The sequence below is a fragment of the Tiliqua scincoides genome, chromosome 1, assembly GCF_035046505.1.
Source record: "Tiliqua scincoides isolate rTilSci1 chromosome 1, rTilSci1.hap2, whole genome shotgun sequence".
Taxonomy (NCBI): domain Eukaryota; kingdom Metazoa; phylum Chordata; class Lepidosauria; order Squamata; family Scincidae; genus Tiliqua; species Tiliqua scincoides.
The window spans coordinates 24,667,244-24,811,422 of record NC_089821.1 but is presented as its reverse complement, the minus strand read 5'-3'; the positions used below and the strand labels follow the sequence as shown (position 1 = coordinate 24,811,422).

The 144,179-nt window shown below is 44.6% G+C and overlaps 1 protein-coding gene across 1 annotated transcript; it reads left to right on the top strand.

Moving 5' to 3' along the window:
• The first annotated feature begins 37,839 nt into the window (after positions 1–37,839).
• CREB3L1 (cAMP responsive element binding protein 3 like 1) lies at positions 37,840–143,612 on the top strand. The gene is made up of 12 exons (XM_066637144.1): positions 37,840–37,947; positions 94,104–94,332; positions 108,178–108,338; positions 117,262–117,340; positions 119,670–119,827; positions 123,401–123,550; positions 126,519–126,577; positions 129,273–129,341; positions 132,937–133,036; positions 135,750–135,870; positions 141,324–141,594; positions 143,576–143,612. Exons 1-12 carry the CDS (start codon positions 37,840–37,842, stop codon positions 143,610–143,612), a joined length of 1,542 nt encoding a protein of 513 aa, XP_066493241.1.
• The last annotated feature ends 567 nt before the right edge of the window (positions 143,613–144,179 follow it).

Sequence of the window (144,179 nt, the reverse complement as noted above, 5' to 3'; positions counted from 1 at the left end):
TCAAGCAAAGTGAGATTATCTATAGGCAGCTAGGTCACCATCACTGCTACTGCTGTTCCCAAGCACATCTACCTATCATCGCCAAGCATATCCACCTCCTGAGTTGGAAGCAGCCAAGGTTTTGTCCAACAGGATCAAGTAAATGAGAGCACGTGGGGACAAGTCAAACTGGCTCCAGGCCTCTCCATGCAGTCTGTTATGAGTTAGTGGGGAACTTGCTGCCATAGTTGTCCTCCAAATTTTTTGTTATTGTAGAGGAGTTCAGATGTTAACATTCTTCCACTAGCCCTCTGTTGAAATTCTCCTGTGTTGGGACAACGTAGGAACAGGGCTGGCCCATCCATGAGGCCAACTGAAGTGGTTGCCTCAGGCAGCAGACTGGTTGGGCATGCTATCCTCTGTCTACCCACTCACTTCCATTGTTCCTCTTATTGACTGGCTTGTAAAAGAAAGAGGGGGACACAGAAAGTGTGGAAGAAAAGGAAGTGTGGAGAAGAGAGTGGTGGGTTAGAAATCTAGAGCAGGAGTTCTGAACCTGGGGCATTAGGATGTCCATGAACTGGGTGCAAACAAAATTTTGTGCATTTGTGTGTATTTTTCTTGGAAGCGGTCCATAGCATTCATCAAAGTCTCAAAGGGGTGAATGAGCCAAAAAGGTTAAGAACTGCCTATCTAGAGCAACACTCTAGGCTGCAACCCTGCTTTCCTGCACTCTATCTCTTCCACTCCATCCCCCTCTTCTGTTTGCAACCCAGGGAAAGGGGGGATATGAGGTTGGCATATCACCATATGGAGGGCATTTGGCATGTTGTCTCAGGTACCAGAAGGTTTTGGGCCAGCCCCTTATAGGAAGTTCAGAATTCCTCCTGTGCATGAATATGTGCATGTTTTGTACTAAGGACTTAGCAGTTGGTAGTGGTAAACAACTGAAAACTTTCCTATGCACGTCATAAGATAAAAAATAGAAAGTCTCCATCTCTGAATATGGGTCTAAAACTGATCGCTAGCAGATAAACATTAAGGTTATTTCACATGACAGAGATATGAGAAATCTTCATCGTGTGACTTTCTCCAAGTATGAAAAAAAATTGTGCACTTCCCTGCACACATTACCTTTCATATACTCGTGCAAAACAAACCCCCTGCTGCACTTCAAAATCCACAGTTTACAGAGTTTTTCATAGGAAAACTGCATTTGAAAAAGCGTTCAGTGCCCATCAACCTCCAGAGACAACATGGTATGTGCCTTGTCCAGCCAGCAGAGGGCAGTTTTTCTATAGGCTAGAAAGCCCTTCTGAGGTTGTGGAATATCCAAAAGTTTAATGTGTCCCTAACCCTCCCCCGGATTAAGCAATAGGCACTGGACTAAGGAAGGTCAGTCATTTATTTTCTTTGTCACATTTTGTATGGTAGCTGTGACACCAGAAGCAGTACAACTGAAAGGCAGTGACCACCTTTCAGCTGAGAACTAAGCACACATCCATCAATTTTAGAGTTGGATTTTGGCTATTATAAGGAATTGGAGCTATTTGTAGAAATTCTACATTGAGTTGTTAGGAAATAAAGAATCCAGTTCTGAAGAGGTCAACCAAATTGTTAAAAAAAATAGTTTGCATCGTGCTATACAGATAAGAAATCAGAAAGATTACTGACTCATCACATACCACTTTAGATGCTGATCATTCCTAGAATAAACGTCTGTCCCCAGGTTCTGTGCCTGCTTTGAATATGCCGCAGTTACTACATGACTAAATCAGAGCAATCTAGGTGAGAGAGACTGTGGGCCAAATCCTATCCAATTTTACAGTGCCGGTGCAGTTGAATCAATGGGGTGTGCACTGCATCCTGTGGTGGAGAGGCAGTCACAGAGGCATCCTCAAGGTATGGGAATATTTGTTCCCTTACCCTGGGGCTGCATTGTGGCTGCACCGGAGCTAGAACGTTGGATAGGATTGAGCCCTGTATTGCCAAGAGTGTGCAGTGCATGTTATAGCTTCTTGCAGAGGGTTCAGCTCCAGCCAGGGATCCCCAAAGTACAATATAGCCGCAATACATTGTTCCAGTGCTAGGATTCAGCTTTAGAGCATGTTAAACTGGATGTTAGGCTGCAATCCTATACACCAGTGTTTCTCAAACTGTGGGTTGGGGCCCACTAGGTGGGTCGTGAGCCATTTTCAGGTGGGTCTCCATTCATTTCAATATTTTATTTTTAATATATTAAGACTTGATGCTACCATGATATGTGACTGCATGTGGAGAAACGTTGCAGACCTGTACTTTTAACAAGCTACTATATATTCTTTTAACAATGATAGTCAATGGGGCTTAATCCTGGGTAGGATTGCAGCCCAGGATTGTTAAAAATTTTCCTGCTTGATGACATCACTTCCAGACATGACATCACTTCTGGTGGGTCTTGACAGATTCTCATTCTAAAAAGTGGGTCCTGGTGCTAAATGTGTGAGAACCACTGCTATACACACTTTCTTAGGAATAAGCTCCACTAAGCACAATAGTAGTCTACTACTAACACAAAAGAGTAGCACAAAAGTACTCTACTTTTGAGTAGACATGGTTAAGATTGTGCTGTTAGTGTGTTTGTCTTAATATCTTCTTCTCACAGAAGATAATCTTCTAGTGCTTTATTCAAGCCTTGCTACATCAGGGACCCAGAAGGGAACTTCCCTACTCTTCTACAGGCCAGTTCTTGTCCAGGGAATCTCACATTTTGACACTTGTTAAATGTGCCAGAAAAGGGGAAACAGATTTCCTACTGCAGAGATGTACGTACCTACCATCAGCTGTGCTGTGGTTTACACCTGGGATCAGCCCTTCCCTGGAAGGAAGCCCACCATTGGTTGCTGCTAAGAGGCAGTGCATGAGTAGGGCACTGGAGAAGCTGGCATTGTAACTCAGCAGTAGAAACTATGCTTTGCACATAAATGGTTCTTCTTTCAGTCCCTGAAACCTCAAGCTAAAAACATTTCAGGTTGCAAAGCTGGGGTAGACCTCTGTTTTTTGCCAGCTGGAGTAGACAGCTAGATGGGCATCTGCTAACTTTATATAATAAGGCAGTATCACATTGTATTCACCATAGAAGTTGGGCTGTAAATCACTGCCTTGTCTTCTTTGTTAGAAGGATGGAGATAATCTTAGGAATAGAAATTCAAGATTCTCCCAGCATCACAAACTCAGCATTTCCCTTGCAAGAGTGGTTTTTGTGTAAAGGAAATCTAATTATGGCTGATCAGGATTACTAAATGTTCCTGACTGTTTTATTCCTGGGGTGTCAACTGTGAAAATCTAAGAAGCGCCGGAGGGGAACGGCAGGGGCACGTCTCCGCTACTTAAAGACAACCCAAGAAATTAAGTGAACCTCACATACTCTAAGCCTCACTCCGCCTCCTAATTTTGGAGATGACGATGCCTCAGGGCATGTTATTTTAAGCACTTCTGTGGTTTATGCATTTTCACAGCTTTGATAGATGAAATCAGATGTTGCAATGTGGCTAAAAATAAAGCAGCTCCCAAAGAAGTCCCAGGGCCCTGTGATATACAGATCTAGTTTCAATATTCAATGTTTCCAGTTTCCTTGGTACCACTTATCCACACGTGATCAAAAATAAAATAGCCCTCTTCAGGGCTAGATTAACCATTAGGCTAAGGCTGCAATTCTATCCACACTTTCCTGAGAGTAAGCCCCATCAAACACAATAGGACTTACTTCTGAGCAGACATGTATACAATTGTACCCTAAATAAGCTGTACAGCAGAATTCTGTACTAACCGGTGTTCTTGCTGTAGTGCAGTTATCTAAGAGCCTTGCTGTATACATGGGATAAGCTGGTACAGTTCATAATGCCAGAGTCTTTCAAATGTCCTGCATTTGGGATATGGTGGCTCTTCTCTTAACAAATAAGAAGGACGCATAGCATTGCTCCTGTTTCATGCTTGTATAAGCATTTAAATGCTGACAATCCTACCCAGTATAAAAACCCGATTGACCAATTTACACAGGATGCCTGGCTTGCACTAGGCCAGCCCTGCCTTTTTGAGGACATCAAGCGGGCGCTGCTCCAGGCTTCAGTCACAAAGATGGGCTCTAGTCTGTCTACCACATTAAAGCAGTGATGTGCAGTCAGGGTAGGCAAAACCTCACCTAAATGAGCAAGAAAGAAAAAAAATAATAAAGGACCCAACAAGTTGTTTTTTTTTTATGTACCTTTTGCCTTTTCCAAGTTGCTCCTTTCTGCTCCAGCTCAGTCCATTAAAGCAACACACACACACATACAGGGAACAAGGAGAGCTGCCAATCTGCTCTATTGCTATTTGGTTTGCAAGAGACAAAACAGGCAGGGACACCTGTGCAATCCTCTACTAGAGGATCCTCAATCTGCTCAAAATTTTCCACCATCTCAGGCCTTCTGCCCCCTCCATCCACAGTGATGCTCTGTGAGCTGTGTATTGAAGACAGCACATCTGGAACAAGAATAGCTGATACACTCTCAAAGTGTGGGTCCATGGCCAGCAGCATCCCTGGCCAATTTAACTGTGGATCTATAGCCCCACTTTAAATGGGGAGGACAAGGTGGCCTTTCCCAACATTTCCTCCTTGTTTGCATTTTCTGTACCTGATTTTGAGATTGTAAGCATGTTTTCCAAATTGGAATTAAGTTGCTTTTTTAAGGGTGAGCACCATCCTATCGAAATATCCAAGTCTATCATATCACTTGTCATTTCAGGCTCCAATAAAGCATTTTCCAAACTACAGCAATTCTGTCTGTTCCCCTCAAAAAGTTTCCCCAATTTGGCTTTCAGATCCATCAGCTCCACTTTCCCAGGAATTGGTTCATCTTCCTTCTCAGTATTCTGGGTTCCTATTTTCTCATGGCTTACTGAATTGCATGTGTTTGTCAAATCTGGGTTCCAAAAATGACTACTATATGGTCGTTTAGCATTCATTAATTTTTGAGGACCCAACTCTTTAAATACATGCCGTGGAAAGATATTCATTCTTCTGAAACGCCATATAAATCAAAAAATCTGAGATGGCACAGTTCTGGACCTAATGTCTAGAAACAGCCTTTTATCATCCTCCTGAGCAGGTAAGAAGTAGAAGTAATCAAGTTCTGTTGAAGCTATTCTGCAATTTAAAAGCTCTGCAAGAGAGAGAAGGATTTTGTCCTTACTTCTCCAAAGGTGGGCATCCCTTCTGGGAAGACAAATTAAAATCTGGCGACTTTGCGATATTCTGTGTACACTCCTCTGCTCTACACGCTTTCTACAATTAGCGCTTCTTGGTTTTACTGTTTCATCCAGGAAGGGAGATAATTTGTTGATGTCCTTGTTGTTGTTTGCCAAAGGTCGAAGCCTGTCCACACTCTGATCAGGTTGACTCAACCTCTGGGTCAGGATTTCCGTTTGCCCTTCCATTTTATTGAAGTGTCCCAATATCAATATTAATTGATATTTCTGCAGATATAAAACATGCTTCTCCCAGTTGCTGAAGTCAGTAGTTGTTTGGGATAAGGTTCTACTGCTAGTTGCACTAAGTGTTATGCTTGTTAGCCTTCCCCTTCCACTCAGCTGTGGATTTACTGCCTTCTGTCATTTGAGTTACTAAAACATCTTTAGATTGTGCAAGTCCTGACACCAGAGCCTTAGAATTGTTGCTGGTACTCACAGCATATGCAGATTCCAGAGAGGGGGAGGGAGAGAAGGAACTTCCAATTCCCAACTGCTTCTGTTTCTTCTCTTTTCTCAGGGATTTCTCATCAGAACTCTCTAGGCATTTTGTGTGGGGGCTCATCCCCAATCTTTTCTGTCCCCTGTTAGGTGTTAAGTCTTTGTTTATCATGTTTACCTTTCGTATTTTGAAGCTGGAGAACTCAAATTGGAGGTAGTCAGAGGGTGGGAGTTTAGTTAATGCTTCAACCAGTAGCTAACTGTGGGCTATTAGTAGTTATCAATGATTCATTAAATAAAAGTATTAGTAAAATTGGTAATAACGAATGTAAAATTATTAAAATTATTGATAAAATTAATGGATTAAGATGAGTTAAAAATAAACAAGGAGGTACAGATAAACAGTAGACCAAGTATAAGAATTAAAAGTATTAAATATAAAATAAAAGCATATGTTAAAATATGCTATATTAAGAAGTAGGGAGCCAGTATAGCACTACAGGAATAAAATTAGGAGTACAAAAACACATAAAAGGCAAACAATCAGGATCTGGACAAGTTAAAAATTAATTATAATGCTACCTAAAATTGATTTTAAAAGGAAAATAAAACACAGCTTAAATATTAGTCAATATCTCCCATTCGTTGTTGCTTTGTTCCCTATCATTGGGCGGAGTCCAAAACACAGTTTGCAGTTACCTCTTACTACACATAGTAGCAGGCTTATTCCTCCTTCCCCTTTGTTGCCATCACCAACACTTCTTGTTCAGGTCTATCAACATCATTTCTGAAATCCCTCCACACAGCACCTTCACTTTGTTTGCTCTGGTTAGGAGTTTCCTCTTTGCTCAGCTAAGGAGCACAGTAGCAGAGATTTTCCTCCTTCTATCTCTCTCTTTCTCTTTGTTATGGATGGATTGGTTAAGGTCCAACGGATCCAGGCAAAATCAATGCACTAAGAGCCATAGGCTCTAGGCAAGAGCCTGCTGTTAACAGCTACCTGTGGAGGTGAGGAGGAGGAGACAGCAAGCAATCCCTGGGCAGTCACCACCCCAGCCTGTAGCAAGCACAGCTGAGTCCTATGTCCACTTTTCCCAGCCTTCTCCCAGACGCAGGCTCCTGCTTCTAGGCAAGAGCCTGCTGTTAACACCAACCTGTTCAAATTGCAGAGGTCCTCCTTCCTCCCCTGTCCTGCCAGGAACTTCTCCAGCCACCACAGCAACAACTTGGTCCTCAGCAGGTCTTAGGAGTAACTGCCACACACCAATCTCCAGCAGACTCCAAAGTTCATTCACCCATCTGTCCTTTAGTCAGTTAGTCCATCAGCAGTTCCAGTAGTCCATCAATCATTAGTTCTTCAGTCCTTTAATTCCATCGGTCCAATCACCATGCCTCTTTCCTCAAGTTTTCCTCCTTCTATTACCCCCCCTCCATGACAAAATCACAGTAAATAAATAAACAAAAAGTGTACCCCTTATTGGTTAGGGACTATGTACTGGGGTGAAGCTGGACAGTTATTCTTCCCCTACTAAATGTAAGAGGAGCACCACTTGAATCAGGAGGTTGCACATATACAAGCCATGATGTGTATGTGCGACCTCCTGATTTTAGAAATGGGCTATGTCAGAATACCAGATGCAAGGGCGGGCACCAGAATGCAGGTCTCTTGTTATCTGGTGTGCTCCCTGGGGCATTTGGTGGGCCGCTGTGAGATACAGGAAGCTGGACTAGATAGGCCTATGGCCTGATCCAGTGGGGCTGTTCTTATGTTCTTATGAAAAAGTTCCCCTTTACCCAGTTAGCAGGGGTAACTGTATTGTGATACATGGAAATGAGAGCTGACTCATATTAGCACCTTACTGGTTCCATGCTGTATCATAATAACATTTCATTGGCTCTTGGAATAATCAGTCTCATAGATCAGTTTTGAGTTAAAGAAATCCACTTATTGTTCCGTACGGCAGTTGTGTTTTCATTTTCTGGTTAATTGGTCATAACTTTTGATACAATAAAGATATTCCAATGCTGTGTATTTTATTGCATTCTGCATTAAAATTACCTTTCCAATAATATATAACACGATGGCATTATTCATACATACCAAGGTTTTCACAATTTTGGTCACTAGTGTCAAGCTCAACTTGTTACCCCCCTAAAACTTGTTGCCTGGTGCAATTGCCACCCCCTGCACCCCCTTAGCTACCCCACTGCCTCAAGCTCTGCATGTGTATTGCTGTTTCTGTTATTTGACTTGTGTGGGTTTTATTTGTATTATATTTGTCATTATATTTGTATTATATTTGTCATTCTTTGTGAGCCACTTTGGGGCATTTTGCTTTTGCTGAAAAGCAGCATATGAGAGAAAGAGAGAGAGAATGAATGAATGAATGAATGAATGAATGAACAGCAACTTCAATATTTTTTACTGTGAGACAAACTGAAAAAGATATACAGTGTATTTGCATCTGTCACCAAAATATGAAACTATACATTGTTTAGGTGAAGAAAACTTGGCAGTGGGATCAAAGTAAAATTTAAATTAGCTGTTGCACTGCATCCAAAGCACTTTCGGTCTCATATTCATACCGATAGACATGCATCCCTCAATATAGACATGTACACATACACATGTATCTATGAGCATGTGAGAAACAGTCAGGCCTATTTCCTTTGTTTTTGATCAACACCAGCTTTCTTTATATGTGCAAGGGGAATTTGCAAGGAGAAACCATCTCAAAGCAATTAGGAGGAGACAACAGTTAGCGGGAACAGAAAGAATGGAAACTCTTCTGCTTCTTTCACATATGTTTCCTATTCCTTGTGAAACTTCCTTATGTGTGCCTCACATGGCTAGTGGAGATGAGGCTGGCCTTAGACCAAAAGCAGATGATGAAATCAAATAAATTTGGGCCTGCAGAGGTGCAACATTAAAAAACAAACCCAGATTCCAACACAGGGCCAGCTCAAGACCTCCTTACACCTGAAGTGGCATGGCTGCCACTCTTACTCAGGTCTCCAAACCCCAGCCCTTGGGATTTTGTCCAGATTTTATCCAGCCCCAAGGGTCCCCCAGCCTCTCAGGACTAAAAATATCTCAAAGATGCACTTTCAGGTATATACTGCAGCCACTAGAGGTGCTGAATGTAATGCAATATCCATTGCATTATATTCAACACCTCTAGTGGCTGAATAAGATATATACGGATGCTGAGAGGCCTGGAATATAAATATAATGTTAGTTAGACTTAAAACCGAGCAGAAACGGAGACAAAAAAAGTTTGAGATTTGCGTCATGGGTTGCTTAATCCTTTTTCAAAAGCCATTCCCTTTTCCTGTGCAAATCAGTTTTGCCCTCTGCTCCTTCTGGCCCCACGCACTTATTGTATTCAATCAAACTCTCAGCACCTCTGTCCTCCATGTATGTATGTATGTATGTATGTATGTATGTATGTATGTATGTATGTATTTTCTGGCCCTCAACACTGTGTCGGATACATGATGCAGCCCTTCTCTTACTTAATGATGTGTCTGCCTCTGCTGACTCTCCAATATCCTAACTTAGCACTGTCCTCCCCTCCACATTTTCTCTTCCTCTCTGCCCCATCTTCCTTTTTCAACCGAGGTAGTGGAAGAAGAAGGAGGGGCAGTAAAGGTAAGTAAGCGAATAGAGATGGGTACCCCCATCAACCTGCTGCCTGGAGCAACCACTTCAGGGCCAGCTCTGGCCCAAAAGAAAATTAAGTGCTCCCAAGTTCATTGAAATCAAAGGGCTTCGGTACGCGTAACGTAACTTTATGTGGGATGCAGGGATGTGCTGGAGCCATGTGGCGAGACTTGGACTTCAGTCTGAGGCTGCCGGTCGTGACGCCAGACGTGGGCTGCGGGCCAAGTTATAGTTCTCATGTGTATTATAAGTAAGCTCAGTAAAATTCATTCATTCTTATAAGTTATGTCACTAATGTATTCATTTATGTAAATTTATGTACATTTATTCAAATTTGAAATGTGAATTAATTCTTTTTTTGCCAGCCCCTCCGACACAGTGTCCGAGAGATTATGTGGCCCTCCTGCCAAAATGTTTGCCCACCCCTGTTCTGAGAGAAACTTGGATTCTCAAATGCGGTTGCCCATTGGCTTTTCTGCCCTGCCTGCTTCTCTTTGATATGAGTATACCTGTTGTCATACCTGTTCCCCAAACTTCTGTGTGCATCAGTACTTCCTAAGATGGCGAGTGAGCCTCTCACAACACAGGCACTGTGTTGTGCCTGTGTTCCTTCAGTGCCTGTGAATGGCCTACCCCATAAATGACACTCTAGTGAGTAAATTACCATAAAATAGCATTTTACAAGCACTGTAAAAGAAGCTGATTACTTGCTCAATCAAGGAATTCATTGTCAATAAACATTCTCTTCAGGGCTTTCTATTGTCTGCCCACCTAGCCTGTGAGCTGAAGCCAATCATATCCGTTCACGTTTTAGAACAATTTTTGTCAAATAAATGCCATATCATATCCAGAGGGATTTATGAGACTCCTACCAGAGGAGAAACATTCCTAAGAAACATTCCACTGATGTCTTCCATGCTTGTGAGGGAAGGGCGTACCTCCAATATATCTGACCTCCCCCTCCAATTAAGGTCTCTTCTGGTGATCGACACAACTGAATGGCTGGATTCAGGTTGGCCAGCCCCATTTGGAATGGTTGGCTCCTGGATCAGTGTTTAAAAATCTGAGAAAAGTCTCATCTCCCTTGTCTGCTGTACAGTAAATCAATAACGATGAGAAATAAGCCAAACTAACATAAGATCACCTTCCTTCCACAGCTCTGAGTCAATAATACTGTGAGGCCAGAGCAGTTGCGGAGGTATTCTTTCAGGGGTCCTCCAAGTTCCTCCTTCCACAACCACCACATGATGCAAGAATTTGCAATGCTTTTTGGGAGCACAGCCCTGCTGTGGGGGCTCAGTGCCCGAGGTTGATGCTTCTGCCGCTTGTTGAGTGCAAGCTTTTATCCAGATGTGCACAGAAGACCTATATACTGGTTGGGGAGAGAGATCAGTGAGGGGGATTCTTGGAAGCTCATTTGTGCTATCTGAGCTTAATTAAGTTTCTCTCCAGGCAGAAGATGGCTGACTGACCCCAGGACCAAAAAGGGAACATGACGAGCTGGATTAATTAAAAAACCTGAATTGGCATTTACTAGTACTTCTGGCTTCTGTCTTGTATATTGATACCCAGCAGATGCTCGTAGATGGAAAAGGGCTGTTCCACCAATTTTTGGGAAACCAGGGATTCTCTCATGCCAGGAGATCACGTTATGTCCCCCTGTCTTCTTTTATGATTATTGCAGAAATCTGGATCTGCTCAAGAAATAAGCTATAAAACCACTGCCCTGTCTTGCCTCTAATAAATCTAGTCTCTCTCTCTCTCCTCTCTCTCTCTCTCTCTCTCTCTCTCTCTCTCTCTCTCTCTGTATGTATGTATGTATGTGTGTAGAATACCTTTTGCTTCTCTAACATGCTATGGTACACTAAAAGCTATTGGGATCGATCCACCTCAAACTAAAATGCTGCTAATTCTGAGGAATTTGACATTAGTCAGTGTATTACTTTGTAATTCACAACTTTTGTAGTGTGCCTTTTTGTACTGAAGGGTGGGATGTAAGGCTTTATGCAGTGGCAGGCCTGGGAGGGCAGAGGGGCAACAGCCCCATGTGCTGCGCCTATGGGCCCTAAGGGGGTGGCACCCCCACCTCGGTGCCACACCTACCGTGGTGCCGCCTCCACCTATGCGCCACTGCTGCCACCTCTGCCCACCCTCCGGAGCCATTCCAGGGGCAGGCAAAGCCCAGTGCGACCTCCTGTTGGCACACTAAAAGTCATCTGAGGCTTCTGGGGCATCCAATGGAAAACAGGAAATACTTTTAATGGTGCTCCACAAGCCTTAGATGACTTGTGGAGCACCAGTGGGAAGGTCGCACAAGGTTCTGTGTGGCCAGATAAGTATGGGGGGATGGTGTGTTGCAGGGGGACCACATGTTGTGGACCTGGCCCCAGCAGTACAGTGGCCAGGTCCGTAACTGGCTTTATTTATTTGTAAAGAAATATGTGTAACCTCCTTATACTTCCTCTTCAATGTAACAATATCTTTTCCTCATATTGTCTATTTAATACACCACCATCAGCTATTTCAGAACTGCCGCTGCAAATGGTGGTGGTGGTGACAGTGGCCCACTGCCTCAGCCATCTACCGGCAGGAGCACAGGTAAATCAGTGCGCAAAAGGGCAGGTGGTAGGAGGAACGGCGTGGGGAGGAACAGGGGAGTTTCTGGACAGGGAGCAGAGGGTGGGAGACAGAACGGGGGAGGGGTGGGGTGGATCCTGGCAGCACTGGCATGTACCAGGACCCTAGCCCCATTTTCTCTCCCATACTCTCCTCAGTTCTGTGCCAGCAAAATGGCAAATGCAGAACTCTGCAACTGCTTCCTTAGCAGGATGCGCACATGTTCCATTGGCATGGCTGCCTCTGTATGGGGCGGTGTGTTAGTTAAGATTAGGCTGTAAACGGGTTACAGGTCACCTAGTGCAATGAAAAGTGTTGCAGAAATGCTGGAGAACAAGAAAGCCCTATTGCTTGTCCAGTCCAAATCTCTGGTCATCTTAAAAGAGACCATTCTCTGCTTCTCATCCTTTTTTTTCCTGCTACATCCTGGCATGCTCTGTCAATATCTGTCATTTTTCTTTCTCCGTTTTAGCTCTCCTCATCCACACCCACTATTTAACCATTTAGATATATAAAAATAAAAAAACAAGCCACTAGACAGAGGGTTTTATAAAGAAGTGTAATTTGGAAAAGCTAGCCTTTGAGGTCAGGGAGTAATTGCAACATAGGGCCTGTATGATCCAAGACAGAAATTATGCCCAGGAAACCATTAAAGAAAGCGAGTATAACAGCCTCCAGGGAAGGGCAAGGGAAGATAAGTGTAAGAGATTCTTCAGGTGGGGCTAAAGACAGCACATGTAAGATGCAATAACTTCTATGGTCCTTTCCTACGCACTGCTGTGCTCACGATCCTTTTGACCTTTAATACTGCTAAACCCAGAGCTGCAGCACTGCTAGAATGGGGGCAGAGAGGGAGCAAGGTCTTGTCCTGCCTCCTTACAGCATCCTAAGGATGTTTCCAGAATATATAGTAAAGGAAGAGACAGGGATTTCCTAGGAAGTGTGACAAAGTTGGCCATTTGAGCTTAGAAAGATTGTAAAGCAAGGAAACATTTGGTGGGCCGCTGTGACATACAGGAAGCTGGACTAGATGGGCCTATGGCCTGATCCAGTGGGGCTGTTCTTATGTTCTTATGTTCTTATGAAACAAGGTACAGTAGAAGGGAATGAAATGGAGAAATAGAGACTGAATGAAATCCAGTACCATGCAATATAAGGTTGTGCATCTAGGGACAACAAACCAACATTTTTTGTTATCAGCTGTAGTCTCATCATCAGGAAATAGCAAAGGAGGAAACAGAAGTGAAAATATCAGTTGATCGCAAGATGACAATCAGTCAAAAACATGGTCAAAAACAGTCAGAATATGATCTTATACATCCGACCAAACTTTAAGATTTAACTTATCTCGGGACATAAACCATTTTCTATAAACCCAACCGTATACAGGCCCAGCCTTGTTATACACAGATTTTTTATACACAGATTTGACTCAACACGAATGACCCCTGCAAATGAGAAGGAATGTGCTGATCCCTGGAGAAGGGGAAAAATGCACCCCTTTAAAATCACAGTTTAAAAAACTGCTTTTTACTGTTGCAGAGAGACAGTCATACTAGTGATTACAGGTATAACCTAAGTATCCACAGATTTTTCATCTCAAAGCTGATGAGAAGGGCCCTTTAAATTAAAGGAAAACAGTCGTTTAATAATGCCAGAGTGGGCAGCCATCTGACAATCCATCAATCATTCTCTCTGCAGGCTTCTCCCTTCCCCCTGAGCAGGTGAAAGAAGGCTAAATGGCAGTGATTATCACCTTCTCCATTCTTTCCCCCTTGCTGGTGCTCCTGGTGAAGGGAGGGATTGCTGCCTCCTAGTGAAGCCTAAGCGCTTGGAGAAAGACTGATTGCCTCTGTGTGCATTACAAAGGTCAGCAAGGCTGTTTTTAAATCACCAGAGCAAAGAAACTTTATTTTTTTAAATTGATTTGCTATAGTGCTTTTTTTGCCATCCATGTGAGTTCTTGGAACGGAACCCTCCGAATAATGAGACTCAACCTGTATGTTTAAGAACATAAGAAGAGCCCCACTGGATCAGGCCAAAGGCCCATCTAGTCCAGCTTCCTGTATCTCACAATGGCCCACCAAACGCTTCAGGGAGCACACAAGACAACAAGACACAACCTGCGTCCTGGTGTCCTCCCTTGCATCTGGCAATCTGAGGTAGCCTACCTCTAAAACCAGGAGTTTGCACATATCTACCATGACTTGTAACCCATGATGAACTTTTTCTCCAGAAATTTGTCCAATCCCCTCTTAAAGGCATCTAGGCAAGATGCCATCACTACCTCCTGTGGCAAGGAGTTCCTTGCCTAGAGGCCTCTAAGAGTTTATGTTCTGAGATAAGTCTTAAAGTTTGACTGGATGTATAAGATCAGAATTTGCTTGGTAACTTATGTAATTTTTTGTCTAATAAAAACAATTTTAAAAGCACAGTAGCAAGGAACAGTTCAGAAGTTGGCAGCCCGATATTGAACATAGGCACAGGAGATGTTGATTCAAAGTCTTGCTTTGCGGTGGAGCATACTGATAGACCTTGGCCTATCTCTTAGCCTCCCTCTCTTCAGAGGCTACTGTTGAGATAAAATTGGATCATTCCATGTGCTCTGAGGACAAAGCCGTGGGAGGGTACAAATGTGATAAATAAGCAACTCGAGTAGGAGGCACCGTATGTATAAAAAATTGCTCCTGCAATATAACTTGGCATGGGGAACTGACATCACTATGCCAACATCATCACATTCTCCTTGCAGGCCCGGTGTGCTGATATTATGAAAAAATAGAATGGAACATTATTGTTTCAACCATTCAACATAACACTACAAAAAAAAACACATGACTTTCATGTTCAATCTGACAGTACTAAAATACTATTTACAATGAAAATTGAAATACGTCTCCTATACAACTGACAGTATTATTTATGCACAAAATGTGTTAGATGTTTTGTTGCCACGGTTCTGAGTCGTTCTTCAGTTAAACAGAGAGGGGCACACCTCTGTCTCCTGCTTGTGTACTACCGGGAAGTAACTGGTGGTCAACTGTGGAAAACAAATACTGAATGAGATGGCCTTTGGCCAGATCCAGCAGGACAATTTTCTGCAAACTGTGCCCAGTAGCACAGGAATGTAAAGCCATTTTATATCGGGGTTCTTAGTAGGAATTAGCAAAATTTCTGTTTTCATGGGTTAGTGTCTCATCCATTTACCTACCAGCTACACGCAGGATTGTTGTGGAACGTACTGCAGATGAGGTAGGATGGAGGTACCTGAAAAGCTTTACTGACATGAAGCTATCCAGAAGTGTTGATACGATCAATTATTTTATTTAGACTGTTTCCAGATCCAGGCTAAAATGTAATCATCTTGTTTTCCATTGAAACTTTTTTAAAAAAAAAAATAACAGTAATGGTTGTACATGCAGGACGGGTTGGTTCGTCTTCCTTCTACCCATTCCGTCCCCAGGCTTTCAGCATCTGGGTAATTTCATTCATTTTGGTATTTCTCCTTATCTAAACACTATTTTGCACATGAAAGGAAATTATTTTCAGTCTCATGCCAGCATTTGTTACAAGGGCTTTTGCTTTGTGACCTTCAATTTTGATTCTAGGAGGAGACAGTGGGTTTTAATTTCCTTGGCTTGTGGCATCCCCTGGGTCAACCCTTCCCAACGCAAATGCCAATGGTTCACATGGGCTTTTTTTTGCCTCCCACTCCCCACCCTTTTGAAGCACTAGTTTAAAAGTCATGCCAGGATCATTCAGAGCCATAAACCACTTTCAAAGAGTGAGCAATTTAGGTTTACAGTCATTGTGGATTAACCCTCCTTGCCTTGTGCAACTGCTTTTCATCTCTAGACCTGGATTTATTTATTTTTTAAACTAGAATAATCAAAAATGAAAACCACAGTAAGAACGCTGGGAATTGTTTCAAAAATAAAGATGACAGCTTGATTGAAATTAGACTTTATTAAGTACATACATTTGTCAAGACTAGAAGTTGCATTTCTATACCCTTTCTGAACAAGGCATCATACATGGAGGAAGACTGCCAGCAATATAAGGATCAAAATGCACTTTAAGCATGTGCTTTGCATGCTTTTTAAACATGTTAAATAGCAGCTGAATATGCCTTTGGCAGAAAGGGGGGTTGGTGAATCCAGTCAGGTTTTTAACTCTACACACCTACTGCGGTTCTCATCCAGATTGAGTCCCCTGCCATGCTGCTATTTGCCAAGGCAAAAGCCTCCCATTAGTGCCAATTAGATTTTTTTTTTTACCATGACAAAGAACAGCTGTGGTGGGCACAATCCAAACTGGAACTGTGGCAAGAGCATGGTTCAAGCCCCCCCGCCAGCCACAGTGGTTCCAATTTGCAGGTGGCTCAACTCAGGGCCCAATCCTATCCAACTTTTCAGCTCTGGTATAGCCGCAATGCAGCCCCAAGGTAAGGAAACAAATGTTCGCTTACCTTGAGGAGGCCTCTGTGATTGCCTCCCCACCACAAGATGCAGCACACGCCCCATTGGCACAGCAGCACCGGCACTGGAAAACTGGATAGGATTTGGCCCTCAGTGGCTATTTAACATTTTAAAAAACACATGCTTGCTTTAGCTTACATCTAGTTTTATATTACTGTCCTCAAGGTAAGGATGGCTGGGCATACAGTTGACTCATTGTACCTCCAGACTAACTACAGCAGGAATTCAGGGTACTGTGGGAATGCCATCTCCATTCAGCTAGGATACAAACTTTGAGCCATAATTGGGGAATTAATTGCACAAGTGGGGTAGTACCACTGGTGCAAACTCCTGTTGTTAAAGAGTAGCCAATAGGATAACATCAATAATAATTCTGACATGTTTGTTGCATTGGTGGTATTTGGTTGATATGGTAAGGTTTATTATAAGAATATGGTGCAGAAGATAATTACCTCTATAACTGTTGTACTGTACAGAACTATGTACTGTAGAGATCTTCCCTAAATACAGTGGTGACCCTGAGTGATGTCACGCCTAGGGTCACAGAGTGTGCCCTCCCCAGGCTGTGCCTGCCCCCCAAGCTGGCACCCCCTTGCTTACCTGAGAGCTCTGGAGCCTTGTGCAGCATCCTGAAGTGCTTGGAAAGCCATCTGACCTCTGAAAGGCCCTTAAGCAGTACTTCTAGAAAACTAGAAGTACTGTTTAAAGGGCCCTCCAGAGATTCAGAAGGCTTTCCGAGTACTCTGGGAGGCTGTGCTTTGTCTCGTCCCCTAGTACCACATAGCCCCCAGGCTTTAATGCCAGGGATGCCGCTGCCTAAAGGCCAACCCCGCATGGCTTTCAGATCAGAAACTGGCTTTTTTTCAGGACTTCTTAGTCCATCATCATTCATAGGGGCTATTGCCAGTGATGGTGCCCATGCGTCAGTAAGTTATGCTAGGGGACAAAAACCAAGAGGAGTATTGCTGGTGACTGGATTTGGGACTGCAGCATTAACTGCTCAAGGGCCCAGAGGAGTATATTTCTGCACTGGGTAGAATTCAAAATGAAAGCTTAGGCTGCACCACCTCTTGTCTATAGAGTGTGTTAAATACAGGCGAGTCACAAGCTGGAAAGATGGCTGTTGTGCTTTCCAGGCAGCTCTCTCCTGCTGCCACGAATTCTCTGGAAAGGCATCCACAATGTCATCTCTGGCAAAGTCTCTGTCATCCAGAAAAGAGATACATCTTCATTTCCTACTATATCTCTACTTTGTGAAGATCTTTATTTCCAGAATGTTGTTGGTTGGCAACCTTCAGTCTCAAAAGGCTATGGTAGAAGCCTACAGCACCCGGTATTCCCAGGCGGTCTCCCATCCAAGTACTAACCAGGCCTGACCCTGCTTAGTTTCCGAGATCAGACAAGATTGGGCATGTGCTTCTCCAGTATTAGCAGGTTTAGTTAAAGTGTCCTCAATCCATTTTTTCTTTCTCAAAGTAACATCACATCCCTGGCATTACCTGTTGTCTGTAGGCATCTGAAGTTTGAGCTGACACACACACACACACACAGTGCCACCAAGAGGAATTTTATCAGGGTGCAAAAAGTTTCTTGGGCCCGTTCTCAATGGAGGAGGGGTGAAACTGAGAAGGGCAGTGGTTCTCCAACTTTTTAGCACCTGGACCCACATTTTAAAATGGCACTCTATCAGGACCCACCTAGCCTTATAAGACTTCAAAAGTTTCACTTTATCAGTCGCTCAAACCTCTGTTTTTATCCTTTTTACTGTGGAGGGATGAGGACAGCCTTCTGAAACGTTTGTTGACCTCCACGTTTGTCAGATCAGGACCATTCTAGTGACCTTGTATTCTCTTTCACCTGGTCTTCAATAAGAGCCGAGATGTAGTTGCCTACTTAGGAGTAAACATACACAAGAGGCTCAATTTTGTTTTCCATGGGACTCAATACATTTTCTTTGTCAGCTATCAGCCTGTCAGTTTCATGACTAACCAAAAATTAGGTTGGGACCCACTGGTGGGGCCTGACCCACAATTTGGAAACCACTGGAGTAGGAGGATAGTGTCCACAGGAGTGGGCAAAATGGGGGTGGGGTGGGAAGAAGGTGGGAAGAGGTGGTGACAACTGGAAAAAATCTTTGGAGCCCAAGTCTACCAGGCTTCCCAATGTAGAGCCCAGGTCTGTAGTATCAGCAGCTAGATACAGTAATACAGAAAACCAAACACACTCCTACCAAAAACCAAATCAAACATCTTTTAAATATAGAAGATCATTGCAGAAAATTAGCATCACCATATTTAGAATGGAAACCTCACACTAGAATGGAAAGTGTCCTGTGTGTACTAGAACTGACTTCTGCAGCAGCTGTAATCACCCAGCAGTGTCCCTGAGCTCCTATATACTCCTTCATGGTAAGAAGATTCACAAGCCAAAGAGCTACTGTAGCAGGCCAGTTTCCTCCCAGATTTGACACTGTGTTGTCATGTATGCAGTCTTTGACCTGGCACATATGGTTAAAAGAGCAGCTGGAGCAGCATGCTTGCATTAGTGCCCCTAACATCCCACATGGCTAGCAAGTCCAGATGACATTGGAAATATATAAGATCCCAGGAACTTTCTGGCCCACTTCCTTTGCCTTCTGGGCCCCCTTTTTGACTCTGGGCCTGAGTGCAAATTGCACCCTGTACCCCACCTCTCGTGGGCCCTGGACATACGCATAATCTTGTATCACACTTTTGAACTTGCCTGTACTGGAAAAGGTACAAGAGATTGTTCCTGTGGAGACACAGTGTCCAGTCCTTACCTGCTGTTCAAAAATTATGACCTCATAAGTTCTTGTTGCTTGGTAATGTTAAGGTTATCTCTATAATATCCTCACAAGAGTGTTTTCCTAGATAATTCATCCATATATTATTCAAATACAATTTTTTAAACAATAATAAAAAATCCTCCTAAACATACCTACTTTGAATGAAACAAACACAAATTAGCTAACTCCCACAGTCAGTGCAATTTCAAATCCTTACTAAAGCCAGAATTCCATCTCTGAATTATGTACAGCATGCAACAAACAAAAATTAATCTGCCTTACTGAAAAACCGCTCCAAAAAATGATCTTTTAACATGACTGACTCATCACCTCTGATGGCCATAGTGTTCTCAGTGCATTGAGCCAGTCGTGATCCTGATGCAGCCCCAAAATGTGTTCTATCTTCTCCAGACTAATTGGTGTTCAGCCAGTAAATAAACCAACCAAAGAGATCAGAGCCTTACAGTACAATCCTATCTTGCACTGGAACAGGCAGGCCAGGAGGCTCGGCTGGAGGCAAGGGGAAACTCTTAGGAGAAACCAGGTAAGCCATCACAGCCCCAGCGGGTCTCCTTGGACTTGTACCATCTCCAGAGGTGGCATAAGTCCAAAGAGAGTGAAGCAGCTTGCAGCCGTTCCATGCTGGCTGGGGAATGGGTTTGGGATCCGGTATAACAGCCGGGTCCCAGCCCCACCTTCCGCTCCCTACCCACCTCCGGTACCATATTTCGTCCACCCTCCTCCTGCCCTGGAACACCTCCCTCCCACCCCAGAACACAACCTCCCTGCCCTCCCCAGAGCCCTGTGTTGTCTGAGCTTGGCTGACACAACCTACCTGGGGCAAGCTGGTGCGGAGGCCGGATGCAGCCTCTGTGCTCCAGCACACCTCCGTGCTGGTGCAACTTGTTCCTGAGGATGTGCAAATGTGCTTTACGGCACATTTGCGACCCTCCTGGGCCAGCGCAAGGGACTTGTGGTGGCCCAAGGGTGCTTTAGGATTGTACCCTTAGTTGGTGTTCCTAGACTACAAAAAGGGCAGCTCTACTACATTGGAAGTGTGGTTTAATCAGAGAATTAATTGCAATTCAGTGGAAAAAACATGTATGGAAAGTCTCTGGTTCAATCCCTGGCATCACCGAGTAGGGCTGCTAAAGCTTTGGAGAGCTGCTACCAGTTCGGGTGCAAAGAACAAGCTAAACAGACCAATGATTTGACCCAGTCTGGAAGCTCACTGTATAGAATTTTGCCTGTTCATTCCAGATGGATATACAATTATTTATATAAAAGGGGAGGGAGGGGAGGCACCAATGCTTTGGCCTGATCCAGCAGGACTCTTCTTATGTTCTTATTAGCTACCTCTTCCAGGAGAGAAAGAGGCCATTCTTCACTGCATTCCTGAATCCATTTAAAGGTTGACATCACACAGTGCTTAATATTGAAGCTTAGCTAAAAACAGGGATGGGAAGAAAACAAGGTGAAAACCAATCACTTGAAGCTGGCTTAAAATTAGCCAAACAAAGATACTACTGCCGCAGAGCGAGTGAAGTCAGAGGGTACCTGCAAGGAAAGCAAATCAACTGGGTTCCTCAGAAGTTGCTACAGCTTTGTGTTCAGGCAGCTGCCCTCCTCACAGCTGGTTCAAAGCAACTATTTCTTGTGGCAAACAAATCAAATCGAACATGATGCTCTTTCAATTTGGTTTGATTTCGAGAACACAAGAAGACGAACTCCAGAGTGTCATAGTTTTGGCTGAACCCACAGAGCCCTGTCACTGGATTGGCTGGCTGGCTGGCTTTCTAGAGCAGGGGTGTCAAACTCATTTCATACAGAGGGCCGAAGAGCATTCATCATGTCTGCTGAGGGCCGAAAGTGATGTCATTAGACAGATAGTGATGTCAATAAACAGGTCATAACCAAAAATAAACACTTTTTCTCACTTTGCTGCAAATGACAGAAGAGAAAACATGCAAATCTTGGTCATATTTCAAGATAAGAGACAACCCAATTTTCATGTGGACTGCTCTTTCAGCAGTAACACCTCAGCACTGCTCAGAAGCTGAGAGCCTGAGGGGCAGATTAAAAAGCTTATGAGGGCCGCATCCGGCCCCTAGGCCTTATGTTTGACACCCCTGTTCTAGAGGGACCTTAGATGACTGTGGCTGACAGAAAGGGACAATGATCAGGGCTTGCTGAAGCAGCGACATTTCAAGTATGCCTGTAAAACCAGTTGCCATAGAGATGCCTATTAGAGCCTGAGCTGCTTCTCCTCTCAAGTTGTGAATCAGGTTTCACGTTATTTATTTCGAAAACAGCCCTAACAAGCGGTGTTAAAGAGGAAGGGCCATGCTGCAAATCCCACTGCACACCTCTCTGTGGAGTGAGTCAGGCATGCTTCAACTCTTAATCAGCCCACCTGACGTCAAAACTCTGCGTCACAGAGGAAGGACCAAATGGAAATGTCAACATATCTGAATGGAAAGGCCAGAAGGTAAAATCCTTTTGCTCTGCTCCCTCAGTGAAGTGAGAAAAGGAGATTAAGCTCCAGCCCGCACATCTCTCTCTCTCTCTCTCTTGCACACACAAGCACATGAACATCTGATGAAAACTTCCCTTCATTCTTACTGGAAGTCTTACCTGCTTAGGGGCACATCAGGTTTTTTTTGAAGAAGCTCTCCCAAATGTTTTGATAGAGATCAAAATCCTGAGGATAAAGAGCAGACAGAGCCTTTAAGGACCAAACTGAACATGACAGCCACAAACGCATGTGCTTAAACATGAATCTGCCCCACACAGATGAAAATGGGTGAACACTCCCCTCTCTGTATCTCCTTTCATCAAGTGTCCATTGAAAACTTCCACATAGAAAATTAGCATGTAGATTCGAGTCCCTGGAGTCTACTTTTCTGTATACAGGGACTGTTTTCTATGGAGAAGCATTCAGTTACCTGAGCCATGCGTACAGCTGGAAACAGTACAACAGATTTAGCACATCAGTGAATGGTTTGGATATGTCAGTCATTCCCTGGTTTAAATCTCACCTCTGCCATGAGCTCACTAGGTGGCCTCCTTAGGCAAGCCACTCTCTCAACTGCAATACGGGAATAATAATACTTACCTGTTGTTGTAAGGACAATCTCACAACACATATGAAGCACTTTGCCATTCAGAAAGTACTATAGAAATGCTAAGTATTATCAGGCCTGGGGGGGGGGCAGTGGGCAAAATCCCTGGGGCTGAGCTTCTAGGGGACAAGGACCATGACAAAACAAACTATGTAGTACAAAATAAATTTGGGCACCTCAATCTCAGACTATCCAAGGCTGCGTTTCCACTACAGCTTTAATCCACTTTCAATGTATGTCTATTACCCCAATACATTCTGGAGGCTAGTTTGTAAAAGATAGCGGTAACAACTCTCAGATTCCTTAGCAAACTACAGTCCCCCCAGAATGCTTTGAAACTGGATTAAAGTTATAGTAGAAATACAGCCCAGGCCTTCTTCATAAGCACCCAACATGTATTCGAACAGCTCATACTTGGGAAAGTGAATCTTACACCTTCAGATCAAAACTACTAGACCCCAGTAATAGATCACCCAGTTCAGTTCACAAAATTCCTAGACCCCTTCTTCTAATTTAGTGTGTGTCTAGAACACATGGCATTGTCTCAAGTTGACATGTGTTCTGGAATTGTTTGAAGGTGAAATTAGCAGTATGGAGTACAAATATAAGTCTGGAGCCCAGAAGAGAAAAGAAAAAAGAGGGGAAAGAAAAGGCCAAGCAAGTTTATTTCACCTGGGCTTTGTTTCAAAATCATCACATAATAATGAGGGAGATAGTGAAAGCCAGTCCTTGAATGCCTATACATTATTGGAAGACGAAAAAAGAAATGAGGACAACTGTGCTGAGGTAGAAGAAAAGAAACACAGTAGCACTACTCAAAGCAAGGAAACAATCCCATTCTGATTAATGTTTTCATTTAGTTTCAATCTTGCTCAGGTGAAGTTAAAATTGTCCTTGTTTGCCGTGGTCCACTTACTTGAACTATCTGGATTGACTTGTTTTACTAGAGGAGCCTCCAGTTCAGTGCTGAACTTTGCTTACTTCTGAAAATGGCAGACATGCTTTAAAGAACAATCTTTGGAAGTGTGAACTTTCTCAAAATAACTAGTTGACCTTCAGATCCTTATATTTATACATATGAAGGGTTAGGCTAAATGGAAAAAAAAATAGAGCTCCACGATCGGTCCTCTCTCTTCTCTTTGCAGAAACTAACTGTGTACCTGGGTATGGGGGGGATACATTTTTGGTGGACAGCAACACTGGGGAAGTTGTTTAACTCTCCTCCCCCCATACCATTTATGGATGAAAATCACCCAACCACCTCCACTTCTATTTTGCCCTGTTAAGAAAAAACCTACTGGCATAGGAAAAATAACTAAGGAATAAAAAGAGAGCATTATTTATTCTGGCCAAAAAAACAAAATAATAAAATAAAATAAAAAGGCACTGTAATTCCCCCAAAGCCCTTCCCTGTCCAGATGCAGCAGCTGAACAGCTCTTAAAGATGTGATGCTGTGAAAGCTCTAACACTTCCCCGCCTTATCATAGCAGAAACATAAGCTCTCTTCTGATGAATGAGTCTGGCATGCTGCCTCAGACATTACATTGGGGGGGGGGGTTTCTTTTGAAAGATGAGTTTATAACGAAGGTTTCTTCCGTTTTGTCTCTGTTTCCCCCAAGTGAAAGTCTGTAATTACCCTCCATGGGGTGAGGCTGCCAGGGACTAAAACAATGTTATTTGAACTGGGATGATGAAACATAACTGAATTGCTGCTCTATATTTTTCTCTGGGTAAAGTTCTGAGGAAGAATCCAATCTTTAAAAAAAAAAAAAAAATTAACCCTCCAAGGAACCAAATGATATGTTCTCATCCACAAAGGACAACTATGAAAGAATATGGCCTGTTTAGAATAATGTGCAAAATCTCTCTTCTACAAGATTGAGAGTATAAAGATAAGCATGTTTTAACTGCCAAGATCCCCCCCACGGAACCCTGGAAATATTGATTCTTTGAAGAGGTCTAGGGACTTCCAAACAGAGTCTGGACTTACTTTTGAAGTTATATCAGTTTAGAACTTGTTTTGAGACTCAACTAGAGAAAATTTTTGAGTCTTTTGAATCCCGAGTCAGAGTCATTTCGAGAAATGAGTTGAGTCCCAAGTCAAGGACTTTCCTGAGCAAAACTTCCCAGCCTCCTTTTGCCCTTCCCTGGCTTGTATATAAAATTACTCCATCCGTTTGTTCCTATTGCATGAGCCCCTTCCCCCATCCTTTGCACACCTCCTCTCCACTCCCTTACCCAGTAAAAATTAAGCCATTCATTCCTATAAATCTTGAAGAGCCCCTCCCCCATTTCCTGGCTCTCCCCACCTTCTGTTCCATCCCACAGCCACAGGAAAAAAAGAAAAAAAAACAAACTTAAGCCTCAGTCTGCTGCTGTCATCTTCTGAAGGCCAACTTTTGGATCGCCCATGAGGTCTTTTGGTGCGAAAAGGAAGTGGCAAAGAAAAAGAAAAGTAAGCAAGAACATACACATACTAAAGAGATAGGGACTCTTTTGATAGGATGAGTCCAGACTCTTCTTTGAGTCACTGGCTTTGAGTTCTGAGATCAGGGGTCAGTGCCATCCGTAACTTGAGTCAACTTGAGTCATCAAAAACAACCACTTAAAACAACTTGGGTCAAGTCAACCCAAGAAGTGTGCCCATCCTTAGAAGGTACTACTATGCAGCTAGAAAGCAAATGACCTTTTGTAATTTGGCCCAGATCTTGTGTATCTTGGCAGGGCATGGTTAGAAGATACTCCATGCTAAGATACAAGATAGACTGTGTAATGTAGACTGGCCAAGCAGGAAAAAAAACCCATACAACTTACTATAAAGTGGGTTCTTGCCACATGCTTACCCTTTAGTGTGCCAGTAGCTCCCCTAGAATTTAGCCTTCCATGATTGGAAATCCTGATATAGTTTTCTTCTTCAAAAAGCAACTGATAACCACTTAAAAATCACCCCCCCCCCCATCTTTGTTACTGAGTTTGGGATCCAGGGCCATCTTTAGGAGCTGCTGGGCCCAACCAGGAATTTTTTTTTTTTCTGGGCCCCTGGTTCACAGCCAAGTTCTGTAGAATTTTAGTTCTGTTCAGTTCTGTTCAAGTTCTATTTAATGTAGAGATATAAATAAAATTTATTATAGACTTTATATCTCTATGGTAGAATGTGCATGTGAGTTATTGGACCAAATGGATCTAAGCACATTTTAATATAAAACTGCATGCATGGAATCCTACAGGTATACAAATAAAATATGTAGATTATTTATTTGTTACAGTATTTTAATCCCACCTTTCTCCCCAAAGGGACCCAAAGATTATCTTCAAGAAGTAAATAGTTACTATGTGGTTTCTAATTCTAATTTCCTTTTTCTGGACCTTTATATTGTAATAAAAATATTACAATAGTTAAAAATGTATGAATATGAATAATAAAATTCAATTGTACCTTTTACCGTTTTATTCCAGGAGGGCACTTATTTCACTTACAAACACTTATTATTTCATATCATTAGAGAGCTTGAATGATCTGAAGCAATCGGTTAAAAAAGTTAATCACGCTGGAACTGTATATTATGTGAAGTGGGCTTCACTGTATGTTGTGGTGGTGGGAAGATTGGGAGGTTGGGGAGGGGAAAGGGAAAATATTGCTATTGGGACTCCTTGGACCTGCGCCGACCCTTTAGCTGGCACAAGTCAGAAGAGAGAAAAGGGGGGGGGTGTTGGCTGCTCCTGGAGAGGATATCATTCAGAGCAAGTTGCCCATGCTGCATGCCACCCCTCCCGCCCCATCACACTCCCAGCCTTTCCCCACTCTGCTCTAGCCCCACCCTATTATTCCCTCCGTGCTAACATACTGGTGTCCGTGGGCCTTGCCTCACTGAAACATGAAGGGCTGCTTCGGACTCTCCAGCATCTCCGGCTGTTTCCCAGAAGCGCGCACAGTTTCACGCACTGCCCCAACAATATTTGTGACGGCCATAAAGCAGCCACTGCTGTCAGAACCCTAGTTAGGATGGCAGCCAAAAATGCTACTCTAAAGCTCAGTATTACGGTATTGCGGAACAGCAGCTTTTATTCTAATCTAAAAAGACTGTGTTGAGAAGCACACCAACTGTCACTTCCTACACAAAAAGATACACAACTTCAAGCAATTTCTGGGGACTCCTATGGATTGCAATGTTCAGGTGGAGGTGGAAACATAGCTATCCCCTTTCGTGGTGTGGCCATCCAAAGACATGCTATTTTCAGAGGGCTCCTTCTCGTAGTCATCACACGGCAGTTATTTGTAATTATAATATTTCGGTAATTAAAAAACAAAAAACCACTATACTGTAAATACTGTAAAATACTATACTTATTTGGAAACCTCATGCCACTCACATCACTGGTAAGCTGAAAATATTCTTGTTGTCCTGTCCCCATTCGAGCTCAATTTCAATATGAAATTATGCTTCAGGGTTGGTTCCAATCTAAACTAGCTTTCCAGGTCTTTTCTTTTTTTGTCACAGTTCAACTCCTCAGCTCTGGCCAAAGCAAGCACAGAAAATCTTGGACTCAAAAGTATCTTTTTCCTAAGTATCATGGCAAAATCTAAAAGTTCCTTTTTCAAATGACAGGCATGGAATGCAAAAACGTTTCAGATACAGTAATTATCTTCTGGATGGGCCGGGGAGGGAAGAGAGTGATGCTTTTAATTAATAACACAGCAGTGAAAGTTTTTTAATCGTTTTGTATTGTGCATTACATAATTGAACCAGCTGTGTTTAGAAAGCACTGTGAGGATGGAGACACAGGCGCCACTGCTAACATCAGTGAGGGAGGAGGGCAACTCCGTCAAGCTCCCTCCTGTGAGAAGTGACTATCCAGAAGGACTTCACATAGTCTTGTAACCAGTGCTTTTTTTGTAATAAAAAAAAAAGTGCAGGAACTCACAACTTGTCAATCTTTTATTTATTTATTTATTTATTTATTTATTTATTTATAAACCATTTTTTATTGGAGAAATAAAATATTTTTATGTGCTTCCCCCCTAAAGATGAACTTACTTCTGAGTAGATATGCATAGGATTGGGCTGTCAATCTCCACATCCCCTTCTCCCTAGCTACTTTTTCTACACACGGGGAAAAATACTGTACAGGTGCACTTGTAGCGTGCAGTATGTAGTGTGGCACTACTTCGAGGAGAGGAAGCAGTGAATGGATTCTGAAAAATGGCTTACATGAGTTTCATGTAGTAAAATTACTCTAAGCAACTGTGGGAGTAAGAACAAAAAAGGAATTCCTACACAAGAGGGGTCCTTAGGTGCACATAGAAACAGCTACGTTTGCAAACAAGCGATTAAATATAGTTTAATTCAGATATCGGAATACTCTGGGTCTTTGGGAAGGTGCTTGGCATGCAATTGTATGTTCTCTGCTGCCCTGAGCAGCTGCTGTGCATTGCTGGAGAGGAGCTGCAAACGCTGGCTGGCGGAGGGCATGCTTGTGGGGGAAGGATGAGGAGGATCTCTGGCAAGGCTGGACAGCATGTTGTACACACGTAGAATCCCTTTTCACCTGCCCTTAACAGGTGAAAACGGGTGCAGATATAGAACTCTGCCAGGATTAAGAGCCCAATCCTTGGTATGTCTACTCTGAAGTAAGTCTTGTTCTAGTCAATGGAGCTTACTCCCAGGAAAGTGCCTAGGATTGCAGCCTAAGAGCCCAATCCTATGCATGTCTACTCAGAAGTCCACTTTAGTGAATGGGGCTTACTGTGGATAGGATGGCAGCCTTAGAGTCCAATCCTGTGCCTGTCTACTCAGAAGTAAGTTCCATTATAGTGAATGGGGCTTACTGTGGATAGGATGGCAGGCTCAGGGCCCAATCCTGTGCCTGTCTACTCAGAAGTCAGTCCCACTAGAGTCAATGGGGCTTCCTCCCAGGAAAGTGTGGAGAGGACTGCAGCCTCAGAGCCCTTCCTCTGCCTGTCTACTCAGGCTGCAAGGCTATGACACTTTCCCGGGAGTAAGCCCCATTGAACACAATGAGACTTACTTCTGAGTAGACACACCTAAGCTCGTGCTGCAGATTGGCATGGGAGCTGTACCAGCCAGCTTCCTTCCCCTCCTCCTCTGCCAAGCCAGTACCTGGGCGTTCCATGGGTGCCGCAGCCTGTCTCCCTAGCTGGCTGGCTGTCTGTCCTCCTCCTTGGTGTCGGCGCGTGTCCCCTGCGCCCTTCACCGGCTTGGAAGCTGTGTGGGGAAGTAGAGTGCTGGGGGAGGGGAGGGGAGGCGGGCTGGGCTCAGGCGAGAGCTTGGAGATGGGGGCAGGAGGGGGTCGTTGTGCAGTCGGGCAGGGGCCAGGCGCCCACCCACCCTGCACTCCCCAGCACCCACCCAGCTAATGCCTCTGTCTTGCTCCCCCCTTGGAATGCCTCCAAAGGGGAGGGGCCCCTGCAAAAAGGTGCCGGAACTCCGTCCCCCCACTTTCCATTAGAATAAAAGCCCTGCTTGTAACTAAGTTTAAGTACATGGACGGAGGATAAACACATATTCTTCTGCAGTTTTACCTTGCTTCTGGTGAGCTCATCAGTCATATAGCTAGAGGGGGAGGGGCAAAACAGCAAGTACTGCAGGTGCTGCAACATGCCGTGTAAGCAGCCCCTCCCCCTTGCTGTTGGAGCTATTCTGGGTAGCGACAACAAAGTTCCAGAGACACCATTTGGTTTAGCGAGCACCTACACTTTGCTTTGGCTGCCCAGAATGGCTCCACTGGTAAGTGGAAGTGGCTGCTTACACAGCACTTCGTGGTGCCTGCAATACTAACTGTTTTGGCCCCCCTATAGCTATGCCACTGCCCTTCATTCCTGTGCTTTCTCCCTTCTTAGAGCCCATTTGGGGCAAGGAACAACCTGATTCCATTCCTATGTACCCCTTTGAGAATTATTTTTGTTTAACAGGGATATAAATAAATCAAAAATCATAGTTCATAGTGCTTCTTAACACAGCTCTTTATTAGAATCTTACCTCCCTTTGAATATTTCAAGGTAACCCACAGCAAACCGAATAGAATGAAGGCTCTTGAAGCCCCATGCCCTTATCCCATGTAAAATGTGACTCTCTTAACATGCCTTGAAGCACTACAAACTCTGGAGTAAGGTAGGCTGGTATCATGATTGTGAGCAGGAGTGGTTGTATACCTATACATGCACATGCGTGTATTTTTTTAACCTTTGAATACTACTTTTCAGTCTACAAAGCCCCCAAAGTGCTCTGACAGTTAATATAAGGTATGTGTAAGCTCTTGGTTTTAGAGGCAAGCTGCCTCTGATTGCCAGATGCAGGGGAGGACACCAGGATGCAGGTTGTATCTGTTGTCTTGTGTGCTCCCTGGGGCATTTGGGGGGCCACTGTGAGATACAGGAAGCTGGACTACATGGGCCCTTGGTCTGATCGAGCAGGGCTCTTCTTATGTTCTTATAAAAACAGCAACAATTTTAAAACAGTAATATCAGAAAAATAAAAGCAAAATCTGAGCAACATAAAGCATCAATAATTCATTATCTCATCAGTCCAGCCAATTATTTGACATCAAAGGCTCATTTAAATAGCAGCCAGAGCGCACTTTATGGCAGAATGCACATTCTGCTGGCAGAGCAGCCCATTAGGATTGGGCTGTGAGTGCACTCACATGCATACAGAGATCAATCCTATTCTTTTTTCCCTTGCTTTTGTGGCAGCACCAAATTGGCTGCCATTAGGATTGAGCTACGAGTCTGTGAGCGCACTCTCACACATACAGGGCTCAAGCCTATGCTTTCTTCCCCTGTTTATGTGGCATCCCCAAATTGGTTGCCACTGCATATCTTGTGGAGGGTGGGGTAGTTGCTGAGGTTTCCTCTGAGTAACAATCATTCCTTTACCTGGGGTTAAGCCCCCATGGCTGGGGAGGGAGTTCTACTTGGACCTGCACTAGCTAAATAGCTGATGCAGGTGTACAGGGGCTCGCACCTTGAGATTGCATCTGAAAAGGGGGCTAGGATTCAATGGCTACCACAGCCACCAAATCTGCCCCTTCCCAGACCCGACCTGCCCAACCTCCTGCCCCCATCATCACCTTGTTTCGCCCTCCCCTATTCCACCAATTCTTGTTTTGCCCTCCCCTATTCCACCACCATTCCACCTTCGTGCCATCCCCTCCTGCCTCCCCCATCATCCCTGGATTGGCGGGTGGCTCCTGATCTACTGGCACTGGTGGGAGGGCTCTGGCCTTCCTAGCAACTTCTCTGGCAGTAGGCTGAGTAGCATGATGCCGGAGCGCCTTTTGCAATGGTTGCCAACTGCACCAGAGGCACTGCAATGGCTTCCACAGCAGGTAGGATTGGGCTGACATACATACCTGTCATATTTAGTAGTAAATCCTATATATTAACCTTAAAAATTGCAGAGTCAGGCATCTTTTAAAATCTTTACTTTTCCGATCTCCTTCATTCAGTGTCCAATCCTATCCAGTTTTCCTGTGCCGGTGCAGCTGTGCCAATGGGACATGCACTGCATCTTGTGGTGCAGCAGCAGTCACAAAGGCCTCCCTTAAAGAATGGGAACATTTGTTCCCTTACCTTGGGGCTGCATTACGGCTGCACTGGTGCTGGAAAATTATATAGGATTGGGCCCTCAGTCTCTGGTGCTTTGATCTGGATTGTTATCAGATAAGGCAGATATAAACTCTACATAGACCTTTGATTGTGATTTCTCTTTCAGTTCTGGCATAGCCTCAGGTTGCTCATTAAGGCATCATGTTAATGGAATGTATCCACAGGCAGGACTATAATTAATATTTTTTATCTCTCTTCCCTGTGTTCCCTCAAGCGATTCCTAGAGATCTGAGCAACAAATGAAAAAAGACAATTGTTTTAACACGTTCTCCCACTCTCACACATGCTTCTGATACAAACAAGCTATTCACACAGAAAGCTCTCTGGATTTGGAATACAGCATGTACATTGTATACGTACATGGATATGGTTTTGCATTTCTTGCAAAAAGAATACATAAGCTTTCTATCTCTAGAGTCCTTCTTCTAGTTAAAGCAGAACAGTGAGACACTTTATTAAGTCACAGCTCTTCTCTCTTCTCTGGTGCTTCCTGAGGTATTAGAACAGGTGTTGTGTATACCTGGCAAAGGGAGAGAATGAACACAGGAAATGGAGGACAGAGGCTCCAAGTGGGGAGGAAAAAAAGGATGTCTTAACCCACATATGGAAAAGCATGCAGGCTTCCTGTGTGGGGTATGGCTGAGGATCAGTGGAAAAAAAGGTGAGAGAAGTTCAGATTATTTTCAAATCCTTAAATCTTTCTTGAGAAGATGTGTTTGCTGCAAATATGCTCCATCTGTCCTTGTTAACACTTATTAAATAGCCAAAACAGTCTGATTGATGATGGCTGATTCTTTAATCTGGCAGTCAGATGTGGTGCAGATTATCCTTAGACTGTACTGGACCTCCCCACTGCAGAGCAGATTGAATTGTAGTTCATGGTATACAATCTGAATGACTCATTCTGATTGTCCAACTATGTCTCATTGAATGCAGGATGAATGCAGAAAAGACCATGCAGGATGAAATCTTGGTGGGCCATGGAGGCTGGATGCACATTCATCTTCCTTCAACACCAATATGCAGATGTGACCAGGTCTTGCAATGTTGTGCCCTTATCTGTGCTAGGAAGCCAACTTTTATAAGTGAGCCCAACAGATTCTTGGGATGGTGACTGTATTTTTCAGGAAAACCTTTACGTCTCTAAACTGATCAAATCCATCCCATAAATGTTTTTAGCTCTGCAAGATATAGTATAAATATATATTTTCTAAATAAGCTACTTGGGGGAATATCCTATCCCCTGCCATGCTAAAGATGTATGCTGCGGTGGTGGTGGGGGGCATCCAACTTGAAAGCAAACAGTGGAAGATAAGTAAATAACACATCTACTTACCTGTGCGTAAGCCCTCAGGTCACAGCTGCTATAGCCTGAGCCAAAAAGGTATATACTGTATGCTATGATAGGGGGTCAACCTGTAGACAAATGGAAGGTTAGTAAAAAAAAAAATGTTTATTTACCTGTGTGTGTGAGGTCGCCTATGGGTCTCCTTGGACGTACACCACCCATGTTGGTGGCCTACGTCTGAGGACAGAAAAGTGGCAAGGAAGTTTTCAAAAGTGGGATAAGATCAAGTTATGCTGGCCGCTGCCAAATCCACTCCCCTCCTTCCCCAACTTACTCTCTGGTTCCATTCCTCCCCCTTCCCACCCCTGCTGCTGACTTACCAGCACTGGGGGATCTGGAAAGGTCACTTTTATGTGGCCAGCACCATTTGCCATCTAGTAGCACACTATAGAAGTGGGGAGGGGGGTCAAACACATTTCATATAGGGGGTCATGATGCCTGCTGAGTGTCAGAAGTGGTGTCATTAAGCAGGTCATGACCAGAAATAAGCACCTTTTTCTCACTTAGGAATTCATTAGCTGCAAATGGTAGAAGAAAATACACTCAAACCTTGATTATATTTTCTAGATGTGGGAGACCCCCATTATCACATGGACCATCTTTTCAGCAGTGACACCTCAGCACAGCTCAGCAGCCGAGACCAGCTGATGGTAGTGCAGGAAGAGCGTGAGGGACAGACGAAGAACTTCTGCAGGCCACATCCAGCCCAAGGGCCTTATTATTTTGACCCCCTGCTATAGGGCACCACATACTGCAATGCCATATGTTGAGCTGCATTGCTGGGTGCAAGGTCTGGCAGAGCAGCCCAATCATAGAGAGCAGTACTTGGTACACGGAATTCTGCCAGACTGTTCCCTCAAAAAGAGTGGTTTTTAATTTCTGGTCCTTCTGTTAAAAATGAATTTTAAAAGTGCCTCAGAGCCGATTATGTTAAATGGTTCAAGCTAAGTTTAGAAAGTTAGAACAAAGCACTTAATTTGAATAGGCAGGTAATAAGAACCACATCGGTGTGGGTGGCTGTGATATTAAATGCATTTACTCATGAGTAGATGTTACTGCTTTCTTTGACTTCTGTTTCATTTGTATCATGTTGCCCTTTGCCAGACACTGCCCTTCTCCTCTCATTAATGTTCTTTAAGAATGCCAATGCGATACAAGGCTCTTGACATAAATGCAGCAACTCCCACACAGAGAATTCTAGGATATTGCTGTTAACTGAAGTCATTATGGATCTCGTGCTGACTTAATGAATGGATGCATTTTCAGTCTCAATGTTGCATGGCTCGTTTAACCGTCAAGATAAATGTTTTAGATGGGGCCCTTGCTGGCTACCATTCCCCCAGATGTGACACTGCGGCCTTAGGACAGAAATACCACAGACCAATTGCAAAATATGGCTGGGATCAGTTGTTCACACTCAGTAAGTTCTGGGACTCTGGAGCAACTGGAGAAAACAAGTATGAAAGTGACTTATCCAAAAGAGCAGAGGTCCATTTAGGTCAGTATTGCCCACGTTGACAATGGCTGTTAAACAAGGATCTTTCCCAGTTCTTCCTGCTGATGCCTTGGATTTGCCTGGGACCCACCTGGTTGCAAAGCATGTGTTCTACCACTGAGCTAGAGTCCTTTCCAAATCCTAAGCAGGAACAGAACTAGAAGAAACAGCCCTGTTTCACTCCTCCCATGAATATATACCCAGAACTCTTCTAACTTAGATTCTTCTAACTCCATGCTGGGACTGAGAGCCATTTCATTTGTGAACTTTTCTTTCTGTGTAGATAATCTCCATATACACTGTGTTTTTTTTAGTGTGGCACAAATGTTTTATTTTGGAATAAATAGAGATTTTGAGAAACCACTCCAGATTTGAGTACTTGCCACTCGCAAGGCATTTCGGTAGTATATATTGCACAGGGCCAGCCTCTATGCAAAGAAAATGTCACACAGGAAGCACCCGCACCCCTGAAGAATCCAGGAAAGATAAACAGTTGCTGACAGAAGCAGTGCAATGTGCCGGGCCTTCGAAGCAGATCTTGTGAACTGCAGGATACTCAGGGGAGGACAGAAGGCGCAGCAAGCCAGGGTCTGCAGATTTGAAGAAGGTAGTTGGTGGACATGGAGCAGTTGCTGGGGATACATTTTGAGGGGAGAAGATTCAGGGATGATGAGTGTGGTTGCTTGTGGCTGATGGTCAAACAAGTATTTTGATATACAACCATGAGGACTGGAAACATTAGCAATGGCTTTACTGTATTAGAGGAACAAACAGATTGTAATGGAATAGGATCCCTAGTCTGCTAATAGATTTTAAAATGTAGACATTAGTTTGAAATGAGGAATACTAAATTATTCCATAAAACTTCAGCATTCATTTGCTGGGGACAAGCGCACCACCTATATATTCCTCATCTCCCTTATCATTTGCCAAAGGGACAGTCCTTATAGCATACACTGCTCTGTAGGGCACACTGTGCTAGTCTCCCATGCTAGGACAACTGTACTTATTCCACAAGATTATTCTAAGAGGTTTCCCTGGATGCCTATCAGAAAGAGGATGAGAGAGGCAAGAATCTGTAATCCCATTTATCAGAAACCCTGTAATCTTCCTGAAACTCTAAAATGGTGCCCAAATCTTTAATTACAGAGTGATTAAATGGACTTCAGCAAATAGGCCCACCTACATCGACAGGGTAGCAAGCAGTTGAAACTTGGGCTAACCAGCATTTCCTTATTTACTTTCCATGCAGCATTGAAAAAGTGAGCTTCCTCGATTCCTCTGTTTCTCTGGCTCTTCTTCCTGAGAATACCCCAGCGTCTCCTCATATACACACACGAAATCTTTCTCTATGGACATCAGGGAGATGATTCTGTTGGTTAAAAAATCCGGCTGGCTTTTTACTTCATCAAAATGACGTGGCAACCTTCCGAAATCGTCCGTCTTTAATTAAGTTACCTGACCTCTGAGAATCATTTCAGGTAACAATTTCAGGTAACAACAGGTCAGGAAATGCTGTAAATTTAGTACCTAGTATATTTTCTTTGAGGTATGAGCACAGTAGCAGGGGACTTTATGATTCAGGAAATGGTGAGAGCCATTCTTGCCTCTTCTTTCTGCATCATCTAATGCCCTAAGATATGGTTGGCAACCTTCAGTCTCGAAAGACTATGGTATAAGCCTACAGCACTGGGTATTCCCAGGTGGTCTCCCATCCAAGTACTAACCAGGCCTGACCTTGCTTAGTTTCCGAGATCAGACAAGATCCGGCATGTGCAGGGTAACGGTTGCTACATTCCTTTAGAAAGCTGGGTGGAAGAGGAAAGAAAGGGGAGAGATGTATTAGAGCAGCCATTTTCAACCAGTGTGCCACGGCACATTGGTGTGCTGCAAATGGTCCACAGGTGAGACGTAGGAAATTGAGAGAGGATCATTTATTAGTAGGGCCATTGGGGAATGTGAGCCCCCCCCCCCCACTGGCAGCACAGTGTGCCTTGTCAATTGCTAAAAAACTGTTGGTGTGCCTTGAACATTTTTGAGCCTCTTTCATACTGCTAAACTATCACTTATTCAGGCCAGTTCAGACAGTAATTTAGCAGCCACATTGTACCCACACAATTAAGGTCAGGCACATGTGCTGTGCATGTGCCCTAGCTCTCCCTTTCTTGTTAGTTTTGCTAATTGTGTACCCCCTTCAAAATAATTGTGTAACTCCCCTTCACACTTGGAAGTGAGGGGAGGGCTCAGAAAGTGCATACACATCACCAGTTGCATGGGGTCAGCTTGGGTGCTAAAGTTTCATCCCAACCAGCCCTTTAGTAGTTATTGCTTGATACATATGGAACACCATCTGTCCCATTCTGTGCTAAGGGGACATCCTTGACACATGTCTGCAAGCTTCTTGATTTGCTAGGGAAGAATCTTTTCATGTGCTTTACTCTTTGGATGAGGGCTACAGGCAGGAAGTTACCGGCCTCGACCTTTGTCTCAGTGGTAATGCACAACTACTAATTTTCTTGAATTGAGGAAGTCTGCCAGAATGTCTCTTCTATCATAAGTGCCTGCTGTCAGCTATTCCAGTTGTCTTAGAAGGCTGCACTTCTACAAGAGGGGTGATGAGATCCAGACCCTATGGATAAGCAGAAAGGGAAGACATCATTAAACAGTTCTTGGAGTCTTTTAAGATCTTGGTTGTGGCTTTTAAATATGCTTATTTTTATAAATCTATATAAAATATTTAAAATATATGTTTATTTTTAAGAATGCAGGAGCGATTAAGCCGTAAGTGGGAAAGCGCAGCTCTTGCTCCACATGCAGAAGGGCCCAAGCTCCATCCCCAGCAGCAGCACTTCCAGCTGAAAGGACCTCAGGGGTGGCAGCCTTGGGAAAATACTGTGCCACAAAGACCCTGAACAAGATCCTATAGTCTGACTCCAGATTAGGCAGCGTGATGTGCTGCTTTTCCAAGGGAAGAACTGAAGTCCACTCCTCCTGCACTGGTGTGTTGCCGGAGGATGCAATTTAGGGAAGGATCACAGAGTGTCTTCCCTCTATCAGTGGCGTAGCTAGAGGGGGGACAAAGCACTGAGTTTTGCAGATGGCCTCACCGCACCATGCGAGGGGCCCCTCCAGAGCCCATTTGCCTCCGTTTTGGCCCTCCCCGAATGGTTCCAAAGGGAAGGGGAAGTGGCCCCTTGCATGCTGCGGTGAGGCTCCCTGCAAAACTCAGTGCTTTGCCCCCCTCTAACTACGCCACTGGCTTCTGTCGGAGCTCCCCGTAAGATCTCGCCCTCCCAGTGAGGAAGAGTCTTCTCGGCTGCCTGTTGCCGCGTCCAGGGGGAGGCGAAGGGGAAGCGGCAGCTCCGAGCGCCCCACACTCGAAGGGCTCCTCCACTAGGCTCCAGGTTCTCCCCCTGGGGAGTGGCAGGCGCGCCCTGGTGGCGCATCGCAGGCTGGGTCTCCTGGCGTCGTCGGTGGGGCGGCTCTGCAATATGCATGAGCGGGGTGGGGCGGGGAGGGGGGCGTGCCGGCGAGCTTGCCAGGGGATCGCGGGCGGAGGGTGGCCGTGACTGCCGGCCAGAGGGGGAGAGAGCCAGCAGGAGACGAAGGAGACCCTCCTCCCGTCCCCCGAGGAGGCGACCTCAGCCCTGGCACGCTGCACCCGGACGGCCTCCCCCGCAGCCCAACTCTGCACGCCCTCCTCCCCCTTGACAGCCCTCCCCCACCCCAGTTGCCCCCACCCACCCACTGCCACCCCCCTTCCTCCCCCCAGAGAAGGCGATCCCCCCTCCATGGATTACAGGCTTCCTTCGGGAGAAGGAGGCATCCCTCCTCTGGGTCCAGCAGCAGCAGCCCCCCGGGGTCTGCCGCTCCGGGCTGCTCGGCTGTGAACCTCCCCGAGGATCCCACCTCGCTGGAGGAGGGCAAGGCAGCGGTGCCCCCCCCCCTCCGGACCTCACCTCTTCGGCCGACCCGTTCTCCGGCTCGGCTCACCTACCATGGACGGTATCCTGGAGCCTTTTCCCTCGGAGCGCCTCTTCCCCGGGGGCGCCTCCAGCTTCTTGGACCTGGGGGAGCTGAACGAAACGGATTTTCTCAGCAATGTGGTAAGGCGACCCACGGCTCGGGGGCTGGGGGGAGCCCAGTCCTGGGCATGTCTACTCAGAAGTAAGCCCCATTAGTGGGGCTTACTCCCAGAAAAATGTGGATAGCACTGCAGCCTTAGAGCCCAAGCCTAGGCATATCTACTCAGAAGTAAGTCCCATTAGAATCTATGGGGCTTACTCCAAGCAAAGTGTGGATAGGATCTGGCTGTCAAGGGGGGGGGATGGGTTTGTAGGGTCATGGATGTTGCCCTAGTCTGGACCTCTTTCCAAGAGAAGGGGGGAAAGATTTGGAGCTGCCCAGCTCAGGGGAGCAGGTGGAGGTGGAAAGGTGCTTGTCCGCAGACCCGCCTTTTAGAGCAGCTGCCACTCATTGGCTTCTGTCTGTCTGTCCGTCCATCCATACATACACGTGTGTGTGTGTGTGTGTGTGTGTGTGTGTGTGTCTGTATGTATGTATGTAGGTATGTATGTAGCTGCCAATGAGTAAAATTGAGTAGGACTGAGATGAGAAAGTAAGATGATATCTATCTATCTATCTATCTATCTATCTATCTATCTATCTATCTATCTATCTATCCTCTCCTGTAAACTCAGCTCCCCTGCCCTCTTTATGTTTGGCAGGCACAACTCAGCCCTGGAGGTTGAATCACACACATGCATCACTTGAGGACTGACTGTTGATAGCCAGCCACTCAATGTCCAAGCTGAATCCATTGAAAAATAAGGGTGGTTGAGGTGATATGGAACATTCTTGCCTGGGATAGCTCTTCCAGGCACCACTTTTATGCGACAGGTCTTTGCGCAATGACCGTGCATGGGTTGAACCAGCCCAACTTGCTACCAACCTTTTTGGCAGCAGCATAGGTGATAATGTACTTGTACTTAACTGACAGCTTAATCCTTTTCACGTCTACTCAGAAGTAAGTTCCATTTTGTTCAGTGAGGTTTACTCTCAGGAAAAGTGTGCATAGGACTGTAGGTCTAAGTGGATTAAGGTCTAAGGGAATCTTCCCTCTGCTTTGAGTGCCTAACGTCACTCACTATGGAACAAATGAAGCCACTTTATACTAAGTGAGGCCATTGGTCCATTTGACTGAGCATCAGCTGCACACTGACTGGCAGCAGCTCTCTGGCGATTCAAAGAAGGTCCTTCTCTGCCCTACCTGGAGATGCCAGGGATTGAACCTGGGCCCTTCTGCATGCAAAGCACTGAGCTACAGCCCCATTCCCAGATGGTTGTGTGAATCCATTCTCAGATGGACTATCCATAGGACTGGATACCTTAGGCTAGTGTCACTTTTTTTCCATTGCAGAGTGACTATTTTCAGTCACTTATGAGCAAGCCTGTGCATATCTACTCAGAAGTAAGCCCTATTAAGTGTCAGTGGAAGTTACAGGTGGGCGTGTATAAGACTGCCTCCTTAATGGAGGAATTCCCTGAGCTCTCAAAGTTGTGAGCAGCACAAGAGTTCAACAAGACTTCTACATCAGGTAAAAAAATCAGACAAGATCATGCTAGACCAGGGGTGTCCAAACATTTTGGCAGGAGGGCCACATCATCTCTCTGACACTGTGTCAGGGGCGGAGAAAGAAAGAATTAATTTACAATTTAAAATTTGAATAAATTTACATAAATATATTAGAGATGGAACTTATGTGAATGAATGAAGGTCTTGGAATAGCTCAAGGCCTATAAAAGGTCTGGCACAAAGCAAGGCCAGCCTTTCCTTCACTGCCACAGCTATATCACAGACATGAAACAGGAAGTAGTGGAGGGAGTCCTCATCCAACAGCTCAGGTGAGAGGTCGAACAGTTGTCCTCATGCTGAGAGCAGTTGCGTTGGGCCAGCATGGGTTCCAGCAAGTCTCCAGTGGGCCAGAGGCTCACTGGAGACTGGGGGCTCTCCAAGGGCCTGATTGGGATCCTCCGAGGGCCACAAGTAGCCCCAGGGCCAGGGTTTGGGCACCCCTGTGCAAGACAATGACCTTCATGCAAGTTTTGCCATTTGAGGGCCAGAACAGATGTGATGTAGATCTGTGATCAGATCACCCATCTTTTTTTTCTTTCTTTCTTTCTGAAAGCAGATACAGAAAGTGTATATTCCAATTTTGGTCAGAGCAGTGGGTCTGGTGGACAGGTGTTGAACCCTTCTTCTCCCTGTGTCAGTTTTCCAGTCTAAGTCTCCCCTTTCCATGAAGTTCCTGTTAGCCCTTCTGGGGGAAAAAAATAAAGGCATACAAGGGGATTTAGATTGTGGAGCAGGCTTGAGAAGAATCTCCTACTTACCCTAGTATAGCTGCTATCATCAAAATTGGGGCCTTTCCCTGCACTTGCTTTAATATAACAACAACAAAAAAATCATGGAGCTCCTGCATCACATCTGTGTTGACCCTGAAAGACCAGGATGCGTTTGCTGACTGCAAGAAATGGTGACAAGGCAGCCTTTTTATGACTCCATCTTTGGTGGATTCTTTTTGTATTTAAGTATGAAATAAGACAGTGTTTTCTAACTGAAGTGGTTAAAGAGTGGTAAAAGGACAGATTCCCTCCTGTTCACCACTTCATTGCATGCTGATTTGTGTGTTGGCAATATCTTGTCTAGATGCCTTTAAGAGAGAATTGGACACATTTCTGGGTGAAAAGTTCATCACAGCTTACAAGTCATGGTAGGTATGTGCAAGCGCCTGGTTTTAGAGGTAGGCTGCCTCTAAGACCATACGAACAGCCCCACTGGATCAGGCCATAGGCCCATCTAGTTCAACTTCCTGTATCTCACAGCGGCCCACCAAATGCCCCAGGGAGCACACCAGATAACAGGAGACCTGCATCCTGGTGCCCTCCCTTGCATCTGGCATTCTGACATAGCCCATTTCTAAAATCAGGAGGTTGCACATACACATCATGGCTTGTAACCCATAATGAATTTTTCCAATCCCCTTTTAAAGGCATCTAGGCCACTTGGCATCACCACATCCTGTGTCAAGGAATTCGAGAGACTGATTGCCAGCTGCAGGGGAGGGCACCAGGACCCAGGTTGTATCTGTTGTTTTGTGTGCTCCCTGAACCATTTGGTGGGCCACTGTGAGATACAGGAAGCTGGACTAGATGGGCCTTCGACCTGATCCAGCGGGTCTCTTCTTATGTTCTTATGAATCCACACAATAACTGTGAGAAAAGCATTGTTATGATGGGTGGTCTTAAATTGCTCTGGAATAAAGGAGAGTCTTGTAGGGCCTTGCAGATAAACAGATTTATTCTGGCATAAGCTGAAGTCCACAAACACATGCAGGAATGAACATGTTAGAATCCTCCACTGTCCAGATCCAACATACAGCTGTTTTCTGAACATTGTCAAGGAATGTGATCTTATGACATTTTTTTAGGGTTTTTTTAATGCATTAACTACTATCTCTCAGCTAATTCCACCTCAGCTGCTTTCTGCTATCTGAAAAATTTCTCCAGAAGTACAGGGAGATTCCATACATTGTGAAAAAAAGAAGCATATCCCACAAACACAAGGACCCTTCTGGTGGGTCAGCAAAGCTACTAAGGGTTCATTTGCGTGGAAATTTCACCAACAATTTTGACATATTATTCCTTTACCAACTTTTTAACTTGGGGGAGGCAGAGGGGATTCTATTTACAATCTGGGGCCCTGGAGTAACTCCATACTTGAATGCCCAGAATGCCAGATGCAAAGAAGGCATCTGGTAGGCCACTGTGAGATGCAGGAAGCTGAACTAGATGGCCTTTGGCCTGATCTAGCAGGGCTCTTCTTATGCCCATTAGAGCAAAGGGGCAGAGGAAAAGAAAATTAGGAATTAAGAAATATCATCTATTACATTAATTCCAAAATATGTTTTAAGTTGATGTACCTTTTTTCAGAAAAGTTCCTGCCCAGATAAGTTCCTGATGTGCAGTTTGGCGATGTGTGTATGCATATGTGTATTTGTTTTTTTTTTTTCTAAAATGCCTTTCCACAAGATGGTGAATTCATTACGTCAATCATTGCTTTTCAGCTCTGGTAGTGTTTCATCTTAATATTTTTAGAATCTGGTTCCTTTCAAAGTTATTTAATCTTCTGAACCCTCACCCCAAACCCAGCATCAACTGTCTGTTCCGAAGGTGAGCACATGGATGCTGTTACTTACAAATAGCCCTGTGCAAAGATCTTGGACATGGGCTCTATTTAAGGAAGGGGAAGACACACACACCTCCATGCACCCCGTAGAGGTCATCTCACATGTGATCGTTCCTCAGAAGCGAATGATTTCTGGGTGTAAAGCCAGCATCACAAACGTTCTTTAAACGCACTGCTTTGATTCACGTCAAAACAGAATATATAAACTCTGCTAAAGTCTTGAATCTTGCTGTGAATATTGCTGCCTCCACTGAAAGTGGTCTGGGGCATCCTCTGGGTATCTCATGCCAGGACCATCTTGTTTCTTTCTTCAAAGCGGTGGTGACTTCCTTGCTCAACTTCAGGAATCTTTCCCTTCTCCTGAACTTTGTTGTGACTCTGTCTCAAGTGTCTTGTCCTACAGTCTGAGGGTCCAGAAACTAAGGGTAGAGTTCATGCAGTAACTGCCCAGACAACTTTCTAGTGCCAATGCAACTATGCCAACAGGGCATGTGCTGCATTCTGGGGGCTTCATAGCGTCATTTATCTTTTTTTTTTTTTTTTAAACCCATAGTCATGAATCTCTCCCCATCTCATCTTGCTGCACCCTCAGATTAGCACATGTGTTGTTCCCTATATGTGGAATGTGAACTTTTCTTCGTGTGAGCAAATTTGAATTTGCAGTACTCTTAGGAATATTTAACGGTCGTTGGGCTTGCCCTGTACGCAGTGTTTTTTTCTGGTTGATTTAAATTACAGTTCCTCTTTGAATAGTGATTGCAAAACTGGCCTGATGAAAAACTGCGTGATTGTTTTTCCCTCATCCGCAATTCAATATCTAATTATCTATACGTCTTGTTAACCTTGCCACCCGATATACAAAACCTGAATTCAGAGGCCAAATATGTTGATTATGCATAAATGTAATGCCGTTGATTTTGATAGATATGGGACCTTTAGGAATACGAAGTGTAAGTAAACAGCATTTGAATTACTTTCATAAGCAGAGAGAAAAGCTGTATGATATAAGAAAGCTCAATTTTTAAGTAGTTTTTTTTTTTTCTTTTTGGAAAGTAGCATTAAAAATTGCAATTTAAAATAATATGTTTACTAAGACTGAAAGCATTAACGAATTGGTTCGTTGCACTTAATGGTTCTATTTTGAATTTAAAAATGGAGCTCCAGTCAGCCTTACCAACAGTATCCCGCTACCACCACTATAGCACTATTCTAATACAGTACTTCTGTAGTTGTAGATGGTTATTGTACGACTAGTGTATAACATTCCTTTAGCGTGAATAGTGTGCTAGGTTCTGAGCAGAACACAGATGTGACACAATCCCCTCTTAGACGGATTACAGTCTACTTAAACAGACTTGACAGGGATATAGGTACTAGTTAGGGATTGACTTGGAGCAATATGGAGTCTCCTGTTACTGTATTTCAGTGTTTTTGGATCCTTTGATGCATGCCTTTTATCTAAGTTTAATGTTGTAACTGCCTCAAGCCACTGAGATGGTAATGGCTAGAAATCCAACAGACCAATCAGGAAAATAAATCAACTAGTGGGGATGGAGTAGGAGGGAGTCACATTGTGGTGAAGAAGAAGCTTACCATCAGCCTGATTGATTACAGGTGATCCCAGGACAGACTGCTCAAGAAGTGGAGGAGGCCGGCCCTAAGAAATGAGAGTGGATCACTGACAATAGCCCATTTTTTTTTTTCTCCTAATGAAGGACTAGCTGCTCTTGTGTAGGAGAGAAAAGTAGCCATTTCTCATTTTCATATTTAAAGTGATATGCTTTGGAATTGTGATGCACAGCCCAATCCTATGGGCATGTTATGCTGGTGGAACATGTGTTCTGCTACATAATGCACTTTGTGGCTGTTTGAAATGTGGCACGATCTGAGTCCATGCAAAGATGGACCATAGATGTCCACTGGTGCAGGTAAAGCCATACAGGAGTTGGGAGGGGGTGGAATGGGATAGGTGGAAAGGGGAGGAGATGGGGCAGGGTGAAGGGCACATTGGGATCAGGAAAGGGGTGGGTTCAGTGGCAGGAGTGTTTGCCGAATTCTAACCCCCTTCCCAGGTTTTATCCAGCTTCCCAGATCAACGTGAGCTTCTGCCAGCAATATCACTGGTCTGACTTGACCTATGGTGGCAGCTGGGGCTTATGCTGAGGAGGCCTCAACCTGCTGCAAGTCCCCTGCAGGATGCAGCGGACACCACATTGGCACTGCTGCATCACTTTGCAAGGTGTTATGGTGGTTTGGGCTGTCAGACAAATTCCAGTCGTGTCAGATGATTGCATCCTGCAGGGGACTTGCTGGTTAAGCCACTCTTAACACCTGACTTCAGTATTTTTCACCAGACTTTATATATTGCAAACTCTGTCATAGTCTGTGTGGATCATACAGGGCACCTGAACAGAACAGGTGGTGGTGTTCCGAGTGGTGAAGACCAGAAGTGATTGTGAGGAGCTCCAGAAGGATCTCTCCAGACTGGCAGAATGGGCAGCAAAATGGCAGATGCGCTTCAATGTCAGTAAGTGTAAAGTCATGCACATTGGGGCAAAAAATCAAAACTTTAGATATAAGCTGATGGGTTCTGAGCTGTCTGTGACAGATCAGGAGAGAGATCTTGGGGTGGTGGTGGACAGGTTGATGAAAGTATCAACCCAATGTGCGGCAGCAGTGAAGAAGGCCAATTCTATGCTTGGGATCATTAGGAAGGGTATTGAGAACAAAACGGCTAGTATTATAATGCCGTTGTACAAATCTATGGTAAGGCCACACCTGGAGTATTGTGTCCAGTTCTGGTCGCCGCATCTCAAAAAAGACATAGTGGAAATGGAAAAGGTGCAAAAGAGAGCGACTAAGATGATTACGGGGCTGGGGCACCTTCCTTATGAGGAAAGGCTACAGCGTTTGGGCCTCTTCAGCCTAGAAAAGAGACGCCTGAGGGGGGACATGATTGAGACATACAAAATTATGCAGGGGATGGACAGAGTGGATAGGGAGATGCTCTTTACACTCTCACATAATACCAGAACCAGGGGACATCCACTAAAGTTGAGTGTTGGGCGGGTTAGGACAGACAAAAGAAAATATTTCTTTACTCAGCATGTGGTCAGTCTGTGGAACTCCTTGCCACAGGATGTGGTGCTGGCGTCTAGCCCAGATGCCTTTAAAAGGGGATTGGACAAGTTTCTGGAGGAAAAATCCATTATGGGGTACAAGCCATGATGTGTATGCGCAACCTCCTGATTTTAGAAATGGGTTATGTCAGAATGCCAGATGCAAGGGAGGGCACCAGGATGAGGTCTCTTGTTATCTGGTGTGCTCCCTGGGGCATTTGGTGGGCCGATGTGAGATACAGGAAGCTGGACTAGATGGGCCTATGGCCTGATCCAGTGGGGCTGTTCTTATGTTTTTATGTTAACAGTAATGGAGGAGGTGTGGTGGGAACTGGTTTACCAATAGGATCTTCTAGCTCCAGTACTCTATCTACAGATGATGCTCTCCTTCCTGTGGGGGAGGGGTGGGTAAACCCCGGCCCGGGGGCCATTTGTGGCCTTCGGTGTCCCACAATCTGGCCTGCAGGGAGCCTTCAGTCTCCAATGAGTCTCTGGCCCTGTTGGAGACCATGCTGGCCCATGACTGCCGGTTGCAACAGCTAGATTTGAGCTGCAGGCTGAGTTAAAGTGCACATGTGTATTATAAATAAGCTCAAAATAATTCATTCATACAAGTTCTATTGCCAGTGTATTCATTTATGTAAGTTTATGTAAATTTATTCAAATTTGAAATGTAAGTAGTAGTAGTAGTAGTAGTAGTAGTAGTAACAACAACAACAACAACAACAACAACAACTTTATTTTTACCCCGCCTTTCTCCCCGAAGGGACTCAAGGCGGCTTACAACAGGTTAAAAACAGATTAAACAACCTAATTAAAAAACAGATTAACAACATAATTTAAAAACAGATAAAAGCATATTAACACATATCATAAAAACAGTAGTCAGATAACAAGTAGTCAAAAGGTAAAAAGAGCATAGAGCAGCAAGTCATAAAAGAATCAGGCCTGTAAAAAATTAAAAGATGTTGAAAAGATGTTAAAAAGGCCAAGAACTCAGAAGGCTTGTTTAAACAGAATTAGCCCCCCCCCCACCTCCTGACATAGAGATTTGAAGGGGCCCTCCTGTCAAAATGTATGCCCACCTCTGCTGTGGAGCGAGCAATACCTGGACTGTGACAGCTCTTCTAAACTTTGTCCCTGAGTGCTCTCCACCCAGACGGTAGGTTCACCTCTACCCACTGTGTCTGGGCTTTGGGTGGGCAATGACATCAACAGAATCCTTATCTTATACATAGCAGGGCAATCAGTGAGGTGTGTTACTTTGTAATTGAAACTCTTTTAAGGATTTAGCATGTACAGGTATAGCAACGTTTCCTGTTTAAAGAAAGTCTATTTTAGTGCTAGGATAGATTGTCAGGGGAAAAAATTGTACATAGACAGGCAAACTATATCTTCAATTAGCCTGTTGAAAACAAGTCTTTAAATACATTGCAGTAGATCCAGGTTCTCTTCTAGCCTGGCGCAGACCCTCTTCCTTTGAACTTGGGAGACCCATGCTTAAGTTTCATATATGAAAGAACTCTTCATAAGTAAGTTTAATCTTCCATTAAATATTTACTTATGGATTGCAGTGAACTTTCTCATCACATTGTTGTTTTGACCAAGTTAACCTTTCTATTGCAGGACCAGATTTTGGCAACGTTGTTTAATTTTGCCAGAATGCCCCTATTCATGCATTGTTTTTATTAGTGCTGCCATGAGATGGGGCTTTTCTCAGGTGTCAGTATGAAAGCTTCGGGCACAGTCACCTTTTCAGCTTTTATTTCTTAGTTGTCACTCACTGGTGCTCTTGATGGCTTTGTGCCACTGCAATCACTGTTTGATGATTTCTGAAGTTTTAAACACACAGTGAACTTGCTTTAACTTCTGGCACATTGTGAATGGCAATAGCTGCATTATTTGGATCCATTCCAGCCCGGATTCTGACTTTGGGATGGAAACTGCCATCCGAGTGGATGCCCTGCACTAGGAGATGGATGGAGGGAGTGTAACTCTTTTAGTGCTCCTTGATCTCTTGGTGGCTTTTGGTACCACTGGTGATGCTATCTTTCTACACTACCTTGCTAGTACGGAGCTAGGGGATACTGTTGTGAGGTGGCTTTGTGTGTCCCTGGAGATGGTGCTAGGGGACTATTGCTTTACTCTTTGACCTTAGTTTATGGAGTGCTGAATAAACTCTATCTTGTTCCTATGCTTTTTGACATCTGCATGAAACCACTGGGAGAGGTCATGTGAAGCTCTCCCTCTCATTGCCATCCTCTGAGCCAGCCATTTTCAACCACTGTGCTGTGGCACATTGGTGTGCCCAGAATGGCCCATAAGTGTGCCACAGGAGTTTGGGAAGGATCATTTGTTAGTAGGGCCATTGGGGGATGTAAAATCCCCACCAGCAGCATGGTGTACCTTGTCAAAAAACTGACAGTGTGCCTTGACAACCTTAGTGCCTTGTCAGTGTGCCATGAGACAACAACGTTTGAAAATCACTGCTCTGAGCCCAGAGAGGAACTCCTGAGTCAATATTTAGAGGTAGATGTGGTCTGGATGAGGATGAACACACAGAATCTAATCCAGAAAAGACAGAGGTCTTGTTCATTGAGCATCCCACATGTTCAGCTGGAGGTTTTTCAGTGTATCGTGATCATACTCCCTAAAATATCAACTGCACAGTTTGGGAGTGCTTCTGAATTTGCAACTGTCCCTGGGTATACTGGTGGTAACTTTGGTTAGAAGAACTTTTGCCAGGCTAGTGCACCAGCTGTGACCCTCTCTGGATTCAGTGACCCAAGTGCTTTTGTTACATTCAGGCTAGATTATTGCAATGCTGTCTTTATGAGGGACTGCCTTTGAAGAAAGTTTGGAAACTGCGATTAGTGCAGAATGCAGCTGTCAAAATGGGGCTGCAGAAATGGCTCATATTTACATCTTGTTACTTAGCTGTTGTGAGAGACCCAGACATCTTTCCGCAAAACAATGTTGCGATGGCAAAGAAATGGCATTATCCCACTATACAAATTGCAATATTTTACTGTGAGTAAAATGTGATTTCCTACTACTTCCCAACCAGTAATGCTGGTGGTGAGATCAGCTTGAAACACTGTTGTGCGAATGCCACAGGCCCCTACTGAACAGCGTCTGTGATGTCATGGATGATGAGTGACCAAAATTCGTCATTCCTATAATGTTTAATGACGAATCAAAGTACTTTGATTATTTTCTGTAATCTATATTATTTTCTATAATCTATAATTAAAAACAGAGTACTCCTTCAGTATAGCACCTTGCATTAAAAAAGTGTAAGTCAGTGGTGATCACTGTGCACTACTGCCTGTACCTTCTTACCCACAGATCAGGTGGTTGGCACGGGCAACTTTGATAGCACTATGGTCACTTTTGAGAGCATGCATTCCATTCCATCATGCTCTCTAGTAGTGCTTTTAAAGCTGAACATGATGATCATATGTTATGGGAATGTATGCACAGAACTGATCCAGACAGATCTCTGTGTATGCAGTCCTGTGATGTTTTTAATTTTTATCCCCTACCTACAGCACCTTTTAGGGCTTATGTGGCCCACTCAAGCAAGCAGATCCACTGGCAGAAACCTGTTATCATGCACAGCTCACCCTTGGTGGATCAAGCCATATATGAAAACTTTTGAAAGAAGGGTTCTAGAATTTGATATCATTACTTTTCTCAAGCCTTCGTTCTGCATCTTGTTAATTATGTAGTTGCACCAATGAATACCGAGCTGAGAGCGGAAAGCCATTCAGAGGTACAATCACATAAATGTAATAAATACTAGGGGCCCCACGTATCCTTGGATCCCATATCCGTGGTTTCAGTTATCCACAGATGAGTCCACGGCGCCCGTTCTTGCCTCTGGAGGGTGTTCTGAGCCGAGCAGAGGCCCAGTGCATCCTCTGCCAGGCTCAGAATGATGATTACAGTGGGGGGGAAAAGCAAGACATCCAGATTTTGCAAGAACCAGAAGTGACTTTTTAATGCCTTATAAAGCATTAAGAGGCCTGGGAAAGCTCCTGATTATCTCTTCCTTCCTAGATTATTTTTTAATGAATGTGATTTTAATTGATGATCCATTGGGGTCCGATTTGTTTTATTGTTTTGTTTTAGGTTTTAATGTTTTAATATTTTTTTAATCTTTTACTTGTTTGTTCTTTTATATTGTAAATTGCCATGGGTGCCCCATTGGGTTGTCGGGATAAAAATTCATTAAATGATGATGACAATTACCTAGAGATCTTGATTTATTTTTCTAGTAACATCACAACATACAGTTTAGACTACTGCAGTGGCCACTGTTAGTACTGATGGTAAGCGTTTTGTTGCCTTTGGTCGATGAAATTGTCTTGATTTAGGCTGCAATTCTATACAGGCATGCATAACTTAACAACCTTCCACTTAACGATGGACTGCATATATGATGGTGGTCAAAGCATAACAAAGAGGCTCTTAATGAGGTAGTCATGCCTTCCATAGCCTGCAACAGAGCATCTGTTTACACAACAGAGAGGCTCTTAATGCAAAGAAGAGGTAATCTATTTCCAGTAGCCTGTACAGCTAGCTAGTGCCTGGCAGTGAGTGTCTATTTACACAACAAAGTCACTAGATTGGGCTGAATGTTCGCTTAACAACCTAATCGCATAATGATGGGGATTGGAAAACATATTCCCATCGTCAAGTGATGCACACTTTTACATACTTTCCTAGGTGTAAGGTCCCATTAAGCACAATGCTCAGGGATGGGAAAATCCAGCAGGACTTTACTTGAGTCAGGTTGCCAAGTCACCGCCCCCTGCGACTTGACTCAAAAAAGAGTCATAATGGGGACACTTTCCGAGTCTCTGAGACATCCTTTAGTCACCCTTGACTCTAAAAGACACAAGTCAAGTTGCCTCCCCCTTTAAAAAGCCCAATGTGGACAAAACGGGGCTGCCGCCAGTGTGTGTATTTATGTCAGCGTTCTCTTTGAACACTCCCTGGATGTCCCCACCCATCTGTAAACAGGGTGGGAGGGGACAGGGAGCAAGAGAGCGGGGACAGGAACAGCAAGAGGGAGGAGGGTCATGAGCTGCAGCTGCAAGGCTTACCAGGACAACCTGATGTGTTGCAGCCCTACTCAGAATTAGTCCCTCTGCAGCTGGTCATTCAGTGAGGCTCTCTCTCCCACACTAGCCATGTGATGCAAAGCGTGATCGCTATGAACCCGCTCCCCCCATCCCTGCCTCCTCCCCCTCCCTGGGCTTCTCAAGTCAATTGTAAGGCAAGAACCCCCCTCTTGGCTCCTCCCCCTGCTCTCTCTCAGCCAATGAAAATATCGAAATGCCCATCCTTTGTCCAATGATCATCCTTCCTTCCTATCAAAGAGAAAAGAGGGAAAAGAGAGCCCAGTCCTGCCTCCCCTATTCATTACAACATTAACCCTTTCCTGCCTCTCAGCTGGAACCTTTCTGCTACTCGCCTGGTTGGGATGCTGGCCCCATGAGGTTTTTCACGCTGTGAAAACAGTAAGCAAGCACACTGGCAAATGAGTCAGCACATGTGGAGATGAGTGCTGAGTTGGGGGGCCCTGACTCGAGTCTATTTCGGAATCTTCCACACGCATGACTCATGAGTCACCGAGTCAGTGAAAAATGCTGAGTCAGAGTCACTGACTCGAGTTCCCATCCCTGACAATGCTTGCTTACTTCTGAGTAGGCATACATAGGATTGCACTGTCAATGCCTTATCTCTGCAGAATGGATGCTTTCCTATTGCATTCGTCTGTGTTTTTGAAATGCCAGAGGACCATGCAAACTAGAAGACAAGTATTTGTCTTGCAGGGGATACATGCATTCTGTCCCTGGAAGGAAAGACATTTTAACTATGAGTCACATGGCAGGGGAGATTTGGAAGTTGATTGGAGAGCGTTCTAAAGCTGAACATGTGGAAATAAAAATACAGAAGTAACTGATTCTGAAATACTGATATTTACAAAGAAAGGCTGCTTTGTTTTAAGACTAAGTGGTCTCATACGGCAGCGGATACTGTAAAGAACTTCTGCAGAGCCAGACTATAAAAAAGATAAAAGCAATTAAGAGGCCCCAAGTGATCACAAGTGGGGGCCAAAGCCAGAGGAGATTGTGACATTAGGCTGAGAGAGAGAGAGAGAGAGAAGAAATTATATAGGAATCTGCTCCATGGATAGTAACATTACTACTTAATTAGCATAACAGACTTTGTACAGCTTTGGCAGTCTTCATAGTTTTTTTTTTTTTAACTAGCAGCAAATATTGTGTTCATATGTATTTCATTCTGCTTGAGGCCCCCCCCCCCCATCAAGCCTGGAACGAAAAGTCTAGCCAGGAATTCTTACCAGTTTCCAGTTCTGCTGGATTCCATAGCTCAGCGAGAAGCTGTCCCAGCTGCTCTGAGAGATACACAGATGTCTCTGGAGCTGATGCCAGCCCAGCACTGTGGCCTACATAAAAAGTGTCATACTTCCTAATTTATAAGCCGCTAACGGTTCATTCGTGACATCTTTTGAGTTATAGTTAGTTTGGTCTAGTTACTCTAGTAGAAGTATCTTATGATTTTATTAAAATGATGCTGATCTTTGGCAGCTCTGTTCAATGTGTACAATACCATTGGCGGAGACTTAACTAAGCTGCCTAATCATGCTTAGGTGACTGCTCTATGGGCTCATGGTTAGATTGTTCTACGGGTTCATGTGTTTTCACCATTCCTGCCCCTCACATGAGCATTCCATCTCTGTTTTTCAGTTAAGGAGCAAACCTTGATTAGTGTTCCATCTGCATCAGTTTTAATGCTCATCATAGTTCGTACCAAACCACCATTTGCAACCATGGCTAGAAATGAGTTTTGTTGTTGTTGGCAACCATCAGTCTCAAGAGACTATGGTATCGCGCTCTGAATGGTGGTTCTGGAACAGCGTCTAGTGTGGCTGAAAAGGCCAATTCGGGAGTGACAATCCCTTCCACACCGGGAGCAAGTGCAGTCTGTCCCTGGTCTGTCTCCCTGGCTACAGGCCTTCCTTCTTTGCCTCTTTGCCTCAGTCTGTTGGCCAAGTGTCTTCAAACTGGGAAAGGCCATTCTGCACAGCTGCCTCCAAGTGGGCCGCTCAGAGGCCAGGGTTTTCCACACGTTGAGGTCCACTCCTAAGGCCTTCAGATCCTTCTTGCAGCTGTCTTTGTATTGCAGCTGTGGTCTACCTGTAGGGCGCTTTCCTTGCATGAGTTCTCCATAGAGGAGATCCTTTGGAACTTTGTCCTGCCAGGTGATGCCGAGGATGCGTCGGAGGCAGCGCATGTGGAAAGCGTTCAGTTTCCTCTCCTGTTATGAGCAAAGAGTCCATGACTCGCTGCAGTACAGAGGTGTACTCAGGATGTAAGCTCTGTAGACCTGGATCTTGGTATGTTCCGTCAGCTTCTTGTTGGACCAGACTCTCTTTGTGAGTCTGGAAAACATGGTAGCTGCTTTACCAATGTGTGTGTTTAGCTCGGTATCGAGAGAAAGAGTGTCGAAGATCGTTGAGCCAAGGTACACAAAGTCATGGTCAACCTCCAGTTCATGCGCAGTGAGTTTACAAACTCTGTTTTTGGCTTAACTATGATTAGGGTTAATCTTGATGCAAATGTAAAACTGTAACCCAGCAAATTTGAACCTTTTTCATCTCATGGTACACTGAGAAGGCGCTAAAATTGTCAAAGCACATCATTAGTTTTTTGACAGTTTTTTGACAGTTTTCAAGGCACACTGCATACTGCTAGGCAGCAATGAGGGAACACAGCATCAGGAACTATCCAACTTTCCTGCGCCGATGCATCTTCAATGCAACCCCAAGATAAGAGAACAAATGTTTCTATACCTTGAGGAGACCTTTGGGACTATCCCCCCCCCCCACAGCAGGATACCCCACATGCCCCATTGGCACAGCTGCACCAGTGCTGGAAAGTTGTATAGGATTGGGCCCTTATTTCCTGTGTTTAGATTGGCAGCCTGTACTGATTCTCAAACTGTGTCGTGATTCTCAAACTGTGTCGCGAGCCACTTTCAGGGGGGTCCCCATTCATTTCAATGTGTATTTTATTTTATATTAGACTTGATGCTACCATGGTATGTAACAGCATTTGGGGAAATGGTATAGATCTGTGCTTTTAACAGTGATAGACAGTGGGGCTTTCCCCGGGTCAGAGTGGATGTAATTGCAGTCTTTGGAATGTTTCAGGAATTTTTTTTAATGGATCAGCAACTGCTTGGGAGGTTTAGGAAGGTTCTTCTTTATTTTAAATAAGGTTTTGAACTTATACATATTGTAACCTTTTAATTTACTTACTTAGGGTGCAATCCTAACCCCTTATGTCAGTACTTTCCAGCACTGACATAAAGGCAATGCAGCTCCGAGGTAAGGGAACAAACATTCCCTTACTTTGAGGAGGCTTCCGTGAGTGACACCCAGCTGCAGGATGCAGCACACATCCAGTATGTGAGTACTGGAAAGCACTGACTTAAGGGGTTAGGATTGCGCCCTTAATTAATTTGATACTGTCATATAAGGGTGTTAAAAATTTTCCTTCTTGATGATTTCACTTTTGGCCATGGCATCACTTCCAGATTAAAGACATCACTTCTGGTGGATCCCAACAGATTGTCATTCTAAAAAGTGGGTCCCAGTGCTAAAACATTTTGAGGACCACTGGATTTCTCAAATTGTGACTCAAACACATTGAGTGCATCAATGACAGTGGCTTCCACTGGGTGTCTGCCCTAACCATTAAGGAAATGAATGATTGCTGTTGATGGCAAAAACATTTTTTTAAGACTTTGAGCAATGTATAATTTTTAAAATTAAAGGAAGGTTGTGAGGATCAACAGGAAGAAGCTACGTGAAAATATTTGCAAAGTTAACTTATTAAACTCACAGCAGAGGGTTGGAGCTTATGCGTGTTTATGGCACCAGCAACAGATGTTGACAACTTCACGGCATATGCTAGAAAAATGGTTGGTATTTTTATGCCAAAGAGTGCACACATTCTGGTTGGAAATTGTCAGCTTTTCTTAGAGGCATCCCTGGTTAAATCCCTGTGGGTTCGGAGCAAGAAACGTCCAACTGGCATGGCATTTCTGTGGGCTATTAGCATTCTGAACTGTAATGCAGGCTGTCCCTGGAAGCACTGCTAATAAATCTGGACAATTGCTAACACCAAACAGATATACCATAATTACAATGACAAATGAATGCGTGAACTTATATGTGAATATAAAATAAGCGTTGTATCCGTGAGCCATTTGAGAACCTGGCTTTTGAGAAATAGTTGTGAACTTCACTAGTCCTTCATGATTCCCTTTGTAAATCAGGCAAAGTCGAACTGGTTGCTGTTGCTTGCATGAAGGGTAAGCTTGTAGAGCTCCTTCATCTTCACCAGGTAACAACCATATACTTTGTTGCAAGAGCCCCTCAGGGTGCCCGCACACACTTCTGTTCTTCACTCATCTTGCACTTACGTCTTCCTTCCTCAATCCCTGACCTTCGTCCCAAGAGCAATCCTAGATTGTTGGGTTTTTAAGCCTTTGACTCTTTGGCAAATCTGGGACCAGTGTTTTGGAGAATGCACATAACAAATGTGCAGACCAACCCTAAACATGTTTACTCTGCAGTCCTACTGAATTCAGTGGGAATTATTCCCCAATAATGGTGGGTAGGATTGCCACCTAGGATCCTTGAATCTATCCTGGATGGATTCAATACTGACCATGTGATGGTCACAGCCTCTTTTTCCCCCAAAATGTTATACTGTAGTCTGAATATGTATGGAATAGATTCTCAATATCCAGAATGTAATTTTGTTGATTGTTCTTATTTTCTGAGTGGCAAAGCTGGTCTTTCAGGATGTAATTGAAAAAAACAGTTTTATTCTGTTATTCTTGTATACCAGGAAGAAGTTCATGTTGCAACCTTTTTTCTACTACAGGTTTGATAGTAATTTCTGGTACCTTCAAGGGCTCAAGACTCTTCTACATTTCCTGGTTCTAGAGGATGTTCTTTGTGACTTTGTTTTCCCTTACTGTGAGAGCTAGAAACATGCTTTATAAAAAAAAAAAATGCTGGGATTGTGAAGCAGGATTCCAGTTTCTCTGCAGCCAATCCATGAATATAAGAAAGGGAAGAGATTTATCTGTACCCATGCGTGTCACTTTCAGAAAATGAAGCTGGCTGGGCTTTTCTTTACAGAGTGAATACTGTTGAGAGTATAGTATACCTGGGATAACCTTTCAGTACTGTAAGTACCTGTGATGAACATGTTGACTGGAAAGGTCAACAGCAGGCAACAAATCAAGTGTGGTGCAATTTTGAGTTGTGCTGTGTGGACGGAGATATGACAAGTAGGTTTTGAACGCGGGGCAGGCAGACCCCCACCCCCAGCTTTAGAGGGGAAACACACATATGTTTCATCTTATGTGAAACTGTGCTCTTGGTGATAGTCTATTCTGGAAGCTCTAATTTAGTTAAGAAGTGAAATTATTTTATTAGAAAATATTTATATTCTGCTTTTTGATCAACAAAAAACAGTTCATAAAGTATTTAGCTTCATGTGAAATCGGACTTGCATAGGAATGGGGGGAAAATTCTCTTTTATTTCAGTGAGCTCAGAAATGGCAGGTGGGGAAAGGTTCTAGTTTCAGGGTTGCCCCAAGACACTGGTCTCCCGACCTACTCTGAACTTTTGTCCATTTGCCCCATTTGCTCCGCAATGGGGCTACTCAGTTCCATGACGACCCAAGGGTTGGCACAGAATTCAGAGCCTCTGTGTTGGGCAATCAGCCCAACACGGGGGCTCTGGATCTGGTGGAGCAAAGCTTCACCGGTCCCGTTACCCTCCCACCCTGCTCCCTCTCCCAGAATGCCTCCTCCCTGCCCTCCCTTCGCCTCCCTCTGCCCTGAAACACTTCCTCCCTGCCTCCCCCCACACCCCCATCTACCTTTCCGCTGAACTGGCAGAGCACCGGCACTAGGGCCCGCAAACGTGCCTTACGGCATATTTGTGAGAGTGCGCACCGGCAGTGAGCTGGCGTGCATTCCATAAGTTGGGCCCAGAGTGTCTATACTTTTAACCATTGCATAGAAAAGGAAATTTTGGCAGGTGCAGCTTTTTAACCCTTTCAGGTGGAGCTGCACCTGCCAAAATTTGCTCTTTATTCAGTGGTTAAAGGTATAGGCACTATGTCCTCCATTGCATCTGGTTACCTTGTGTGCACCGAGCCAGGGCCTAGAAGAGGGCGTTAAAGGGGGTAATTTGTACCCAGGCCCAGGGTCCGAAAGGGGGCCCAGAAAGTTCCTGGGATCTGACATTTTCCTATCTCACCTGAACTTGCTGCCCACGCATGATATTGGGGGCACAACTGTGGGCATGCAGTGGCAACTGCTGCTGCAAGCCATGCACACTGGGCCTAGGAATGCATCCATGACCCTCCTTAACGCCGTATCACATCTGGGAGGAAACTGGCCTGCTAAAGTAGCTCTTTGGCTTGTGGATCCAGTAACCATGAAGGATTGTATAGGAGCTCAGGGACCCAGCTGCGGGGCCACAGCTGCTGCAGAAGTTTATTTTGGTGCACACAGGACACTATCCATTCTAGTGTGACTCTAACTACAACTTTGCTCATTTTCTGCAATGATTTGCTATACTTCAAAGATTTTAGAGAGACTGTCTTTGGTTTTCCATATTAATTTATCTAGCTGCCAGTGCCGCATGGTTTGGTAGACCTGGGGTCCACATCAAGAAGCCTGGTAGATCTGGGTTTCAAAGACTATTCTAGCTGTCAGCACTCTCCCTTTGCCTTATTTTGTCTCCCATTCTGCCTGCTCCCATTGCCCCCTCCCCCTTTGGGAAGGGGCCCAAAAGAAACTTTGTACCCCCTGATAAAATTCCTCTCAGAGGCACTGCACCGAAGTTCCTGCTGCTATTTGTTGGGTCATGTTCCTGGTCTTGCTGCGAGGCAGCAGGAGTCCAAGGATTCGATGAGCACCACCAGACGCCACCTCAAGTACCAGTGGTGGTACCCGTACCACTGGCTGAGAAACACTGGATAAGAACAATCAGTTGAAGTATCAGCAACCAAAAAATATGTATGTTACACATATGTTTGTTGGTTGCTGATACTTCTACAGATTATGACATTTTATTGACCTGTTTTTTATTTAAATCCTTTTATGAGAGATGGGCAAGCAAAACAAAAACAAAAGATAGAGACTACCCTGAAAAGAGGGTGCCTGGGGAGGGAACATAACTGGAGATGTATTCAGCACATTCCTGAGTCATCTGAACCTACTGGCACAGTCTCAGTTGGACAAGCGCATGGGTCTGTCCATGGCATGATGTAATCGCCACAGTCCAGCTCCGATTTCCCTTCCTCCTCTTGCTCTGGATGTTCTTGTGTCTTGTGCATGTTGGAAGTGAGTGCTTTGATTTCCTCCTGGTATCTGTGGACATTTCTTGGCTGCTTCTCAGTAGCTGCTTATGTTTTGCCTTGCTCCTGTGAAAGGATGGTGTTCAGCCAGAATTCAGAACATTTACGCTACACTCCTTCCAGGACAGACACTGGATGGATATCTGGATAAAGTTCTCATTGTTTCATGAGCAAGACTGCCTTTAACCAATTACAAGGAGCGTAACTCTGGCAGGCTGTCTGGAGATGTGTGACAGTGCCATACCCACATCACAAAAGGAGACTGAAGAAGGGTTGTGGCTCAAGAGAAGTATATCTGCTTTGCATGTAGAAGGTTGCAGGTTCAATTCTTGCCATCTCCTGGATGGTCAGAGAAAAATTCCTCTCTGAAACCTTATGGAGCTGCTTTCAGTCTGTGTAGACCAGGGTGCCCAAACCCTGGCTTGGGGGCCATATGTGGCCCTTGAGGACATGCAATCCAGCCCCCAGGGAGCCCCCAGTCTCCAATGAGCCTCTGGCGCTCCGAAGACTTGCTGGAGCCCGTGCTGGCCCAAAGCGACTCAAGTGCGAGAGCCAACTGTTTTCACCTCTTGTGCGAGGTGCGGGCCAAGCGTTCCCTCCGCTGCTTCCTGTTTCATGCCCGTGAAGCAGCAGCGGCAGCAAAGGAAAGGCTGGCTGTGCTTTGCGCAAAGTCTTTTATCGACCTTGAGCTATTGTGAGACCTTCATTCATTCATATAAGTTCCATCTCTAATATATTCATTTAATGTAAATTTATGTAAATTTTTAAATAAAAATTAATTCTTTTTTTCCCTGCCCCCAACACAGGGTCAGCGAGATGATGTGGCCCTCCTGCCAAAAAGTTTGGACACCCCTGGTGTAGACAATACTGACCTAGATAGATCAATAATCTGTTTCAGTATAAGACAGCTTCCTATATCACCCTATACTCAGAAAGCTCCCTCCTCTATTGGAGCAGCAAGAGAAACTTTCTACAGTTTCTCACCAGTCTCAACTTTCACCAGTCTGGGGGTGAAGGCCATATTTTATATGGAGTAACATCTTTCTTTTCATTTCCCTGTTACCCAACCAGCTAGTTATCCCAGAATAACTGATGGTATAAATAAGGCCTTAGAAGAGGTCTCTTTAAAAGCCTTCTGGTTAAAAGTCAAGGCCTCTGCTGAACGTAATCCAAAGGTCTTAAGTCATTGCTTTTGTTGGTGCTCACAGAGTTCGGTACACATCCTGATTCTTCCATTGGTAGGAGAGAGAGAGCCACACCTGTCATCAGGAGAGCCCGGAATAGTCACACTAATAGCAATTCTCAAACTCCAAAAATAGTATCTGGTGAAAATTGAGAATCCAGAAGCAAGTTGGAAGAGAGGGAAAGTGTTAATAAGACCAAAAGCCAAAGACCACAATATTGACAAGTCAGCAGCAGCTTGGAAAGAGAGCCTCTCCCATCTGGGCCTAGATCAAAGCAGCAATTCCTATTGTCCAAGACACAGCATTTCCAAGACTGCATTCAAAACCTCCAGAAAATGAACCCAATGTGCACAATTAATGGTAAAATTAATTCAAGCCCAGCATCAGAAGTACGGTAACTGGCCTTGGAGCAAAGTAGGCAGGGCCAAGCCAACTATGAGGCGGTCATCTCATCTATGAGGCAGTCACCTCAGACTGTAGATTGGTGGGAGGGTTGTCCGCTCACTCACCTCCACTTTTTCTTGCACTCTGCCCACCCCTTCTTTCTCCATCCCAGGGAGTAGGAGGAGCAGAGTCTGGCACATCACTAACTAAAGAGGAGCAACATTTGGCACACAGCCTCAGATGCCAAGACGTCATGCGCAAATCCTGAGGGGAGCAGGGAGGTCTGAACACTCAACAGGACATAATTGTGGGCAAACTGCCCTGCCCATTAGTTTAAATGTACTCAAAGGATCTAAAGTGAAGGAGATGAGATTTGGGGCCCAATCCTATTCAGCCACCGTCCGTCCCCCCACGCTAGTGCAGCTGCACCAAAAAGTATGTGCTCTACCACTGTAAGGGCCCAATCCAACTTTCCAGCACTGATGCAGCCGCAGTGCAGCCCTGAGGTAAGGGAACAAATGTTCCCATACCTTGAGAAGGCCTCTGTGACTGCCTCCCCACCAGAGGATGCAGTGCATGTCCCATTGGCATGGCTGCACCTGCACTGGAAAATTGGATAGAACTGGGCCCGCAGTCTTTCCCAAATTGAGTATTAGCAGCTGCGAAGGGGGGTTTGGACAAGTGCACCCTGCTCCTCCACAGGCAGAGTGGTGGCTTGAGATACCCTCCTGAGAAAAGGGGTTGTGGAGCCCACTCTCTTGGCTTCAGATAATATGTGGGGAAGGGGTTGAGATTGCACTGATGCTCTCTCCCACTGGCAGTGCTGGTGGCTTCCCCTCACAGGACAGGCCAACCCACAATGGCTCGTCTGTCTGTCCATCTGCCCACCTCATCATGAGCTGATGGTACAACCTTTAAACCATGCTGTCCCTTGCACATGCTCTCTGCTGCCTGTCTTCTACCTCCCCCTCCCTAGCACCCACTTGAGGCATTTCTGTTTTCTTGGCACTGAAGGTGCTTGGGCGCGTGGCTGGGAGTCACACTCCCAGCGCGGCTCCCATGTCATCTAGCAAGGGCAGAGCCAGTTTTGGCAGAGGTGGACTGGTAGGGTGGAAGCCCACCTTGTTGGGACCATCTGCTATGTCCATTCCCAAACACCAGCTATGGGCATTTTTTGTTCCAGAAGTGATGAGTCACAATAAACTTTTAATAAACAATAAACACAATAAACTGGAACAAAAAATGCCCATAGCTGGTGTTTGGGAATGGACATAGCAGATGGTCCATCTGCCAACAAGGTGGGCTTCCACCCCACTGGTCCACCTCTGCCTAAACTGGCTCTGCCCTTACTAGGCCACCCCCCATGCACACACTCAATGCATAAAAATGATTCCCTGCCCCTGTGAAATCTTTGCCTGAACACCTCGGTGTTATTCCACTTCATGGCAAACCAGGCTCTGTCAGTAGGCCCAGGGGGACTGAATCTATGTAGAAGGTTCAGTCTGGGACAACAGAGCTGCCTCAAAGCCTGGTCAGATCAGGCCAAGGCTGAAGCTTCTCTGTGCTGAGGGAGTAAGGCCAACTAAGGCCTATGTGTTGTGGGGTTGGGTGGGGCAATGGTTTGGCCTAACCAAGTCTGCGCTAAGGTTTGTGGGAGCAGCTTTGTGGGTGGAAATGGCCCATAGTTCTAGGTCTGGGTTTGCTTGTGTGTTCTCTTACTCAGTGTGTCTTAAAAGGAACAACATGTGTCCCTCTGTAAAGGTGTTACAGACTAGAATACGTAACCAGTGATTATATACATACGTTTATAATTTAAATATTGTTGGCGTATACACAGCTAGCTTTGTTCCAGAGACACAAATGCTCTTTGGCTCGTCAATTCAGTGTTATTTGTGTTTTCAACATTTGTGCTTATTGGTGGGAGATGAGGAGGGGCAGAAATTGAAAGGAAATATGTTCAAATGATTCTGAAGCAGAGTCTGTATTCAAACATATTGCTTTGGATGTGATATAGACCTCTTACTGGTTGTTCGAAGGAAACCCATGTCAAGGTGCACCTGCATGGGAAAGCTTTTATAAGGCAGGAAGGTGGCAGGGGTAGAAGCTTTTCATTGGCTTCTAGTTACTGATATGGCAAGATCCGAATTTAAGGGCACTGTCCAAGAAGCAGTTACCCACATGCGTTCTGAGACAGCAGTTCTCTGAGAGGACGGTACTATGTTAGGATCTGCCTGCTTGGACTGTCAGCAAATAGATTGCCACAAAATTGGGATGCTTTTCATTGTGCCTTGGCAGGGGATCACACATGGAGCAGAGAATCCCAGTCAGAGTGTACAGTGAATGCCAGACTGGGATCAACTCCAGGACAAGACAGGTTAAGGGCCAGAAGCAGAATTTGTAAGGGTTTGGTGGGTGGGTGGGTCTAGTGCCTAGGAAATCAGTTTGATATTAGACCAAAAGCAGGGTGAGGGAGCGTTTGCTGCTGCTTGGCTAAGTCACTCAGGGTGCGATCCTAACCAGCTTCCCAGTGTTGATGCAGCTATGTCAATGGGACATGTGCTGCATCCTCCTGTGGTGGTGGGGCAATCATGGAGGCCTCCTCAAGGTAAGGGAACAAATACTCTCTTATCAAGCGGCTGCATTGCGGCTGCATCAGTGCTGGAAAGTTGGTTAGGATTGCACCATCAGGCTGATGTGGAAGCATGGGTTTTATAAAGCCTAAAGTTAGCCGATTGCATCTAGTTTGGTGTTTCCCCATAAAGGATACCCTTTCTTGAGGCTGTTTAACTTGTAGTCTTGATGAAGAACCAGATTGTGGGGGTAGTAGAAATAACCAGGCACTGGAGACTAGTTACAAGGAGGTTTGAGGCTGCCCGGGCCCCATATGCTCTTTTGAGCTCATAAATAACCAGAATGCCGTTACCACAATTCAAGGGACTATTATGGGCTTTTGTTATTGTCATGACTTCTTTGTCACAGGAGTTCCTTTCTAATATTGATAGGGTCAATAGAAAAGTAGACTAGGATTGGCTGCTGGCATCCATGTTGCTACTTCAGCATGAATGAAACAAAGCATTAAAGATATGTTAAATTGTTGGATTAAAGCATTAAGAGTTTCAGAAAACAAATGGGGCTGAGAATGTAGAAAGTCATCCAGAATCCACGTTTCTAAGGATGAAGGTGTAGAACAGTGTTTCTCAAACTGTGGGTCGGGACCTACTAGGTGGGACTTGAGCCAATTTCAAGTGGGCCCCCATTCTATTCAATATTTTATTTTTAATAACTTGATGCTACCTTGGTATGTGACTGCATTTGGGGAAATGTTACAGACCTGTACTTTTAACAAGCTACTATGTATATTCTTTTAACAATGATAGTAAATGGGACTTGCTCCTGGGTAAGTGTGGGTAGGATTGCAGCCTAGGTTGGTAAAATTTTCCTGCTTGAATGATGTCACTTCCAGCCATGACATCACTTCCAGTGGGTCCTGACAGATTTTCATTCTAAAAAGTGGGTCCTGGTGCTAAATGTGTGAGAACCACTTGTGTAGAATATGAAGGAGCTCTACTGTGTAAGTTCAGAGTAAATGTGTCTAAGGTCATTTATTTATTATTATTTTTTATTTGAGGATCTATAATCCATGTTTGAGCTCAAAGTGAATTCTTCAAACTGGAGAACAATAAGAAAAAAATATATGCTAAATCGGCAGAATTATTTCAGTGGAGGGAGAATAATACAAACCAAATAATATGAACCATTCTAGACTGTCAATACAGAGTTAAAGGAGATGGTCCTCAGGTAGGAAAAAAGTCATGTGTGACAGGGTTGAAGTACCAGTTATGCTTACATAGCAAATAGCTGCCATTGCCTCAGTCCAAACACCTGCAGTCTCTATGTTTTCATGATCTGCAAAAAAAGGGATCTGTACAAAATATTCTCCACTTCTCATTTTTGAGGTAGAAAATAGCAATTTCAGTGGTTGAGTATTTTCCCCTCCCAAACCACATGGATTATGCAAATATTTGTCTTTTTTTCGATCCTGGCAACCATTGCTTCCTCCTTCCTGGATTAGTTTTATAGGTGAGTCCACTCAATCAGGGATCACACTATGAATGGGATAACAGCGGCTCAGCATTGATGTCACTGGTGGGAACGTAAATGAATAAGTGAATATTTTCACAAGGGCTCGTGCCAAAAATGTCCAAGTAAGAAGGCAGTTTTCAGCATTGCCAAAATAGCTCTGAGTAGTTTGAGCTCAGCTCTGCTTAACGATTCCTTGGCTTTGGCTGAAAAAGACCTAGTAGATTTAAATGGGGACAAACTTATAAAGGCATCTGAAATATCCACTAATGCCAGTAAGTTGGACAGTTGATCACCAGTAGACCTTATGAAAACTCTGCTTCAGTGTGGCATTCAACAGAGTTCACACTGCATGCCATTTATCTCTCACCATACCAGAGAAACATTTTAAAGAACTCAGTCAAGAGCTATCTGAGGTCTTCTACTTGTAAAGAAAAGTTTTTGCTTGGCTGTTCTCAGTTTTGACAATGTAATAAACTAGTTCATTTAAAAAAAAAATTAAATAAAAAGGGTCAGACAATTGTTTTCAAAGTACTCATAGAACAATACTCTAAGGAGTAAATAAAATGAAGTACTCTTTTATTAGCTGGCCTGAGGAATGATGTCACTCGCAAATTAGTATTCAAACTTTTTTCCACAACCTGGCTTCCAAAACTAGAAGTGAGCCTTGCTAGGAGAAAAAAAGCACCTCTTCCTAACCACCTCAGTCCTCCCCTGCAAGGGCCTCCTTCGTTTTTCCAGTCATTGATCAAATGTGGGATGATGTGTTTGTTACTAAATATCTAGCCTGATCCTCAGAAGAGTCTCCAAATCTGGTGAATACAATATTTGCACTGTCTTTTCACCAGTGATCAAATATCTTTAACATTGCCAAAATCAAGATTTTTTTTTTTCCCAGTAAGGTGGGTTTGAGATTGCTAGCCAGTCTGAGACCCACTATCCGTAGTGCACATTCCCTTTTGGCTATTGATCTTGTTCACTTCTAAGGTAGCAGCAACCATGTATGCATATCCATACCCATTCTCCCTAGTGGGATGGTTCCCATGTTGGAACTTCCTTGACGATTGTTACTTCATTCTTCTCAAGGGAAACATTTACTTGCTTGTTCTTCCTGGGCCACGGGTGCAATCCAGGGAAGCTCAGCATTGCTCACTTCAGACAATTCCTGCAAAGTGATACGGAGTAGTAGATGCACATGGAGAGGTGAGGTGCACATGGTGGTGAGTGGAGATTCTTTCTGAGGTAGGCAAGTGTTTGGAAATACTTTGCTCAGTAAAGACCCTCTGAAGTCTGGTTCCAGTCCTGACAGCATTTCCCTGGTCCTATTTCTTATTCTGTACTGGAGATTATCAGCAAGGAATCTGTGCTTAAGTTCTACCTGAGCAGGCTTGGGTACTGCATTTTTGCTATTTGCTACTGCATGTCACCAACCAGATATATCCATCTGAATTGTGGGGTCAATGGCCTGGTGAAATTCCTGCTTGCAGTGGTCTGCCAAGAAATCTATTTTGTAGTAGATGGCTTGGAATATGAATGTCTCCAGATGGACCTGGGACTATGATCTGTGAAGACACTTTTCTTCAAGCTGACAAGTTGGCCAGTGACAGAGCAGGCAGTGATAGGCTTCACTCCCAAAATACCTCTACAGATACAGGCCTTCAAAGTATTGCTCCTGCCAAACTTCTTCACATACTTCACTGCTGAAGTGCTGCACTCACAATGAACAACTGCCTGGTCTATAAGATTAAAGTCGTCTCTAGCTTGTGGAAGGACCTTCAGTTTTAACCCAAGTTTTTCCAGTCTTAATGCAATTTGAAAATGATTCTTTTCAAAGCTAAGTGTTAAATGTTAATAACCTCTCTGATTGCAGAGCACAGGTTTTCCATTGGGTTCCTGGCATCTGATCAGAATGCCACATTATAAACTGAAGCACTTGGAAAGAACTCTTTATGCCTGAAGGGCTAAACGTCCCACATACACAAAGCTATAGACAGAGACATGTCCCGCCACCAGAGACTCCTTGCATGCTATGGTGCCTAGACATATCACATCACTAAAGTTCTGAGCAGTCTAGCAGCTGGTGCAACTATTCAGCCTGCTAATAGCCTGTTCAGCCTGCTAATACCATCACCATCCTGCTGAAGTGACTCCCTTGTATTCCTGAAGACTTTTCCATCTTGGCTTGAAGAGGATTTTATGAAATAAGAGGTTTGCATTGGGCTTGATCATAGTTCTTCTTCCTCTTGGGCCATAAAGCAGACCTGGCTACTGCCACTCGTCTTATTAATTAACATGTAGATGAGATTACTACAGCACATTGTATGTGGGGTTGGCCTTGAAGACCTTTCAGAAACTGCAACTGGTGCAGAATGTTGCTGCAAGGATGCCCACCTTATGAACTGTTTTGTTGCCATAGCATCTCATAATCTTGGGCTTATGGCAGAGTTCTCATGATCCTCTGCCATAAGTCACAGTGCAGTGTTACAAAATGCACACTGCTGTTGTGTGCTGCGGAACAGCTTGTGCAAATAGCCAGAGGCTGTGGTGCACAGGAACAGTTCTCTCAGGGTGCACCAGAGCAGATAAGATGGTAGCAGGTGTGGGACATGGGGGCAGAGGGGTTCCGAGGGAAAAGCAGGGCGGTTTGAGGGCAGGGGTTAGATTTGGCAGCAGTCACACATGTTGTGATTCTGTCCCCCTTTTCTGGCCCAACATGTACCCTCAGGCTCCTCAGACTTACACCAGCTAAACAGCTGACATTGGTCTGAGGAGGCCCATAAGTGGACAGGCAGCTTAATGGGAGGTAAGTAGAAAATATTTTTGCTTACCTCTCCCAAGCCACACACACGCACGCGCGCGCACACACACACACACACACACACACACACCCCATAGGATGCAATGTGCACTCCACTGGTGCTGCTGCTGCATTGCATAGGCTGCTGGGAGATAGGATTGCAGCATCAAAGTCCTGGTGCTGGTGAGGTGCCAGGGATTGAATCAGTGGCCTTCTACATGCCAAATATGAATCCCATCATTGAATTGTAGCCTTTTCCAACTTTCTGTATGCATACAGTTTTAAAACCGTTTAAAATGATATAAGCTGTAAGCCTAAGAAACAGATCGGTCTTGTATTTTATGTTTGTCACGTGCAAGGGAAGCTAAAAGATACATGCAGGACTACTTCTAGCTGCTTACAATTCAGCTGCTACATACAGACTTCTGCATGTGGCATATTCTGCTTGTCTTATTTGCTTTTAATACAACATTCACCCACTCACACACCCTTGTGCTGCAAACAGTGAGCAGACTGCAAGGACACCATGTTACCAATCCCGCCGTGAGTGTTCCTCATTCTATGACTCAGTCCTTCAAAGTCTCATCCCAAGCAAGGCCTGATTATTCTCTGAGGCTTGACCCCCTTTCCTGTTCACCTCTTGCTAGCTACAAAAGTACATACCGTCTTTAGAAGTATGATCCAGAGGCCAGCTGCATTTAGGGAAAGCAGGCTGAGTGAGGAAAGCAGGGAATGTTTTCTAGATCAGTGGGTCTCAAACTTTTCAGTGCTGGGACGCACTTTTTAGAATGACAGTCTGTTGGGATGCACCGAAAGTGATGTCATGGCTAGAAGTGACATCATCAAGCAGGAAATTTTTTTAACACCCTCATACGACAAAATCCAATCATGTAAGTAAAAGTTTACAATAAGCTTAAAAATTAATAACCAAACTAACCCTCCGAAGCAGTTGCTGGTCTATTTAAAAAAAAATTCCCCAAACATCCTTAAGGCTGCAATCCTATCCACACTCACACAGGAGTAAGCCCCATTGATTATCATTGTTCAAAGCATATGCATAGTAGACTGTTAAAAGTACAGATCTGTAACATTTCCCCAAATGCAGTTACATACCATGGTAGGATCAAGTCTAATAATGATCAAGTCTAATGTGTATACAATACACATTGAAATGAATGGGGACCCACTGTCTCGACCCACAGTTTGTGAAACACTGTTCTATGATGATCAGAAATTATATCAGAGTACCGAGTGCTAATACCTGGATGTAGTTTTCTTATATCCTGTTTGTTTTTAAAGCAAAACATAAAACAAAAACCTTCATAAGGTTCTGAAAAAATTATTGGGGTCTCTTTACATTCCTTCCCAGTGAATGCTAAGGTTGAAAATGTTGTGCTGTTTTTCATGGGTTGGAAATTCTGGCCACAAGGTTTTGATGTGGCTGGTATTGTGTGCCTGCATGATCCTGACATCATCATCAATTCTGTCTGTTTCCAGTGTGGACACATGCTAGCCTGGTCTGCCACAGAAAGAGCTGGAAACCCCAGATGAGACATGTCTCTGTCCTTTATGGACTTAACTTTGTCTTATTTGCAAATGTGTGTGACTGTAGCCTGACACCTCCCTTTTTAACCCCTGAAAGCTTCTTCAGGAGGGGGCTATTGAGAGGGAAGAAGAGGAAAATGAGAACTATTTTTCCCACCCATTTTCCTGCTGCATATAGCCTCCAAGCATCTTTCTCCCAGCCATAATCAGGGGAACCACTCGGAGGAGGCATTTGAAGCATAATGACAGGAGGCAGGAGAAAGTGAAGAGCTTTTCCCTCCGTCCCTCCCTCTCTCCTGGAGTGGCTTTTCAAACTTAAAAAAAGGATCTTCTTTGTGCATGACTTGTCAGCACAATCCAAGGCACGTCTACTCAGAAGTAAATCCCACTGTGTTCAATGGGGCTTACGCCCAGGAAAGTGTGTATAGGATTGCAGCCTGTATCCCAACAGAAACAGATGTTTGTGTCTGAACTGTTATGATCCACAAAGGGGGGGGGGGTTGAAGGTTACTTTCCTCACTAACCCTCACTCCTTTTCTCTCCCTTCATTTTATTAATTATGAAATTGCAATTATAATAAATAAATAAATAACCGCAGACGCCTGCCTATAAGTCGACCGCACAGACAAGCCGAGGGCAGGTTCTGAGCCAACAGTCATGGAATTTTCTATGATCCTCAGATAAGTCAGGGGTTAAACTTAGGGGGTTGTCAAACTATAGTTTTGTCTGATTTTACCTGAGGCCAGATCCTGAAAAATAACCTACCACTAATTGTTACCCAAGAACTGTAGTCTCTAATTTATTAAAAACATAGTAAAAGATCAAAAGATACATTTTTATTCTTTTTAAATTCTGGTCTTCACCACCTTTTTGTAAATACTATCAGAGTAAGTGCACTGTAAACTACATACCAGTAAAACAGTGGTTCCCAACCTGGTATTCATGTACTCCCAGGGACACTCAACAGGACCTTTAGGGGTACTTGAAAAAGATTGGAATAATGGCAGAAAAAGGCAGGTTGTGCTCCAGCAAGGCAGGAAGGGAGGTAGCTAGTTGGCTGTGAAAACCCCACCAATAGCTAGTTTTTGGTCATCAATTCATGTATGAACCAGTGATTGAAAACCAGCACAGTAAAAAAAGCTGAAACATAATATGGAAAGTGATCAATCACCCAGAATTTCTCAGGACACTTCTGGTGCAAAACAGTGCAAAGGCAGAATCTTCTGTTCTTCAAACAGATGAAAAGAGAAAATATGTGATGAATACATTAAGTCTGGGCTTTCATATAGAGGGGATGAGGGCTTGTATTATTAATTACAAACATTTTATGAATTTAAAACATTTTATTTTATTTTATTTTATTAAACATTTTATGAATTACAAACATTTTATTGATGGAAATTCAATTTGCAATTTTGTGTTTATGTGGAGTTTGCAATTCAATTCACAGCAGAGAGATGAGATATTTGCAACCCTTTTTACTCAGAAGTAGACCCACAGCTTTCCATGGGTGTTATTCTTAAGTAATGGTGCACTGAATTGTAGCCTGGGAAGGAGGATCCCTTCCTGGTGTTTCAAAAAAACAGACCTGCTTTGCAAACATTTGCAAAGCAGAACCAGGCTGCAGCAGAAGGAAGGAGAATAAAAGGTTAACTTTGGCTGGAATGTCCCAGGAAAATTACTGTAGTGACTAAGAGGTGCCTGAGCTAAGCGAGAAAGGAAACTTTTCAGAGTTGAAAGGCTCTGCCCTCTGACCAGGAGATAAGGTGAAGTGATAATTGGAGCTTGATTACTTAGCAAAAATTTCACGTACTATATGTGAGTATCTACGGTAAAGAAATAACAACTGGAATGAGTAATTGCTCTGACTGCAAAGAGGTAACAAGAAATTAACTTTCATCACCAGGCAGAAAGCAAGAGTGGAATTATTTAAGGTTCAAGTCAATAAAGCAGAGGCTGGGAGTGAATAGGAAGAGACTAATAGCCCAATCCTATGCATGTCTACTCAGAAGTAAGTTTCATTAGAGTCAATGGGGCATACTCCCAGGAAAGTGTGGATAGGATTGGGCTGTAAGTCAAGTTGCTAAGCACCAGCAAATTCAAGTGCTGAAACTTATTAGCAAAGGACACTTTAAAATGAAGACTCAGTCATAGGTCTCTTTCTAAAGAGGACCATTGAAGTGAATGGAACTTACTTTTGAATAAATAGACTTAGAACCTTGTCCATGGCAGTAGGATTGTTCAAGAATACAGTTCTATATTAAGTGCCAAATGAAGCCACTGTTTTAATTCTATTTCCAGAGAAGACCCTAGTGTGAAAGCAATCCCAGCATTAGCTGGTTTTGTAATCTAGACTAAAAAATGAAAATATTATATTTGAGATACTTTGCAGAGGGCATCAAAATTCTGGACTCTGGTAACATTCTGGGTTTCAGAAAGTTGCTGCGGTGACAATTTTTAATAGTAATGCTAGAATTATAGTGCAGTTAGCAACCAGGAAGCTCTACAGAGCTAAGTAGAGCACAGAGTAAGACATGATGATCAGTCATGGACCAAATGAACTTTGAAACTTACGGCTATTTTTGTTCTCAAAGAAAATTTGGATTCCAAAGTAAAAGCCTGAGAACGATAATGATTTGGTGCAATCAAAAGAGAGAAATCTGAACTGAATTCTGTGGTGTCCATCTCTGCAAGAATTGACTGATACGTATATGTATGCAAGAAAAGTAAGATGATGACGGGTTTCTTTACGACTGGAGTCAGAAGAAGAAAAGCACTGATACACAAGTCAAATAGTATGAATTCTCTTCAAAGAAGAACGGCTTGGAATAAATTTACATGAGGATGGAATTCCCTGACAATTTTAAGTTTATGAACAGATTAGTCAGTCACCATTAACAGAATCCAGCTGTGTTTCCAATGGTATCCGCCAGGCCCCTCTATAGCAATTTTGCTATAGCAACATGTTTGTCCAGGTGCTAATCCATATCTGATCTGACTTGCGAATCTTTCAGAAAACCAATCAAATTGGCCAGGACAGATCCAGCAATGTACACCTTCTTACAGTGACCAAGAAACCAATAATGCTTTTATAAAAATTAAAGATAAATTATGGTTTGTTGGTCGACAGTGACTCTTTTCTTAGACCTTCCATAGCCGCTCTTGGCTTCCATAGACCTTCTCTCACTGGCTCTTGGCTCAATAATATACTGTGCTTCCTGGGTCCATTCATCAGGACAAAATGTAAAATGTGTTTTTGTTCCTGGGGAAATAGGTGCAGATTGTATCTCACCACTAGACTCGGGGGGCCAAACAGGTTGAGACATTGGGTGCTCTCTGATCAGATCTCCTGTGGGTCCCTCCCCCATAAAAAAGCAGCTGGGAGTGGGTACAATGCGGATGCCAGATTGCTCAGGGCCTTGGGGCAATTCACCCCATTCTCCCCCTGTTGCTGCTGCCACTGGTACTGCAAATTCAGAGGTCGGCCTGGCTGAGTGGACTTTCTGATGAGTGTGGGAACCATTAGTCAGTGCCTGACCTGGCTGAGCCATGACATCTTTGCTGTAGAGAAATCGGATGAGAGCCACAGCATTGGGATAGGTGAGGTGTAGGAAAGTTAGATAAGGAAAAGCGCAGGGGGAGGCTTTCCCTCGCCTACAGTTGAAACCCTAATTCAATTCATAGGGCAGGAGGTCTGGTCTAGACGGTAGAGCCTCCGTTTGCCTGAAGATAACATCCGCAGGTCGCCAGTTCGAGGCCACCGGCACTGTGAATGGTGAGACCTTGAAGCAGCTGACAAGCTGAGCGGAGTTATTCCACCTGCTCTTTGGTGTGAGCGAAGAAGCATCTTGGCTACCCTCTGTGTGAGAGATGAAGGAGCTGCTTGTCAGCTTGCGTGGGAGGAAACTGGAGGCCAGAATGTGATACCAGATCAGAGAGATCCATCTGAAATGTTGTGGTTCTTGAAAGATAGAACCTTTCTTCAATTGTAAAAATCCCTACGGCGATTGAGAACAGCCTGCCTATGTAAACCGCCTTGAATAAAGTCTGAGGAGAAATCTGACGACCAAGAAAGGCGGTATATAATTACCTGGGGGGAAAAAATAGGCCTGGTGGCTGCTTTTCTATTGGGGGGGGGAGGTAGGAAATCTGATCATATTTATCCTGATGTCACATACAGTTTGGCCATGAGATGCTTGGCTGAAGAAACCACTAAAGGGTAGTGTTCTATACTCTCAGAAGCAGAAGTTGCCTTAGCAAAGTCTGTTTCGCTCCCCAGCACCCCCCTTCCCTGCATTTGACCATACTCCAGTTCTTCCTTTCTGGCTAATTTCTCAGGGCAAGAAAAATGTGGCCCTACTGCCCTATTTGCAGGGTTTTTATACTACTCATCACCCCACCATCTGAAGTTTCAGCCAATCCAGATAATCAGGGGCAGCGTTGAAGCCTTACTTCCATGTGTACTGTCAGAGGCTCTATTCTCTTTTGCTGGTGCAGTCAGTCATGCCTGCCTGCAAAAATCAGTGTTCTGTTCAGCCAAGGGGTTCAGGGACAGGGTTGGGCAGCATTGTGTTATCTTCAGCAGGCCTTTCTTTTGCAGATTACACATAACACAAAATAAAAAGTTATCCAAAATAGTATTATTGGTGTACAATTAAAATCTCAGGGACTAAAACCGGTTCCTTGCATAGTAAGGGCTAATGGACTGCAGTCTGACACCCTGATTCTGAAACATTTCACAAACTTATCTGCCTGCAATACAAGCATGAATCTGGTGTCTCAGTCACTTCAGTGACACTATGGCATTTATGTGTTGGTGAGCAAGTCAAGACTGGGTTAAAAGAATTCTTTTTCCAATCTCGTTCATAACCAAAATAAATGGAATGCAAGCCAGGCGTGTTACTGGTTAATTATTATAGACCAATATCAGTTAAGTGGCCAAACAACTTTTAAGCTGACAATCTCATCGACTTGAGGGAGAGTGGAGAATTGTTCAAGAGATTAATTTCTGCATCTTGTAGCAGATTAGTGGATCCACATTAGCTGGGTGGCCCAATTCCCACTCCCACACACACTGCATGACTCAAAAAGGGACAGGCTCATGGGCCTTGGGGAGGCCAAGGTCCTCGAGCGTGAAAGTAATTGATTTTTTTTTTCTCCACAAAAACAGCATTCACCAACCATACCTCCCAGATAGATCTTGGATCTAGTATGTGAATGAATTGCTCCTAGCCTCCCATTCAAAGCACGGCGACCTGCTGGGCTGGATTCTTTCATATTTCCCTATAATGCATAACATAAATACCATTTAAATCGGAAGCACATGGGGACTGGGGAGGGGAAGGAGAGGCAGGAGGGAGAATTTCAATCCAGCAGTGGTTGACCAGATCTCTTTTCTGATAGAGGTTTCCCATAATGACCATACCATATGACTTAGTGGAAGAAAGGCATGGACAAGAAATCCAAGCCCAGCCTCATTTGGCCGTAATGTAGCAAGGTTTTCTATTGTACTTCAGTGGTGTAGCTAAAGGGGGTGCAAAGCACTAAATTTTGCAGGCATACACCTCCCTTTTGCTTCCACCGCCCAAAATGGTTCCAAAGGGGAGGGGAGGGACCACTTGCACAGCGCATTCAGGCGCCTGCAAAACTTAATGCTTTGCACCCCCTCTAGCTATACCACTGTCGTGCTTCATAGCACAGCGGTTACATTTTCCTTCCTTTTTAAAGGTGATACTCTGACAGTAAACATTAGTCGCTGGTCGAGACAACAGCAGTGTTCACACTGCTCTGGCTGAAGATGAAACTGAACGGCCCTGCAGCAGCTTTTGCTTCTCTGCCCCGTCATCAGGAAAGACAGCTGGTTTACAAACCACCAGTGCAAGCTGACACAGATGCCGGAGCTTTCTGTTATCTGCAGGCTGTGCAGCAAAGCCAGATCTACAGCCAGTGAAAACTCACCCGGGCCCCTAACCCAGCCCTGCTGGCTACATCAGGAGTGACTGCTCCATTCTAGCCCTGCACTCCTCTTGATCTGCTCACCAAAAAGACTTCTCAGCTGGCAGGCTCTTCCCATTGGCCCTGGGTAGCTAGGAGCTGTCCAATAGGCTGATAGCTTTCTCATTGTTTCTTTTCAGGCCTCTTTTGGGAGTAAGTTAACCCTTTGCTGGAGTTTAGATTGGCTGGGTTCTTCTAAGGGAGTTCCCGCCTGCCTTTGATTTTCCTTTGCCTCTCCCACCCCTCTGGCTCCCCCCTTTTATTCTACTATGCACTGTTTCCTTTGGATTGTGGCAGCAACCTTCAACTCCTATACTGTCTAGACATAAACAAAACCAAAGCATCCCTGCACCCCCCCCTCCATGCACCCCGCTCCCCAACAGCAGCCAGAGCAAAACTTTTTCCCAGCACACTTTTAAATGCTAACAAAAGCTCCCTTCCCATTTTTGCTCTGAGTGTAAAGTTCATGTTTCCCTCTTCATTCCAGGAATGAAGAGTTGCTGTCACTGGCCTCTGGGCCAGATATAGGGTGGAGTCTTTAGATTACGTGTTAACATTCTAGCACAGTCAACCAAGAATATGTTATCGCAGCTGGTTCTGTTCTAACAATTAACGTGATCATCCTTATGTATCTCACATACACATCCTAACATTATCAGGCATAGACCAGAGCTGTAGTTCCCAAACTTTTTTAGCACTGGGACCCACTTTTTTAAACGACACTCTTATCGCAGTGATTTCCAACCTTTTTTGTCTCATGGCAGTGATAAGGTGCTAAAATTGTCAAGACACACCATCAGTTTTTGACAACTGACAAGGCACACCATGCTTTCGGTGGGGGGCTCACATCCCCCAAAGGTTCTACTAATAAATGTCCCTCCCCCAAACTCCCGCGGCACACCTGCAGGCTATTTGCAGCGCACCAGTGTGCCACAGCACAGTGGTTGAAAATGGCTGCTCTATCGGGACCCATCTAGGTGCACAAACTTTTAAAAAAGGAGATCTAGAAAGAAATAATATTTTATTTGTTTATTTGTAAATAATGATAACCAGAAAGAAAGATTCACAAACATTTATTTTGCTAGACGTACACATGCTTGCTAACAACAGGAGCTGAACTCTTTACAGGGTAATTAGCAGTGACAGTATCTGATTTTTCAGTAGGGCTCAAGGCAATTAGTTATCTGATCTTTATATCACCCTTTGGTGACCCACCAAAAATCAGGTCATGACCCACCAGTGGATCCTGACCCACAGCTTGGGAACCACTGGACTAGAGGCTTATCTTTTTGCCAGAGAACCTAAAGAACTGGTTTTGTTGGGGGGGGGGGGGAGCAAAGGACCTATATTAGCATTTGTAGACCAATTGCAAGAATGCTTCATGAGAAGAAGCTATGACAGCCAAACAGGTATAAAACCAAGACACGTTTGTGGTGTTGGTGTCCCAAGAGTGTTCTACAATTATTGCATTTATTCTCGCAGCAACCTTTTGAGGTTCAGCTAAGCTAATAGAGGCTGGTGGTCGATGCTAATAAACTGCAGTGCTAAACAGGCTGAACTTTCTCAAACTTGGGCTTCCACACCCAAGCATGGTTCATATTCTAAGGGGGTGATGTGGTTGCCACTGGAAACTGTTGCCACACAGCCGGTTTAATGTGTATAAGCTGCTCACAGCCGCAGGCCAGGCCTGTGGAGAGTCTCTGAGCCAGTGTTGCCGTGGACGTTTTTTATTTCCCTAAATATGTGAACAACAGTAGATGAAAAAATCACTACGCCGCCACCAATCTGTAAGAAGTGACTCAGCAAACGCCTTGTTAAACTTATCAAAAAATTTTTTAGCTTAATATAGTTGTGAAATAATGTTTAGGAGTTGAGACTTCTCAGCAGCAAGGGGAACATCTCTACTTTGGGGGTACTCCCCTATCCCTCTGCTACCTTTGCAACTTTTTCCTTAGGGATCATGTTATTGCTCAGATGTGATCAACATTTCATGGAGGTGGTGCAAAAAAAAAAAAATTGCATTGCCAGCATTCTGTTCTTGATATCACTTCCTGATCCAAGCAAACTCTGCTGAAAGTTATGTACCTGACAATGATGGTAAGATGGCCACTATCAATGAATGGGTCATTCAAATGCATCAAATGAACACATAAGGGTTTCAGACAAGGGTCTTTCCCATCATCTGCTACCCAGTGTTTTTAAGTGGCAATATCAGGAGCTTTCTGCAAGTAAAGCATGTGCTTTATCACTGAGCCATGACCCCATCCCACTGTATCAATTTTTCCCCGCAGAGAAATATCGAGATAATTCATCAAACTCACCTTTTGTTAATGGGTTAAAACTTGCCACTTGGCCAACTTACTTAGTGCCATCTATCCGAATAGTCTTGTGTTGGTGGATACAAGAGAAAACTAAACTGGTTCATGGCTATCATTTATCTTAAAGCACCTGCCACTCTGTCTTAAATGTAAACATCACCTCTGGGTCTGTGGACTAGCTCTTCATCTGAAATGATTTAAGTTCAACACGCTTGCAAGGAGAAAGTGCGTGTGTGACAGGATGGAAGTAGCAAGTCCAAGAACAGCAGCATAAATCTGTTTCTCAAGTGCAAGGACAATATAAACAAGACTTAATGGAAAGAGGCACCTGATCAGACAGGGGTGCCCCTATGGTAAGATCTCTGATATCCTGCCACACCTTGCAAAACTATCCATGCATCTCATGTGTCTGCAGTGCCCTTTGCAGCACATGTGGGACCCAGCAGTAGAAATCGTAAATCTATGCTCTTGGCGCAGATCTTTCCTTGGAAGAGGTTTTGCAGTAAAATGAATGTGAACTTCACTGGGGCTTTTCTGAAAGAATAAGCTCTACAGCCAAAGAGAAAGCATATTTTGCATATCACCTTCCACGGTTTGGTCTCAAAAACTTCCACACATAGGAAGAAAATATTTTTCACAACTGTCTAGTGCGGAATGTGTTTTCTTCTAATGGTTCTGATTATATAAGGTACCCCATTTCCCACCCTATATTTGGCTGCTGGCAGAAGAGCAAGAATGTCAATCTCTGAGCCTTCTGGAAACCTCAGGGTTTGACAAACTGGACAAGATTCTTTTTTATATCTTTCCCGAAAAACTGGTATGAAAGAAAGAGTCTGGTCCATTCTCCAGAGTGTCATCTCAGGTAGCTGGACTAGCAGAACAATTTTAAAGAAGGACTAGATTGAAAGAACTGACTGGCAGTCCAATCCTATCCAAATCTCACCCTCCACTGATGCAGCTGTGCCACACTGCATCCTGCAAAGAGGGGTAGTCCCAGAGATCTCCTCCAGCTATCAGGGCAGCCTCCCATGCTGCGATAGGTCTACTTGGACCTGTGCCAGCAATTTTGAGGTCTACTTCGAGCTATGCCAGCACAAGTCTGAGTGGAACCAAAAAGGTGGATCAAGGACAGGAAGGAGAATAGGATATCTGTGTTGCTGCCACTGCCAATATACCCTTTTTCTGGCCTTGATATCCCTCTTCCCCACCCCAGTGTCTACCCCGTTCTTCCTGCCCATAACCACCACCTCCCCCCCCCCAATTTACCAGTGCCAGGGCTATTCAAGAGGCCTTTGGGTAGCTATCCAGCTGCGCTGAATGATGGGTTGCACTTTGCAACCACAGTAAAGCATGCTGTACCACCGGAATGTGAGTTTCAGCAGCACAGTAGACCCATAGGATTGGGTTGTGGGTATACCAAAATTAGGATTCTGTAAGAATCTCCTGCTCAGAGGCCAGGTGCCTCAGTGAAGAATGAAAGCTAGGTTTAGAACTTGTCAGGGAGCTATGCTGAGTCAGCCGAAGACCTCCCAATACCTGAAGCAGTATGGCAGATACCACCCTTTTACCTGGCACTGCATCTTTCAGTGCTTCCATTCCTCCCACTCTCTACATTTAAAGAGGAAGAGGGGAATGGAACACAAGAGGAAGTGTGGAGGAGATGCTTATGTTGCCTTCTTTTCAAATTCAGGGAGCAGGACAGGTGCAGGCCCTGCCCTGCCAATTTGCCACCTGAGGGGGACTGCTTTCAGCTTCATAGATGGGCCACTTGCAGTTACCGTATAAGGGCCCGATCCTATCCAATTTTCCAGTGCTGGTGCAGTTGTGCTAGTGGGGTGTACACTGCATCCTGTGGTGGAAGGGCAGTCACTGGGGCCTTCTTAAGGTATGAGAACATGCGGTCCCTTACCACAGTGCTGCATTGTGGCTACACTGGAGCTGGCAAGTTGGATAGGATTGGGCCCTTAAATTTTTTAAAATTTTGATGTTGTCAGTTCTTATCCCAACTATATACTTTACAATTTAGCCATGTTTGTGGTGCTGGAGGAAGCCCAGACGTGCCCTGCCCTTTTCAGTTCCTATATTTTCCCCACCATGCAGAATTTCAGGTGCCCAACTTTGGCTAACACAATTTTATCCTAGAAGGAATTCTGAACATAGAATTCTACAGAATGGGCAGACCAATAGGCCTGGTTCACATATTACATTTATCTCTGCATAAGAAAACCATAGGCACCAGCATTTATGTCATATGTTGGCTACCTGGCCCACATTCACCCACATTTGCCCACAATCACAGAACAAATAAACAATGGTGCTTCATCCAAGAAAGATGGTTGCTTAATTTTTTTTTGTACATGAAATTTTACTAATTCCTAGCAAAAAAGTGTTTCTCTCATTTGACTTGATTCATATCAGTATACCATGAAATGCTTGTTCGTGAATGAAAAAAAATGCACACACAAACCAAACCAATTTTTGTATCTCATGGCTGCTTCACACATTCAGTCACCGTACTAGATCATGCTTAAGGACCTAACTGTGATTTGGTGTAATGTCTGAGTGGACAGTCATGGTTTGTGATTAGCTGGCACTACAGAACCAGCAACCATAGTTTGAAATCGATATGCAAACCATGCTTTGTGCTCACTATGGCATGGGCATGATATCTGAATTAAGAATCCACAGTACAGCTGTCATAGATTGGGTACTGAACTTATGAAGAAGACCTAAAACAAAAGCAGACAAGCAGCTCTTAGTCCTAGTTTGCATTTGTACATTTGAAAGCTCTAGTCATGGTTTGGTTAGTGCTCAGCTATGGTTAGTTCAAGCCATGGTTTGACATGATGTTGACATTTAGCCTGTATAGCAGTCAAGCATCATTTTTAAAGGTATATACAGTATACTGAATTGCTGGTTCCTCAGCATGTGTGCACATCTTAAATCACTGTCCATGTGTTCTCAAAACACGCATTTGTATTCCTCACTGCATGCGCCCACTGGAAAACTCACCACGTAAGAAGTGATTGTCAGATGATGGAAGGCATGGAAGTCTAGGAGTGACAGTTATCATCTGTGGATTAAGGGCAGTAGAGGACAAGGGAAAGAGAAATGTGGGGCACAGGACTGCTGTGAGGATCAGATTTGAGGTGTATTAACCAGGTTGGGAGATGCAAATATGCTCAGCAGCTGCCCACATGCTGCCTGTCTCTTGTTAGCACTGTTGGTTTCACAGGCACTAAAATTCACCACATTTTTAAAAGAGCACAAAGAATGGTTGGAGGCCTGTAGCTTCTTCTTCTGGGGACTGTACAGGAAACCTCAGCTGTGAAGCTGGAGTGTGCAGGGGAAGGGGGGTTCATTCCTTATTGAAAGCAGAGGAGGGAAATGCAGATGTCACAGCTGGAACGAGAGATTTATCTTGGCAACAGAGAAGGAAAATATATATTTTTGTAAAGAACAAGAGAAAACGTATAAGCATCCCCTCCTGGTTTGGCACAGTTGGCCAGCATGAGGAGGACCTCTGACTTGCAAACGGCCCTCATCTTCTGCATTCAGAAGTTGAAAGCAGTCCAGTTGTATTGGCTGTTTGCTTGCTTCTTTTCAGTTTCGGTTTGAGTTTCAGTTTAGGAGTTTTGAGGTTCAGTTTAGGAGGAATGGGTAAACTAACTTGTTTGAAGTTAGTTTAATCTGAAGAGGGAAATGTCCCCTAAATGTCAAAAGGTATAGAGAGATCACAAGTGAAGAATTGAGGTTCTTCATAAAAATGGATAATCCACACACCAGAGTGGGCAGGGAAAGGCAATAAAATATATTTTGAGGCATTGCAGCTCAACCCTGGAGGTAAACTTCTGCAATGGCTTTGATGCTATCATTCGGGCAGTCTTGACTGTGAAATTGGTGTGGCAGAACATGTCACAGAAATATGTTTGGAAGATTCCGTTTATCGTGTGTCTGTCACCAGGAGAGAATGGGGTAGCCATCAGTGACTGACAGCCTCAGGAATAAGATGCCTTAAATACAAGAAGATGTTCTCATAGAGTCAAGGCTTGCCTGTGTTATGATAGCAATAGGTTTTCCTCATATCTCCAAGCACATGTAGAAGGGGCAGCCAGAGAGCTTGGCTTGGATCAGGGAATCAGCTAGGCTCCCAGGTTGGTAAACCTTGGCTGCTCCCAACCTGAGTGCACATTGATAATACTGCTTTGGAAACACATCTTGTGCTGTTTCTTGGCTGTGAAATATGAGGGGTTGGGGGAAGAGAGGATGGAGGGAGGGAGTGAGAGAAAGAGCAAACAAAGGGCTGAAAATGAGAAGATAAAAATACATGGAGACTGTGCTTTTAATTGGATCCAGTTTGGAAGCAGCTTTCTCTGCAAAAATGATAATGGTTGTCATCTCAGTTAACTTGGCTGAAGTATTTACTGGTAGGCAAATTGTTAGGAAAGCAAGAGGCTGACCAAAGAGAATAGTGCCTAGTGGCTAGTGCTCAGTGTATCTCTTCCTGTTTTCCACTAATTTCCTTCGTCAGCAACTGAGTGGAAAGAGGGGATTGGTATATATATCTGCTGTCATCATCCCAGACTAGGGAAATCAGGCAGAGTCGGGGGTCATCTGGATAAAACCTCCCCCCACCCCAGGATTGTACAGTACCCAGTGGCCCTTGGTTGAAACTAAATCTTAGCAGTGCCCACAAGAAATCAGGTGTGACAACACACTGAATTACCAGTGAACATGGATTAGGCAGACAAGGAGTAAAGTTATAACCAGTGTATCAAAACCTCAAAAGAAAAAGGAATTCAAATAAGATGGGGAGAAAGGGAGGAAAGGTACAACATGTAGGCTGTTGGACAATGCCTGAACCTGGCTGGATGGATACAAAGAGATACTTGACCAGCTTAGATGCAGTAACTAGTCATACCTAGCAAGTGGGAGTCAGATAGCTACTTAAGAGAAAAGCAAACAAAGATGCAGTATGTTGCCACACCCTGAAGTTGGCAGGTTGGCTTGGAGTGGAATGAGAAAGCCAAATAAAAGTAATTCCCTAAATCAGTCTGACCAGAGATACATTAGTAGAGATATTACTAGTCACTTAAAGTTGTTCTAGGAATATTGACCTTCTGCACTTACTGGGAAGTAAAATGGGTGTACCTTCTGGGAATCTGCAGCAGGTTCCAATGTCAGACCTGGCAAAAACACCCATATGTTCTTGTGCTTGATCTTAAGAAACCTATGTTTGATGATGCCCATAGGTTTCCCAGTTGGATGAGAGGAAACCACCTGGTCACTCCATCTCTACCTAGATAGGTGGGCTTCACTGCCCAAACAGAGGTGCATTCTAATCTCAGTAGGAGTGTTGGTTAGGAGCTGTTGTCTCTGGGAGAAGCCCAGTCATACAGAAAGAGCAATACACATCTACTAAATGCAGCTGTTTGGGAATGGAGTGTCAGATAATGGACAAAGGCTACTGCAGGAGCCTGCATTCCTGAATTCCTGCATTACAATCTCTGAGCATGAACTGGAGGTTGTCCATGACTTTGTGTACCTTGGCTCAACGATCTCCGACACTCTTTCTCTCGATACTGAGCTAAACAAGCGCATCGGTAAAGCAGCTACCACGTTTTCCAGACTCACAAAGAGAGTCTGGTCCAACAAGAAGCTGACGGAACATACCAAGATCCAGGTCTACAGAGCTTGCGTCCTGAGTACACTTCTGTACTGCAGCGAGTCATGGACTCTTCGCTCACAACAGGAGAGGAAACTGAGCGCTTTCCACATGCGCTGCCTCTGACGCATCCTCGGCATCACCTGGCAGGACAAAGTTCCAAACAACACAGTCCTGGAACGTGCTGGAATCCCTAGCATGTATTCACTGCTGAAACAGAGACGCCTGCGTTGGCTTGGTCATGTCGTGAGAATGGATGATGGCCGGATCCCAAAGGATCTCCTCTATGGAGAACCCGTGCAAGGAAAGCGCCCTACAGGTAGACCACAGCTGCGATACAAGGACATCTGCAAGAGGGATCTGAAGGCCTTAGCGATGGACCTCAACAAGTGGGAAACCCTGGCCTCTGAGCGGCCCGCTTGGAGGCAGGCTGTGCAGCATGGCCTTTCCCAGTTTGAAGAGACACTTTGCCAACAGTCTGAGGCTAAGAGGCAAAGAAGGAAGGCCCATAGCCAGGGAGACAGACCAGGGACAGACTGCACTTGCTCCCAGTGTGGAAGGGATTGTCACTCCCGGATTGGCCTTTTCAGCCACACTAGACGCTGTGCCAGAACCACCTTTCAGAGCGCGTTACCATAGTCTTTCGAGACTGAAGGTTGCCAATACAATACTGCAGGAGAATGTCCCGGCAACTGTGAGGAAGTTGAACCATCACAGATGCTTCTGGGGAATTGGAAGTGCCAAAAATAAGTAGGAAAAACAGGGAATTTATCACACAAGTTCCCCTTCACATGAAGATTCTTGCTGAAAAGAGTTTTCTTCACCGTCTTTTAAATAAGTCAAGAAACATTTTTAACTTATTTTTAAAACGAGCTGAAAAGATGTTTCCAGATCAAGAGTAGGCTATAGAACTGTGATCTACTTCTGTCTTATAACTGATCTGATCTTTATTTCTTGGTTTTCATTTACGTCATGGTGCAGGATAAGGTTAGAAAATGCAATGTCTTGTCCATGGCGTTCTCCATTGTGATGTATTGGGATCCAACCAACCTGAGCTTGATCAACGCTATCGTTGCCTCAAACATCCTATGATTAGAACTGTAGGCATTTGTCGCCCAGACCCAGCCCTGGCGACAGCATCATAAGCAATTATTTCATGAAACTAATAGGTTTCATAATAGGAGATACCTTCCTCAGTCTATTCTTGCCCAAGACGGAACTACACCACAGACAGTAAGAGCCAAGCTGAACATTGTGTTAAGCATGTCATTGGTCCTTGCAAACTCGTGTCTTGTTTCCTGAATTGCTGCGATGAATGAAAGGATACAATCAAGGCTGGGACAATGGCATGGAGAGAAGGAGCTGGCGTTATTTTACCCATTGCAGTCCCAGTGCTTGATGGGCACCAATGGCAGCTTTCACCCAGGGGCAGCCACTGGGAGACCTAGTTTGGATTGGGCACGTAGTGGGGGCAAAGTATTAAATCCCCAACCTCATGCTGTCACAGATCACCCCTTTCCTTGTGCTGCTATTTAGGAAACAAAATCCAGGCATTAAAGGGCACAAGATGGGCTTAGGGCCCAATCCTATTCAACTTTCCAGCACTGATGCAGCTGTGCCAAAGGGGCATGTGCTGCATCCTGCATGGATGAGGCGGTAATGGAAGCCTCCTCAAGGTAAGGGAACATTTGTTCCTTTACCTTGGGGCTACATTGCAGCTGCATCAGAGCTGGAATGTTGGGTAGGACTGGGCCCTTAAAATAATATGTACTTCAGCCTTAGGAAAGGTACTCACAACACGAACAAAGCCAACATCCTTGTATGAAGGAAGATTAAAAGTAAGAAAGCCTCATCCAGTATCACTTAACCTAATTGCTTAGTCGAAGAGACTCTGAATCAGAACTTCACCCAACCTTGTAACCTTAGACAAGGCACTACCCTTTCAGTTTCAGCCCCCTCTCCCCACAATATGGGGATAATAATCCTGTACTTTAGGTTACAAGGTAATTGTAAGGACAACATCAGGATAATAGATGCGCAAGTGCTCTGGATGTGCAACAAACTCTGTGCAAATGGAAACTGAATAGCACAGGGTAAACTGAACTGAGATTATTGTTTCCCGTTTGCAGCAGATGGAAGCCCAAACTATAATGACCCTTGACTGTCCATTTCACAGCGCTACCTGTACAGCTAACTACAGTTTTAGTTGTGGTGGAACCGGGAAGATTCATTCAGAGCTTGCCTCCAAGTAATTATCCCCCAGTTTTATTCTGAGCTCCATCCTGTGCATCGAGGAGGCCCAGAATGCTTTATCCTCACACCTTTGCTGATTATTCTGGGTCATTTATAGGTCACTGTGCTTTCTGTAGAACTGTGAACTTCACCCACCAGAGATAATAACCTTGAAAGAAAGGCAAGCCTGATCTTGCAGGGATGGTTGCCTGCAGTCTTTCAACTCTCTTCAACCCCTGAATGTGTATGTAAACTATGATTCACCCCTCAATCTGTTGCCTTGCCTGAAATTAAACAGCATTTTCCAAATCTGGAGTGTCCTGGAGTGCTTTTAGGGGTGCCGGCTTTGCATGCAATCTTTGGTAATGACCATAATTACCACTAATCTCAGAGCACAGACTACCTTAAGTGCAGAAGGCACTTACCTTTGAAAAGCCCATCTGAGACATGCTATGGTTAGTGCTCGCCTGGTAAATGAGTACTTGTCCAGCTGAGAGGGGAACAGGCACTGATGAGGAAGCACTTGTTCTTTCTTTCCAAAAGACCAAAATCATAAGTCTTGGGGAATGCTACAGCTCTGATAGTGTGACCTTCTAATGTTAAGAGGTCTCGAATATGATCTCTAGCAACCCCCATTAGTCTACCATCACCACTTGTCTTCCATCTATATTTTTCTTAGGTCTCCCATCTAGTGCATGGGGCCAAACCGTATAAAGGACAGTTCACACATTAAACTGTTCCCCAGGGACATCAGTGATTGTTAATTTGTATCTGGCAGCTATTTACATGTTCTGTTCAATGCAGGCACAGTCTGTGTTCCTGGGTACAGCTAGTCACATGTAATAGAACGTTCACATTTTGTTACAAGTCAATCCATTATCCCCATATTGGGGGGGGGGAGTTGAAAGAGTGTGGCTTGTAACAACCCTGTGATGTAGCACACTGTTAGTATACCTTGACTAAGGCTTGAGAAAATCTGACAGTGTAGCCCAGTGTGCTCATATCGCAAACGGGGCAGGGGGAAGACTAAGACTGAGACAGTGGCTTATGGACCACCCAGCAATAAAGCCCACTATGAACACAGCAAGCTGAGTAACGTACAAGAACCTTGCAATGTAGCCCAGGGTTGTTGTTGCCTTATGGCAGGTTGGGGGTTGGACAGAAGCAGAGGGCGGCTTACAACACAGCCCTGCAGTGCTTCTTCTAAGCCTCTTCCTGTAACATTGCTTTGTTATAGCAAAAAAAATACAGCGGTCTGCACGGTGCTTTCAGCCAACAGAAGCTGCATGTTCTGCCTAGTGGTGCCCCAGTGAGAACAGTGTACTCTGGCTAGCACAGGGCCAAGAGATTGCTACCAGGCAGTGGTTTAGGAGCAGAGACAGAGGGCAAGACTATCTAGTCTCCATGTCTTCTTCAACAAGAAGCCTGTATTTCCCAGGGATGAGTCACCCTGGCTCATCTTCTGGGAGTGGCTCCTCCATCATCTTCCACCACTGCCATGCAGGGACAAGGAGCAGCAGTGGTCAATTACATGGTAGGCTCAGACTGAAGTGAGTGCACTGGTGAGTATAGAGCTGTGCACACATCTTCAGTCGAACAGTGTTATAATTCCCTCCTATAGTACTGTTTTACATGGGACTCTGTTTCCCAACATTATCCACAGTGTTATAGAAAGTATTGTCATTCTCTTTTGTTGGGCTGGAGATGGGATCGAGGTTTGTTTGGATTTCCAGCAAAAATACCCCCTCATATAATAGGAAAGGTCAGCTTAGTGATATTGCTTCTCAGATCCCCTCCCAACCCAAATCCTATGGATTTGTGCTTTTGAATGAATGTTGAAAAAGTTACATATGAGCAGCGGTGTAGTTAGAGAGGCAGTGCAAAGCACTATGCCTTGCAGGGAGTGTGCAAAGTGTGCAAAGGGCCCCACCCCTCCCCTTTGGAGCCATTCCAGACAGAGAAAAACAAGGCATACACCTCCGTTTTTCTCCCACCACCTGGAATGGCTCTGAAGGGGAGAAGGAGGGGCCGTTGCATGCTGTGATGAGGCTCCCTGCAAGACTTAGGGCCCTATCCTATCCAACTTTCCAGCTCCAGTGCAACCACAATGCAGTCACGAGGTGAGGGAACAGGTGTTCCCATATCTTGAAGAGGCCTCTGTGACTCCTTCCCCACCACAGGATGCAGTGCATGCCTCATTGGCACAGCTGCACCAGCACTGGAAAACTGGTTAGGATTGGACCCTTAGGCTGCAATCCTAACCAACTTTCCAGCACTGACATAACAGCAATGCAACTCCAAGGTAAGGGAACAAACATTGCCTTACCTTGAGGAGGCCTCCATAATTGCCCCCCAACTGCAGGATGCAGCACATGCCCCACGGGCACAGCTATGCCAGTGCTGGAAAATTAGGATTGCACCCTTAGTGTTTTGCACCCCCTCTAACTCCTCCACTGATTTTATGCTTGTTTACTTGGAAGTCCATTATACTGTGTTCAGTGGGCTTTCATCCTAGTAAGTGTGTTCAGAATTGCAGCCTCTCTAATTCAATACATGTGACATGACAATCATTTAATGTTGTTCTGTTGTGTACTTCTGTGGTCTGAAACTGGCACATACACTCTCCAGAATTTCAGAGACGAAAATAGGGACACCACTGGATGGGCCTTTTGGGTGGGACCTATTGTCCTTGGGGTTGAAGCCTGGCAGATCAGAGTTGGGACAGATCATTCCTGAAGCGGTAGCCAGCTCTGTCTGCTTGTTCATCCTTTCTCTCTGGGCAGGGTGGCAGTGAGGATTGGATCCTGGGCATGCAAGTGGGCAGAGGATGCTGTTTGTTCAAGGTTGGACTGCATCATCGTTTCACTTGCTCACCTGTGCTCTCTTCCCAAGTAGTATAGCACTGGGCCTAGAGAGCTCAATCCCCCTCCCTGAGAGGGAGGGCAAGCAGACAGCAGTCTTCTCCCCTTGCTCACCTGTTCTGTCCCTCTGGCTAGTGCACAGTGGACACAGACCTTTCTAGTAGGCAAGTTCACCTGAAACTGGTGTGGGTGGGCAGAGGAAGGCTGTAATGTGCAACTACGTTTAATATTATGAACTCATCCCCTGCTTCTCCAAGCATTGAGAAGTTCCAGGGGCACTGTGTTACTTGGTTTCAGGGTTCCTAGAGGGAAGATCTCTGGAGGCTTATGGTGTCTTTGTAATGTTTGCTTGAGTGCTTGGTGCTCACCGTGAGCACTTAGGCTGAGTTAGGTATCATGCATCCCTGCAGGCATCAACTACCTGTGTCTCCTAAGTATGTCTGCACTAACAAGGCCAGGACTAGTGGCTCAGAAACAGGACCTGATTTCTGAATTCAATTCTTCTGCAGACTGCATTGCCTGGCTTCTGTTTGCAGAATGATATCGTGTTAAAGGAAAACAAACACACCTTCTATTGAAACAGGAACTTACACCCTGTAATATCCGGGGGTGGAGTGGCCAGATCATCTCCTCTCCTGGTCTTTCTGCTAGTTGGGGCAGTTAAAAGTATTTTGTCACTGCATGTGTGGAAAAAATGCACTTTCTTTCCCAATCTGGACTACAAAAAGCAAACTGCAATAGAATAGAGTTTAAAAGCCCATAGATCATACTCTAAGGCACACCTTGTCCCTCTGGTTTTGTAAAACACTGTAGCAAATATTATATCTATTTTTTTTCTCCTGCAGAGGCATCTGTCCAACATTAAGTTGGAAATTCTGCAACAGAACTGTAATCCAAGCCGAGAATCTAAGTCAGGTCCCCATCTTTTTATTGGCCTGGCTTCTGTGCCACCAGCCTGACTCAGAAATGTGAAGCCCAATCCTTGCATGTCTACTTCAAAAGTAAGTCCCACTGAGTTCATTTTGGCTTCCTCCCAAACAGGTATGCATAAGACTGTAATCCCAGATAGGTTGGCATACCTCCCGAATAGGTATGCCTAAGGCTGCAATCCTACATACACCCTTAAGAGGGAGTAGGTGCCATTGAATTTAATAGTACTTACTTCAGAGCAGACATGTATAGGAATGCTTTGAAGTTTTCCTTAAACTTATCTCTCCAAGCCATGGAAATCTTTTCTTAAACATTTTCCGTAGGTCAGGCTGCTGGCAAAAGGCAAGCCAACAAAAGAGATCGCAACATACAATGTGAGGAAGAATTCTGCATCACTCAGGAACTCACACAATGCATTGTGAGCCTTGGTTGGCCTTCATGAGTTTATTGATTTACTAATTTGTACCCTGCTTTATATCCCTAAGGGACATTCAAAGCAGTTATTTGCGGTTCCTAAATTTTGTATTAATGAACCCATGCAGCTGCATGCTTCTAGACCAATGTTTCTCAAACTGTGGGGTCAGGACCCACTAGGTGGGTCACGAGCCAATTTCAGGTGGGTCCCCATTCATTTCAATATTTTATTTTTAATTTATTAGACTTGATGCTGCCATAGTATCTGACTGCATTTGGAGAAATGTTTCAGATCTGTAGTTGTAACAGGCTGCTAAGTAGATGCTGTTAACAGTGATAACCAATGGGACTTACTCCTAGGCAGGGCTTTTTTTCTAATGGAATGCGGGGGACGGGACGGGACGGGATGGGACGTTATTCCGGCACCTTTTTGCAGGGGCCCCTCCCCTTCGGAGGCATTCTGGGGGGGGAGCAAAACAGAGGCATTAGCTGGGGGGGTGCTGGGGGGTGCAGGGTGGGCGGGTGCCTGGCCCCTGCCTGACCGCACAACGACCCCCTCCTGCCCCCAGCTCCAAGCTCTCGCCTGAGCCCAGCTCGCCTCCCCTCCCCCCGTGCTCTGCTTCCCTGCGCAGCTTCCAAGCCAGTGGAGGGCGTGGGGGACACGCGCCGACGCCGAGGAGGAGGACAGCCAGCCAGGGAGATGGGCTGCAGCACCCATGGAACGTCCAGGTACTGGCTTGGCGGAGGAGGAGGGGAAGGAAGCTGGCTGGTGCAGCCCCCGTGCCAATCTGCTGCACGAGCCTAGGCGTGTCTACTCAGAAGTAAGTCTCATTGTGCTCAATGGGGCTTGCTCCTGGGAAAGGGTGCATAGCCTTGCAGCCTGAGAGCCCAAGCCTATGCATGCCTACTCAGAAGTGAGTTCCATTGTCTTCAATGGGGCTTACTCCCAGGAAAGTGTCATAGCATTGCAGCCTGAGTAGACAGGCAGAGGAAGGGCTCTGAGGCTGCAGTCCTCTCCACATCTTCCTGGGAGGAAGCCCCACTGCCTCTAATGGGACTGACTTCTGAGTAGACAGGCACAGGAGGGGCTCTGAGGCTGCAGTCCTGTCCACACTTTCCTGGGAGGAAGCCCCACTGCCTCTAATGGGACTGAGTTCTGAGTAGTCAGGCACAGGATTGGGCCCTGAGCCTGCCATCCTATCCAAAGTAAGCCCCATTCACTAAAGTGGACTTCTGAGTAGACATGCATAGGATTGGGCTCTTAGGCTGCAATCCTAGGCAATTTCCTGGGAGTAAGCTCCATTGACTAGAATGAGACTTACTTCAGAGTAGACATACCTAGGATTGGGCTCTTAATACTGGCAGAGATATATATCTGCACCCGTTTTCACCTGCTAAGGGCAGGTGAAAAGGGAATCTACGTGTGTACAATGTGCTGTCCAGCCTTGCCAGAGATCCTCCTCATCCTTCCCCCACAAGCATGCCCTCCTCCAGCCAGCGTTTGCAGCTCCTCTCCAGCAATGCACAGCAGCTGCTCAGGGCAGCAGAGAACATACAATTGCATGCCAAGCGCCTTCCCAAAGACACAGAATATTCTGATACCTGAATTAAACCAAATTTAATTGCTTGTTTGCAAACGTAGCTGTTTCTATGTGCACCTAAGGACCCCTCTCGTGTAAGAATTCCTTTTTTGTTCTTACTCCCACAGTTGCTTAGAGTAATTTTACTACATGAAACTCATGTACGCCATTTTTTGGAATCCATTCACTGCTTCCTCTCCTCGAAGTAGTGCCACACTATATACTACACGCTACAAGTGCACCTGTACTGTATTTTTCCCCATGTGTAGGAAAAGTAGCTAGGGGGAAGGGGATGTGGAGATTGACAGCCAAATCCTATGCATGTCTACTCAGAAGTAAGTTCATCTTTAGGGGGAAGTACTTAAAAAATATTTTATTTCTCCAATAAAAAAATGGTTTATAAATAAATAAATAAAAGATTAACAAGTTGTAAGTTCCTGCACTTTTTTTTTTTTTTTTACAAAAAAAACACTGCTCCTAGGTAAGTATGGGTAGGATTACAGCTTAGGATTGTGAAAAATTTCCCTGTTTGATAATGTTACTTCTGGTCACAACATCACGTCCAGAGGGTCCTGACAGATTCTCATTCTAAAAAGTGGGTCCCGGTGCTAAAAGTGTGAGAACCACTATTCTAGAGTCTAGACCAGGGGTATCCAAACATTTTGGCAGGAGGGCCGCATCATCTCTCTGACACTGTGCCAGGGGCCAGGAAAAAAAGAATTAATTTACATTTAAAATTTGAATAAATTTACATAAATTAATACGTTAGAGATGTAACTTATATGAATAAATGAAGGTCTTGTAGTAGCTCAGGGCCGCAGGGCCTATAAAAGGCCTTGCACAAAGCAAGGCCAACCTTTCCTTCGTTGCCACTGCTGCAGCACACATGTGAAACAGCAAGTCGTGGAGGGAGCCCTTGTCCCACAGCTCAGGTGAGCGGTCGAACAGTTGTCCTCACGCTGAGAACAGTTGCATCGGGCCAGCACGGTCTCCAGCAAGTCTCTGGAGGGCCAGAGGCTCATTGGAGACTGGGGGCTCCCTGTGGGCCAGATTGGGAGCCCCCAAGGGCCACAAGTGGCCCCTGGGCTGGGGTTTGGGCACCCCTGGTCTAGACCAGGGGTGTCCAAAGTTTTTGGCAGGAGGGCCACATCAGCTCTCTGACACTGTGTCAGGGGCCGGGGGGGGGGGGGGGAAGAATTAATGTACATTTAAAATTTGAATAAATTTACATAAGTTTACATAAATGAATATATTAAAGATGAACTTATATGAATGAATGAAGGTCTTGCAATAGCTCAAGGCCTATAAAAGGCCTTGCACAAAGCAAGGCTGGCCTTTCCTTTGCTGCCACTACTGCATCACAGTCGTGAAACAGCAAGAAGTGGAGGAAGCTCTCATCCCACAGCTCACATGAGAGGTCAAACAGTTGCCCTCACGCTGAGAGCAGTTGCATCGGGCCAGTGCGGGCTCCAACAAATCTCCAGAGGGCCAGAGGCTCATTGGAGACTGGGGGCTCCCTGAGGGCCGCATTGAGAGGCCTTGAGGGCCGCAAGTGGCCCCCGGGCCGGGGTTTGGGCACCCCTGGTCTAGACTATGGAAAACAGTCTGTTTCTGTTCTGTTAGAGCAGACTAGTCTAGATGGGCCCATGATCATGCCCAGATGTGATGAAACAGAATCTCCTGCAGTAGATAGCAAACTTTAATAGCAAACTTTGGTTTTTTTTTTTATTCCATTCAGTACTAAATGATATCTAACATGATGGTATTATTTGAAAATACCAAAATTTTGAAAATTTTGGCCAGTAATGGTGTCACCCCCCCCCCCCACCGTGCACATCACCCAGTGCGGCCCGTACCCCCTTACCCCACTGGCAACACTACTGGATGTTAGTAGTATAATCATATGATGTTACCTAGTCATATTTAAAGTTTGTCAGTGAGCCAAATATTCCCAGCTATTATGTGACTTTATGATATCCTTCTTGAGGCCTCAAAGGCTTGCTGGAATCCTTAAGGAAATTAAAATGTCATGGCCCTTTCCTTTTATTTTGATTAACTTCATTCTTATGGAAAATAGAGAGAAACAGTTTGCTGTAACTCTTATAGGGATGAGGGCTGCATGTTGCTGTTATAGCAGTATATTGAAGTACAGTATGGGTGCCATGGCAGCCTTGTAGTTTCAGTAACTTTTGCATAGATCAGTGATGTTTCCCCTCACATCAGGGGCAGTATTGCACCATTGCAAACTCAGAAGTGTCTTCACCATGAAATGTGCTCAGGGCACTGTGTTACAGCATGGAGGCTGGAAGAATAAAATCTTTGTCACTAATAATAATAATAATAATAATAATAATAATAATAATAATACAGGTATTTATATACCGCCTTTCTTGGTCATCAGATTTCTCCTCAGACTTTAATTCAAGGCCGTTTACATAGGCAGGCAATACTAAATCCCAATAGGGATTTTTACAATTGAGGAAGGTTCTGTCTTTCAAGAACCACAACATTTCAGATGGATCTTTTATGATCTGGTATCACATTCTGGCCTCCATTTTCCTCCCACACGTGCTGACCGCGGCCAAAGAGCTGGTGGAATAACTCAGCATAACTCGGCTAGGCTTGTCAGCTGCTTCAAGGTCTCACCATTCACGGTGCCGGTGGCCTCGAACTAGCGACCTGCGGATGTTATCTTCAGGCAAATGGAGGCTCTACCCTCTAGACCAGACCTCCTGCCCACTCCTTTTGTCACTAGAACAGTGACAAGAAACAGGTTAGGATGCTGTAAGGGTGAAGAGGTCTGAACTAGGGAAACTTGGGGCCTGATCCAATCTGGCTCTAGTGCCAGTGCCAGATGTCATAAACATGCCATAGAGCATGTTTACAACATCCTGTGAGGAGGGATCGCTGGTGCCAGGCCAGAGACCTCTGGCGGTCTTGGCACCGCTGCACCCAGCATCCCTACTGAGGATAGAATTGGGCTTTTGGAAAAACCAGTGAAGAAGATGGAGCAGCTCCTGGTATTGCTGCAAGGTGTTATGGGTGTTATGGCAGTATTTCCTGGAGCAAGTATGTAGCAGGTAGATATCATGTACCCTGTTTGAGAGCTGCTGCAAACTAGTGCAGACAATACTGACCAGTGCTCTAGACTTAGCATAAGGCAACTTCATCTGCTGTCTGTACATCTGCAAGTTGGGAATTTCCAATAGCAATCATAAAAAGCACAGCTGTCTCAAAAGGGAATGGCCTACAAAGGGATGTGCTTCACAGTGGAGTTCACTTGAGGGGCATGCTTCATAGAAACCCAGTAACCCCATTATTCCTATTTGCTGTTCAGTCATCAGTCTGTGAAGTTCAGTTAGGTAGTGGTTTATTACCACAGCTGTGTAATTCCCTTGCTCATCTATGAGTAACAGAATGATATCCCACAGAAGCACTCTGCATTTCATTTTAGAGATGGCAGTGGAGATGGCACTACTTCTTTTGTCAGCTGCATCTGCTGGCAGACTGGAGAGATTTTTTTTAAAGCACTAAACACACACACTTTAAAGAAAGCTAATAATAAAATGGTTACTAGAAAGAAAAGTACCTTAAACGCATGTCACTGATCACTGTTACTGCAGAAGAGAAAATACAATCAAGACTGATAATTTTGAAGTGTAGGTACTAGTGATGGCAAACCAGCTTTTATGATGTCTCTGGTAGTTGATATAACTAGGGCAAAGGCTCCCAAAGTGTATGTCACTGTTCCCTGGGGCGTTGTGATGAGCACACAGGGGATTGGTGAGTTGCTTGCTGCCCAGGCACACGACCATGGCGCAACCTGGAAGACTGTGGAACAGAGGCTTGGCTTGATGGAATGCATTTTTTGCTGTTGGAAGGGGCTCTTGCCCGCCCTGAGTCGCTTACCACTGTTTTTAGGATTGCTCCACGGTCTCCAACCCAGAAGTAACTGGCAATGACATTGTCTCATCATGAATCACTGCCATTTATTTCCAGGTTCTGAGTGCTGTGTGCAGCAGCATGGAGGGTGTAGCGGAGGAGGTAAGTTTGCGAAGCGACATGCTAAGGGATAACGTTATTGCTGGGAAAAGTCGGGAACACAAAGATGGAAAGCAGCGCCCACAGTACAGGGCAGTTCAGGCAAGGTGTAAAACACAGACTGGCAGATACATCATTGTGGATTTTGGCCTGTTCATTATTAAACTTTTTTTTTAAATAAAAAAAAAAAACTCAACCAAAACCCACCCAGCTCTGTGTAGCTATGAAAACAGCAAGAATAAAAGATGGATCTAGCTGTTCCTCGTCCAAGTGATTTGGCTCCCGATGTGTCTGGCTTGGGATGCATTTCAGTAGAAGGCCCTCTAGTCTCTCATGGAGGTGATGCTAACGCTTGTCTTCTTTCATTTGTCCCTTTCTCAGCATTTCTCTGAGAGTTTCGATCACTTCTCTGAGAACATGGAGGATTTTTCCAATGAGCTATTCAACAGCTTCTTTGACGACCCCATGCTGGTTGAAAAGAACCCTCTGCTGGACATGGACCTGGATCCTCCCACTCCCGGCATCCAGGCAGAGCACAGCTATTCCCTTAGTGGAGACTCTGCCCCCCAGAGCCCCCTCATGCCTGTCAAGACAGAAGAGAATGCCAATGGTGAGCACAAGACACGTGTATGGTGAACGCAGGGTCAGATACCCGAACAACTTCATAAAGTCCTATGCAGTGATCTTGTTAATGAAGGAGGGGAGCTGACCCTGGCAGGATCAGTAGGGGTGTACTGTATTCTCCTCCAAAGGGCCACTGTCTTTGCAAGCTGATGATTTCAGCTGCAAACAGGAGCTCCTTGTTGTTGTTGTTTTCATCTTCAGTGCAATTAGAGTTAAATTGGGCCCCACAAAGTTAATTTGATCCATTTTCAACTGTTTTCAATCCATCCTAAGGTATCGTAAACAGGTATTCATGTTCTGACTTTTCTTCTCCTTTTCTTTTGGAGTGCATGTTTCCAGGTAGCCTACATTTGAGAAGTAGTTCGGAGAAGTTGAAAGACTATCAGTCCAATCCCTCCCACGGCTGATTCAGCCATGCCAATGGGGCATGTGCTGCATTCTGTGGTAGTGGTGGGCAGATAAAGGAACATTTGTTCACATGCTTCGGGGCTGCATCTGGGCTGCATCTGGGCCAGATGTTGCATCTGGGCTGGAAAGTTGGTTAGGATTGGACTGTGTGTTTAAGCCAGGTAGGGAATAGTCCAGGGGCCAAACAGATGTAATGTTGAAACAGTAATTTCTGCTGGCACTCATTTCTTTCAAAAACAGCATCCGTGGGGGGAAGACAGCTCTTGTCTGGATTGGAACCACAGGGGTTCCTTAACAATTTCTCCCTGTCATGGTCCTGATCCAGACTACCACCCCATAGCTGCTATTTTACAAGGAAAAACACTCACATTATCAAGGCCAAGGATTAAAGTTCCCTCCCCACTGCCACAGGGCCCAATCCTACCCAACTTTCCAGCACTGGTGCAGCTGTATTGCAGCCCCAGGGTAAGGGAACAAATGTTCCCATACCTTGAGGAGGCCTCCGTGACTTCCCCCCTAACCATAGGATGTGGCGCAAGCCCCATTGGCACAGCTGCACCAGTACTGGAAAATTGGATGGGATTGGGCCCACAGTTGTCGTCGTCCGTCCCCCCCACGGCTGCTATATTTCTAAAAAAAGTTAAGCTTATTAGCACTAATGGGGGCAATATAACATCTAGCATCCCAAGAAAGGAGTACTGGGTAAGAAAAAAGCTTTCATTAAACCAATGAAAGCCAATTTCTCTAACTTTTCTCACCATGGTTCTTTGTTCAGTGCATCAGTAAGGTTCAGAATCATGATGGAAATTGACCAGTTCGCATGGAGCTCTAATTTATACCCCACACTCCACCCCCCAAAAAAATTTCAGACTGAACAGTGACCTTTGATTCCTCATTGGGGTTTGCAGCTATAGACTAAACAAGGATTTTGGCTTCATGACTCACAGTGATAGTCACTAACCCACACTCTTTAGGCATAGGGGAAAAACAAAAAGCTCTTACTGTCTCACAGTAATTTAACGTGATTACTGGCTATTTCCACCCTTGATCTTGCCCAGTAAACTGACCTTTCACACTTATTATTCACTAAATGTTACTATATGTTTCCATATTTGAAAGCAGTAGTAGCTCCTCACTTGTGAGCCATACTCCACTAATTAGATACTTTGGGACAATATTCTGCTGTGTCTCTAACTATCCTGGACAAATTGACTAAATCTGGACAAACTGGCATGTGTTTTGGACATGCAAGCACAAAAACAAATAATTGCTGCTTTGGGGATTTAACAGGCAATGAAACACTTTCGAACCTGCCCCCTTCATCTGGGGAAACGAAAGCGTGATCAACTTTGTTGTGGAAAAATTAATAGAAGTGGCTTTTTGCCAAGATTTTTATTAAATGCCATGTCTGAGACTTGGCTAAATCTAGATATGCCTGAAAGTACCCTAGAGAGAGAGAGAGAGAGAGAGAGAGAGAGAGAGAGAGAGAGAGAGAGAGATCAGAATCCTGTCAAGCACTGTTTGATACACAGAACCATGTTTCTTTGTTTCACTACATTGCTATTCAGTCTAGCTTTTTTCTAGAACATTCCCATGTGTTCATTGGTCCATTGAGAAGCAACATTGTGCATTTCTGGTTTGGACTGATCTAAACAAGATGTGTCTGATGACTTTCAGATAAATCACAATTTTTTTGTTCTTGCTGTCTTGCAGAATATTCAAAAACCCGGAGTTCAGGTTCTCCCTCTTGAGATTTGCATGATTGTATCTACGGAGATTAGCATCTGCTGGAATTACAAACCCATAGTATTCTTAACTATATTTCCATTCTGCCTTTCCTTCAAGGAGCTCAAAATGACATAACATGTTCTCTTACCTCCACGTTATCCTCACAACAGTCCTGTAAAGTAGATTACATTGAAAGATGTTGACCAGCCCAAAGTCACCCAGTGACGCTCATGGTTGAGTAGGGCCATTTGAACCTGGGCCTCCCTGCTCCTAATTCAATACTCTAACCCAGAGGTTTCCAAACCCTGGACAGGGGGCCAGATGCAACCCACAACAAGCCTCTGTCCGGCCTGCAGCAAGCCTCTGGATCCCTGCAGGCCTCTGGCCTGCTCAGCTGAATGTGACCAGTGCTGTGCTCCAGTTGCATCTAGAGAGTGTTCTGAGGGCTGGGAAGGCCATGCGCCGTCCCTCAGAATGCCTTCTAAAGGTCTAAAAACATCATTTCCTGATTTTTCTGAAAAACCAGAAGTGACTTTTGGGGCCATCTGAAGGCCTTAGGCTTTCTGAGGCTTTCTAACATATTTATTTAAATTTTATATTTAAAATTTATTTTTGTTTCTGGCCCTCGACACCATGCCAGATATTAGATGTGGCCCTCTGGCCTAAAAGTTTAGAGACCCCTGCTCTAATCACTACACCATATTGACTCTTAATAGCACATTCTGTGCTTGTTTTGAATTGTAGCATTCCGCCCCTGGCTACACGTTGAATAGTGTGGCTGCAATCAGAACTGGTCTCTTTGCATTTAAGAGAGAGGCTATAGCCAGGATGACCAGATATAATAGAGGACAGTGTGCCTATCCCTTTAACCATTGTATAGAAGAGGAGAATCTTGGCAGGTGCAGCTCAACAGGAGAAAGGTTTAAAAAGCAGCACCTGCCAACATTTTCTCTTCTATACAATGGTTAAAGGCAGTGGTTCTCACACATTTAGCACCTGGACCCACTTTTTAGAATGAGAATCTGTTAGGACCCACTGGAAGTGATGTCAGGACTAGAAGTGACAATTTTTAAAAATCCTAGGCTACAATCCTACCCATACTTACCCAGAAGTAAGTTCTGTTTACTATCATTGTTAAAAGAATATACATAATAGCTTGTTAAAAGTACAGGTCTGTAACATTTCCCCAATGCAGTCACACATCATGGTAGCATCAAGTTTAATATATTAAAAATAAAATACTGAAATGAATGGGGACCCATCTGAAATTGGCTCGCGACCCACCTAGTGGGTCCTGACCCATAGTTTGAGAAACACTGGTTAAAGGGATAAGCACTCTGTCCTCCATTCTATCTGGTCACCCTGGCTATAGCATATGCTTTGCGTACAAAGTTGTGGCTTCAATCCTTGCTATCATTAGGTAAAAGGAACTCGAGTAGCAACCTCTGCTTGAGATCTGGGAGGGCTGCCTTCAGTCACAGTAAACGATCCTAAGGTAGATGGATTGTGGGCCTGATCCTATCCAATGGGGCATGTGCTGCATCTTGTTGTGGGGAGTCCCAGAGGCCTCCTCAAGGTACAGGAACATTTGTTCCCTTACCTCAGGGCTGTATTGCGGCTGCATCGTCGCTGGAAATTTGATGTGGCCCTGTGTTTTTGGAGAGTGAAGGAGCCTTATTTAGCATAAGGTGGCCTCATGTCTTTAGCTACATTTTAGGCCTAGTCTTCTGCTACCTGCCTGGAAAAGTTCTGTAAAACGCATGTATTCCCAATCAAAGCAGCAAGCCTAATAAAAGGTGTCACCCCCCCTTTTTTTCTGGCAAACTGTATGCAGCAGTTGAAAGGGACTCTTAGGTTGCTGGGTGTGGATGCACAGAATTCATTGCCTTTTCCTGGCACTTTTGGCTTGGGCGTGGAAGCCACTGCCTGCAGCCAGCGCTTACTGGCGCGTGTGGAGGACTAAGTGGCTTTCTTTCTTCCCAGCAGATCTCTCTGCAGGAGACGGAGAGGAACAGTCATTTCAAGGCCTATTTTTAAAACAATTCATTTTAGGATAATTTATGATGCCAGGATATTTTTAGAGCAATCCCAGCAGAGAATCCTGTAATTTGTGGGACCATGTGGGTGTCCCAGCAGTTGATGGACAACAGTCAGCATGAAGTGGGAATGGCAGAGATTCAGTACATACAAAAGACCTTCTTTTGAGAGGAATCAGCGAACGTGTTTCTCTGTTTAGGCTAGGTATTATCCGTGCTGAGTGTTACCAAAGATCAAGAAGGAGGGAGGCTGCAAAACCTTCCTTTTTTTATTTTTTACTATATAACCGGGGCTGATGTAACAGCTCATCACATGGTAAAACTGTTCCTAGACTCTACCAGTTAAGACTGCAGATGAGGGATTGCATTCCATCATGCCTGTAGATAAGGAGGAGGACTATATACTCTCCAAAGTCTCCCCAGGTCCATGTCATCCAAATTCTAGTGATATTGCAGTCTTATTATACATCCCACAGCAAGCATTTAGGGACAAATTGTAAGCATTAAATTCAGTCTGGCCAGGAGTTCCAGAATGGAATGGATATGCTTCTTGCTTATCTGCTTTCTCCATGGTCTTCTGTTGAGTACAAAATCCTCACCAAACCAAGGGAACACAAATACTGCTGAGCGCAAGAAGGCGTAACTCATTTGTCCGCACCAGTAAAACTGCATGCGTGGTAATCTTGTTTCTTAATGGAAGCAACGTGGTAGCTTCTTATGGGTTCAAATACAGTTCTTCCCAATGGAATGCATTTCTTTGGGGAAAGGGTAAAAGGTTATGACTCTGAGCGATAGCAAATGAGCTGTGGTTTTGTAGAATCAAGGACTACAAACCCCTTTGTAGGCCTGTGAGTAGGGAGAGGAAGCAAGAAAGGCAAGATGAGAAAAGAAGACACAATAGCTTTCCCTGACAACTCATGTCTCTTCTGTCATTTAAGTAACTCTGGAGGATCAGTGGGTTTCTCATATCATCAAGATCATGAGTCTATAGTGTTTACTGCACACGCATTCCAAGTATCTGACTTGGATAAAGTATCCAGGGAAAATTGCTCAAGCCTGCGTCCCCAGCTCAGCAGGGTGCAACCATATTTCCACTGTTTATAGCTTGCCTCTTCCTTTGAAACCTCCGGTGAAGCTGTGGAATGAGGTTGCATCTGTTAGAAAGGCCTCCTCTGAATCAGGCTTCTACCATATCTCTTTAAGACACAATTAGCTGCCTCTACTATCTGGATAGGTGGTTATAGAAGGGGGGGACAGAAAGGAAGCTGTGCACTGGCATTTTGTGTTCATATGCAGGCCTGTGCACCCTTGTGCACATGATAGCTGCGTCTCCCCTGTCACAGGCCAAGTTCTTGGTACGAGGCCTGGCCAATCCTGTGAACCTGCCTTAAACTAAGTCAGACCATTGGTCCACCTTGCTGAATATTGTCTTCCCTGACTGGCAATAGCTTTCCAGGGTTTCAATATATCTGAAGATGCCAAGGATTGAACCTGGAACCTTTTGCATTCAAAATATTTATGGGGGGAGGGGGGGGCGTATCCATGAATCCCATATACGTGGATTCATTTATCCATGGATCAGGTCCGCGAGGTACCCCACATGCCCCCCCCACACGTACCCCCTCTGGAGGTGAGGCATTAGGAGGTCCTCCAGGGCTTTCCTGGGCCTCCAAATGTCTTGTAAGACATTAAAAATGTCACTTTTGGTTTCATGGAGAAACTGGAAATGGCTTTAAAAAAAAACAAAAAACAACTGTTGGGCTCAGTCTGAGCCTGGCAGAGGCCACAGGATGAATGAATATGGCTTCTGGGCTCAGAGGACCCTCCAGAGGTGAGGGTCCTCTTGTATACAGTGGAGGCAAGGCATTGGCCTGTATCCATGGTTTCACTTAACTGTGGGGGTTCTGGAACAGAACTCTTGCAGAAACAGGGGCCCAACTATACTCTGCCTATGATCTAAAACCAAGAAGCACTGTCCAGCCTGCCAATTACAGAGGCTTATGGTGCACATCTCTATCCCTTTCTGTGCCTGAGAGTTCTGGGCACACATTGCCTGACCCAGGTAGCTCAGTAAGCTACGTTCCCTTATCCTATAAGTGGAGGTGTGTTGTTTTTTTTAAAACACATAAAAACGCAATGCACTGCATTTTATGTTTAAAATATCTGAATAAAAACTCAAAACTCCGCATTTGGTGTTTAAGATATTTTTTAAAAATTAATAATAATAATAATAATAATAATAATAATAATAATAATAATACAGGTATTTCTATACCGCCTTTCTTGGTCCTCAGATTTCTCCTTAGACTTTATTCAAGGCGGTTTACATAGGCAGGCAATTTAAATCCCCGTAGGGATTTTTACAATTTGAAAGAAGGTTTCTATCTTTCAAGAAACCACAACATTCAGATGTTACTTTCTTTATCTGGTCTCCATCCTCCCACGCTCAGAGCAGATGGAATAGCTCTGCTCACCTTGTCAGCTGCTTCAAGGTCCCACGGTGCCGGTGGCCTCGAACTGGCGACCTTCGGATGTTATCTTCAGGCAAATGGAGGCTCAACCCTCTAGACCAGACCTCCAGCCCATAATTTTAATTCTATATTATTCTATATCTAGTTGAAAAGTGGTATATAAATACTGTTAATAATAATAATATTTTAATTTATTCAATATTTTAATTTTAATATTTAAAATTTAATTTAATTTATTTAAAATATTTAAATTTTAATTTATTCTATATTTTAATTTCTATATTTTAATTCTATATTAAAATAGAATATTTTTACAGGTAGAAATAATACTGTGGCTGCATCTGCTGACGCTATATCGCTTATATCACCTACCTAGTATACTTTTAAAGTGTTTAAAATTAATAAAACTGAGAGCTTGGAATGAAAACATGGAATAAAAACACATAACATTGCTTTCTGCCTTTCAAATCATGAAATCTGCAAAAAAAACTATTTTCAAATCATGAAATCTGTGAAAAAATGAAACCATTTTCAAACACCCCTACCTATAAGGTTATTGATTCACATCCTGGAGTCCCTGATAGGTGATTGGTTCAGGACTAACTATGCATTAAACTCAAGCACATGTAGCTGAGCCCTGATACTGGTTTTAAAATGAAGAACTGTATGTGAAGTAAAGGGGAAATTTGTAGCAGAGAAATGGTGAAGAGGGAGGGGGCACAATAATAATAATTATTATTAACAGTATTTATATACCGCTTTTCAACTAAAAGTTCACAAAGTGGTTTACAGAGAAAAATCAATAACTAAATGGCTCTATAACACTTTGTCAGCCTCCATTCTCTGTTCCTTGTTGCCTCCCCTCCCAGAGCTAAGACAAACGTGCTTTAGGAAACTTGCAAAGAGCCACTTGGAGGGTGGATTTGGAGTGGATAAATGCTGGGTGGTGAAGAGGGCTTATCCCCTTCCTCCCTGCTTTGCCATTTTAACCAGCCATACTGCCAGAGCAGCTTTCCATTTTAAAAAATGGCATTGGGGCTAAGGTACACATGTTCATATTGTTGCAAGGTTGAAACGCAACTCAAGAATAACTCGGTAGTCAGGAGTGAAGGTTTACAAGCTTTTATTTCACTGCTAGCAGTGGGCATCTCATGGGCCCACTAACGTCTCAAAACATAAGAGCCCTTCCCAATATGAATTCCAACTTTTTATACAGTTTTTGGGTCCTTTGTCCCAAAATCTAGACTTCCCGTTGGCTGAACAGGCTGTTGGTGGACAGGTTGTACAAATTGATGGTAAGGCCACACCTGGAGTATTGTGTCCAGTTCTGGTCACCACATCTCAAAAAGGACATAGTGGAAATGGAAAAGGTGCAAAAGAGAGCAACTAAGATGATTACTGGGCTGGGGCACCTTCCTTATGAGGAAAGGCTATGGCGTTTGGGCCTCTTCAGCCTAGAAAAGAGACTCCTGGGGGGACATGATTGAGACATACAAAATTATGCATGGGAAGGATAAATAGGATAGAAAGATGCTCTTTACACTCTCACATAACATCAGAACCAGGGGACATCCACTAAAATTGAGTGTTGGGAGGGTTAGGACAGACAAAAGAAAACATTTCTTTACTCAGCGTGTGGTCGGTCTGTGGAACTCCTTGCCACAGGATGTGGTGACGGCATCTGGTCTGGATGCTTTTAAAAGGGGATTGGACAAGTTTCTGGAGGAAAATTCCATTATGGGTTACAAGCCATGATGTGTATGTGCAACCTCCTGATTTTAGAAATGGACTATTTCAGAATGCCAATGCAAGGGAGGGCACCAGGATGCAGATCTCTTGTTATCTGGTGTGCTCCCTGGGGCATTTGGTGGGCCGCTGTGAGATACAGGAAGCTGATGGGCCTATGGCCTGATCCAGTGGGGCTGTTCTTATATTCTTATGAAATTTGACGTCAGAAATGGGGCTAACTCCTAATAGGATACAGATAAGATACCATTTACATAAAGATGGAAAATAGGTGGGCAATAAGTAGGCAAAACAATTGTTTGGCTCTGATTTACATACAGGTGGGGTTTCGCCTTAAAACTTAGCCAAAATTACACAATTCCGAAAAGTTTTCAAAGACCAATAGGGTTTGCTATAGTACCATTTACCCAGTGTTAACCCTTACTCACATCCATCAATCCAATTAAAATTATTTTGACAGGTCTTCGTACCAACCTCATTAAAGAGTAGGTGTGAAGACTTCATCTTGGCAGAACTTCAGACCCATACTCATCCCTCATTAGGGTGGCCTTGTTCGAGCACCCTATTTTATCTTCTCCTTTTCTATGTGTTACTAAAGCACTGTGGGGCCCTCTGCCAACTTCTGCAAAGCAAAGGCTTTTAAACTTCTAAACTTCTTTTATTAAGTGTTTCTTAAGACTTCTCTAAAATCAAACAACTTTTGGTTCCCTATGGACTTCTTCTATGATTATTATGTCCCCTTATATGTGGGTTACAGGTTACTTTCTCCCTATATTGCATATATGTGCCTTTTGCTCTAATCAGTGAGCGAATGGTTTTGCCAAGGCATGTATTTTCTGCCAAGGTTGTGAGCCCCTTCTCTGCCCGAAACTGGTACTTGCTTATCTAAGTTGCATTCCAGACTCTGAGGCCTATGCAGCTTCTGTAAAACTTCTATGAAACTAACAATCAGACTTGCAAAATGATTCTTAACGTCAAGCAGCTTTTTCTGTTACCGTCGTATGTGTTGCTGTGCTTATACTGGGCTATCCAGTGGCTTTACAGTCTAGAGTCAAAGGTCACTTGCCTCAATATGTCACATAGAGTTAGCCACTAGCATAGTTAAGGGGTGGTGGGATACAGGGCCCTAAGTTCCAGACCTCTGGGTCATGTGTGGGGGAGTGTCACTTCTCTGGCAGGGAACCCAGCCCTCCAGAAGCATCCAGCAGTAGTATGTGGCCTCCCTGGGCCTCAGAAGGCCTCCTTGGAGGCTCTTGAGACAAAGAGACAAAAATAGCCATATACAAAGACAACCACGTTATTCTTTATATTTGCTCTTTACCTTACCTTACCTTGGTGGGCCACTGTGAGATACAGGAAGCTAGACTAGATGGGCCTATGGCCTGATCCAGCAGGGATGTTCTTATGTTCTTATGTATCAAGGGATTTGTTGATCCTGATCCATTCTTCAGACCAATCCAAGTACTTGTTAGATTTCATATTCTCCCCCCCCCCAAAAAAAAGGGGGGGATCCATTTTTGTTTATTATTGAGCAGCACCTAGCTCAATAATCAAATGAAGCTTGTGCGCAGCCTCCCTTGAGGCTGTTAAAAATGGCAGCATCATGACCAGATTTTTCTCCTTTTTAGTTTTGTTTAATATCCAACCAGAAGAAGAGTTCTGGAGAACTTGGAAACTTGCTCACTGCTATGTGATATTTTTATTCCCACTAATAAATTACCCTATGGACAAATGAAAGAGGGAGACGGAGCTTTAAAACTCCATATTGTGTGCTCTCAGTCCTGCCTGAACCTGACGTTGTTCTAATTTATGGAAGCCTCCCATAAATTAGCATCATACTTTTAACAGTGAGTGTTGCAGACTTTCTGCCTTCTGATGTATGGTGGCAGAAAGCAGGAACATTCTGGGACTGCTTATACCAGTGAATTCCTCCCCTGGGTAGCTGAGGATTCTTTATGACTCCTCTGTGTGGACAGATGAAATAGCATGCTAGAGCCTATAATAAATGTACAGTATTTCTCTAACACCTTTGTTTCCTGACTTTTTTCCCAGGAGCTCAGCTGGGGCTGTGTACATGGGCTTGTTTCATTTTATCCACCCAATGCCCCAGTCTTGCTCCATCTGTCTCAGTTTACCAGAAACAGACCCTATTTTGAGGTAAACCACTGTCCCTGTTTAGCCTTTGGAGAAGATTTGGGGGGGGGTGCCTTTTAAGGTTTTCATTACTGTTCAGATGCTTCTGAAGCTGGGAGCTGCCACTGTTGAACTTTCAGCCACAGGCCCAGTCTTAGCTCCTAGTGCCTGAAACCACGAAATTAATTGTTGCCTCCCCCCACGTGGCTTGCAAAGCTCAGCACAGTTCCCCCCCTCCGCTACTGCCTCCCTTCAGTCAACAACCATTGCTTTCCACCAGACTCACTGATCTCCCCAGCTTACCTCCTTGTCCTCTTGCTCCTGCCACCACCCCTTTTCTCCTCCTTCCGGTTCCCACTCCTCATTTCAAAAGGCAAAGCTAGCAAGGAAGAAAGGGAAAGGAGTAGAAACTGGTGACCTAGAGTGGTCCCTTTTCCACTTTCTGCCTCCCCCACTGACCCACCCTTTTTGTTTTTTGAAATGGAGTGCAGGGGGCTAGAAGGAGGAAGGTTGACAGTGGGGCCTCTGGCTCCTTCATTTTGCTGCCCCTGCAATCAGGTGATGGGTAACTGCTTCCTCTAATGTACCACAATAGGCCTGTGGCCTCACCAGGGCTCCCTGATTCCCCCCCCCCCTTTCGGCCACATCCCTTGAGTTTCTAGAAGTGTAATCCCTTCTTGGAGTAAGAGAGATCTTTCATGAGGATGTGCATGAACACTGAAGGCCAAACTCCATGTTACATAAAGCACATGCTTGCCAGTTGCATGCTTATTCCTTCACACACACACCCCAAGTAGCAGCTGCAGAGGACCCTGAACCAGATTGGGACTTCCATGGTCCTGATTTGGATTGGCCCCTCTGTAGCTGCTATTTGAGGAAAGAGGACAAAAACAAGCACAGCAGTTGCCAGGCATGTGCTTGACATCATGTGTGGTTTGTCCCTAAAGCTCCATCTAGTGCACAGCCTGCTATTTTGCACACTGCAGCTGGTGTCAGTGGTGAGGCATAACATACTTTAGGGTAATTGGTGGACCAGCCTAATAAACCAACCCTTTCTTGTTAAGTACAATAAGCAGCATCAAACACTAGAGTTGCGCTTTCCCCCTGCCACTTCAACAAAACTGCCACGAGAACAATTCTGTTTGAGCTCAAGCTATTCTGTGATCAATATAAAGAGATCCATGGTGAGAGTAAACATCTTTTTTCTTTTAAAAAGGAAACATTTATGGTAAGTCTACTAACACAACGAATTCAGAAGCCGGTGCAAGGCAGACTATTGCATAATACCTGAGTACAGCATACAGTCAATGAAGAAGAGAGTTTAGCAAATGTGTAAAGGAGTCAACCCCAGGGACTGATCATTGGTGGGAGAGTACGATGATTATTTATATCATGTGTACACAAGTATCCCTATCTTAATCTGTGAAATGATGGAGAGGATGTCTTATACGATAGGCTAGGCTGAGAGATAGTGACTTGCTCAAAGCCGCCTAGCAAACTTTGCGACTGAGGAAAAACCTGGACTTGATCCTAGACTTCTCTAACATCCAGATCCAGCACTGGTCACTACTGTTGGAAGGGATCATACTGCTATAGAAACTCAACTTGCTGCAACAAGTTATAGCCATCCACCCACTCAGGCAACCCAGAATACAGTGTGTCAGAAAAAATGCACTGTTGGACGGTCACAGGCATCACTAGGGTTTGTGTTACCTGGTACGAGAGCCCATTCCATCAACCCCATGATGGACCTTCTCCCAAACCAGACCACACAGAATAAATTACCATATCATACACACAGTCTAAATGTAGTGGAATCACTAGGGTTGATTAATTTCATTTTTTAAAAATATATCACAGCACAGGTCACCCAACAAATCAGTAACCAACAAAAAACCAGTGGTTAACTTAATGGCACTCACATAACTGAATAAGATACATGGAAATTCTGATACATGGGAATGAGAGCAATTCATACTAAGACCTGATTGGTTCCCTGCTGTGTCATAACAGCACCTCATTGGCTCTTGAAACAATCAGTCTCATTGTTCAGTTTTGAGTTAGGAAAATCCACTTTTTGTAACGTAAGGCAGTTGTATTTTCTTTTTCTGGTTACTTGGTGATAACTTTTGATAGAATAAAGATATTTCAATGCAGTTTGCTTCATTGCTTTCTCCATTAAATTACCCATTAGATTAGATGATATATATATTATATAATGGAATTATTTGAAAATATCAAGATTTTCACAATTTTGGCAAGTAGTGGTGTCACCACCACCACCCCGAGTGCATCACCCAGTATGGTCTGAACCTCCACGCTGCCCTAGCAACACCATTGGAAACAGTACTTGTGAAGAGCTCCAGATAAGCTCTTGTGAAGAGTTTCAGCCATCTTCAGCCATATCGCTAGACTATACACTTACGTAGTCCACAGGTTGTTGCTTACAGAAATGTACACAGACCTAACTCTGTGCATGTTGCAAATATTATTCCTAACAATAAAGGTGGGCATGGATGTGGGTTCCTAGTGGGTATGTTGCAGGGTGCATTCCTTCCTTCTCCCTCATTCTCATGCCTTGCATGGAAGAAGCTTCCATGCAACATGTACACAATCTCCACAGGACTGGCTTCTGCCTGCAATTAGCTGCACACTCTGGTCCCTGTTTGCTCTGGCAAGTACCAGCTGTTGTGGGGAGTAGAAGAGACCAGCTGGTAAGGATGAACTGGAGAAAGGGTCCATATTGGCAAGTCTCTGCTCAAAATCCCTATTTTAAGCTACTTTAATGAAAATGAAAGTATTCCAAGGAGAACTCACTTTCTAAAATGTTCTGACTTTGATGTATCCACAATTCCACTACAGTGTTCTTTTATGTCCAAACAGACTCTAAATGTATAGCTCTGAAGTGGTGCATGCATCTAATATAGTGCTTGCAAGAGAATCCAAAGAGGATACACATATATTAAGTTATTCCAGCAACTAGGCAACAGTGTAGGGTTGGAGTGATGACTGATTTTGGCCACCAGAAGGAGCCACAGTAATTGTTCAAATTCCACAGCAATAGCCACGTCAATCTGTTGTAGCAAGGTCAATAAAGAGTCCTTCAGAATCGTAAAGACTGACACACAGAATATGTAGTATACAATAGAATATGAATTTGCTTCTGAAACAGCAGATCATATTGCTGAACTTACTGGATACAGAAGAGCCATCCAGATTGGGAGTAAGGTCAATGGGAAGAGCATGTCTTATGTTGCATAGATTCCATGGAGTCCAATACAACTGATTTGGATGTGGTTCTTTTCTCAGAACTGGAGAATGGAATGTGGGCCCTCCAGCACAAACTGTGTTCCATCATGGTGAAGCAGGAACAGAACATGGCACCAGAACTTCCAGAGACCCAGCTGCCAGCTAACACAATGCCTATGTTGCATCTTAACCCACTGCAAAGGTTGCCGGTCCCTGAAGAGGTGAGTTTGCACCTGTAATCATCAAGATCATGCAAATTCTGATGCTACCTCTGGGTCTGTGGGCCCTTCATTCCAAATTATAAGGTCCTTTAAAGGTAGATGATAAAAGGCAAAATTAATGGCTAACTGGTTCTTATTTTAATAATTTCCAATTTAAGATCCATTTTTAACTAACAAAGCAAGGGGTTAGGGGACATTTAGGGCATGTCCAGGCAGAATGTGTTGTGTGACTGTCAGGTACAAAATGCTAGTTCTTGAAGCTTTTCTTAAAACTTGCAAACCACATGAGGACTTCCCTCATCCTCTTGGAGATTGCTTCTAATCCAAACAGTAGACCGATCTGTGGCTACTACTCCTGATGCCGCATAGCCAGTTGCATGGAAGCAACAGCAGCAGTGGCCTATTTGCCTAAATGTCCTCCTTGTGGGCTTCTCACAGTGGATCACAGTGAGAAACAGCATGTTGAAATAGAAGATGGACTTCTGGTCTGATCCAACAGGGTTCTTATATTCAGGATTGGCAAAGTCCAAAGCAGAGCAAAACTCCTGAACTAGTTGGTTCCTCTTTCAAGAGGTACTTTACCTGTGCTTCCCACCTTAACAGTGCCATGCTAGCCATGGGGGAAAATGATTGTCTGGATGGTGTCTTCATACTTGAAGGGAAGCCAATAAAATTCCATTCTGTAATGCAACAAGCTTAATAATTACCAGTTTCCAAAAGCAGCTGTGCGTCTTCTACTGACTGTTTCATCCTCCATCCTAATAGTTCTGCTTGAGATACAAGTATCCAGTGGTTCTCCCTGCATGCCTTACTTATCAAAATACAACCTTTCTGATGGTGACATTTCAATGGCTAAAAACTGCGCTTTAAGCACAGTTTCAAAAACTAGCATTTTGTGCTTGGTACTCACACAACACACAGTGTCTGAAGATGCCCTAAATGTCATCTGTCTTCTTGCTCTGTTGGTTAAAAATGGATTTTTGTTATTTAGCATAAAAGAGACACCTGAGTTTCAGTTCAAGGCACCTCTGTTCAGGCATTTAGGATTGTAACCTCTTTCTCTTGAAAGCCATTTGGTTCATTAGACTGTTACAGCACACTTGTTTATATGGGAGTATAGTTTACAGAGGAGTGCTGTAATCTGCATCACATCTAGCTACCTTCAGTGCTCTCTGATGACACTTGGGTGAATTGGATATGGCCATCCAATGTAAAATGAAATACATTAATACATAACATACACTTCATGAAGGCTCTAAATGCTGGTAGTTGTTCTCTCACTTTCTTGTGTGGATGTTATGGCTTGCAACCATGCTAGCACCAGAGATCAACAGGGTTGGGCAAATGCCAGGGCCTAGAGCAGTGATTTTCAGCCTTTTTTTTTGGTTTCATGGCACACTGACGAGGTACTAAGATTGTTAAGGCACACCGTCGGTTTTTGGCAATTGACAAGGTACACCATGCTGTTGATGGGGGGCTCACACCCCCAATAGTCCTACTAATAAATGAGCCTCTCCCAAACTCCCTGGCACACCTGCAAACCATTTGCAGTACACCAGTGTGCCATGGCACATTGGCTGAAAATGGTGACTTAGTGACTGGCAAAGCCAAGCATATCGCCACTTTCACAGTACGTGATGTACTTTCAAGGGGCTGAGATAGCGGTTAGTCTCTCACCCTGCCTGAAACCTTCCTGCTGTCCTCTACAAAGTGACAAGTTCCCCTGAATTTGATCTCCCAGACTTATAGTAAAGTCTTATCTGACTTTTCTTCCATTCGGTTATTGCGACTAAATAAAACGGCATGAAAGAAGCCAGCTACATAAGCCAAACATGTATACAAGCGTCCTTCTCTGTTTACTTAGCTTGAACTTGCTGTGTCCACAAATGCAGATCCATGTGATATTTGTGCTTGACAGCCTTACCAAGTTCCCTCCCGCAAACTACAGTTTACAGTGTTTACAGTCTTGAGGCAGTGTGTGAAATATATCTGTTTAATATTTTAAAAGAAACAAAAACAGAAATCTCTCTTGCCTTTGGTGGGAAAGGGAGGCTGGTAAGAGGTGATCACAGTGGTGCAGCTGGCCTCTTCAGTCTAGAAAAGAGGCGCCTGAGGGGGGACATGATTGAGACATACAAAATTATGCAAGGGATGGACAGAGTGGATAGGGAGATGCTCTTTACACTCTCACATAACACCAGAACCAGGGGACATCCACTAAAATTGAGTGTTCGGAGAGTTAGAACAGACAAAAGAAAATATTTCTTTACTCAGCGTGTGGTTGGTCTGTGGAACTCTTTGCCACAGGATGTGGTGACGGCGACTGGCCTGGACGCCTTTAAAAGGGGATTGGATAAGTTTCTGGAGGAAAAATCCATTACGGGGTACAAGCCATGATGTGTATGCGCAACCTCCTGATTTTAGAAATGGGTTATGTCAGAATGCCAGATGCAAGGGAGGGCACCAGGATGCAGGTCTCTTGTTATCTGGTGTGCTCCTTGGGGCATTTGGTGGGCCGCTGTGAGATACAGGAAGCTGGACTAGATGGGCCTATGGCCTGATCCAGTGGGGCTGTTCTTATGTTCTTACTAAGTGCTCCTCATTTCATTTGATCAGCAACAGCTGTCAGTAGCCCTACAGAAAATCCGAGTAGCAGCAGAGGGTATTCTGTAACTACAGAGCCTTTGCAATTACTCCCAGCTCAGATTACAACAGATCAAAGAATCTGGAGGGAAATTTTTTAAGCAGCCCCTTTTAGAAATTGGAGAGGAGGTAATGACCAAGGTGACTCTCCATCTACTACAGAAATGCCACTCATGCAAAGTGCTCTTAGAGCACACTTGCATGATGCACCCTCATCCTTTGGCAAAAGACTCATTTCAGATTGTGCATGGCTTCCCCGGTGACAAAGATTTCTGACATTTTGTTTTCCTATAAGCAGTAGGCTTTTCATATGCAAACTGATAAGAAAGGGGGCAGCAGGAAACTCGGGGACAAGTTCCTGACTGCCAGTTTGGTCAAGTGAAAAGCTACAAAAGTATTGACTGCAGTCATAGGACATGCTGATACTCACTAGAACAGGGGTGTCAAACATAAGGCCCGGGGGCCGGATGCTGCCTGCGGAAGCTTTCTATCTGGCCCTCAGGCTCTCATCTGCTGAGCAGTGCTGAGGTGTTACTTCTGAAAGGGCAACCCGCATTAAAAATTGGGCTCTCCCATATCTTGAAATATGATCAAGATTTGCATGTTTTCTCTTCTGTCATTTGCAGCTAATGAGTTCCTAAGTGAGAAAAAGTGCTTATTTTTGGTTATGACCTGTTTAATGACATCTTTTCCTGCTCCATGACATCACTTCTGGCCCTCAGCAGGCATCATGAATGCTAATCGGCCCTTGGTTTGAAACGAGTTTGACACCCCTGCACTAGAAGTTTATTCCTGGTCAGCACTGGTTGAAACAGATTTAGCCAACAGCTGGCTTGCAGCTTCTGCATTGCAGCATGCATCTGAAAGAGGCCATAGCTCAAGCACGGGTTTTGCATGTATAGGCGTGTGCCACTTAAAAACTGTTCGCTTAGCGATGGACTGCATATATGACGGTGGTCAAAGCACAATAAAGATGCTCTTAATGAAGCCATTGCATCTCCCGTAGCCTGCGCCAGAGTGTCTGCTGCACAACAGAGAGGCTCTTAATAGCAATCTAGAAGAGGCAATTATCTTCAGTAGCCTGTGCAGCCAGCTAGTGTCTGGCTGGGAGTGTCTGTTTACAATAGATTGGCAATAGATTGGACTGAATGTTCACTTGATGACCTAATCGCATAACAACAGGGATAGGAGAATGTATCCCCGTCATTAAGTGGCACACAGCTTTATTGTGTATGAGTACTGGCAAGGACCAGCTTCTAATTGTTGGAGAGGTGGTAATGGTAATAGATCAAGAGCAGAAGAAGAAACAGGCAGGCAACCAACTAGTCTGGAAGTGCAGAGGAATAGCCTGCTAGCTTCCCTCAGAGATATGTTGACCATATTGAGGAAGTATAGCAAACTCTGGAACTATAAGGAAGTGGTAAGGGATTGCCTCTCTGGGATCAACTGACTCCCAGGAGGATTATGGCTATGGTGTTAGTATTCCAGCTTGAGCCCTGACCAGAGGCCCAGAAAGTGCATCGTTAGACTAGTGACAGAACCAATGCATGCTGGACAACTGTGTCCCTGATAAATGCATCCTGGCATTGAATATTTGGGTCCATTCTTTTTGCATCTTGGATACTTGTGTCCCAATGTATGAATGTTTTTATTAGATGTTCTTTTTTATTTTTGAAATGCAAAGGTGGAGTTAATGGCTGGGAGAAGAGGCTTAGGATATATAACATGGGGTTTGTTGCCCAGTTATGTGTATTGGCAACCTTCAGTCTCGAAAGACTATGGTATCGCGCTCTGAAAGGTGGTTCTGGCACAGCGTCTAGTGTGGCTGAAAAGGCCAATCCGGGAGTGACAATCCCTTCCACACCGGGAGCAAGTGCAGTCTGTCCCTGGTCTGTCTCCCTGGCTATGGGCCTTCCTTCTTTGCCTCTTAGCCTCAGACTGTTGGCAAAGTGTCTCTTCAAACTGGGAAAGGCCATGCTGCACAGCCTGCCTCCAAGCAGGCCGCTCAGAGGCCAGGGTTTCCCACTTGTTGAGGTCCATCCCTAAGGCCTTCAGATCCCTCTTGCAGATGTCCTTGTATCGCAGCTGTGGTCTACCTGTAGGGCGCTTTCCTTGCACGAGTTCTCCATAGAGGAGATCCTTTGGGATCCGGCCATCATCCATTCTCACGACATGACCAAGCCAACGCAGGCGTCTCTGTTTCAGCAGTGAATACATGCTAGGGATTCCAGCACGTTCCAGGACTGTGTTGTTTGGAACTTTGTCCTGCCAGGTGATGCCGAGGATGCGTCGGAGGCAGCGCATGTGGAAAGCGCTCAGTTTCCTCTCCTGTTGTGGGCGAAGAGTCCATGACTCGCTGCAGTACAGAAGTGTACTCAGGATGCAAGCTCTGTAGACCTGGATCTTGGTATGTTCCGTCAGCTTCTTGTTGGACCAGACTCTCTTTGTGAGTCTGGAAAACGTGGTAGCTGCTTTACCGATGCGCCTGTTTAGCTCGGCATCGAGAGAATGAGTGTCGGAGATCGTTGAGCCAAGGTACACAAAGTCATGGACAACCTCCAGTTCATGCTCAGAGATTGTAATGCAGGGAGGTGAGTCCACATCCTGAACCATGACCTGTGTTTTCTTCAGGCTGATTGTCAGTCCAAAATCTTGGCAGGCCTTGCTAAAACGATCCATGAGCTGCTGGAGATCTTTGGCAGAGTGGGTAGTGACAGCTGCATCGTCGGCAAAGAGGAAGTCACGCAGACATTTCAGCTGGACTTTGGATTTTGCTCTCAGTCTGGAGAGGTTGAAGAGCTTTCCGTCTGATCTGGTCCGGAGATAGATGCCTTCTGTTGCAGTTCCAAAGGCCTGATTCAGCAGGACAGCGAAGAAAATCCCAAACAAGGTTGGTGCAAGAACACAGCCCTGCTTCACTCCGCTTCGGATGTCAAAAGGGTCTGATGTGGAGCCATCGAAGACAACAGTGCCCTTCATGTCCTTGTGGAAAGATCTGATGATGCTGAGGAGCCTGGGTGGACATCCAATCTTGGGGAGAATCTTGAAGAGGCCGTCTCTGCTGACCAGGTCGAAAGCCTTTGTGAGATCTATGAAGGCTATAAAGAGTGGCTGTCGTTGTTCCCTGCATTTCTCCTGCAGTTGTCTAAGGGAGAATACCATATCAGTGGTGGACCTGTTGGCTCGGAATCCACACTGCGATTCTGGATAGACGCTCTCTGCAAGTACCTGGAGCCTCTTTAGTACAACTCGGGCAAACAGCTTTCCTACAACGCTAAGGAGAGAGATGCCGCGGTAGTTGTTGCAGTCACCCCTGTCACCTTTGTTCTTGTACAGCGTGATGATGTTTGCATCCCTCATGTCTTGAGGTACTCCACCTTCTCTCCAGCAGAGACAGAGGATTTCATGCAGCTCAGTGACGATGATCTCTTTGCAGCATTTTAGGACTTCAGCAGGGATGCTGTCTTTTCCAGGTGCCTTGCCAAAGGCAAGGGAGTCCAGGGCCACGTGAAGTTCTTCTAGGGTTGGTTCACTGTCAAGCTCTTCCAGCACAGGCAGGCACTCAATGTTGTTCAGTGCTTCTTCGGTGACTACATTTTCTCTGGAATATAGCTCAGAGTAGTGCTGCACCCAGCGTTCCATCTGCTGCGCCCGATCCTGGATGACCTCGCCTGTGGCAGACTTCAGAGGGGCAATTTTCTTCTGTGTTGGACCTAGGGCCTGCTTGATACCATCATACATCCCCTTGATGTTGCCTGTGTCAGCTGCTATCTGTATCTCGGAACAGAGCTGGAGCCAGTAGTCGTTAGCACATCTCCTGGCAGTCTGTTGGACTTTGCTGCGAGCAGTTCGGAGGACCTGCAGGTTGCGCTCACTGGGACAGACCTTGTATGCTGCTTGAGCTCTCCTCTTTTCCTCAATGACTGGTGTCAACTCCTCAGAGTGGGCTTCAAACCAGTCTGCCGCCTTGTTGGTCTTCTTGCCGAATATGGACAAGGCGGTGTTGTAAACGGTATTCTTGAAATGTTCCCATCTGTTGGATGCGTTTGCGTCGGCCGGGCCTGGAAGAGATTCCTCAAGCGCTTGTGCAAATTCCTCCACTTTTCTCTGATCCCGGGTCTTGCTGGTATCAATGCGAGGTCTTCCTTCCTTTTTCGTGTGATACAGTCGCTTTGTTTGCAGTTTCACTCTGCTGCACACCAGGGAGTGGTCAGTGTCGCAGGCAGCACCATGATAACTGCGTGTGATCTTGATGCTGGGAAGGCTGGAGCGTCTGGTGAGGATCAGGTCGAGCTGGTGCCAGTGCTTTGATCTTGGATGTCTCCAAGAGACTCTATGTTGGGGCTTTGTGTTGAAGAACGTGTTGCTGACACAGAGACCGTGATGACAGCAAAACTCTAGCAGGCGTTGGCCATTTTCGTTCATCCTCCCAGTGCCAAACTGACCTAAGCAAGTGGGCCATGAACTGTTATCAGCACCAACTCTAGCATTGAAGTCGCCGAGGATGAACAATGGCTCTTTTACAGGGATTTTCTTGACAGTGGTGGCCAGGTCATCATAGAATTTGTCTTTGGCTTCTGCTGGAGACGACAGAGTTGGTGCATAAGCACTGATGAGAGTGATAGGTCCTGCTGATGACTGGAGCTGCAGGGACAAAATTCTTTCACTTCCCACAGTAGGTGGGATGATGGATTTCAGCAGGGTATTTCTGACCGCAAAGCCAACGCCATGTTCCCTGGTTTCGTTTGGTGGTTTTCCCTGCCAGAAAAATGAGAAATTTCTCTCCTTGACAGATCCGGAATCTGGCAGCCTCGTCTCTTGAAGGGCGACGATGTCCATCTGCAGTCTGCTCAGCTCCATGTCGATGACAGCTGTTTTGCGTGCGTCGTCTATTTCTTGCAGGTCATCAGAGAAGCCAGGTGTCATTGTCCTAACGTTCCAGGTGCCCAGCTTTAGGGCAGTAGTTTTCTGTTTTCTGTTGCATGGTGCAGAGTTGTCGATCCGCTTGTCGGTTTTCACCCTAAACCCCACGCACCCCATGAGGTTAACGGACCGTGGCGAGGCAACACCTTACTGGCTGGGGACTGCCCAGCTTAAGGCGGGCGGTAGCTGCCCAATGAGATGCAATGATCTCTCCCACCGTCGGAAGCAGCCCCTGGCGTCATGCTCTACGCCAATCGAGCAAAGACTTATAACCGGTAAACTGCTGCTTCCCGTGTTGTGCCGACGCCGTATGGCGAAGTTGGAGTGTCCTCTCCAGTGCGCGAAGCCTGGGTAAAGAAGGTATGGAGGATAGGCTGTTACCCATGCAGCAAATCCCCCCTCTCCACGTCGCTGGAATGGTCCAATGGAAAGGCAGAAGCCAATACGGTTGGTTCCAGCGGCGTCGCAGGAGTTGCCAGAACGTGACTGTGTTCAGCCATGAACTGCCTAAGGGACTCCGGCTCCTGATTTTGCCTCGAGGTTGACTCCTGAAGCCTTTTCCACAACTGGATGTAGCCACAAGGCAGTGGAGGTTTGAGGTCAGAGTTTCCTTCTCTTAGATGAGCTGCCTTCCTAGGCTGACGAGTCCCATCTACCCGGTGGCTGTTTAGTCGCCTCTTACGACAAGTACAGCCAAACTGAGGGCCTATTCTTATCCCCAGCCCCCAGGGGAAAGTTATATTGGAATTCAAAATGACCGTGATGCAAAAAAAAGATAAAAGAAAAATTGCAAATGTCCAGGGACACCAATGACCAGAACGCATATGACCAGGACACAATCTTCCAGGATGCAAACACTCTGGTACCCAGTAGACTATCAGTGCCTGCTTGAATCCCAGAGTGCTTAAGTACTCCAAATTCTGCCAATCAGAGGCCCTTCGTTCAATAATGACTTTATTAGTGGCATGCATGAGTAAGGGGTAATTTCTACTTGTGGGTAGGGGTAATTTCTACATCTACTTCTACTTTCTACTTTTACACACTACTACTTGTGCATATTAGTGGCATAAAAAATTCACCAGTAAAAGCAGCGTATGCCTTGGTGAGACCTGGGAAAGTGACAGAACCCAACTCATGTCTGCTTAGAGACATGTCATTTCGGGATGGACCCAAGTATTTAACGATCCTGGAACACCAAGAAATAAAGGTCAGGATAGTGCTCAAATGCTTTATGAACAGTATGAATCCAAATTGCATGGTAAATGAACCAATTAATCTGCAAAGAAGACTAGGCCAAAGTCATACGATTGCCTACAAGATATAAAATTCCTGCATATCTGTATTCTTTCCTCTACAGGCTCCCATAGAAATGACACCGCAACCTGTAATCAAAGCTGAACCCAGAGAGGTGAACCAGTTTCTAAATGTACCAACAGGTAAGCAAATACATTCAACTAGTTTTCACCAGCCTTCGAGCTGTGTATATTTTATTCTTTTAAAAAACTACCGATTGCAGTGCCAATTGGCATCTATTTTCTGCTTCTGTTCCATATCTCATCTCCATCTTCTGCATGTGTTCCTTTATTCCATGATGCTATTACCAGCTTCCTTTGAATGCCTTCAAAGTGGCTTTTGTAGGCTGCTATGAACAGAGCCATCTATTGGTAATAACAACATGAATGATCCACAAATGGGTGGAAGAGAGTTGGAACAACTTCTGAAGCTTTGACAGGTACTTTGACTCATAGTTGATGAGCTAAGATATACATACTGGTACATTTCCCCCAAGATAAACAGCTGCTACTATATAACAGCTTGTTAATTTGAAGCTGTTATTCTGGACCTGTTCCCACAGAGATGTTTGTTTCTTATCTCATCCCAACCCCTGATAGTGAAAAGTGAATTCACATCAACACTAACAATTTATCATATGGTAAACATTGAATCCCATCACTTTGACTGGTTATGTGAATCTGTTCTTAGGCTGCAAACCTACCAGTATATTTGCTTACTTGAGAGTATCCCCACTGAATATAGTGGGGCTTATTTACAGGTAAACACAAACACAGCCTTAGGCTTCACAGTTCTTATTTTTGAAATCAGCTGATGCAGGTCCAATTCTTGACCAAGTGTATACCCAGTGGAAGGCTTATTTAGTTACAAAAAGCTGTCAGTAGCCTGTCAGACCTTGAGCTTTCCTTCCTTAAATTTTAGACTGAGCCCATCATGATGATATCTGAGCCCCTTGCAAAGATGCTAGGCAGTTTGGTTCTGTTCCAAAGATGGCAGAGTTCCAAACAGAGTTTGTAAAAGTTTGCTGGATTCCAGCAACTCTGACTTGGAACCCTACAGACATATTTAATTGGGGGTGGTGGTAAGTAATCTTGTAGCAAGTCAATGGAAGGATGTTGGTATATGATGCCTATTTTTGTGCAGCTCTATCACTGTACAGGATCTCAATTTTAGTTCCAGAAGGGTAATGGCATCAAGAATGTAGTTTGGCAGTTGCTAACACACCACAGAGGGGCCTGTTCAGCACAAATGAGTACATTTATTTATTTACTTTGAAAATGTAGTATTCCTCCTAGGCTCTGGACACTCACTTTCGACTAAGCAAACAATATTTCACACTAAACGTAGGTCCCCTTGAATGCTTGGCTTATATTAATCACCCCAGAACAGACTTCCTTTGTAGTGGGACCATTAGCAAGCCCACCACCGTATTTCATCATGAAATTAGGAGGTAGTAGTTGGCAAATATGGGTTTGGGAATCTGTTCCAGAATTCTAGGACCTCTTTCATAGAATCCTCCTCTAGCATTCATGCATTCATTCATAGATATCCTGAACATTAAAGAACATAGAATGATGCATCTCTCTTTCCTATGCCTACAGTTTCCCATTTTCTGGGTTTTTTCCTTTCAGTTTTGATTTCAAGTGTATTTACTTTGATGAATTGCTATGTGCATCTATATGAATGAATGACAATTACCAGGGATGGCATCATGGATCATGCAGGTTGGGCACCGGTCAAGGGCTTCTGCCCAACAGACAGCTCACCTGTTTGGATGGGCTGAACCCAGTGGCAAAAATAGCATCCAGTGTGCCATCAGGGAGCAGGCAGGGAGTACTATGTGGGTTCAGTGCAGGAATTTGCCTCATGGCCCCCTGCAACCTAGCACTGACAATCAGATTATGACTAGTGATTCAGGGCGCAATCCTAACCCACTTCCCAGCATCAACATAAGGGCAGTGCAGCTCCAAGGTAAGGGAATAAACATTCCCTTACTTTGAGGAGGCCTCCGTGAATTCCGTCCAACTGCAAATGCAGCACATGCCCCATTGGCACTGCTATGCCAGTGCTGGAAAGTGGGTTAGGATTTGTGCCTAAGACTATAGTACATGATTAAGACTACAGTACGTCCCCAGAAATGATCACATTGCATAATGGTGTAAGCAGAGGAATTTGCTCTGCTGAATCAAGCAAGTGAGCAAAGCTGTACATTAACACAGAACATCAACAGCCACGCCCTGTGCTCCTTGCATATCTTAAGTCATTATTTACTAATTACAAATATGTTTGCCATTTACTTGGGCAAATATGGGGACTAACAGGCCAAAGAATGATTCCCACTTGACAAGTCGTCTTCCATGCCTAGTCTCACCCCATACTTGTCATTCACTCTTCTGCCATCAAAAAGCTTTTCTCCATTGCTTCCAGGACGCAGAAGATGGCTATTAACCTGTTGTCTGTGTCTTCCAGTAGATGACCTGATGCAAATGCCCCCTACTCCTCCCAGCAGCCACGGCAGTGACAGTGATGGATCGCAGAGTCCAAGATCCCTGCCTCCCTCCAGTCCAGTTCGCCCTGCTGCTCGTTCGTCCACAGCAATCTCCTCTTCTCCTCTCCTGACAGCACCACATGTAAGCAAAGAGAAGGGAGTTCCTGCTGTGACTGTAAGGCCTCTACTTGCTCAGAGCACAAGGTTCAGATTTTTTCTTCGCAGTCAGTCTGAATAAGGTGTAAAGATTAAACTGTTTGATATACTGTACTGTACAGTCGTCCTATTCAGACATTTTTCCCCCTGCTTTCATTGAGCACGGGGAGAGGGAAAGTGGAGCCTGCAGGCTAATGATGTCCCCTCTTCTGACATGCTTGCTGGCCATGGCCCTGGATGTCTCCTGTGTAAGTGTGCACAAGGCAGCAGCTCTACTGGGGGCATTCATCCATGTGACATAGAGCCCTATGTTCCATATAATAACAGAGAAACTGACTGTGCTTCGTATCGCCCTCTGCAAACAAATCTTCACAGAGGACCTAGGACATGGCCCACAAGTGTGTCACCACAGGGGACATAGCTAGCCCATGTTTTCCTGTTCCTCTTGCCCCATCCTGTATTCACAGTTTAGTAGGATGGGTGGAATAATGACTGAACTGAAGCTGATCTGGAGTTCCTGATACAGGCACAACAACTTGCTACACTTCAGGACAGTATGATACAGAAATAGCAGCTAGTGACAGAAGTCAGAATTTTATATAGAATGCTTTTTTGGGGTCACTTTCCAAGCTTTGACATGCTAGGTTCTTGTGTTGTTTGAAAGTTCAGAGTTCAGATTGGCTTGGAGTTTGGTTTCATCAGTATGCTGATGATACCTAGTACATATTTCTCCATTCCACCTTTGCCCGGGGAAACAGTGGAGATTTGGAATAGGTGCTTGCAGTGGCGTAGCAATAGAGGGGCAGGGGGTGTGGTCTGCCCTGCATACCAGCTATAAGAGGGTGATAAGGGGGTGCTAATGTTGCTCCTGCCCCTGTCGCGCCAGCCTCAGACATGTCACAGTGGGCAAGAGAGCCAGTGGTGCTCACTGTGGCTGGAACCAACACACACCATCCCTTTGGCAGTGAAAGCTCAGCAACCCAAGTGCACCTTCCCTCTCAGCAGCCAATGAGCACTCTCCCGCTGACAGCTAAATCTTGGCAACCTGGGTGTATCCTCCCACTCCTCCCAAAAGTCTCTCCTCCCTCCAGCAACCTGGAAGTGATGTGATGCTGTGATGACATCATCATGTCACCCCCAAACTTCTGGGGTACTGAGCTTCATGCTGTGTGACACACCCCAATGATGCTGCTGGATGCTTTGAGACCTACTGAGTCCAGTGGTTGTGAGCTAACAAAATGAAGCTTAACCCAGACATGACAGAAGTATTCCTGGTTGGTAGGACTGCCGATCCTGTGGCAGGGTGTCCAGTCTGTTTTGGACACATTTGCACTCCCTTTGAAATATCAGTTTGGAAGTGCACCTGGACCCAGCTTTACTCCAGGACTGACAGAGAGCAGCTGTGGACTGGGGGGAATTTCCTTGGCTAAAGCTGCTGCCCTAGCTGCAATTTGCATCTAGGCTCAACCATGATCATGTGTGACAGTGGATTCTTGGTACATACTCTATATAGGGCTGCCTTGAAAAATGTTCAGAACATTCAGCTTGTACAAAATGCTGCAACTAAGTTCTGATTGCAGTTGGGGCTTTTTTCCCCCTTTTTTCTTTTTTTTGAGCACTACTCTTTCGTATCACTGGCTTCCATCTATTTCCAGGCTTAGTTCAAAATGCTGGTTATTATTATAACATAATTAAAATGCTGGTCATTGTAAAAGACTGTCTCCTCCCACATGATCCTGCCTGTCCTCTAAGATCAGCTGAGGACACCCTTCTGCTTGTCCTATATGATAGGGCCTTCTCTGTTGTGGCACCTGCCCTGGGAGATTCATCCAGCTCCCTCATTGATGGTGTCACCTGATGGCTGTTATATTCCAGCTCACTGAGATGTCCTCACTGATAATGGAATGTTTCTATAGCTGTTCTTCTTTGTTTGTGGCACTGGGTTTTTTTTTTTCTTCCCTGCTGCTTTCTGTCAGTTTTATATCTCTTTAAATTTTTGTTACTTTTTAAAATTGATATTAGCCATCTTGGGCTTTTCAGTTTGAAATGGAAAGGGTTTACATAGATATTATAATAAATAAACAAACCTCAAAACCAAAGCTTGAACCAACATGAAGTAAACAAGGACAACATTCCTGGGTCCAGCCATTGCATCTCCACAAAATGTGGAACGGGGAACAGACACAGAGTCCCCCAAGAGGGAAGGTGGCTGTGAACTTAGAGTCTCTAAAACATTTTTTTAATATATTGTTTTTGCCCTCTTGTAAACCTAGATAATATACTGTGCTCCAAAGGCACAGGGATGCCTCCAAAGGCAAATTTGAATTTCTTAGTTCCTTACACCCCTGTTGGCTCTTGCATGGACTAACTTGTTTTCCAGCCTAGTGCCTGTTAGTCCTGACAGATTGACTTGTGAAGGTCAAATTGCATGTTACTTTTAATGTGTGGTTAAGTTTGGTAATTTTCTTTCTTTTTTCTAAAATGGTACATGGGAAAGTAGGCTTTGAAACCATATTGGGGAATAGGGAGAAGTTTTAAAACTTTGGCCCCCACCATGGTTCTGATCTTGCTTATACTGTCCCTATGCTGTTCATATTGGAAATAAAGGCTTTGGGTGAAAGCCAATTGAAACTTTATTCTAATTTAATTTAAGTGCCACCTGGGAGGTATGTGAGCAGGATCAGGGACAAAATCTGGAAGCTCTCCCCATCGAAGTTTTCCTGCCATTCATACCCCTTCCCCTTTGAACATATAACCCCCCTTCCATGTCCTGTGACCATGTTGCCAGCATGCAGTGCCTCTGTATTTTGGAAACAGAAATGGCATGGGGAGAGAAGAGAGAAGGCTGTGCACCAATTTGGAAGTGGCACATCCGAATTGCCTCTACTTGCCCTTTTGGTCCGTCATAAGCAGTGAGTGGGCTGTGACAGCTTTTTATTTCTTCTCCCTTTTTCCTCCAGCAGTGCTGATGCTTATCTGTTTGCTACCTCCTCCAACTTTGCTGCTACCATGTGACCGTTCCAGGTCACTTCATGCTAAGGCTGGTCCTGTGTCTTGGAATACCTGTCGAGTGAGAGTAGCACTTCATGCATCTGTGTGGGTTGGCATCCACAATATTCATGCTGCAATAAATCTGTTGGTCTTTAAGGTACCGCAACACATTTTTAAGCTGTTTACTACAGAGTAGGCAGCTACAAAAAACTCCCAAGAAATAAAAATTCTCCTTTCTCCAATTGAGGCTCCCCTGCAAGGCTGTGGCTCAGGGCACTAGGCTTGATCAGTGTTGCTTCATTTCCAAAGCAACATAGCCACACAATATTTCAAGCCATATTATAGTGATTTAGAAAAAAAAGGCTTGTGGTCTGTTACCCTTAATGTGCAGATAAAACTCATGCAGAGTAAAGGCACTGATTGTGGGTGCCCCTCTCTTCTTTCCTTCCCTATCCACTGTGTCCCAATGGTTCCAAGTGTAACTCTTTGGCAGGAGAATTTTTCACACAGTTTGTGATATGTTTGTTTGCCTGAACTCTGAACACTGCTGCTTTCGTCTCACTTACAGAAGTTGCAAGGGACTTCGGGACCACTGCTCTTAACAGAAGAGGAGAAGCGTACCCTGATTGCTGAGGGCTATCCCATCCCAACTAAGTTGCCTCTCACAAAAGCAGAGGAGAAAGCACTGAAGAGAGTCAGACGAAAGATCAAGAACAAGGTTGGTAATTCTCCTGTCTGTATAGCTCAGAGATGTGTGTGCCTGACTTATACAGGGCTCAACACTATCCAGCTTTCCAGCACTGATCAGCTGTGCCATGGAGCATGTGGTCCTGAGGTGGGAAGGCAGTCATGGAGGTAAGGGAATGTTTGTTCCCTTACCAATGGGCTGTATTGCAGTGGCACTGGCACTGGAAAGTGGGTCCACACATCCAACTTGTTGCCTCTTCTATCTCCTCTTCATCTGATAATGAATTTCCCTTAGCGGTGGGTTTTGGGAAGCAAGGCCTAGAACATGGAGGAATGCGTTGAATTCTAAAAATATTTAGGCCTTTTCCAGTATGACAAAGTTGTGATCATGGTGGGCCTCTTTGTGCCTGAGGTCATGTGTCAAATGCTGCCCCAATGCTGAGTCATGTGCCAGCCTCTGTTCCTCCCACTCCTTGGGTTAGAAAAGGAAGAGAGGGGCAAAGTGGAAGATTCAGACTCCTCCACTCTTCTGCTCTATCCCCCTTTTCCTTGTCCAATCCAAGGAGTGTGGGGAGGAGGAGAAAGAGCAGTAGAGATGATTGAGCAAATGGAAGTGAGTGTTGTTGATTTCCCCCACCCTCCCCTGGCCTCATGGATGGTCTGGCTCTGACAACGGGAATAAGGGCACAAAGTCATGTATGTTTAAGATGAAAATTATAATATCGGGGGGCAATATAAACCACTTTATCTGCAATCAGATATGGCTATGCCGAGCCACTTCCCACTTTCTTGACATAGCTATGTCAAATGGGTGGATAGGTACCTTTTGCTTAAGTAGACAAGTTGCCCTTGCTATTTGGAGGGAAGTTTGGAAACATATGGGAGGAATCTTTTAATGGTACAGAAGACCGTTTGAGAGTCAGAAAGCTGGAACTGTCTATGAAAAACTGCTAGTTCCCAATGCCTAGTGGTCCCTCAGCGTCTTCTGCCCAGCCTTTCTCATGTCCTGCCTCTCACCTTCACTCACCCCTTCCTTGCAGTCACCTTAATCGCCACCAAAAAATTCTAATTGTGTAAGTGCATGGTATATTTGTTCATGAAGTTCCTGGGGTAAACTAGGGAAGTTAGGGCGCAATCCTAACCAACTTTTCAGCACTGGCATAACTGTGCTGGAGTTGATGGGCAGTCACGGAGGCCTCCTCAAGGTAAGGCAATATTTTCTCCCTTACTTCATAGTTGCATTGCCTTTTCCTCAGCACTGGAAAGTTGGTTAGGATTGCACCCTTAAAGGCTTTAAATCCTTTCGCATTATTTCATGTGATCATACACAGACTTCTAATCACAGACAGCATTTCTTTTCCCTCCCATTCATCCCCATTTCCCTCCCCATTCATCCCTCCCATTCATCCCATTTAACATATGAAGTAAATCTTGAAGATAGTTATAATTTACTATCCCACCAAAAATCTCACCTATAGCTGTTTGTACATCAGGGCAATTTGAATGGTTAGTCTCATGAGCTAATTGCCCAGAAAGAATTGTTTCTCATCCAGGTAAACAAGTTCAGTGGCTGTTTGCAAGAGTGTGTTAAATTCTAACACAGCATTCCACAGTGAGACAAAAACTAACACAGTATAAGCCCAGTAAATGTGGGCTCCCATGATCAGAATGTATTAGTCATCCATTGTGACTCAGAGATACTCTCTATAGCAAGAGTCAGTCCATCTGGCCCAAATTATTCAGCCAATTTTGGAAATCCTGATCCACAAACATGTCAAATCAAAATAATTGGATAGGAGAGAGTTTGCAGGCTGATCATGCGATAAAATTGGATTCATCTTAAGTGTAGTTAAAATGTGATGCTAGTGCAACATAATGTTATGCTGATGTTGTGGGAACTTTATGATAGTGTCTCTGGCAGATATCCTAGACCAAATGCATAGAACATGGTGCCAGTTCTATTAAAGTCAAGAGCTGAAAGAGGATGGCTCAAGCTCAAATACTTTCATTTGGGTTGATGATCTCATTTTATATATAACATAAGATGCTGCCTTCTGCTGAATGAGACTGTTGGTTCATCTAGGCCAGTATTGTCTAGGCTGGAAGCAGCAGCCTAGACTGGCTACTCTCCCAGCCCTACTTTCCGACGTATGTTTTTTTCCCTGGTGATGCCAGGAATTTGATCTGGAACCCTCTGTGTGTACAATGTGCACTCAGCCAGTAGTGTAGCTACAGGGGAGGTGGTGCTGTAATTAGTGCAGGTGACGCAACGCGCTGTGTAAGCAGCCCCTCCCACTCACCGTTGGAGCCATTTTACCCTCACTGCCCAGAATGGCTCTGACGGTGAGCGGGAAGGGTCACTTACATGGCGTGTTGTGTCACATTCATTGCTTCCTGTGCCACCCCTCTTGTAGCTACGCTATGGCGCTCAGTCACTGGGTTATTGAGCTTCTGCTAGGCTGTTGGGCATGAACGTGTGAAGCTTCCTTATGTCATCTGGCCGTTGGTCTTTCATGCCCAGTTTTGTCTCCTCTGATTGGAAGTACCTGTCCAAAGTCTCTAGCTGAGATCTTTCTTATTTGACTGGGGGGAGAGGGGTGGTAGTGAGAACTGAACCTGAGGACAGTGTAACCTTTTTCCCTCCATACCTTTTCCACACTTTAAAACACACACTCCTGAAGTTACTACTTCTGCCCATGGAAAACATTATGATACCTATATATCTTCCTCTGTGCAGCAAATAAAAACTTTGAGGGAAGCATTTAAACCAGGACAGTGGTAGGGGGGAAGAATTTAATCTCTCCTCCAACAGTGCTGTGACCTTGATCTAATTTGAAACCCATATGGCTGCTTTTAATTTTTTTTTTTTTTGATGCAGACAATCCCATTCATGGCTCTCATGAATCATTTTTAGTTTGACCCTTAAAATTAACAGTACTGTCTGCCATTGGCCTTCAGGGTTCATCGTGCTGCTAATCCTTGCATTTCTTGTTCTTCAGATTTCTGCACAGGAGAGTCGCAGGAAGAAAAAGGAGTACGTTGAGTGTCTGGAGAAAAAGTAAGTCTTTCTGAGTATCCACATCCTGTTAATTCTGAAACTTGTACGGTCATTTGTTTCCCTTGTGCTTGATTGCTAAGTATAGCTCACCAAGGGCGCAATCCTAACCCCTTTATGTCAGTGCTTTCCAATGGGACGTGTGCTGCATCCTGCAGTTGGGTGGCACTCACGGAGGCCTCCTCAAAGTAAGGGAATGTTTGTTCCCTTATCTCAGATCTGCATTGCCCTTATGTCAGTGCTGGAAATCACTGACATAAGGGGTTCGGATTGTGCCGTAAATGTCCAGGATGATGAATCTCTTTCAGTGGAATCACTCGGGCTTGTGTCGCCTGGTATGGGAGGCCAGTGCATCACCCCTGTGATGGACCTAGTTCCATGCAGTGGGTGGGGCAACTCCCAAGACAGTAGGCGTGGTGATGTACCATCACCCCACCCTCGCCGGTCTCTTGGCTATAACTTTTGCTAGAATAAAGGTATCTCAACACAGTTTATTTCATTGCATTCTGCATGAAATTATAATAACATAAGAAAAGAACAGGCCCGCTGGAGCAGGCCATAGGCTCACCTCGTCCAGCTTCCTGTATCTCACAGTGGCCCACCAAATGCCCCAGGGAGCACACAAGACACCTGCATCCTGGTGCCCTCCCTTGCATCTGGCATTCTGACATAGCCCATTTCTAAAATGAGGAGGTTGCACATAGACATGGCTTGTAACTCGTGATAGATTTTTCCTCCAGAAATCTTTCCAATCAATTATGCATCAAGTGATGTATAACAGGATGGTATTATTCAAAAATACCAAGATTTTAAAATTTTTTGGCCAGTATCACCCCTCCTGTGTGCATCACCAGTGCAGCTCCCCTCCCCCCTGCACTCCCTTAGCAATGCCACTGATCTCTTTCAAAAATCACATATCCCCAAAGTATCTTCCCTTGTGACCCAATGACTGTCCAAACTGAACAGGACACCCATATTAGTAACAGCTTGTAAATACTATTATTCCAACAACCTTTATTGGCATCATACATAATAAATACATGGTCATAAATATAACCCACAAATAAAATAAACACAGAAGCATGGGAAATGCTCACACAAACATGCCAGTCAGGGCTGCCTTGGGCTGTTAAAAATAAAAACTTTTACAAGAAACTCGGCAACAAGCATCATCGTTTCTTGCGAAAAGTCATGTAATAGAAACGCTGCAAACAGATGGGGGTGCCAGAATAGCTGGAGAGAACAGGGTCCAGAATAGAGCGGCGGAGCTTCCTAAATGCAGGGCAAACGCAAAGAAAGTGAGTGCTTGTAAATACTGTATGCATGTTACCATGACTATAATTCATTTGCAAGGCCTGCTTAAACTCTTTGCCTTTTTCCCTTCTCTCCTTGCTTCTCTGTCACTCTAATACCGCTACGGAATATATAATACATAACAAGTTACTATGTGCCAAAGGGTGTGGTTTGTCATGGGTAGATTATATGTTTGTTTAAATATCTAATAGATTGGCTGGGTAACATTTGCCTGAAAGAGGACGAGAATCAGTTTTTCCGTGTCTGCTATGCAGTAGGCAAGAAATATTGAGTTTACACAGTAGCCAAAAAGATTGAGATTGTACATTAGACAGAACTTTCTAACTATAAGAGTGGCAGAACATTTGGAACGTCTTAGGAGTTTGTAAGATCAGCTTTTGAAGGGCAGGTCTTGGCTATTTGGAATTGGCTATTGGCAGTTGGCTATTTAGAATAGTCTGCAGGCTTCAACCCATGAAGCCTGAATACCAGCTAAATACACTTTCAAGTTCCTTCCAGCCCTGTATCCATGGCTAACCCCTTGCTAAAGACCAGAGTGGGTTTTTATTTATTACAAATATGCTTTAGAAAAGATTCATGCTGTTGGCAAGGCCTTGGATGTAATGATCCATCAGCTACCCAGAGAGCAGGCTAAGAATCTAAAAAAATAGGAATCTACTCTGCAGGCAAAGAAGCTAATAAATAAATACGTACTTTAATAATACAGATTGCAATCACATATTTCACCATGTAAATGAAACATGAACATAAATGGAGAGAAATTGTCCTCCTCAGCTGTGTTCAAACCTTTGAGCTTATCATTCACTTTTCAAAGACTGCAATAAGCTTAGTACAGGATGGAAGTGAGGTCTGACGTTACAGCGCAAACTCCTACGTTCCTATTCCCATGAATGGAATTTTCTGTTGAAGATGTCCTTGAATGTGTCATGAAAAGTGCCATTCTCCATGGACGTTGCTGTAATGTCTTAACAATCCTGATCTAGAAAGAAAGAGGAGAGTAGGTAAAGTTGATGAGATGTTCGATTTAGTTTACAGATGGTCCATTGGATGGCTTTGGGCCACTTGTGATCTCTCTCAGCCTAGTCTACTTCACAGGGTTGTTGTAAAGATAGGCCCAATCAGTAAAGAACTTGGTACACAGAACAGTGCTGCTTGGGGGAGAGAAAAGGGGAGTTTCTTATGTACTCTGCATCTGGGCACTGAAAGAAGACACCTTGATAGAATTATCATGTTTCTGCAATTGCAGCTGCAGAGCTAAGCTGTGAATCTAACAGCTGAACCTAAGCATGTTTTCAGATGACCTGCAGTCTCACTGGAATTTGGGAATCAGATTCTGGAGGTGATTCATAGCTTTTCTGACTGCAGCCTGTTTTTACTTCTCCAGGGTTGAAACTTATACATCTGAGAATAATGAACTGTGGAAAAAAGTGGAGACCTTAGAAAATGCAAACAGGTAAGGAGAACCCAGATTTGATCTTGGTGTGAAGGAGGCCACTGAGCAGGGAGGTCAGGGGAGTGCTGGGAACAAAAAGAAAGGAGAACTTCACTCACCCCTACTTCTTGGCAGGTTTTGGGCTACTCTGCAGGCTCTGGTTTTGCTCCAGTAGTAGCAGCAGCAACTCAGCTGGGTTTGGTTAGCAGAAGAAGAATGTTTGTGTTGGGACAGCCAGGAAGGAACTTTTCTTGAAGAGATGGGAGGGGGGGCTAGGCAATCTCCTCCTCCTCTCTGTGGTTCCCAAGGCTGCTGAACTTCTCTTCTCCTGAACGACTTTAAATGAACAATTTCCTCCTGCTGTCAAAAGCCTGGCCCTCTTTCAGTAGCCCACTTGGCCCAGAGTCCAACAGGCTGGCAGCAAAGCAGGAATTCATCTGGGATCTGTTTCCAGGGCGAGAGTGATTATCAGTGTCAGGCCAGTGTACGGGGAAGCGGTCTGTAGGGGAGGGCAAGAAATAGCAAGAGAAAACAGCAGTCCAAGGCAGGGCAAACAGGGTCAAGTAGAACGGAGCTGAAGGAAGTCGGCTCTGACTCACTCCGTAAAGATCACCAGCAGAATGTCCAGGATAAAGGCTGATCTATGCAGCCAGTCAAGCTTGGAACCAGAGCTGGAGAGATCCCTTAAAGAATGAGTCTTCCCAGGCATTTTGTGCTGGCTGACCAGTTGGGGCCATAAACTCTGGACTGGGATGTGAGGAGAGTGCCAGCCTCTACTGTTCCTCATGTGAGGAAGGTCTGTTTGACTCAGGCTTGGGTAAGGCCTGCTATCTCCTCTCCCTTCTGCTATTTAGTTGCCATTGGCATTATATCACCATTGCCTTTATAAAGAAAGAGCCATTGCCTCTTGCAATGAGCTTGCTTCTGCATGTAGGATCCATTGGGCCCTGTTCGCAGTTGGCAGTATCTCTGCCCAAGGAATATGTGATGCTATTCTTTTGTCTGTGATGCTTTCAGAGAAGACTGAAAAACCTATGTCATGAAGCAATGGGAGATAAGTAGCAGGAGGGAACTGGGGTTTGGCTTGCCTCCCACCAAAGCAAAGCAAAGTGTATGACAAAGCATACTCAAGGGCAGCAAGTATGGGGACAAGCCCTTCACCTCCTCCCCTATATACTGTGCGCAGTTTCACACCTTCTCATGTTTATCCATGAACCAGGTTCAGGATAATTTCTGCAGCTTAACAACTGCACTGTTCATGCTGAGAGGGGTTTAAAAGGAGGAAGGGTCAGGAGTGTGGTATAGTGGTTAGAGTGTTGGTCTGGAGGAAAGTTGGGTTCACAGCCATCACTTCACCTCACTGGGTGAGCTTGGGCCAGTTACTTTCAAGCCTAAGCAACCTCACGGGACTGTTGTGAGGGTAAAATGGGGAGGGCAAAAACCATGTGCAACACTCTGAGTTCCTTAGAGGAAGAGTGCATTATAAATGTGAGACAACAGTAAATATAGATGCCTCTTTAACCCATTTTTTCCCAACCCACAAGCGTAAACATTTGGTTCCTGTTGCGTATATGCGATATTGGGCAGAAATGGCTTAAAGAAGAATACTATTCTACTGGGCTTTTTGTTTATATAAAGATTACTGAAGTATGGTCTGCTCTTCTCCTTTCCAGCATGCCTCTGTTGGCCACAGAGAATATGGCTAATTGTCCTCTAGGAAACAGGAGATTTCTGGGATATCCAGAAATGTAAATGTGATGAGAGAGAGGAGAGAGAATATTGTTATGCATTCCTCTTAAAAATCATGCTAACGGTATAGGAATAAAGTGGGCCCTCTGGCTTACAGAAGCATCTGTCACTGTGCTTAATATTATCATAAGAACGCAGCCATGGATGCTCTGATCCCAGGCTCTGCCAACTGCATGCAGGGAAATTCCTTTAATCTTTAAACTATCATCACTGACCCAGAATCTGTCACCTCACTTAATCTTGATGGAACTCTGGACTTTGCACTTGAGCTTTTAGGGGGACATTGTCCTCCCTGCCTTCATTCAGAAGCTGCCACAGTCATTTCCTCTGATGGCCTAATAGGCATGTTCTGAGCCTTACCTTTCGAGTCTGATGCTGCTCCCTAAAAACCCTAGCAGAAGTGTCCAGTACATTGGGTAGCAAGCATTTACTGCCAGCTTAATGGTTGATGCCTGCCACCTGCTGGAAAATTCAGGAACTATCATATATTCCTCTTTTCTGTACAGTCAGGAGTTCCCTGCATAAGTGGGCTGCATTCCACGGAAAGTGTAAGGGCAGATACTTTCAATATCTCCTTCTCCTCTTGTAATACCTCAAGACTCTTTGCATGCCTCAGTTATTATTCTAAAGAAGCTCCCATATCCAAATGCTCTATTCCAGCTCTAACCCTGCAATTCCATTTACCAGGGAATAAACCCATTGGGCATAATGAAATCTACTCCTGAGAAAATATGCATAGGATTGCTCAGTAGATCTGTGGATCTACTGTGAGCAATGAGAGTTACACTGCAAACCAAACTGTTCACACTTCGTTCTTAAGACAGAAATTAGCAGGAACATTCAGAGTTAAACCTGAGTAGAGTTCAGAGTTAATGGAAGCTTTTCCTGCATAAAATAATTTTTTAAAAAGTCATAGGTACTTAACCTACCATGATAGGGCAATTCCCAAAGTAGTTCTCATGCTAAATGTTAAAAGATCTATACTAAAGAAGTGTGTCCTTTACATTCCTGGTTTATATAGGATTTTTGACATTTACACTAGATATCTGAAACTATGCAAGGGATATTGAATTACTGAATTAGCAAATATAAAATAATTATATTATGATGTTTTTATATCCAGTAATGAACATGCCCCACGACGCACCCTGGGGCAACAGTCTGCGATGCTGTTCCCCGCACCATGCCGTTCCCCCCCCATACTTACCCAGTGCCTCACGCGGCATTAGGGATGACTCAGAAATCCTTCTGAGGCTTCCCTCGTGGTCTTAAATGAGGGGTCTCCAAACCCCAGCCTGGGGGCCAGATGTCGCCCACGACCAGCCTCTTTCCAGCCCATGGCCAGACTCTGATCCCCTGAGAGCCTCTGGCCCAGTTGACCAAACACAACCGGAATTGTGCTTGTGGGGTGATGGAATGGAGGTCCATTTAAGTGTGTACTTTATTTCTTGAGCTGTGTTGGTGCTTCGAGAAATCCTGGAAATCTGAGCCCATTCATTCATTTATTCATTCATCTAAGTTCCAACTCTAATGTATTTATTTAAATTTTATTATTTGATTTTTTTTCTGGCCCTCCACACTGTACCAGATATTTGATGTGACCCTTCGGCCGAAAGGTTTAGAGACCTCTGTCTTAAACAATACATCTGGGAAACTGGAAGTACTGCTTAAGGTTGCTTTGGAAGCCTCAGAAGGCGTTCTAGGCAGTCTGTAATGCCCTGTGGGTGCAGTAATGGGGGCATCTGCCCCCCCCCTCCAGGCCTTCCACTGTTTATGCCCTTGGGGTATTTTGTTGCTGCTGTTTTAGTTTGTTGGTTGGTTTCTCTCTTCCTTTAAAATATTTGAATTTTTGTTTTTTGTCTTATAGGACTCTCCTCCAGCAATTACAAAAACTACAGGCTTTGGTAACAGGGAAGGTTTCTAGGCCATACAAAATGGCATCCACACAGACAGGGACTTGCCTGATGGTAAGCTCTGCATGTTTCCATCTCTTAATTTTCTTACTTCTGAGTTTAAACGCCTTGGGCATTTGCTTCAGCATGGGAAAGGTGAATTATCAACTTTACAAACAAACAAACAAATCTCCTTCCCTTCCCAGATTATCTTGGATTTGCAATATTTGGTCTTAATTTACTAGTAAAACCTGTGATTCTATAGATTCTATTGGATCCCATTTGCCATGCCATCAGATAGACTTGCACATACATAATGCCATTATCACATATCATGGGTTTTGTAGTCTATAAAGGAACACAAAAAACTATGATACCACACAAATGTGAGTGCTATACATGTGCTTTTTGGGGGCGGCCACAATCGCCTCATGTAAGGTTGTCTCCATATAGACTTTTCTGGAACTTTGTATTGGGTAGAAATTGGCAGCAAGCCTACTAATGATAGATCCAAAACTATAGGCACTGTTTCATATACTTTCATGCCAGACCCTGGATCATAAGAAGGTGCCTTAAACTGAATAAGACCATTGGTCCATCTTTGTTAGTATTGATAACACTGATGAGCAATGATTCTCCAAGGTTTTCAGAGAAGAATTTTTCTCTGCCCTGCCTGGAGATGCTGGGATTGAACCTGGCATCTTCTGCATGCAAAACAGATGCTCTTCCATGAGCTACAGCTCCTCCCAGTCACAAATGCTGGAGATGGAATTAGGCACACCTAGCAATATTTGTCGTGACAAGGCCTAGTTTTACATGTTGCAGTGCATGAAAAGTGGGAGTGAATAACTTTGAACTTAAGCTGCTTAGAAGATGATGTTTGTTTCTCTAGCACAAATACACAAACTAAAATTTGACTTATTCCCTGCATCAAGAGCACGTGGATAATTATTATTTTGTGATCCCCATTAATGTAATATGACTATTCTCACAATCTATTAACATGCAGTCCTTGACACCCACCAAGCAGAACTGGCCTTACTGTGACACAAAGTATTTGTTTTGGGGGGGGGCAAATTCCCCAGGAGGTGTCACTTTCCTGCCTCCAGCCTCCACTGTGAGTCAGATTTTTTTTTTTTTTTAAGAGCCAGGAAACTCTTTTTAATGCAAGTTAATTTAACTTTTTACCTCAGGTGTGAAAACGTCTGAGGGCCCTGTACTATTTAATTTTCAAGGGCCAATGCAGCTATGCCAGGGCTTTTCAAACTGGAGCATCACGATACCCCAGCCTGAGGGGCCTGGCCTCTGCCCCCTTAAGGGGTGGGGGCTGGGGAGAGGCAGCTACAGGGACTGGGATGTACTCACCAGTCCCTGCAGCAGCCTCCCAGGGGTGCGGAGAGCCCTGCGCGACCCTCCACAGGGCCCCCCAGCCTTCAAAAAGTGAAAGCACAGCGATTGTGCTCCACTTCCAGTTTTGCGGAGGTGGAGCACGATCACTGCACTTTCACTTTTAGCAGGCTGGGGAGCCCAGCAGACACTCACACAGGGCTGCCCGCATCTCCGGGAGGCTGCTGCAGGGACTGGTGAGTACATCCCAGTCCCTGCAGCCCCCTTAGCGACGCAATCCTGGGGATTGCGTCGCCGCTGCCCCCCGCCCCCACAAGAACTTACAGGCTGTCACTAATTGGTTGGTTGGCAGCCTTCAGTCTCGAAAGACTATGGTATAAGCCTATAGCACCCAGTATTCCCAGGTGGTCTCCCATCCAAGTACTAACCAGGCCTGACCCTGCTTAGCTTCCAAGATCAGACAACTGAGCTATGCCAATGGGGCGTTCACTACTTCCTATGTTGGGGAGGCAGTCACAGAAGTCTCCTCAAGATATGGGAACATTTGTTCCCTTACCTCAGGGCTGCATTGCGGCTGCACCCGTGCTGGAAAGTTGAATAGGATTGGGCCCTGAAGCTGCTACTGCCGTTAAGTGCTTCTTGATAACTTGTCTTGACATGGTTCGCTGGTTAGTTGTAGGTAAAAATAACCCTATTTCTTTACCGACTTTACATGTCGGCATTTAAACTGATTTTCCCATAGTAGTTCTGAGGTAGAAGAAAACTTCTGTTTCATATTCCCCTTCTCTGCAGTGCTGAACTGACACAATATGAGTTATTTTCTGTGAACAATAGAGTCAGAGTCTCATTGTTTCTAGCTGCCAAGCAGTGCCTCCCCTCCGCAGAACCATACAAGTTTAATGCTCTGTCAAATGAAATGCTTTTAGTGCATTATGAATCTATGATTGCCACGTTCTTTTCTTGCAAAGGCCTTTTACCTCCAGCAGCTTCCAGGTAAGCAGAAATTCAGCAGGTGAAGCTTTCCCTATCACTACCTCTTATGCCTGTCACGTAACCATTAAAAACAGAGGAGCCCTGCCAGGGGAAAAAAAAAATCATGTCAAACTTAGATAAGCAACGATGACACTTTGTATTCAAGTGGTTCCTAAGTATTGCTTTTCATAGTTTGGTTGCATAAAAGCTGTATACAAGCTTTGGTAATACTATATAAAAGCTGTTGTAACTCTGCCATTTGGAATTATCATGGAATCTCTACACACTTATTACTAGAACACTTGTAGGTATATGTAGGCCAAAAACCAAATTCCAGTGATTTTCCTAAAGCAACTTGAAGGTCTGAGGGATCTCCCTTGCTTTTCATTTAAGTTGTAGGAATATATGCACACATCCATTTTCTTTCAATAAGTTGGTTGCATTGACTATTTCCACCATGTCTACATAGGTCCTTGTTCTGTGCTTTGTTCTGGTCCTGGGCTCCTTGATGCCATGTCTCCCAGAATTCTCCGCAACATCACAGACAGTAAAAACAGCTCCAACGCCAGACATTTATACAACCAGTAAAAGTGAGTTAAATGTGCTCAAATGCTTTGTTACCATATGCCTCTTGAAAGGTCAAAACTATCTGAAGTCAGTGCTGGATCCAGTCAAACATTTTCAGAATATCGTGCACATGATCCACCTGTCCCAAGGATGACCCCACCAAAGTATCATCCAAAGTTTTGTCCGAATGCTTCATTTCATTTCATTTGGGGTGGGGGGGGGGCTTTTCTTTCAGAGCTATTGGCTGTAGTTTAGTCTTTTCATTGTCCTAGAGCGGCTGGACAGTAAACACTTCCTTATCTTTCCAGTGATTCTCTTTCTCTCATAGCACAATCCTATGCATGTCTGTTCAGAAGTAAGTCCCGTTAAGTTCAATGAGATCTACTCTCAGGAAAGTGTTTCTGTGGGCAGGGTGAATGCAGAGAACAAGAGCAGGGCTTAGTCTTATGTGCTCTATTCCCTGCTCCCCTCACCATGGGGTACAGTGAACAAATTAACCAGAAGGTCTCACTGACCTTGTACAATAAAACCCGAACAAGTTTCAAATAGAGATGTGATTTCGCCACTCATTTGTTCAGGCTGTCAGGCAGCTGTTAAAGGCATGGGAGCAGGGCCAATAAAAAATGATTCAGGGAGAGCAAAGAGGCCCTTGCAGAGTCATGTGTGAAAATGTCATTGCACTCCTAGGAAAGAGTAATATTTCCCAGTGCCTTGTGTCCAGAAGTGACTAGATCTGAATGTTTCAAGTCTATAACCAGAACAGGAAACTATATCCTTCCTTAATCCACAATCTAGTCATACAATTTATTAGGACTTACCAAAGCCACAGAACCTTTAGCAAGCTTTTGAGTTATCCAGAATTCTTTATTAGGCTGGATGTTAAACAAAGCAAAAGAAATAGGGCAGGGGTGACAAACATAAGGCGGAAGCTTTTTATCTGGCCCTCAGACTCACCTGCTGAGCAGTGCTGAGGTGTTACTTCTGAAAGGGCAGCCCACACGAAAATTGGGCTCTCCCATATTTTGAAATATGATCAAGATTTGCATATTTTCTCTTCTGTCATTTGTAGCTGATGAGTTCCTAAGTGAGAAAAAGTGCTTGCTTTTGGTTATGACCTGTTTAATGACATCATTTCCTGCCTAATGACATCACTTCCAGCCCTCAGCAGGCATCATAAATGCTATTCAGCCCTTGGTTTGAAATGAGTTTGACACCCCTGAAATAGGGGGTTGGCAGTGGTTGGGCGTGATGTGGTGTCGTAGCTCCCCAAGCTACTACATTTCTGCCATTTCTAACAGTCTGAAGATGAAGTACAGTACTGATTAGCCTTGACAGTGCCAGGCAAGGCTTCTGTTTGCACTTCAGGTTTCTGGGATGAAGAAGGGACAACAATGGCTTTTAGAAGCCCCTCCCCGCGATTAGAAGCCCCCGCCCCATTTTAGAAATATGAAGCCCAGCATTGTTCTGTTCAGTTCCCAGCACTGACTGAAGCACACAGTCTTGTCAGGCAGAGAACAGAGGCAAAAGTGATACATGGCAGTCTTTGTGTTGATGTAGCTGAAAATAAATTTCCTTCCTTGTTATATTCTCATAGCTTCAAGCATTTAACAATAGTAGGGAGCTGGTACTTTCATCTTCCACAAAATGAACCTGATGATCATTTTTTTTTTAAGTGAATGTTTTCCTTAGAGGTGGTTGCAGTGGAATTAATGTGATGGTTGGTTTTATTTATTTTGAATTATAACCATCCTCACAGTTTCGTGTGGGTTATATCAATTATTTCTAGCTGAGATGGATTCCTGTCCCCAGTAGGCTAACGAACTAAATTTGATGAGTGTGGGGGTGGAAACTGGTGGGGGGGGGAGGTAGTGAACTGACGGATTTTAAAACATACACAAAAATAGAATAAAACCTTCCCAGAAACTTGCACTCCTACAAACCTCAGCGAGCTGACAGTCCTCCCCCTTTTTGTTCCCTGAGTAGCAGCTATGTATGTCGCTTCAACTCAGCACCTTCCTTTGCTTCCAAGATTCTGATTCAGGCCATTGAGTCTCCCCAAGACAGGCACACAAGCTGGAAACAAAGGCGTGTTCCATGCAGGCAGCAGATCAGGGGCTGCTTAATCCGAGTCCGGGCAGCACTACTTCATGTGCAGGTGTAGGCTCGTGTTCAAGCATGCAGTGAGCCCCGTCACTCAGAAAAATGGTGTGTCAGGGGGAAGGGGGCGACCCTAGCTTCCTCCCTGACATAGTAGCAGAGCCAGGGAGGAGGTGCAATAAGTACAGCAGGCGCCGCAATGCACCACGTAAGTGGCCCCTTCCACTCGGCATCAGAGCCTTTTGAGGATGGGCCTCTTACACAGTGCATTGTGGTGCCTGCTGTGCTTACTGTGCCACCACTCCCTGGCTACACTACTGCCCTGACATGCTGTTTTGCTATGCGAAGGCACATATTTTTGTATGCAGGAGCAATTAGTTGTGGGAAACCCCTGCCCCAGCCTGAAATGGTACAGGTGAGATGAAAGTTTATCAGCCCACCTGTTATTTCTGAGAACTAGGCTTTGAGCTCTCCTATTCCTCATTATGCTTTGAGCCGGGTTTTGGAGTTAGGGGCCATGGTAGTGGTCTAAAATCCCACATTCACTTCTAAGCAGCTGGTGCCTTTATTGCTACCCCCCCCCCCCCCCGGCAGATGGTCTGCTTTAAAACCCTGCAGCACGGCTGGAGACCCCATCCTTCCTGTGTTGTTTATAGCCTGATTCTCAGGTGGAGGATGCCTTGGTGTGTGTATATTGGTGACCACAACACACAGAGTTGTTTTTGACTGGGCAGCTTTGAAAGCCCTTGGAACTGCTCTCTTTCTCCTAAGCCAGATGGCCTGTTTTAAAGCCCTTGAGCAGTTGGCATAAGGGCTATTTGAAAGCCCCAGAGATAGTTTGATTCGTTTGTTTTAAAGGTATTGCCATTGTATTCCTTCTGCCCCCGGAAAAGGCTTGAGCAACACACATGGGGCCCTCCTGCCTGGGAACTGACCTAGCTCTCCTTGTTTTAGTGGTGAGAATGCACGTTGGGACTTTAGAACAGTCTCTGGCTTGTTGTTGGATACCAGTCTGTACGAGGACCCTTGACAGTGTCCTACATACACATATAGTGAAGTCAGCAAAGCAATGCTGGAGGTCAGAAGAGGGGAACAAGGGGAGCAAGTGCCCTATCAACAATTAGTTATTCCCCCCCCCCCACTTCTTGGATTTGCTAAACTGAAAGAATGGCACTTTTCAGAGAATGCATTTTTTTTAAACAGCAAATAATTAAATATAAAAGGCCTCGATATACACATTCTATGTCTTACTTAGTGATGGGTAGGAAGCAGCCACTGCAGCAGTGCTTCTCCTTCCTGGTGCTGGTCATGTTAAAATTCCCAGGGGCCCTGCTCAGGTGCGACACTGGGGCCCAGGGCATAAGGTCATTGTAAAATGGCTGACTCCCAGGAAAGAAGATGAATCACTGCAGAGGCTGCTCCCCTTCCCATCACCTGGTGAGCCACTGTACACCTCCCAGGTGATGCAGGGGAAAAGCAGCTGCAACAATGGAGGAGAGCTCTCCTTTCTACTTTGGTTGTGAGCCAGAGCATGAAGAAGGACTCAAGGCTCTATCTCTGACCTCAGTTGCCCAGGAACCAGGCAGACAAGGCCTGAGATTGTCCTCTCCTTTCCTTTCCTGCCTGCCTGCCTGAGCAGGTGGGCGGGAGCTGGAGGTCACACATGCATGCATTCACACAAGTATACAGCAAGCCTCCCAACAAGTCTGGTGCCTAAGGGCCTCTAGCAAGCTGGTGCCAACACTGAAGAGTAGTTCCCATAGACTCATTTCAGGTGATATTTAGGATAGTAGCATGAATGTGTGAACAATGGTGAACATGTAGCCCGGTGCAGAGCTCAAAATGATGCCCAGGAAGTGATGTCACAACCAGAAGTGACGTTATGCTCAGGCTTTTTAAAAAGTACAAATTGGGGGGAAACCTGCCTCCTCCTCCCCCCAGCAGTTCACCACACTCTTGATCTGCCACCTCTCCCCAGCCAGTGGCATAGCTAAAACATCTATATGCTACCTGGGATCAAAGAAGATTTTGTAGCCCCCCTCCATGACAAAATCAAATTAATTGTGCCCCTTATTGGTTAGAGACACTGTGCTGGGGTGAAGATGGATGGTTATTCTCCCCCTGCTAAATATAAGAGGAGCACCACTTGAAAAAGTGCCTCTTTATCAGTTAGCAGAAGTAGCTGTGTTACGATACATGGAAATGAGAGCTGACACATATTAACTCCTTATTGGTTCCATGCTGTATCACAACATTTCATTGGCTCTCAGAACACTCAGTCTCATGGGTCAGTTTTGAGTTTAGAAAATCCAGTTTTTGTTCCATAAGGCAGTTGCGTTTTTGTTTTCTGGTTAATTGGCCATAACGTTTGGTAGAATACAGATATTCAAATGAGGTTTGTTTCATTGCATTCTGCTTTAAATTACCTTTCCAATGATATATAACAAGATGGTATTATTCGTACATACCAAATTTTTTCACAATTTTGGCTGCTAGTGTCAAGCTCAGCTTGTTGCCCCCCTAAAGCTTGTTGCCCAGTACGACTGCTACCCCCTGCACCCCCTTAGCTACCCCACTGTGTGTGAAGTATAACGTTATTGTCCTTGAGAAATCTAACATATGGGGCAAAGTCTCCCCCTACCCACCCACACACACATAAAATGCACTCTGTTCCTTTCCTCCACCCTACCCCCTCATTTTTTTTTTCCTGGTGCTGCCACTGCTACAGGGATGATTTAAAAGACTGCCTCATCCCCTATGCATATGGTCTATCTGCCCTTCACAGAGTGGGCAAAGAGAGTTCACTTCCAGAGCTCATTATCACATTCCCTATATGCACACTCTTAACCCACACAAAGATGCTGCCAGGACATTCCATCAGCAATATGAAGCTTCCACATGGCAGCGTCTCCACCCCACAGGCATAACTTGTAGCAGTCATCAGGAACCCCTGGTATTGACGTGGCTATTCTCCATATGATACAGAGGATCCACATATAAGGGGCACTGCACACACCATGACCACAGTGTGGTATAATGGCCACATGCACGTTGTGTACAGCAACATCCTAGGAGGGTCTGTAACATGTAGATTGGGACTAAGTGTCGTGGCACAGAGTTCCTCAGGTTATCTGTGTAAAAAAAAAATCCCACTTAGATGTAGATATTTAGTATGGGGATACATTTATTGTACAAATGCAATCAGCAGTGCTTTGAGAAAACCAAACGCCAAAATCCACCAGTTTATTATATAGTTGCCATGCGTGTACCTCATTAGGGTATGTATCCACATGTGTGAGCACATTGCAGGGGAAAGGGGGACACAGTTTTAACGCCATCAAGTTCTGTTCTTACTTTTAAATACCCTCTTCTTTTGCAGTTCAGTCGCGGAGTCTCCTTTTCTACGATGAGCATGGAGGCCCGCTGGAGGAAAGCTACAGCTCCTTCATCTCTGTAGAGCACCCTGAAAACTGGGAGGCCGACCGAGGGCCAAGTGAGGAGCAGCAGCTGCCCCCACAGGAGCACATAGTCAGTCCTCTGACTGTGGCCCACGAAACAGCCAAATATCTAAGTAAACCCCACCTGGAGGGTCCAGATCAGAACCGTACCAGCTCAGCTCTCGCTCACCCCAAGGAGCGATTCCATGAGAGGTAAGCAGATTTGGAATTGTCCTCTTTTCAAGTTATACGTACACCATCTCCAAAGTACACAGTGGATTCTAAATGGGGGTGGGGCAACTTTTTTGTTTCTTTTTTTATTGTTGCATACAGATCCCTATTATTCTGCCTTTCCCAGATCGGCAGACCTTAGCACATGATAATGCTCATGGCATGAAACACTTCACTGCTAATTTCTGCACAACAAAAGGCTAGGTTATTTTTTCCTGATCAGTTGGTAACCCAAGCTCTAAACTAACTGACCAACCTCTAAACCTGAATAGGAGTGATTATGTGGCTCCTTGCAGCTTCCAGAAGCAAAGACTGATCCTTCCTCTTAAGGATACGTTGATCCACTATGTTCGACTTAAATTGTTTTTTCCGTTAGGTTAATTGCCTCTTCCAAGAAACCCTGGAAGTTATATTTTTTTTAAAAAACTGTTATTGCTGTATACTGCCTGGAGTACTTTTACATAGAAACGCATCATATAACTTTTTTGTAAATTACAATTTTGTGAGAATTATGAGTGTTTTTCTGCTGGAGATCACTGAACACTCCATTTTTACTTACACACAAACAAATAGATTGGTGGCAGAGATTGAGACCATCAAAGTGTTTTGCATCTTAACATGAAAGTGCTCCAAGGATCCAGAGAAATAAGAGAATAGAAAGTCTTCAGATGCTGTATACCTAACTAACTACCATAGATACTCTTCTATAAGGCGAGAAATTTCTGCCAGTAAATCAAGCTTAGGTTATCTCTGGGGTCAGGGCTATTCAGGCACGTCCTGGCACTGGGAGAAGCAAGAGAACATGCAAAAATAATTAGAGGGCTATTAGTCTCCATGGCAAATGGTCCAGGGCAAGCTGTAGCCAAAGTTAACCAGTAAGCCACAGCTCAAGGCTTCCATTTAAATCAGCAGGCCACATTCTCTTTAGTAGACCCTTCTGAACCCTTATTCCATTTTTCAAATGTTTGGCAGAGATCTGGTTTTTAAACCATCAGGATGTAATCCTCGTTTCCATTTGAAACAAAGTCCAAGGCTACAATTCAGTGCACCATTACTGAAGAATGGAAAGCAATGGGGTCTACTTTTGAGTAAATAGGGTTGCAACTATGCGTAGCTGCACTTGCTCAAGTTCATTCCTTGTTGCTTGTCTTTCCACTGTGAATTGAATTGCACACACCCTATGCATTATTTGTTGTATGTCAGTGGTTCTCAAACCTTTTCAGTGGCCCTAGAAGCCACTGCCAGATTTATAAATGCCAAGGGGTGTGGCTGTAATGGAGATTGGGTAGCAGCGCTCTCTCCCAAATAGGAGTTTGTTTAACCTTTGATGCACATAGCCTAATATGCCCTGTCAGTTTCACGAACCACCAAAAATTAGGTCATGATCCACTGGTGGGTCCCGGACCCACAGTTTGAGAACTGCTGTTGTATGTAATATGTAGAGCCTCTGGCTTAACACACCAGGCACCTTAAAGAAGGATTTGATTAATGGTTCTACTGGTATGTTGTTTACAGTGCACTTCCTCTGATTGTGTTTACAAAAAGGTTCTGAAGACTAGAATCTAAAAAGTTAATGAATAAAAATGTATCTGAGGATCTTTTATATTTTTAATAAATTAGAGACTGTACAGATCTTGGGTAACAATTACTGGTAGGTTATTTTTCAGGATCTGGCCTTGGGTAAAATCAGACAAAACTATAGTCAGACACCCCCCTAAATTTAATCCTCTCCCCGCCTTATCCGAGGGTCATGGGAAAACCCATGAATTTCCGTCCAAGGCCTGCCCTTGACTTATCTGTGAGATCAACTTGTGCTCGGGTGTCTCCGGTGCCCAGAACAAGGAAACAGAGGCAGATGTAGAGGTGTCAAAGTCGTTATTAAAGGAATGAGCCTGATGGGGAAAGAGACAGCAGGTGACAACATAGTTGACTCTTTTTTTCTCTTTCTCTTTTTTTTCTGCAGAGAGAGAAGCTCCAGTGATACAGCTGAATATTTGTAGCAGCTGCCAGTCCTCAGGGCCTCTTTTGTCTGGATGCAGAATCCTTTCCTAGCTGAGTGAGAGAGGATGCTTCATTTAGATATCTCCCAACCGGCCTTGAGTTCAGCCTCCCTCTCGTCCACTCACTCCCTGGACCTTCGGTCTCACTACACATCTCTCTGCCAATACACAATGGTTGCCATAATCAGGGAGAGGCAAAGGCAAACAGAAGCCCCAACTCTCTAATTTATCCTCATTTGTGTTCACTATGGCCACCTGTTATGTTCTTTCCCCTCCTCTCTCTACGAACTGCCACCCACACTATCACCTTCTCAGAACACATCTCCAAATCTGTACTATATAAACTGCCTATGGTCATTTCTGTCTCTGTGTCAGGAAAACAAAATCACTTCTATCTTGTCAGATACTATTTTACGGTTTTTTAAAAAACATAATTACATAAAACCTAGGTCTAGAGAACACAAAAACAGAGGCATAAGGACCCATCGCAACTAAATGTCCAGATAAGATTTAAAAAATACTTAGCCTTCAAAAGAGTTTTTTTCTTATCAGTTAGTAATCAAAGTT

Coding starts and splice junctions, on each gene's coding strand:
- CREB3L1 (XM_066637144.1), top strand. CDS start 37,840: ATGGACGGTATCCTGGAGCCTTTTCCCTCGGAGCGCCTCTTCCCCGGG. Junction 119,828..123,400: donor CTCTCCTGACAGCACCACAT/GTAAGCAAAGAG, acceptor TCTCACTTACAG/AAGTTGCAAGGGACTTCGGG. Junction 135,871..141,323: donor CATTTATACAACCAGTAAAA/GTGAGTTAAATG, acceptor CTTCTTTTGCAG/TTCAGTCGCGGAGTCTCCTT.